The 113,530-nt window shown below is 38.3% G+C and overlaps 2 protein-coding genes and 1 long non-coding RNA gene across 10 annotated transcripts; 2 read left to right on the top strand and 1 right to left on the bottom strand.

Moving 5' to 3' along the window:
• The first annotated feature begins 23,120 nt into the window (after positions 1–23,120).
• PHC3 (polyhomeotic homolog 3) lies at positions 23,121–92,163 on the top strand. 7 transcript variants are annotated; one of them, XR_012487682.1, is made up of 17 exons: positions 23,121–23,216; positions 26,046–26,211; positions 29,554–29,709; positions 30,525–30,602; positions 40,585–40,743; positions 42,648–42,746; positions 46,911–47,157; positions 51,222–52,090; positions 52,373–52,420; positions 56,989–57,142; positions 64,742–64,992; positions 69,104–69,263; positions 74,265–74,379; positions 77,215–77,347; positions 77,439–77,670; positions 77,848–77,986; positions 82,868–83,001. XR_012487682.1 is itself a non-coding variant. In XM_074298172.1 (17 exons), the coding sequence occupies exons 1-17, from the start codon at positions 23,203–23,205 to the stop codon at positions 83,020–83,022; spliced, it is 2,769 nt and encodes a 922-aa protein (XP_074154273.1). In that variant the 5' UTR covers positions 23,121–23,202; the 3' UTR covers positions 83,023–92,163. The 7 variants fall into 7 exon arrangements, 6 of the variants coding, with proteins under 6 accessions (XP_074154273.1, XP_074154269.1, XP_074154271.1 ...); XM_074298172.1 differs by lacking the exon at positions 77,848–77,986 and having other exon boundaries at positions 51,222–51,670; positions 51,938–52,090; positions 82,868–92,163; XM_074298168.1 differs by lacking the exon at positions 77,848–77,986 and having other exon boundaries at positions 82,868–92,163.
• Positions 74,439–95,821, bottom strand: GPR160 (G protein-coupled receptor 160). 2 transcript variants are annotated; one of them, XR_012487684.1, is made up of 3 exons: positions 94,498–95,821; positions 76,168–76,225; positions 74,439–74,706 (listed from the first exon to the last, which is right to left on the bottom strand). XR_012487684.1 is itself a non-coding variant. In XM_074298174.1 (1 exon), exon 1 carries the CDS (start codon positions 95,819–95,821, stop codon positions 94,808–94,810), a length of 1,014 nt encoding a protein of 337 aa, XP_074154275.1. In that variant the 3' UTR covers positions 94,375–94,807. The 2 variants fall into 2 exon arrangements, 1 of the variants encoding a protein (XP_074154275.1); XM_074298174.1 differs by lacking the exons at positions 74,439–74,706; positions 76,168–76,225 and having other exon boundaries at positions 94,375–95,821.
• A 4,679-nt stretch (positions 95,822–100,500) lies between these two features.
• Positions 100,501–104,616, top strand: LOC141560275 (uncharacterized). The gene is made up of 3 exons (XR_012487685.1): positions 100,501–100,774; positions 102,895–102,982; positions 104,332–104,616. It is a non-coding gene; the product is annotated as an uncharacterized LOC141560275 (long non-coding RNA).
• Positions 104,617–113,530: the final 8,914 nt, after the last annotated feature.

Below are 113,530 nucleotides of genomic sequence, written 5' to 3'. Positions count from 1 at the left end.
CCCGAGGAGGGGGAGGGGGCCTGGGCAGCCGCAGCATCCGGTCACCTGCGTGACTTGGCCATCCCCTCTCCGTGCCTCAGTTTCCCCGTTTGTAAAGTGAGGGGCTCGTCCCGGGTGACCTCTTCCAGCTCCGCACAAATATACATTTAGATAAATACTTAAATATCGGCATCTCAGCCTATAGGCAGAAGTGACCCGGATGGGGGTAAGCTCCTTGAGGGCAGGGACTGTTTTTGCCGGTCCTTGTAAACACAGGATACTCGGAGAAGGCACTTAATACAGGCCGGCTGCCTGGTGCGAGCCATCGGCGGGAATTCCAGGCCTGTGACCACGCAGACTGGCAGTGACGAAGGGCGGCGGCATCTCCTCCCGCGGATCGCCCCCTTGGTGTGGCTCATCCTCGCCCACGGGCTCCCAGATCTCTGCGGGTGACTCCCGGACGCCGCCCCCGGCCCCTCCCGGAGTTCCGTCCCACCTCGCCAGCGGCCCTTGGACTTCTGGAATTAGATTGGACGTCCCATAGGCACCGCTCCCGAAGCAACTCCAGTTCTTCCCCCAAGGGACCCTCTCACTCCCTATTCTTGCCAAGGGAACCACCTTTGTCTTCGGTGGCACTTACCACAGTGCCCGGCACTTGGAGGCCCTCAATCAACTTCACTCCAGGGCCCCTCCCCCAAACCACTTTGCAAGTGCCTTATATTTATGTAAATCAGCACATATTATGCATAATAATATAATAATAGCCAACCTATATAAAGTGCTTTAGGGTTTGCAAAGAACTTTACATATATTATCTCATTTGTTTCCTTTATCAAAATGTAAGTTCCTCGAGAGTGGGGACTGTGCCCGGTACATAGTAGATGCTTAATAAACATTATCTAATGAAGGCATGAAACAAATGGAGGGAAAATTTTGTGGAGCTGCACTCGGCCTCAGAAACTGACCTGGAACAATCTGGTTTGAGCGACTAACCCAGGATCACACAGCTAATCGGGTTCAGAGGCAGAATTTGAACTCAGATTCTCCTGCCTGCAGGGCCAGTGCTCAATCTACTGGGCTATCCACCTGCTCCAGCCTTGTGAACTTTCAGTCAGCCATAGCTTTTTTTTTTTTTTATCATCACTAGAGAAAGGAGGGGGACTTCTTTCCCTTTCCAATTTCTTTTTCTTGGAAGGCTGCCTTTGGTACTCATTTTCATTCATGCATGAAGGACAGAGAGGAAGACCAGGCCCAATTGTGAAATATCTACCAAAAAAAAAAAAAAAAAAAATTGGCAAAAGCATTTGGAAGAGAGATTATGGTTTTTTGGCTTGATCCCAGAACCAAGGAACAATGGGTAAAGGTACAAAGAAGTGCCTTTAGTCTTGACGTCAGGAAGAACTTCATAATATGAGAGCTGTCTCCAATTGGCACAAGTGTTTGAAAAGAAAGAAATAAGCACTTATTAAGTGCCCACTATGTGCCAGGCACTGGGCTGAGGGCTTTACAAATAGGATCTCATTTGATCCTCACAACTACCTTAGGAAGTAGGCACTGTTATTATCTCCGTTTTAGAGATTTCTTTTAAATGGAGGTAGACAAAGATTAGTGAATTGTTAAGGAGTCACAACTAACTCTAGTCTTGCTGCTTCCAGACCCATTTTACTGTGCCATCTTTTATAACCATGATGGGGCATATAGGTTGGTCAGGTACACGTATAGTTCAGTAGAAAAGTGCTGCAAATTATTTTATCTGTAGGTCAAAGAACCATTAGGCCTTTGAAGAATGAAATGAGATACTCTTTAGCAGCTCTCTAGAAAGGCGATGTTATCCGAAGACCTTGGGGCTGAAAGAATTAGCTCTTCTCCCACATTTTACAGATAACAAAACCGAGGGAGGCTTAGAGGTGTGTCGGATTCCGGTTGGACTAGACGGCCTTGGAGGCTCCTCCCAAATCTCAGATTCTTCGATCTTGATTCTGAGGTCCCTCAAGTTAAGATTTGAACCCAGCTCTTCTGCCTTTGATCAATACCCTTTCCACCCCTATACATTCAACAAATATAAATTGGGTCTACTCTAGGGCAAAGTGCTGGAATATAAAGAAGGGGAGGGGGAGGAATAGGTCCTTTGGGAGTTTATATTCTCCATATATCTACACCATAATGATCCAAATGACTCAAACTGGCTTCTTTTTAGCAAACAGAGCTGCTTTGACTAATGAAGCAGGCTGGTTTTGAAATTCCTTCTCAGTTAGCTGGCGATTGTCAGTGAAGCTGGTAAAGCTCCCCTTTGTCCGTCTGATCATCCCTCCATCCCCTTCTCTCTGTGGTCAGCAGCTTGCTTGAGGAGACGGAATGAGGTAAAGAACCAGTGGGAAGCAGTCATGGCAGCTTCCCACCAGTCTGCCTCTCCAGCAGAGCTTGAAACTTGTCTAATCCTTTCCTCTTTGCCCAAACCTGTTCTTACCTTTCCTTCAGTTCCCTGAAGGGCTTATGTTACCCATGTGATCACTTTACTGTATTAAATTCAGGAAAAGGAGGAATTTCAGGTACCACTCTCCATCACCACTCACCCGGAAACTATGCCCTCTTTTTCATCAGTGTGGAATTTCCAAGAGTCCGGCTCCACCCTAGTCATGGGATGGAGCAAAGGCAGGTGAGCTGCCTCTGGCTCAAGTCATCACCCATTGATGTCAAGGGTATAATTTAAGGGCAAATATTTATTCCGTGCCTACAGCCAGAGATTTAATGGTACTTGGAGGGGATGGAATTCTGGGGCACAGTTTCCTTTTCCTAGAGTCTTCAGAAAGGTTTGTCCCCGATGAGGAACATAGCAGAATGAGCTGTTTGGAGCAGGAAGAGTTCATCTGTAATCCATGTGCTATAAATGAAATAAGCTCTGGAGTAACTGCCATCCTTAACATTTCCTAATGATGACTGCTACCTGTTCTTCCTGTCATCTTGATCACATTTTTATCCAGCAGTCAGTCAATCCACAGTTACTTAGCAAGTACCTACTGTGTGCCAGACTCTGTACCATATACACATAGAATGAAATAATCCCTCCTTGCATGGAAATTACATTTGGGGTGGGAGGGAAGTAAGAAGGGACAATAAGCTCATTTATAGGTGTATATTTAGCTAATTATATTTATTCACTATATTGACATTTGTCTATAGTATAATATAGTCAAGTTATATTTATTCACTTTTCATTTACACTAGATAAATGTAAAGTAAATAAATTCAGTTAAATAACAAGGCAATTTGGAAGGAGATTACTAATAGTGAGGAGAGAGAAAAAAGCTTCATGGGGAAATCTGAACTGAACTTTGAAGAAAGTCGGGGCTTTGAAGAGATAGGACAGATGAAGTCAGAGAGTATTCCACTCATGGGAGAAAGAATAACCTGAGTGAGGAAAAGAATGAAGGCTACTTTGTCTAGATTATAGGGAGCAGAGAGGAAGAAAGCCCCATGATTCTGCAAAAAGAAGTTGTAAATAGCTTTAAAGGGTGAACAAAGGAGTTTCTAGTTAACTCTAGAAGTGATTAAGGATCTGAGATTAAATCACTTTGGAATTAGTGTGAAAGATGCACTGGAGTCGGGACAGGCCTAAAGAAACAGCACATAGCACTTTACTCTGCAAAGAAGCTTAAAGTTTTATAAACAAATGGTTGTTATAATTAAAATAACATGTTGTAAATTGTAAAATGTTGTAAATTCACTTGGACTGTTGTGAAAACCTCCTAATTAATCTTCCTGCTTCAACAACAACAATAATAAAAGGAATACGAATAACTGGTATTTATTTATAAAACTTTTAGGGGAAGCTATGTTGTGTTGTAGATAAAATGCTAATCCTGGAATCAGGAAAAGTCATCTTCTTGAGTTCAAATCTGACCTCAAATGCTCATGAGCTGTGTGATCCTAGACAAGTCACTTAACCCTATCTTCCTCAGTTTCCTCATCTATAAAATGAGCTAGAGAAGGAAATGGAAAATCACTCCACTATCTCTGCCAATAAAACTCTAAATGGAGTCATGGAAAATCAAACACAATTGAAAAATGACAACAAAATTTACAATATGTAATTTTATTTATAAAAAATAGTCCACAGAATAGGGTCCAGGATAGAGCACTGGGGAAGAGATAGGGATGAAGATCCAGCAGAAGATCCAGGTGGTACAGCAATGGAGCATCAGCCCTGGAATCAGGAGGAGCTGAGTTCAAATCCAGCCTCAGATACTTACTAACCATGTGAGCCCAGGCAATTCACTTAACCCTGATGGTCTCCAAAAAGGAAAAAAAAAAAAAAAAAAAAGACATTAAGAAGGGTGAGACAGGTAGGAGAACCAAGAGAGTGAAACTCCAGAAACTAAGGGAAGTAAGTGGTAGTGAAGGAAGAAAACTGGATAGTTAACAGTGTCAAATAGGTGGAGCAAGGTGAAGGCAGAGAAAAGACCATCCAACTGAGAAATTAAGAGGTAATTGGTCTTTTTGGAAGGAATGGTTTCAATTGAGGTCAGAGGCCAGATTGCTAAGGGTTGAGAAGTGAAAGCAAAAGTTACATATATAGTTTTCAAAGATTTTGGCTAAGAACAGGAAGAAAATGTAGACTGGTAGTTCTTGGGGATGATAAGCTATAATGTCAGTTTTCTAAGGATGTGAAAAATTGAAAAAGAAATTTTTGTAGGTAGCAGGAAAAGAGCTAGGAGCCAGGGAATAGATGGGGATGATTTTAAGGGCAATCTGCTGGGGGTGGGGGGGAAGGGGAAAGAATTCTATCCTTTAAGGCCAAATATGATAAATCAAATCTTCTTCAAATACTCAAAGACATAGACATCTCCACAAAGTTTACTCCCGTTTAGACTAATCATCACCTGCTTCTTTAACCCATCTTGATAAGACATGAGTTTAAGACATTTTTTGCCATCTGCTTGTCCTGACTGGGATGTTTTCCAGTGTATTAATGTTCTTCCTAAACCACTTACTAGTTATGTCATAGCAAAGATTCTTTCTCAGCTGGATTGGGCTCTTTTCAACAATGAGGAGATTTAAGGCCATTCCAACAAACTTGGAATGGAAAGTGCCATCGGCATTCAGAGAAAACTATGGAGACTGAATGTAGATCAAAGTATAGTATTTTCACCTTTTTGTTGTTGCTGTTTGCTTTTTTTTCTTTCTTATGTTTATTTCCCATTTTAATCTGATTTTTCTTGGAAATATATTTAGAATTGCACAAGTTTAACCTTTATCAGATTGCTTGCCATCTTGCTGGAGGGTAGAGGGAGAGAAAAATTTGGAACAAAAGGTTTTGCAAAGGTGAATATTGAAAACTATCTTTGTATATATTTGGAAAAATAAAATACTATTAAAAAATTTTTAAAAATAAAGGACCAAAAAAAATTCTTTCTCAGCAATGATTTGTACTAGGTCGTCACTGAGATCCTTTCGAACTTGAAAATTCTGTGATTCCATAATGCTTGTATTTAACAAGAACTCCAGATAGAGTCTGACCAGAGCAGAGAATAAAGGGACAAGGATCTCCTTTCTGTACACTGGGTTGAACTTCTGCCTTGGGCATTAACATTTAGTCACTTGGCTTCAGGTATCTTATCCGTAAAATAAGGATCATAAAACCTTATTACCTGGTCTGAGATTCTGAGGTTTAGTTAATTAGTACTTAGAGAGGGCTTTGGAAGTATATCATGATATCAGAAAAACAGATAAAGTCCAAGACACAGAGCTCTTTGTTGTGTGTGTGTGTGTGTGTGTGTGTGGTTTTTTTTTTTTTTTTTTCTTTTAAGTTGGGAAATTGCAGTTAGAGAAAGGATTATTGTCAAGAATCCTCTTAGAAGCCCTAACAGCCTTCAAAGCTCAAACACCCATGGGCCCATGGTACAGGGCCCTCCCATTCCTGCCAGGAAGTCTCAACTCTAGGTTTAAATCAAGGAGGTTCTTTTTCTAGAGAAGCTTGACCCCAGAGCGATATGGCTCTTTTCATGATCTCTGGTTTAAATAGAACCAACTCACCCTGGAGAACTGGGGGGAAGTCCCTTATAGGTTAGACTCAGTTCCTGCCTAGGATCTTTTTCCAAAGAAACTAACAGGATTTATTTTAGAGAGATACTGAAAATATACAATGGATTGGGTTTGGACTATTTATTTATTCCCAGAAAAAAAACCAACAACAACAACAAAAAACTAAACCAACCATAAACATGTATTGACATTAAAACTTGCAATAGTAACTCCTTTTGGTTATTGTTTAGACATTTTCAACATGATCATGACCTCTTTGGGGGATTTTCTTGGTCAAAAATAATTTGCCATTCTTCCTCTAGCTCATTTTACAGATGACATGGAGGCAAACAGTTAAGTGACTTGCCCCAGAGTCCTACAGCTAGTAAGTCTCTGAGGTGATATTTGAGCTCCAGTCCTCCTGACTCCAGGCCCAGCATTCTCTTTACTGTGTCACCCAGTTGCCTTGGGTTGATACTTAAAACACTAAAACCTGAAACTGTTGCACTGCTGAATAGAAGTTTCACCTTCACCTCAGCTTTGCACTGTCTCAACAATCCACTCAAGTCTCAAATCTTCTAGAGAGCCAGGATATGGCTTAGACTTATTCTCATGGTGATGGTCATATTCTTCTCCTCCTGCTTCTGAACCTAGGAACTCCTGACCTCTTCAGTTCACATGGCTAGAAGTAACCCTAACAAGATCACTATTTGATCACTCAAAGTTAAAAGTTAAAAAAAAAAAAAATACAAGCAGAAGAGGCAATCTGTTCCTGAGGTCCAATTCTAGACTTGCTTAGACGTTTTCAGTTACAAGATTAGAGATAAATATCTTCTCCCACCTCATTTCCACCTGAGGGAAAAGCTCAAAGAGCCCTGAGGAGCTCAACAGAGGACAAAAGAGAGAAAAAATAGAAACCATCTTTCCTTTTAGACTCTATTGAGTGGGTCATTCTCCTTGCTCAATAACTAATCTTTGATGAAGCCCTATACCATAACAAGGATCAAGGCATCAATAAGCACTTTCTGGGTTATCCCAAAGAAAAAGTCCTTCTGCACTGAACTAAAGCATGTGTCTCCATCAGTGGCCCATGGCTCAGCAGATCAAGGGGTTTTTCCAATTACCCCCATTACACTCAATTCAAGTGCAATGTCCTAAATGAGGCCTTTGCTGATCCCCTGCAGCTTCTTTAATCCATCTTGTCAAATATATGCACATAAAAAGACAGACAAGATAGATCATCCTGGGATGAGTTCCAATGAGGAGTAAGATCAGTAAGTGTCACAGATAGAATAAAATCCTATACTCCCAAAGAGATCAAAGAAAGAAGAAAAGGACCCATACATTCAAAAATATTTATAGCAGCTCTTTTTATAGTATCAAAGAACTGGGAACTAAAGAATCCCTCATCTGTTGGGGAACAGTTAAACATTCTGGAATATGAATGTAATGGAATATTATTATGCCATAAGGAATGATGAAGTGGATGATTTCAGAGAAAATATGAGAAGATCCATATGAACTTATGTAGAGAAAAATGAGTAGAAATGAGAGACCATTTTATACAACAATAACATTATAAAGAAATACAATTTTAAAAGATTTGAAAAATCAGGACAGTACATTGACCCTAAACTGCTTACCTGTTGACTGGAACTAATAGACTCAAGATGCAGGTGCAGAATGAAGAATGGGAGTTGGACATAGGCAGTGTAGAAATTTGTTTTGCTCAATTATATATATTTGCTGAAGGGATTTGATTTTGTTCTTCCTGGAGGGCTGAGAAACCCTGAAAGTAGGAAAAGAACAGAAAGAAAAGGTTTTTGAGGCAAAACAAAACAAAACAAAACAAAACAAAAAACAAAGAAACAAAAACAAAAAAAGAAAGAAAGAAAAGAACAGAAGAAAAGTGTTTTAAGATGTGCAAAAAATATACAAACATATTGAGGCAGACAGGTAATATAGTAGGTAGAGCACTGAGCCTGGAATTAGTTCAAATCTGGTTTCAAACACTAGGTAGCTTTGTGACCTTGAGCACATCATTTAATCTCCGTTTTTCCTCAGCTGTAAAATGGGAATTATAAAAATAAAGGATTCAACAAGGGAATGGGAATTATAAAAATAAAGGATTCAGCAAGGGAGAGATTTAATAAGATAGCACATAGTAAGTGCTATGTAAATGCTTATTCCCTTCCCATATTATCTCAGTTGGTCTTCAGAACAACCTGTTGGGTAAGTGCTGTTATTATAGATTGAAGAACTATGATCAACACTTTGGAAATGAACACATTCCAGAAGACATGATAAAACATGCCAACTGCTTCTAGACAGAGAGAGAATAATGGATTCAGAGAGCATATATACATATATGTACACAAATATGTGTGTATACATGCATAGATACACATACATATCTAAGACATGGTTAATATGGCAATCTGTTTTGCTTGACTTTATATTTGTAATGAGTATTGTTTTTGTTGCCTTCTCAATGCATGGGGGAAATGTGAGATAAATAATTTGCACTTGAAAATAAAATTGCATTTACATTTTAAAAAATATGATAGGGATAAATGCTTATACTTAGATTGGAAAAAAATCGATTTCACAAGTACAAGACTGGAAAAAAAAAGTTTGAAAAATAACTGGAAATTTAGTGGACAGTGATATAGTGGCCGAGGAAGCTAATTCAATCTTATACTATATTAAAACAAACATCATGTCCAGTGCTGGGAAAGTGATATTCCCACTGTCTTCTAATCTGGTCAGACTTCATCTAAAGTATCCTGGCAGTTCTGATCAGTGCTGTTTAGGAAGGAAACTGATAAGCTGGAGAGGATCCAAATTAAGACAACCAGATCAAAGAAAGTCCTTGACTTCAGTTTTATGAGGATTTGGTTGAAAAAATTTAGCCTAGAGGAGAGAAATTGTCACTTTTGACCACTTGGGGCAGAAGTAGGAACATGGGATGCAGGTTGTAAAGAAGCAGATTTAGACAAAGTGTCAGGGAAAAAAAGAAAACCAGCTTTCTTTTCTTTTTTTTTTTAAAGCTTTTTATTTTCAGAACATATGCATAGATAGTTTTCAATATTCACCTTTGCAAAGCCTTGTGTTCCAATTTTTTTCTCTCTCTCTTCCCCCCCCAACCCCTTCCTTTAGGATGACAAGTAATCCAATATATATCAAACATGTTCAGTTCTTCTATAGATAATTCCACAATTACCATGATGCACAAGAAAAATCAGATCAAAAAGGGGGGGGGAATGAGAAAGAAAGCAAAAAGCAAGGAAAACAACAACAAAAAGTGAAAGTACTGTATTGTGATCCACACTCTCTGGATGCAGATGGCTCTCTCCATCGCAAGAATTGACCTGAATCATGTCATTGTTGAAAAGAGCCATGTTCATCAGAATTAATCATCATATAATCTTGTTGTTGTGTATATCTCTTGGGAAACCAGCTTTCTAAAATGAGACCTATTCAGAAGTGAAGTGAGTTTCACGTCATCAAAAGTCTTCAACCCAGGGCCAGATGATCACTGTCAGATGTGCTGCAGAGGAGATATTTTTCAGCTACATTTTGAACTAGAAGGATGTGATTCTATGATTCTTGAATTCCACCGAATATTACTGTACTCCTACTTCCTTTTACAATCTGGCACATATACACATTCATGGCCAGACTAGAGTAAACAAATCATATTGGATAACGAGGACATTTTGAACAGTCTTCATAAAGCACAGAAGTTTAGCTGAAACTCCAACATCTTTGTTTTAATTGATCGATAAGCTTTCCATCCCCCTCAAAGTCAATCACAATTAGAATCTAACCTGTCATTTTGGAGGAAAAAGAAATCAGTTTTAAAGAAGACTTTGACAATTGAGAATGTATGCCCCATTCCATAATGCCTCATTAGCCATCAGCCTTTTGTGCTACACTCTGGTTGTCTCTCTGATCTTTCCAGGATCCGGGGTCATTTCCTCTCTTAGAAGCAGCACTCCCCCACCTAGCAGCTGGCTCCACTCTTACCCTCTCCAGAAGGCTGTCTCATTTCCCCTGCCACCCCCAACAACTTCCTGCTGGACTCAAATATTTTCATAATGAATTTCTGCTGACCTTGAATTAAAGCCATAATCTATTTTTGGCAGCTTAAAACCTAGGAAGGAAAGCAAGCCCTGCTTGGGATATGTGATGGAGGATGATTTCTGCCCATTGAAATCCACACTGAATTTCAAGGGGAAAGGCTTGTCCAAGATAGAAATGTTTGTCTACTTCATAATACCTGACACTGTGCCTCTTGGGCTCAAGATAAGTGACTGATTTTGTACCACTTCCTGTTCCTGAAATAACAATGAACCATTTATAGGAGGCTAACAGTGACTGAATCCATAGAGTGCTGGGTCAGCATTATCATTCTCAAGGTCAGGGGCCTTTTTGTCCAAGTTCACTCACAGAGACACTTAGGACATTGTGGGGAGTCTATAAATATTATATATATATATGTGTTCGACTATTTTAAAACCACAAATCTTCTTGGAATGGTGGGCAGAAAAATGAAAGACAGAGACTACCAGAAGAAATCTTTAAATTGTTTTCTACCTACCTTTCACAATGAGGATTAGAAAAGTTAGTCTATTGAGTTGAGTAGAAATCTCTTTAATCTAAATTTAATCACCAACCAAAGAGTGATCTTCATTCACTTAACTTTGAACCCTGGTTTTAACATTGCCCAATGGCCCTTTTCCCTTCTTCAATATTAATTTTTAAATCATGAGAAAATGAAATATCTGAATGAAATTTTTTTTTGCTGTTGTTAGATAAAGAAAATGTGATCTCAGAACATTGTGGGGGTTTCCTCCCTCACTTTGGTCATGTTCCAAAATGTCAGAAAAAAGGCGGGAGAAAGAAAAGAAGATTTTAAAGGGATTGTAACAACAGAAATAAAAGATTTCATTGTGTTTTACATACTTTATCTCATTTGATCTATTAACTGTTATTGAACTTCACTAAGTACAGTTAAAAAGTTTAGTATAGGGAAGCTAGGTGGCGCAGTGGATAGAGCACCAGTCCTGAATTCTGGAGGACCCGAGTTCAAATCTGGTCTCAGGCACTTAACACTTCCTAGCTGTGTGACCCTGGGCAAGTCACTTAACTCCAGCCTGGCGGGGGGGAAGTTTAGTATTAAGAATCCATCTTACATGTATACATATATTGTATTTAATTTATACTCTAACATATTTAACATGTATTGGACAACCTGCCATCTGGGGGGGAAGGAAGGAGGGGAAAAATTAGAACAAAAGGTTTGGTAATTGTCAATGCTGTAAAATTACCCATGCATATATCTGGTAAATAAAAAACTATTTAAAAAAATAATAATCCATCCAAGAAAAATTAGCTGGATGAAAAAGAGCTGTGATTTGGTTTGCAATATAAAGTTTGATATCCAAGCAAGGATTTTTAATGTCATAGCCCCTTTAGATAGTCTGGTAAAGCCTATGGAGCCATTCTCAGAATGTTTTAATATTAAAAGAAAAGATATGATTTTTTCCCTCACCCAAGTTCACAGATCTCCTGAAATCTATCTCCTTAGGTACAGACTGCAGGGTAAGTTACTGCCCTAGGATTATTTTCTTTAGCAGGTTTTATACATCTTTTAACATTTGGCCAATTCTACTTTTTAAGGCAGCCTTTTCTTTTTTGAATATTTTATTTTTTCCCAATTACACACAAAAACAATTTTTAATATTTAAAAAATGTCTTTGAATTCCAAATTCTTTCTCTTCCTCTACTCCCCGCTCCCTGAGATGCTAAGCAATTTGATTTGATAATACATGTACAATCATGCCAAACATATTTCAGATTAGTCATGTTACAAAGAAAACACAGAAAAGGAAAAAAAAAACATAAAAATAAAGAAAGTGAAAAATAGTATTCTTAGATCTGCATTAAGATTCCATCAGTTCCTTGTCTAAAGGTGGATAGTATCTTTCATCATGAGTTAAGGAGTTATTTTCTTTAATATTTTTATGCCTCTTTTATCAAACTTAATTTTCTTTTCATAATTTTCTTGCATTGCTCTTATTTCTTAATCCAATTTTTCCTCTATTATTTTTTGATTTAAAATCATTTTTTGCTCTTTATTTAGCTCTTTCAGAAATTATTTTTCCTTCTTCAATATTAATTTTTAAATTGTTGAGAAAATGAACTTCTTTCTTTCTTCCTCCATTTCTTTTTCTTTCTTTTTCTCTTTCTTTCTTTCTCTCTCTTTGTTTCTCTTTCTTTCTCCCTTTCTCTTTCTTTTTCTTTCTTTCTCCCTTTCTCCCTTCCTTTCTTTTTCTTTCTTTCTTTCTTTCTTCCTTCCTTCCCTTCCTTCTTTCCCTTTTCTTCCTTACTTTCCTTCCCTCCCTTCCTTCTTCCCTTCCCTCCCTCCCTTCCTTCTTCCCTTCCCTCCCTCCCTTCCTTCCTTCCTTTCCTTCCCTCCCTCCCTTCCTTTCCTTCCCTCCCTCCCTCCCTTCCTTCCTTCTTTTCCTCCCTCCCTTCCTTCCTTCTTTTCCTCCCTCCCTCCCTTCCTTCCTTCTTTTCCTCCCTCCCTTCCTTCCTTCTTTTCCTCCCTCCCTTCCTTCCTTCCTTCCTTCCTTCCTTCCTTCCTTCCTTCCTCCCTCCCTCCCTCCCTCCCTCCCTCCCTCCTTTCTTTCTTTCTTTCTTTCTTTCTTTCTTTCTTTCTTTCTTTCTTTCTTTCTTTCTTTCTTTCTTTCTTTCTTTCTTTCTTTCTTTCTTTCTTTCTTTCTTTCTTTCTTTCTTTCTTTCTTTCTTTCTTTCTTTCCTTCCTTCCTTCTTTCTTTCTTTCTTTCTTTCCTTCTTTCTTTCCTTCTTTCTTTCTTTCTTTCTTTCTTTCTTTCTTTCTTTCTTTCTTTCTTTCTTTCTTTCTTTCTTTCTTTCTTTCTTTCTTTCTTTCCTTTCTTTCTTTCTTTCTTTCTTTCCTTTCTTTCTTTCTTTCTTTCTTTCTTTCTTTCTTTCTTTCTTTCTTTCTTTCTTTCTTTCTTTCTTTCTTTCTTTCTTTCTTTCTTTCTTTCTTTCTTTCTTTCTTTCTTTCTTTCTTTCTTTCTTTCTTTCTTTCTTTCTTTCTTTCTTTCTTTCTTTCTTTCTTTCTTTCTTTCTTTCTTTCTTTCTTTCTTTCTTTCTTTCTTTCTTTCTTTCTTTCCTGTTGTTAAATAAGGGGAAAAAAACACCCATGATTTAATCTGCATTTTTTTTTGAGGTTTTATGACTGTTTTCATATTGTTGTCTTTTTCTGAGTTCATGAATTCATCTTTTCTGTCATCATGGCAGATTTTTATAGTCAATTGTTGTTGTTTACTTGTTTTTGTAACTATTTTTGTATTTCTCAATTTTGGACTTTATATTAAAATTGGGCTTTGTTCCCCTTGAGGTTAGGAATGGATTTTTCAAGCTTCTGTTATCAGAGGTATTTGGGGGAGGAGGGGTTGTAAGTTTTTGGTGCTTCCAAGGAGATGAGTCCAGGTCTGGACTCTGATCTTAATCCAGGAAGAGCCCTTTCCTCCCTTGAAATCACAATTTCTATCTTCCCTGGAACTTCAGTTTGTAACTGTAAATTCCTTAGAATGGTACCCCATTCTTAATAGCATTCAATTTTGAGCTCAGTGCTAGTACAAGGGTCCCCATAACATTTTTCTGATCAATTGTCTGATCCTTTTACTACCTCTTGCCTGAGAGCTCCCAAAACTGCATGTGCCCATTGTTGCCACTGCAACCACAATCCATAGCTGGTGTTATTGCCAGACATGCCTTGGACCAGCCCCCACTCCAATGTCAAAAAACTCTTCTGACTTCCTACATAGTCTTGGGATGAAAAACCGTCTCTTTCTGAGCTTTTGTTAGTTTTACTCTTTCAGAATTCAATTTGAGAAATTATTTTCCAGTTTTTTGGAGGGGAATGTTGAGAGAGCTTGGCTGTAATGCTTCCTCTATTCTGCCATCTTGCTTCCACCATTCCCCTATCCCACCCCATGTATCTATCTAGGACAGACACTGAAGATGGACAATGAAACAGAGATAAAATTGAATTAGTTGGAAAGGAGCAGATTAAAGGACAAAGTGCTTTTAAAGTCCCCACACTTTTCCCTGAAACAAAGATTCCTTTTTCTTAACATCCATATTTTTCTGCTATCTAACTAGGAGTCTCTAAACACCACAGTCTCAGTAAAATTAACTTTTCATGTCATCCAGAGGGTTATAGAGAGGTGCAAAGTGGACATTTGTGAGCTGTATCATTGTAACCACAAAGAATTATGCAAAGAGAGTGCCAGAGATGTCATTGAAAATATCCAAGACCAGAATAGGAAGCATGCTGGTCATTTACCAAGCTCAAACAATAATAATAAACCTGTGAACCGACCTGTAATGAGATATCTAGAACAGAAGTATCAAGTTCAGGATCCCCAGGCTGAACACAGTGCTCCCAATCCTCCAGATTCTTGGACCAAATTTAAATGTAATTGAAAAATATTGGAAAATAAATAAAAATACAATACAACTGGGTAATGTTAACTGGTGGTTTTTTAAGTCAATGTGTGACTGACAGTTCCATAGCATAAAAAGTATGAATGATTTGCAAATTTTGAAGGAAAATCTATATCAATGAACTAAAAACAATAGTAACAATAGTTAACATATTGCATTCAAACATTTCCAAAGTTCTTTACATATATAATAATTATAATAATACATATGCTATTCCTTTTGAACCTCATACCAGTCCTGGTGGGTAGACGCTATTATTATCCCCATTTTTCAGATGAGAAAACTGAAGCAGGCAGAGATTAAGCCATTGGCCCAGGCTCACACAACTAGTAAGTCCTGACAACAATTCCAGATTGCTAATGCACTGTAGCTTTTCTTACCTAAGAGCAAAGCTTCATGGAAGTATCTCTTTTTTACACAAATTCTTCTTTATCATTATCATTTAATAGACTTTCAGGGCAATTAACCAAGTGGATATGCTCATTAATTTGACACTCTCTTTGAATCAACCTGTATTTAGTGAGTGCCTACTGTATATAGATCCAGGATTCTAAATTGTGGGAAAATGGATGGACACAGCCCTTCCTGTCCCATGGGTTACCATCCAGTTGTAGAGGCAAGACAAGATAAGACCTAATCTGATGATAAGTTAAGTAGCACAGATTTAAATAACAGTTCCACGTAACAGAGAAAAAAGCAGAGGAACAGAAGTGCCACTTGAGGCAGAGAAGACAGAATCCAGAGGAAGGAGAGATTGCTTAAAGCTGGGAGTCGTCAGGGGAATTTTCAGAATAGGCTTTTCCTTCTTTCAAGGCAAATCTCTATAAAGTTGCAGGTTGTGCATGTGTTTTTTCCTGATTTCAAACCTAAATTTGCCTCCTTGAAACTTCCACCCACTGGTTCTGGTTTGGTCCTTTTAGCCTAAATAGAACAAGTCCAAGTTCTGTTCACATAGCGATCTTTCCAATACCCAAATGTAGCCACTACGTCCCCTCTGAGGCTTCTTTCTTCCAAGCTAAAAGTGCTTAGTTCCTCCAGTCATGGACCAAGCACCTTTCCTGTCGTGTTTGCCCTTCTGCACATCAGCCAGCTTGCCAATGTCCTCCTTAAAGTGAGATGTTCAGAACTGAACCCAAGACCTCACATGATGTTTGATAGGGGCAACATTACAGGAAGGGCTCTCACCTCTCTGTTTTTGAAAGTTTAGCCCTTCCTAATAAAACTTTAGATTTCACTGGCTTCCTGGGTTGTCACATCACACAATTGCCTCATAGTGAGCTGTCCACTAATATACTCAGATCTTTTTCAGAACCACTACTCTTTAATCATCTCTCCCCCACATTACACCTGTGAAAGTGATTTTGTAGCCAAGTAGAAGTCATTGCAATAATTGGATTTCATCTTGTTAAGAGTTTGCTCAAAGTATATATACACATATACACATCCATGTATTTGTCTGTATCCAAATATATATATATATATGTATCTGTATGGAAATATATTTTATATATACTCATATAGATATTTGTGTTATATAAATAATATCTTTATATATCTATATACATACATACTATATTTATATTTATTTCTATGTCTTTATCCAAACCACTGATTATAAATGTTCAAAAGCATAGATAGAGCCTTGTAGTCTTCCACTTGAGACTTCCTATCAAGTTGATATTGAACCATTAACAACTATTCTTTGAGTTTATTCATCCAACTAGTCTTGAGTGCATTAGATTATTTTATCATCAAATCCACAAGAATAGTATGAAATATATTAATAACTGCTCGAATCTAGGTAATGATAGCTAGAATTTACTTTAAGATTTGCAAAGCTTTACAAATATCTCATCTTACGAAGCAGCTAGATGGTGCAGTGGATAGAGCATTTGGCTTAGAGTCAGGAAGAGCTGAGTTCAAATCTGATTTACTAGTAAAGTGACCTTGGATAAGCTCCTTAATTTCTTTCTACCTCAGCCTCCTCTACAAGCCTCCTAGCTTGTTGTGAAAATCAAATGAGATAATATTTGTAAAATGCTTGGTACATAGGAGGCATTTAATAAATGCTATTCCCTTCTCGTATTCTCTTATTTTATCCTTAAGATGATTCTGGGAGACTTGTTCATTCATCCTTCATTCTCAAAGAGGATCAATGACCATCAGGAGGGAGATGTCTTGATTTGCAAGGGAATTGGATTTAAGTGAGACAGAGCTGTACAAAGTCACCAATCCCTCTCTTTCCTCTAGAGGCATCAGAGTCCAGTGATGATGATGGGGGGAACTCTGAAGCTGTCCTCTGACTTTGGGGGGAATGCTTCAGGGTTCCCCCCATCAATAAGACGTGCATCGACTGGCAATGGGACATCCTGGCCTTTTTAAGGTAAGTTCTTTCCCCTATTCAAGAATTAATTAGATAAGAATTGAGGCAAAAGAGTTTGCTTTAGTGAAAGAATTAATCTGGAAGGGGAAGAGTTTCTGGGAGAGATTGTTTGTTATTATCTCATTTTATAGTTGGGAAAACAGACAGAGATTAGGTGATGTGACACATTCTTGGTGAAGCCATGCAGACTCTTAATAATCACTACTATGCCAACTATCCCTTTAACTATTTTTTGTAGATTTTCTCCAGGAATCAAAGGTAAGTTCTTTGGCTTATTATTTGCAGGCTGTTCTGTTGCCCTTTAAAAAAAATCAGGTCTCCATTTGGCCTTCTTTTCCGACATGGTCCCTCTCCCACTTTCTATGATCTTTCACATATCCCTGACAATCTGGTCTGAAGATGTGATTTATCCAGGCCTGGTGACTTGGAACCCCCAGGGCAGCCAGGTGTTCAGCTTCCTTACTCATCTTGGCCACCACTCCCTATTAGTCATTTTTTATTCAGCACTTCCTTCAAAGGTCATTTATGGAGGGGAAAAAAGGTGAACAGTTCTGTCTTTTTTTCTTTATTTTCACTTGTCACGATCCCTTACTCCCCAGCAAAAGTCTTCGGCTTTCTTTAATCTTTCTTCTTCTCCCAATGTCCCTTAGAAAACAAACCAACAAAGCCATGATGTTGTTCTCAACTTCCTTCTCCAGGCTCAGCTCATTCTGACTTTTGGCATTCCTGATTTTTTTTTTTTTTTGCTTTTTATTATTTTTTAATAATAATGATAACTTTTTATTTCTCAAAATCCATGCAAAGAATATTTTCAATATTGACCTTTGCAAAACATTGTGTTCCAAATTTTTTCTCTCCCTCTCCACTTTTTCCCTCCCACAAAGAGAGCAAGTAATCCAATTTAGGTTAAATGTGCAATTTTTACTCTTTGACACAAAGTGCCATTACTGGGTCTGTATCCCAAGAAAATCATAAAGGACCCATACGTACAAAAATATTTGTAGCAGCTTTTTTTGTGTAGTAGCAAAGAATTAGAAATTCAGGGGATGCTCATCAGTTAGGGAATGGCTGGATAAGCTGTGGTATATGAAGGTAATGGAATATTATTATTCCATAAAAAATGATGAACAAGATGATTTTAGAAAGACCAGAAAAGATTTATACAAACTGAGGCTGAGGGAAACAAACAGTAGCAGGAACACATTGCACGCAATAATATGCAAGAATATGCAATGATTGGGGCAGCTAGGTGGCGCAGTGGATAGAGCACCAGCCCTGAAGTCAGGAAGACTTGAGTTCAAATTTGACCTCAGACACTTAGCACTTCCTGGCTGTGTGACCCTGGGCAAATCATTTAACTCTAATTGTCTCAGGAAAAAAAAAAAAAAAAAAAAAAAAAAAAAGAATGTGCATTGATCAATTATGAAGAACTTAGTTCTCAATGGTTCAGTGATTCAAAGCAATCCCAACAGATCTTGGGTAGAAAATGATATCTGCTTTCAGAGAGAGAACTATGGAGACTGAATGTAAATCAACCCATCTACGTTTATTTCTTTTTTCTGTTTTTTTTTTTCCCTTTCCCATGGTTTTTCCCTTTTTTTCTGATTTTTTTCTTTTCTAATGTGATTCATAAAGCAATGTGTATTAAAATTTAAAAATTGTGCAATTGTTATAAACATATTTCCACATGTATCATGCTATGTAAGAAAAATCATCTCAAAAGGGTAAAAATGAGAAAAAACAAACAAAACTAAAAAGATGAAAATACTATACTGTGATCCACATTGTCTTTGTAGTCCTCTCTCTGGATGCGGATTGCTCTTTCCATCACATGTCTATAGGAATTGCTTTGAACCACCTTGTTGTTGAAAGAGCCAAGTCCATCATGGTTGATCACTGATGGTATTTTTATAGGATTGACCATGCTCTTATAGTCTTCTGCTGTTACCTGGACTTGATTCAATTTTCTATACATTCTGGAATAATAATAGCTTTATATGATAATAATAATGCTTTACTGTTTGCTAAGCACTTTAAAAATATTATTATTTGATCCTTATAACAACCTTGTGAAGTGGTTATTATTATTATCCTCATTTTATCAATGAGGATACTAAGGCAGAAAGTGAATAAATGATTTTCCTAGGGTCAAACAGGTAGTAACATCTAAAGCTATAATTGAACTTAAGTTTTCTGACCTGGAAATCCAGTGGTTCATCCATTGTGTCCCTGTGTGTATCACATGGCTCTCTTCAGAAAAATCCCCCTCTTTTTTTTCCCTGAGGCTGGGGTTAAGTGACTTGCCCAGGGTCACACAGCTAGGAAGTGTTAAGTGTCTGAGGCCAGATTTGAAGTCGGGTCCTCCTGAATTCAGGGCTGGTGCTCTATCCACTGCACTACCTAGCTGCCCCTCCTCCTTTTTTTCTCATTGGATTTGTTTCCTTTCTGGGTCTATCTAGATTTCATTGTTGAGAACCTCCCGTTGTTCCTGGTGTAAATCCCCCTGCTTCTTTTCCTCAGCCTTTGAAATCTACTTTCCCCAAATCTAGAGGGCATGTCGGATTACACCAAGATTTCCTCTCCTGCCACAAATTCTTCAGAGGTAAACAAGGTCACTGTCCCTCAAGATTCCCATCATTTCTACCCAAGCAATCAAGCCTTCCAAAGTACTTTTAAGAGCACCAGTGAGATTAACCAAAATGGACTTGGGAAAGTTTCATGTAGGAAGTGGGACTTGGCTATGCTTATACAATGAAGATGGGGATTCCTCAAGGTGGAAGTGAGAAGGGGCCTTTGACAAGGGAGATTTCCATGTCTAAGGCAATAGTGGGAAATATAGTGTAAAAAACCTTTTAAAGAAAAAAAAAAAACACTGTTTTTGACTTAAGAGTTTATAGATCTGGAACATGGGTTCTTCCCTTGGGGTGTCTGAACTTTAAAAAAAAAATTGATAACTGTATTTCACTGCAATTGGTTTTCTTTGTGCTCATATATTTTATTTTATGCATTTAAAAGCATTATTCTGCAGAGGGGTTAATAGGCTTCATCAAACTACCAAAGGGGCCTAAAAAAAGCTAAGGATCCTTGATCTAACATTGGACACCTCCAATGTCATCCAGACCCAACCCCCTCAATTGAGGCCCATCGAGGTAAAGGGACTTCCCAAATCACACAAATGAATAAACATCAGGATTTCCAGACCCAGGTCTTCTACCTCTAGACTTGGTGCTTATTGACTCTGTCATTTTCCAGAGAACTGGGATTTTCTGCTTTTTCTATGGGAAACAAATTACTAAAAATATTTATAATTGATGATATAGTTGATGATTTTTGTGTTCCTGGATTGCAAGCTCCTTGAGGCCAGTGGTTGTATCTTCTACTTGACCTACATTCAGATGGCTATGTCGAATACTCCCCTCTAACCCAAGAATTGGTGCAACCAGCTTTGAAATAATTAGGAATTGAGAGCCAGTATCACCTGCACCAAACAGGAGCATCTTGAGGATCTTGCCAACCAGGTGACCTTCTCTGGTGGAGCTCCTCTATCACTGTGGAGAACACCCAACTTTATATGGCCCTTGCTGTTCACATACAGAGAGTTGTGAAACTAGGTATCTCTCTTAAGTCTTTGAAGGCTTCTTAAGTGATGCTGATTTATGAGGGAGCTCCTTGGAAGAGAGCTTTCAAGGTGGAGTTTTTCTTCCCTGAAGCTTTTTTCATAATCCACAACAGTAAGCACAGGGATATCCTGTATCCTCTAGAACTGAAATAGTGCAAGGCATTCTGAAGTGTGGCCTGCCTACCGGCACATGAAAGACCTAATGTGCTGGCAATAATGATATGGACAAATGGTACAGCCTATTCATTGTACCTGACACAAATGGAACAAATGCATGCTCAAGATCCAGGTTTCAACAAGAGAAAAAAAGTGAGTTTAGATTGCTTTCAGGCGAGTACAAATGGGCCCCAAACTTCTCTGAGGAACAAAAGCCCATCTTTTATTACCCATATTTTATGGATGTTATCATTTGCTTTTGTTGGTCACTCAAGCATTTGAGTGCTTTCTGTGGGTCAGGCAATGGACTAAGTTCTAGTCACAGACACCAAGGCAAAGAATGTTTCCTGTTTTCAAGAAGTATACGGATTAATCATGGAGAATGTGAGTAACTCAGATGTTTATGGAGTAGATGTAATCTGAAAGGGAGACATTATCAGTGGGTAGTACTGAGAAAGGCTTCTGCAGAAAATTAAATCAAGCATTTCAAAATGCTAAGCTCAGGAATAGAAGTAAAGGAAGGAAACACGGGAAAATCTGCCCTCGAGGAGCTTACATTTTAATTGGGGAAGACCGTACAAAAGTACTCCTTGCAAGATCATTTTAAAAAATAGTCTGAGAGACAGGAATTCAGTCTGGAGAAGATCGAAAGTAATGTCCCCCTTAAAAATGAAACTTCTGGGAAGAATCTGCCAATCAGAAAGAAAAGGGGCAGAGGCGTCTTCAATGTGTAAAGTCCAAGGGCAGAGTGAATTTCTAGAGCAGTGGTCCTCAAACTTTTAAAATAAGGGGCCAGTTCACTGTCCCTCAAACTGTTGGAGGCCGGACTATAGTTAAAAAAAAAAAAAAACACCTCACTCTGTCTCCGCCCCTCAGCCCATTTGCCATCACCCGGGGGGCCCCATCAACGTCCTCAGCTGGTACATCTGACCCCGGGCGGTAGTTTGAGAACCCCTGCAGAGTGAAGAAGTTTCTGGGATGTTGTTGTTGTCTGTCCCTTGTTCTTGAGAAGGACGCGGACATCAGGAAGGTGAGACGGTGACATGTAAGTGAACTGGATTGACGTGATGGAGGGCTGTGCAAAGTCACCAGCCTCATTCTCTCCTCCAGAGCCATGTCAGTCCACTCTGGGATGTTGTAGAAAAAGAAGGGAGAAATGAAGGATTTCATTCTGGGATTTAAGCTATTTTCATTTGTTTGTTTGTTTGTTTGTTTACTTGTTTAGTGTGCATGAGGCAGTTGGAATTGATTGTCTCGCCCAGGGTCCTACAGATAGTGTAACTGTTTGGGGTCCATTCAAACTCAGGGGCTCCTGAATCCGGGGCCGGGCGAGCCACTGCACCACCTCGCTGCCCCTCAGCCAGATCCTGAAGCTGGACAAGGAGATTGTGTCCGAGTGAGGGGCAGGGCCCTCTGGCTCTGGGTGTAAATCCGAGGTAGGGCCGTGGAACCTGGCAAAGGGAAAACGGTCTCGGGTTTGAGACAGAATACAACCGTCTCTGGACAAATGAAATGAATATAATACGGAGAGCAGGCGGAAGCGTTCAAGATGCAACTTGGGAAGAAAGACGAGCTTAGGAGAAGATGTTTGGAACACGTCACCAGGGAAATAGATCGGTGAAACCGACCACGGTCTGCCCAGCGGCAGCCTCGCGGGAGGGTAGGGGACCTTTTTCACGCTATCCCTCGTGTTCCCCCCAGATCAGTGGCCCGTGGCTAGTGGGCCAGTGTTCCGGAGCCCGTTGACCACAGGGCAATTTAATGAGGCAGCTGGGGCAGGAAGGTCCCCTCTCCGTGGCTCATCAGCGACTGCCTCCTGACTTTGGTTTCTATCCCCCTGGAGGAACCTTGATCTAAACACCTGACAAGTCACCGAACCGCTTTGCCAATTTCCACATCTGACAAATGAGAAGAAGGAAACGGCACAATTGTTGTTCAGTTGTGTGGACTCTTCATGGCCCCGGTTGGGATTCTCTTGGTAAAGTTACCGGGGCGGTTTGGCTTTTACTTCTGCAGCTCATTTGGCAGATGAGGGCACTGAGACAAACGGGGGGGAGGGTAACTCGGCCAGGTCACACACCCGAGATAGGATTTGAACTCGGGAACGCGAGTTCTGCCAGGAGCCAGCAAGCAGTGCACTATGGCTCCACCTAGTGCCTAGGGGGAGTGTTCTCAGCGGCTAAGGCGCCAGCCCGCGCGGCACTTGAATCCTGTTCCTTTGGGCTCCGAGGCCCTCGGCGCGCCAGCCTCTATCTCCCTCCTCGCTCCCCGCCCGCGGAGCTGAGGGGACGTCGGGGGCGGGACTCGAGAGGAAGAGGAGAGGACGGAGCCCGGGGGCACGAGAAACTCGGGGAGGGAGCTGGGCTGCGGCCGAGGGTAAGGCGGGGGAGCGCTAGTCGAATCGCCCCACGTGACCTCGGCCCCGCCCCACGTGACCCCCGCTCCCGCCCCGCGCCCTCGGCGCGCATGTGCAGGCCGCGTCAGTGATGGAGGAGAGAAGATGGCGGAAGCGGAGTGAGTGACTGGCTGGGAACGGTGGCCGCGGCCCGAGGGGCGTGGGTGGGAGTAGGGCCGGGACAGGGACGCGCGCGGTCCGGCAGACTGGCGGGGGCGCGCTCTACTAGGGGCTCCCAGTCCGAGGCCTCCTTGGCACGGCCTGGTGGGGACTTCGGGCCGGGCCTCGGGAGGCGCTGGGGCCGGGCAGGGGCGGGACGGCGGGGGAGGACACGCCCTGCCCACGGCGGGCCGCGATCACGCGTGGTCGGGCGTGCATCCTGCTCGGGTGCAGGGGGCTGCGTGCTCCCTGCTCTGTTTCGGTTTCCCCAACCCCTTAGAGGGTCGGGGCGGGCAGAATACCAGACCCCCGTCAGGGCTGAGCCTGTGGCCCCCGTGGGTGGCGTGCGTGGGGGCCCTTACTGCTGGCCGGGGCAGACCTCTTAGTGTCCCGTGGGCACCGTTACCAAGGAAACCCGCGAGCCAGAAATAATTTGCATGGTTTTTTAAAATCAAGTGGGGACCGCCCACGGGAGACGCACCCCACGCGGGTCTGACCCCCTTCTGTGTACGGGCTACCGAACGGAAGTGCTGCTGGGCCCTGCCTTCCAAGAGCTCAGCTTCCCCAGGGGTCGTGCAATAAACTCTTGTGGGTTCTTGTGGGCTGGGGGAGGCGACTAGAGGACTTCTCGGTCAGCCTTTATCTATCTATCTATCTATCTATCTATCTATCTATCTATCTATCTATCTATCTATCTATCTATCTATTCATGGCTGGGCTGGGGTTAAGTGACTTGCCCAGAGTCACACAGCTAGGAAGTGTTAATTTCTGAGATCACATTTGAACTCGGGTCCTCCTGAATTCAGGGCTGGTGCTCTATCCACTGCGCCACCTAGCTGCCCCTCCGTCAGCACTTATTAAGCGCCGACGGTGGTCTGGGCACTGCGTTGTTTGTGCATGGCTGGAGCCTGGACGGGGTTCGTGCTGACTGTCACGGATGGGGCCCTCCTCCCCGGGGCTTTGACTCTTTGGGGGAGAGGAGGGGCCTGGCTCAACCAAGAGGCTACACCGGGGCCAGGGTACATACGGTGCCTTGGAGGTTCTGGGGGGTGTCTATGGCTGAGACATTTCACCCGTGACCATTCCTTACGGAAGGACTTTAAGATACTTTATCTTTAATGAAAGGTGCAGGAAGAATGTAGAATACATTTAATAAATTCATATGTAAGATTACTAAAAAAAAAAATCATCAGCCTATATGGAATTTTCTATTATCAAATAAACTTTTTTTTTCCTCATTTAGTACTTTTTAAATTTGAGCATGTCATGCATAAGTTTTCATATTGTAATTATTTTATAGAACTCTGATAATAAAATGTGAGATTTGTACCTTAAAGGGAAGCAAACATATGAATAGTTTTTAAAGGTTGTTAAGATCATCATGCTCCATTCTTTTCTGTGAAATTGTAGCAGAATCCTTCTTAACCAGTGCTATTGATGTGTAGTGATTCAGATTTCATTTCCAAATCACAAAGAAAGCTGCCGAGGGAATCGGAATCTTCCATGGATGATTCATCTCCGGTTGGATTTCTAAAGTGGGGCTTCTCTAGAAATTAATAGCTGGGATTGTACAAAATTCTAGCAACTTGGAAACCCTTGAAAGTTGATCTGGAATAAAATGGAGTGATTTATATTATTGGGATCTGATTCTGTAGTTATCAATATCTTGACTTCAAACAAATGGAAAAAATGAAAAAGAATCTATAAGAAGGTCTATAAGAGGAAGGTCTATAAGGTCTATAAAAGGAAGATTCAATAAATGATACTATTTACAAGATTAGACCATGCTAATTCTTCAAGCAAAGCCTTTGGAAAAAAAAACAAAAAAAAACTAAGGGATTTAAGCCAGTTATTGTTTCTCTACAGCTTCCCCAAATCTGCTCTATGTTATTGTTTTAGTTACAATATAATTAAATTCTATTATATACAGTAAGGCTAACTTGAAATAGTTGAGAAGTAGGTAAATGTAAATTAATACAAGGTATGGGCACATTGTTGCTTAGAATTACTGCTCTATTTTGAGGGAGGTGTAGTCTAGGACATGCAACTGGAACCAGCAAAGAACTGTGTAAGAAGTCCTGTGAGAACGTAATGAATTGATCACAATAGTTTTTATTTGGGATGAACAGATCTGTTCTATTTAAATGAAGGCTACTAAATAGCGACATTAAGGGTCCTCTTTGCTGCCATCGGTGACTACTGGAAGAAGTGACCTTGTTGATCTCCTTTTTCTTCATTTGTTTAATGTGAGAATTGATTAGAGTGGTATTGTCAACGTCAGAAGTGGGAAGCTCACATAAAGATTCCTTTGGACCACATGCACCTATTGACATGGTTTTTTTGGTTTGTTTTTTAATTTATATACTTCCTAGTTCTATTTTAATCCACTTTGGGCTGTACTCCAGAATGTTGCAGCTGGGTTTAATACCTCTGGATTAGATGATCTCAGTCTTTTTTATCTCCAAAAATTATGTGATTTTTAGGAAGGGTCTTAAGGCTCTCTTCCTGTAATCTCTTTTCTAGATATCAGTTTGTTTTAAAAGCAAAAACAAAAAAAGCCCAATCTTTATTGCCAGTGCCAAGATGAATGTGACATTCTTTTGAGTTACTACAAATTCTGAATTGTTGAAGTATGACTGCAGGTAGGTCATATTGGTGGATTCTTCTGTCCCCCTTGGGCCTTGCTAAATTCATAAAGCATGTGTCATTTGTCTGGAGTAATTCGATTTTAAAGCACTTGGATGGTATAAGGCACTGGCCTAACATCTATTCTTTGTGTTCTTTGCTAGATTTAAGGAGCATCATACAAGTATGGATAATGAAGCAAACCCGGGAACGTCGTCCGTGTCTACAGCTCCTAGCAGTACAGCCACCACTACGATCAGCACTTCCTCCTCGAGGACACCACAACCACAGATCTCTGTTTATAGCGGCTCTGACCGACACGCTGTTCAGGTATGCCAGAAACAGTGAGGACGAGGAGACAGAGCTGTCGTTTGCTTCTGAGGAGGGTCAGGAGCAGGGAAGGCAAGGGATACTTCCCTCTTTCCAGAATTCTCCCCTCCTCACAGTAGGTCTAAGTAAGGCCATCACTGTCTTGCAGCAGTTAAGTATAGATAAAGCTTTCACTTATCCTGAGACTCGTGATACCTACTAACGTGTAGCTTGTAGTGTCTGGAAAAGTTAGGGTGCTCTCAGTCATTGCTACCTCATCTTAGGGGCACAAATTTAGTCCTGGAAGGTGAGAAGCTCACATTTTCGCAGCAGCTTTGGGGAATTCTCTTTGGACTTAACTAACTTCTTTCTAAATTTACGAAAAAACTTTGAAAAAAACTCTAGCTTTTGAGAATAATCTTTTTTAGTCCTGAATAAGATATTCTAGGATTTTTTTTAGTGAGATTTCATAATCTCTAGGGAAATTCCTCGAGTTTTGACTGAATAAAGATTTTTTTCTTCTCTGACTCAACACTCTCCTTTCCTTCATTTAATTTCCTTAATTGCATTATGTTTTGGAATCAACTCATTTCCCTGAAGAAAGAGATAGTCTCTGCTTAAGAGTGGATTCTTGGTATGGTGGTATACTTAAACTGTTCTCTGATTTAGTATCACAGATTCTAAAGCTACATTATGGTGCCCTGAAAGCCAAGCTATATGTAAATAGCTTTGGGGAGTAGGTACTTAAAGCCTTGATCTTAAAATTAGCCAAGTTCTTCAGAAAAACTATCCATATGTTTAAGCAGAGTCTGGTATGTGACATGTTGATTTACTAGTTTGTTCTAGGGAACACAATTTCCTTAAAGTTTTCATTTGACTATAAGAAAGTACCATGTTAGATGAATTACTGTTAAAAGGGCTCTTAGTATAGGAGGAACAATATTATAAATGAATAAATAACTACATAAAGCAAAGCGGATTTTTTTTGTTTTTGTTTTTTTGTTTTTTGGACTCCATGGTGGTTTCAGTCACCCTAAGAAAACTTTTTTTTTTTTTTTTTTTTTTTTTTTTTTTGCTTTGTGGAGAAATGGGAGTAGGCATCCATCTCTTTCTTAACTTTGAGGTTTTTGGCTTCACAGGTTGGGACATTTTTGTCTGGACCTTGACCTTCCTTAATTTCTTTTGCCACCACAGGGATGTTTTTTCATTTTTTTTTTTTTGTTTGTTTGCTAATTTTTGTGCTGTTGCCTTGCTATGGCTTAAGGATTCATTAGGATACTTGATGAATTTGGCTTATGGCAACTGTGAATATCAGAAGCCATTAAGACTTAGGCTATTTCCTATTTTGAGCTGAAAAGTGGGGATTTTCTTTATTACTCTTTTCGTGTGTGGCCTGTGACATTGATCCATTTGTTATATGAAGTTCTCAGATTTTTTTTTTCATTACCAAAAGATCGATATGTAAAGGAATGAATTAAATGTTCATAGTCTTGAATAAAGTAATTTCTAAATATTTCCTTTCAGTCAGTCTACCATCTTTAATACACACATACCTTCGCATGGCATGCATGTGCGCGCGCACACACACACACACACACACACACACACACAATCAATCAGTTTTGGTGAAAATTAATATTTTTTTTGCAAATAGTATTTTATTTTTTCCAATTACATGTAAAAATAGTTTTCAAAATGATTTTTTTTTATATTATAAATTCTTAATGATTTTCTTTTTTTATTTTTAAATTTATTTATTTATTCATATTCTTCTGTAGTCACATTTGAAACATTTTTTTTTTTATATTTGGTTTTAAGATTTTTGAGTTCTACATTCTCTCTTAGCTCCATACATAATTAAGAAACCATATGTAAAGTTATGCAAAACCTTCCTATAAAAGTCAAGTTGTGAAAAAAAACCATAGATCTCCCACCCTAATGAAAATTAAAACCCTCAAGAAAAAATAAGTTGAAAAGAAAGAGAAAGATAGAGGAAGAAAAAGAGGATGCTTCACTCTATTTGGCCACAATCAGTTCCTTTTCTGGATATTGATAGGATTTTTTTTATCATAAGTCCTTAAAAATAATTGTGGATGATTGTACTACTGAGAATAGCAAAGTCAGTTACAGTTGGTCATCCCAGAACATTGCTATTACTTTTTATACAGTATGTTTCACTTTCATGGAGGACTGTTCAGGGTTTTTCCCCAAAATTCATTTTTTAAAGATTTGAGATCTCCAATTTTTCTTCCTTCCTCCCTATTCTTCCTCTTTTAAGATGGTAAGCAATCTAATATAGGCTATACATACACAATCATGTAAACTTATTTCCTCGTCATGTTGTGAAAGTAACAACAAAAAGACATAAAAAAGTGAAAATAATATGTTTCTATCTGCATTTGGGGTCCATAATTCTTTGGATGTGGATGGCATTTTCCATCATGAATATTTTAAAATTATTTGATTATTTTATTGCTGAGTAGAACTAAGTCTTAATTTTTTTGGAAATCCTTCCTAGTTTAATTTCTTTTGCCACCACAGGGATGTTTTTTCATTTGTTTTTTGAGTTTGCTAACTTTTGTGCTGTTGCCTTGCTATGGCTTAAGGATTCATTAGGATACGTGAGGAGTTTGGCATATGGCACTTGTGAATATCAGAAGCCATTAAGACTCAGGCTATTTCCTATTTTGAGCTGAAAAGTGGGCATTTTCTTTATTCCTCTGCTCGTCATTTCCCAATTGATGGGTATCCTCTCAATTTCCAATTCTTTGCCACCAGAAAAGAGTTGCTATAAATATTTTTGTATAGAGGTCCTTTTTTATAATCTCTTTGAGATACAGACCTAGTGATATTTCTGGATCAAAGGGTAAGCAAAGTTTGGTTGCCCTTTGGACATAGTTCCAGTTGATCTCCAGAATGATTGGATCAGTTCACAATTCTACCAACAGTGCATTAGTGTCCCGATTTTCCCATATCTTCTCCAAACTTATTTTCCTTTTCTGTCATTTTAACTAATCTGATAGGTTTCAGGTAGTACCTCAGAGTTGTTTATGGTATCTTGGTGTAATATTTTGCTTTAAATTGCAGTAGCTGCAACAAAGGGGAGGTTTGAGAAACATCCTGTTTTTAACAATGATAAATGCATATTCTGAGTAAACGTTAAATTGTAGAAATTAGTGAACCCTGTTAAGCATAAGGAGAACTTAGGAAGTAATCTATCACAGTGAGCTTCATCTGAGTACTGAAAATTTACTGGAGGACTGCAAGCCAAACAGCCAAGATGAATTTCTTGACCTTTTATGTATTAGTTTGAAGCCTTTCTTTTGTAATTTGACTTTTCTCCCATTGCTCCCCAATTGCCAGGTCATTCAGCAGGCTTTGCACCGCCCCCCTAGCTCAGCAGCTCAGTACCTCCAGCAGATGTATGCGGCCCAGCAGCAGCACCTAATGCTGCACACAGCAGCTTTGCAGCAGCAGCACCTGAGCAGCTCCCAGCTCCAGAGCTTGGCGGCCGTGCAGGTGAGGTGGACGTTAACGGAGAGCATGCAGGACTCCACAGGAATACTTGGATATTAGGATTTCAAGGTTTTCAAGTATCATGTGACTCTCCTAACAGAATTTATTGATAGCAAATCATGTGAAAATTTACAAATAGGATGGACCTATTGTGTGTGTGTGTGTGTGTGTGTGTGTGTGTGTGTGTGTGTGTACCAAAGGGTTATATAGCAGAGCTTGGACTTTTTCAGGGAATAGTTTAGGGTTATATAAGCTGTGTTTGCAGTTTCAAGAACATAATTTGTCATTTAAATATTTTTGACAAATGTTTCCATTATTATTAGACTAGAACCTATTGATTTGTTGCAATAAAAATCATTTAACATGTAACTCTAAACCATCTTAGTAGGTGCGTGTAAAAGATCTCAGTTCCTGTAATATTTGAAAATGTATCTGTTTCACATATCAACAGATTCCCAGTTGCTGCTGCTTCTTGCTAAAGTTTTTTTAAAATCACAAAATATCCTGGCATAAATGAGGAAACTGAAACCTTGGGTAGTCAGTACAGCTCTAATTTCTCTATCAGTGACATAGTAATTGAATCATGTTTGTTTGGGCTTTGAACTGACAGCAGGGAAGTGGTGATCAGTCCTGTAGGGCCTGGGAAGTGTAGTTGAGAGAAAACACTGCTCCTTCTGTCTTCTAATTTGTTGTGCTAGAAGCTTGTTCCATGTGGTCCTTAGAGAGAATTCATGGCATCTTAGACATTTTTACTCACTGTGCTTCATAAACTCACTGCCAATAAGGGTTTATAAGAAACATATTACTTGTTCTTTTAGGCAAGTCTGTCCAGTGGGAGACCATCTACATCCCCTACAGGGAGTGTCACACAACAGTCAAGCATGTCCCAGACATCTGTAAGTGTCCTTAATTGTTTCCTGGCATTAAATATTTTAATTATTAAGTTTTCTAAAAATAAAATATTTTTTTAACCCTTAAAGAGTTTAGTGAAAGCTCTTTGAGGAATAGATACATAATAGTAATTTTTAGAAGGAATAACACCTGTCAGAAATTGATAACTAATATTTTCTGAGACCTCAGTCTCAGAACTGGTGTTAGCTTTTTTTGGATTTTTTTCTATAGGTGATTATTTCTCATGTGACACAAAAATCTGCATTTTTGAACTAGTACCCTTTTTTGCTGATTACTTCTTGATTCTAAGTGTTTAAACTAATTAGTATTTATGGAAAGCTCACTATATACAAAGCAATGTATTAAACAGTTACACCCTGCTACTGTTTATTAACTATATCTCATTATGTATAAGTAAATATATATCTAATTTTGCACAATTAATATTTTTAAAGTATACTTTTCATTTTTTAGCCTAGTTAAATAATATGACCAACCTTGTAAATATCTTCTTTTATACTATATTACTATACTTATACTATATATATACTAATATGTTATACTTCTTATATATATGCTATACTTATATACTATGCTTGAAAAACCTATATTTCATTCTGCAAATATATGATTATGTAATTGTAAGTTAAGAAAATATCAATAAACAATAAGCATTCATAGTAAAGAAAACTATTTTATTTTACTATTTAAATATATAATTTTAAAAGATAGTAGATAAAATTGATTAGATAAAAAATTCTAGAGCTAGATTTTTTTTTTGAGATTGATTTAAATAGATTACAATAATAATAATTATGTAAGGATATGCCCTAAATTGATTAAACATTCTGTTTCACCAAATGCTGAACCAATACGGCCATTAGTCTTATATTTTCTGAGCTGAAAATTCCATGTATTAAAATGCTACTTTAAATTTTTTTTTTTTAGAATAGCAGGATATTTGCAATTGTCCCAAAATTTTTACATTATGGTATGAAAAAATTTGTTCTGTATTAAGGATTTATAGTCTTGCTAAGAAAATAAAAATTTTAAATAAAGTGGAAAATTCAGCCCTAAGATATGCTTCAGTTTTGACATCTATAGCATTTGCCATTGGGAACTATGGAAAGAGCTGATACATGTTTCTCAGAACTAGTAAAAGGAAAATGATAAGTTTATTGTCCCATAAAACTGCATATTAGAAATCTGGAGGGATTTCTTTGAGAACTCGATCACTGTTTATATCATTTTTCCCCCCTTTGGGGGAAAACCTTCTAGATTTGAATCTGTTCCTTATATATCTTGAAAATGAGACCTTTGTCAATGAAACTTACTTCAAAGGTTCCTCCTTCCTTCTTCCCCAGATACCTGTTTCACTTCTCATTTTAACTGCATTATATTTCTTTGTGCAAAACCTTTTCAATTTTATAGTCAAAATTGTCCTTTTTATCTTGTGTGATCCTCTTTTTCACTTGTGTAGCCATGAACTCTTCCCCATCCAAAGCTCCAAAAGTTACCTTCTTTGCTTCCTTGCTTCTCTGATTTGTTTATGATGTGACCTTTCATATCCAGATCATGTATCATTTGGAGCTTCTCTTGATAAATGTGATGTATATAGTACAATAATATTTTTGCCAGACTGCTGGGCAGTTTCTTAGCAATTTTTGCTAAATAATCCTTTCCCTGGTCATTAGCTTTATTTAACACTGTTCTGCTTAACTATGTATGTTTGCATAGTATACTATGTTGTATACTGAATCTACTTCACTGAATGACCTCTTCTTTTTAGCCAGCACCAAATTGTTTTATGAGCACTGCTTTGTAGTACAATTTGAGATCTGGTATCGATACTCATATAACTTTTTTTTTTATGATTACTCCTTGAGATTATTGATCTTTTGTTCCTCTATGTGAATTTTGTTATTTTTCCTTTTCTATTTTTTTTTTTTTATCATTTTTTCTAGAAAATATTCCTTTTGATTTGATTGTTATGGCACTGAATAAATTAATTTAGGTAAGATTGCCTTTCTTGTTATATTGATTTGATTTACTCATGTGTAATTATTTAAATTGATCTTTGTTTTTGCAAAGAGTATTTATTTTATAGTTGGAATCACATAAGTCCTAGATTCATCTTGGTGGATATACTTCCAAATATTTTGTATTCTGATGTAGTTATTTCAGATCAAATTTCACTTTTTAGCTCTTATTGATGGGTTTTGTTGGCATCATACACGGATGCTGATGATCTATATGGATTTATTTTCTATGCCACAACTTTGCTGAAGTTATTGTTTCACTTTTTAGTCGACTCTTAAATTTTTCTAAATAAATTATATCATTTGCAAAAAGTGATAATTTTATTTCTCTTTGCTTGTGTGTATGTATTCTCCTCAATTTCTTTCTTTTTTTTTTAAATCTTAGTGCTTTAGTTTATTAAACAGTTATTATAATGTGCGTCTTTACTTTAAAACTTCATTTTATTAGGACTTCTGACTTTCTCCATTACTTATATTGTTTGCTCTTATAATAGAACTTATTTACTATATGTAAAAAAAAGATATTTATTTTTATGCTTTCTAGAGTTTTTAATAGAAGTAGGTCTTGTATTTTGTCTGAAAATTTCCCACAACTCTTTAATGTAATCACATAGTTTTTATTGTTTACAGTATTAACATGATTTGTTATATTTACAGTCCCTTTTAAGCTAGAATAGCCCTGCCATTTTTTATTTAAATCCTTCTTGATCATAGTGTATAATCTTTCTAATAGGTTGTAGCTATTTGCTAATGTTTTATTTAAAATGTTTGCATCAGTGTTCATTAGCGATGTGGTCTATAGTTTTCTTTGTTTCTGGTTTAAGTATCAAGACTATATATAATAGGATGAAACTGAAAGAAACGCCTTATTTTCTGTGTGTATATAGTGATTTTAAGCATCTTCTTGGCTCTCACTGAAATGAAAGAGCATCCTGTTAGCCCATGTATTCTTCTGGTGATAGGCTGTAAGGCTTTTAGTCATAGAAATCCACTGTCTTGGAAGAATTATTGAAGGTTACAACAAAAAAATAGTTGTATAGTAGGCTTGGTTAATCATGAATAAACATTACTGTTAACCAGTAAACTGGTGTAAAGGATGTCACTATAACAATGACTAAAAAAAAGGGTGAGCCAGGTGTGTGGCAAGAGCAGACAGTGTATAAGCATGAATTTTATCCCTAGCCTGTAATAGTTATAGAAGCACGTTGACTGAGAACTGTACAGAATGAAAAGTTATGGATGCTTGTGATTGGCCCTTGGAAGGGTGTGTCCACCTGGCCCAGAATGAGGCTCCATCACAGTCTGCTATGGAAGCTTTGGCTTGATGTCTTATCTTGGTATGGAGATGTAATCCTGGCTTCACAAGAGGTTAAGGCTGTGGAGTTCAATCCCTTGCTGCTCCTAAGATTAAAAGGCTGAATTAGAGCCCGAGAATAATCCCCATTATAAATTAATCAAACTTTGTTAGAAAAGATCACTAGAAAAGCAGTCTCTGACCACGGTATACTTTTATTATTTCAAAATATCTATTGTTTCATCAACTTGCCCTGTCACTATCAATACATATTGTAAAATTATCTCATCATTTTCATAAATGAAATAATTTCATTAATTAAATACATTTCACAAATTAATAGGGCCTTCCAGTAGTCATTCTTGTGGATAAGCCTGAGTTTAACGGGGTCAAAGGGAAGGGAATGTTTCTAGCTCATTTAATTCGACTAGAAATGGTTAAAAGCCCTTCTTTGTGATTAATCAGAAAAGGAAAATAGAATTTCTTCAGGTCATTATGTTATAGATTTGTGAGGCCTGGTACACTTAATTTCATGAAACTTGGTTTTATGACCACACAGTGACTTAATTAGAACCTAGCTAATAGTTGGGTTATGATCTTGGGCAACTCATTGAGCACCTTGGCCTTTTGGTTACCTCTTTTTGCAAAATGAGAAGGTTGAACTAAATCATCTCTGACATCCATTCCAACTAAAAAATGTGATTATTTGGGTGTTCAGATAGCTTATCACATAGCCTATCAATTAGAAAATTCACTTACATAATTCCTTTTTTTATTCTTTGTCCATAATCTTTGGTTCATCAGGTCAGAGAATGATAGATTTAGAGCTGCTTATCCATGCATGATTCAAGAGATGTTTTCTTATTGCCTAGAATGGAGTCACAGGGCCAACTTTGGAGTCTGCTTTTGGTCTGGTCCTTCTGCTTAGTAATCGGGGCAGCACTGTTTGTTGGCTGTTATTGCCCAGCACTCTGTGTAATGTTTTGAGGGACTTGAATGTGGTTAAATATAGAGACAGGATTAAAATCCAGGAAACTATTAGGAGACAGTATTAGACATGACAGCACGTAGCACAGCTCTGTTCACTCTAGAACTCATTCATTGGAAGTCAATAAACATTAAGTGCCTGCTATGTGCCAGGTACTATGTTAAGCTCTAGGGATACAAAGGAAGGCTGGAGAGTCCATGCTCCTGGGGAGCCCATGGTGTAATTGGGAGAGATGGCGTGCTACCAATGATGCTTAAACAAGATAAAGACAAGATTAATTGGAAATAAGAGAGGGAAGCACCAAAATTAAGGATGTTTGGGAAAAGCTTCCTAGAGAAGGCAAGATTTTAGCCAAGACTCCAAGGAAGCTAGGAGAGCCAGAAATTGGAGATGCTGAGGGAGAATATTATAGGCATGAGGAATGGCTAGTTAAAATAGAGACAGGTAGAATAGCCAAGAGCCCTGTGCTACTGTCTCACAGAATATGTGGGGTCATGTGAAATAGAAAAAGGCTGGAAAGGTGGGATGGGCCAACTTAGAAAGAGTTTTGAACACCAGGTGGAATTTTAAATTTGACTCTGGAGATGGAAAAGGAGTCACTAAGTCTTAATTGAGTAGGGCTTAAGGAAACCATTGAAGCTGAGGGGAGGATGGAAGGGAGTGGGGCAATCTGTGGGGCAGGCTCACCATCAGCAGCTGTTTGGCTTGTCCCGGTATGAGGTATGAGAGCCTGCATCAGGGTGTTGACAGTCTCAGAAGAGGAGGGGGTATGTGCAAGAACTGTGAGGAAGGCCAGATTTTCAGGCGAGCAACAGATTGACTGTTGGGGCTGGGGGCGGGGGGGGGAGTGAGGATCTGAGGGTGACATGTGTGTAAGTGTGGGACTAGGAAGGTGGTGGTACTCTCAGAAAGAGGGGAGGATCTGGGGGAAAAGATAATGAGCTCAGTTTTGGACATGGTGAGTTTAAGGTGTTTATGGGCTGTTTAGTTCAAAATGTCCATTAGGCAGCCAGAGATGAGACTGGAGGTCAGCAATGAGGTTAGGGCTGGATCAGTATATTTAAGAATCATGTACATAGAGGGGATGATTCCTTGGGAACTGATGAAATCAAGTGAAGTGAGGAGGAAGAGAAGAGGGCTCAAGGCAGATCCTTGACGGATAACAGCAGTTGGAGGATATGATCTGGAGGAAGATACAGCAAAGGAAATAGGAGGAGGGAATCTTTGCAGAGGAGGGTAACTAGGAGAGGTGTCCCAAAAATCTAGACAGAGTCTAGGGTCAAAGGCTGCAGAGAGGTCAAGGAGAAGGAGGACAAAGAAGCCCTTGGATTTAGCTGCTTTGGAGAGAGCTGTTTGAGTTGGAAGACGTTGGAGGCCAGACAGAACAGAATTAAGAAGAGGGTTGGGGCAATGGTAACCATTGTCCTGAGAGACCCAACTGAGGACGCAGCATTTGGTGTGGTTCCCCCAGAGATTGATGCTGTCCTCAAGGTAGATGTGCAGAAGCCCCTCCCAAGGATGGCTGTGCTTGTTCTGATGATTTGGATCTCCACTACTTCTACCACTTGATTCTTTTTTGCTCACAGAACGGAGACTCTGTTAGCTCTACCTTTTTTAGTTACCTAATAAACAAGATTTTAAAATCATTATTTTGCTTGGTGGTAGAATTCCTTACATTGCCCAAAAATATCAGAGTTGGGAGGTAAGGGGGATTTGGAGTTCCATGCAGTTGACTTGAAATAAGCAGGCTCATCTTTTTTAATTACATCATCTTAAACAATGAGTCCTTTTAAAATGTATTTAGGTGAAAGACAATAAAGACAAGAATGATATATTCAGTCAGTAGTGGGGGGAATTGATGGTTCTAGAGTCAAAAAGACTTGAGTTTACATTCAGTCTTGTAGCTGGGTGACCCTGGACAGGTGCCTTAACTTCTGTCTCAATTTCCTTGTTTGTAAACTATGCAGATTGTTGGGAGGATCAAATGAGGTAACATGGACAGTGGACAAACCTGAAAGCGTTAAGGAAATGCTAGCTATCATTATTAACATTTGGTACCATACTTAGGTTATTTTTGTATTTCATGTTTTTTCTGTTTAACTTCATATGTTTCTTAATTTATGATGACTTTTTAAAATGTGTTTCAATCCATTTTCTTTTCCCCAGCACCTCCTCTCATCCTTTTTCCTCCCTTAACTTTGTCCATTGTTTTTTCTGAAATACTGCCAGTTGAAGAGTATTGATTTAGAAAGAGGATGACTATGTGGTACAGTAGAGTGAGTACTGGACCTGAAGTCAGGCAGACTCTTCCTGAATTCATATCTGGCCTCAGACACTTACTAGCTGTGAGACCATAGTCAAGGTCAGTTCACTGTGTTTTGTCTCAGTTTCCTCATCTGTAACCGGAGAAGGAAATGGCAGACCACTCTAGTATTTTTATCAAGAAAACTCCAAATGGGATGACCAAGAGTTTGAACATGTCTGAGATTATTCAACAGTATCCAAAAGGAACATTGTATTACAGTTTTATTTATCCAGATCCTGAAAATGTCATAATATCCATGGTTGTATCCCAGAAATCAGTTGTCTGTTGAAGGGATATAATTGAAAATCAATTTAGGAAACTAGAGCATCTTTTTCCAAGTTTCACTAACACTCGATACTTGGAAGTTTCATTTCTCCTGGTTATAACAACATCTTGACATCTGGATGGTGTTTTGTTATTTTTGCCAATAATAAAACTTCTGTATGGAGTTTAGTATGGTATAGTGAAAAACTTTTTTTCTTTTGCCATTGTCTTTGTTATGGCACAATTAAAGTCATTTATTACCTAGGTGATAAGCTACAGCATCATTTTATTTATTTTTTTACTCTTGACATTCTGTAAAGGATCACACAAGCATTTTCCCATATTGATGCACACATCTTTAGCAATTTCAAATTGCTTTTCTGAGTGATTGGATTAGCTCACAATTCCACCAGCCATGTATTAAGTGTCCCAGTTTTCCCACATCCCCAACATATATCATTTTCCTTTTCAGTCACATATCCTCTATAGGTGTGAGTTGTTTCCATTTACATTTATCTAATCAATAGTGATTCAGAGCATTTTTTCATATGGATAGATGACTAACTTCTTTATCTGAAAATTGCCTATTCATACTCTTTGACCAAAATAAAGGCAATTTTAAAAAATGATAGTTAAAAACTGTTGGGGACTAATTAAATTTCTTGATTATATTCAGTTTTATTTTTTCTCTTTGAAAACTACCAATTTTCTTTTCTGCTGAGTTTTGGATCTGAATTTTCTACTAATCACATCGATGTGATTATTTTCTACGTGAGTGGCTTTGAAAGTCAAAGGATCTTTGTATTGGAAAGGACCTTAGGAATCAGAATTAGATTTTGAGTTAGATGGGATCTTGATGATATCTAGGTTTAGTCTCTTAATTTTATCAATGAGGAAATTGAGCCTGGAGAGAAGAAGAGATTTGTGGTCAAATAGGGAATGTTACAGAGCCAGGAGTGGCACTCGGGCCCTCTGACTCCACACTTAGTGTTCTTTCTCCTCTACTGTGCTGACTTGCTGACCCTCTTCCTTTTTCCAAGACCCTTGGAAGTGGTCACTGGTCTCTGCTGGATAATTTCTCGTCATGGAGTTACTCACCACCTCTCAAGATAATCTATGCTATTTCGCCCAAAAGGGTCCATGCTATGAGGTTTATTCCCAGTATCCCAAAATCTTCAACCTCTTTCATTTGATCTTTCCATCCTCCCATTGACTTTTGTCATCCAGTTGAGTTTGCCTTTTGTGATCTAGAAGAACACTTGAGGTCTGGAGAGACAGGGGTCCTTAACTCCTGAAAAGTGATATGTACTGTGCTCATAATGAGTGGTCTCTGAGTTCTTGGCCAGGCAGATGATGCCGATCCCCTTTGTCTGCATTTTATCTTCTTTATTTCCTTCGTCTGGCCTGTCTGCAATTCTCCTGCAGCCACAGCCCTCTGGGTTTTTGTGTGTATCTTTGCCTGGGTGCTTGCTACTGTGCTTCCAGCTTTAGATTTATGTAATGTTCAAGTACGTGACCTTCTAAAAATGCATTCTTTTTGTTTCAGCATCACATTTATCTTTGAATATCTTTCCTTCCCATGCCCCCTCATAATTAGGTTGACAAGCCTCTTTCCGGCTCTTGTGAGGTGTGCTGCTTTTCTGGCCAAGGGACCGAAATTCTGGTGCCTTAAGCTTACAACCCAAACCAGAAACTTTAATCGAGATTAAAATGCCTTTCTTTGTGTCCTCCCCTTTTGGGTGCCGCACCTCTCTGCCTCTCTCAGGCTTTCACCTTCTTCTTAAGGGCTGCATGTTCTGTGGAGATGCTTTCCCCACTCACATAGGCAGGATTGATTGGTGGCTCCCAGGCTACATAGGTTTTGACAGGCTCACCATCATCCTGGACCAAGGTGCTTTCTGGTTTCACTATGTTACTGACTAGGTGTCCCCCTGACAATCCCTGGTCAGTGAGATTTGGCTCCTCCCTGTCAATAGCTGTGACTGCCTCCTGTTGCTCCTCCTCCTCATCTTCCCTATCCTCTTCCTCTCTCCTCCTCCATCCTTGTTGGCTTCTCATTGCCAGGGATTCCTCAGTTCATCCTTGTGGCATCCTTAATCATGTTTTTAATCACTTGATTATTTTTTGTTCTGAAACTGATTTTATTTTTTTGTGGAGATCCCCTAATGAGGAGGCATCAACTGGGTGGTACAATGGATAGAGACCTGGGCCTGGAGTTAAGGAGACCTCAGCTATGTGACCCTAGGCAAGTCACTTCACCCTGTTTGCTCAGTTTCCTCATCTGTGCAGTGAGCTGGAGAAAACTCAAATAGGATCATGAAGACATGACTAAACAACCTGATGTCTTCAAAATGGTGCCTTGACAATTGAGAGGTTAAGTGGTTTAGACTGTGACTTGAGCCCCAGGCCTTCTCACTCAGACCAGCTCTCTGTACTGGTTTCAACTCTCAGTTCTTCTCAAGGTTTTTTATTTCTCAGTTTTTGCTACGAACTAGTTCTCTGACCCTATGTCTTCTTCTTCCTCTGGAATGAGCTAGATCATACAGAAGCTTTCTTCAAGATGTCAAGGGATCACTTGCATAGATATGTCCAAAGGCTTTTGCTCTCTCTGTGGGACAAAAAGACTGGAGTTCGCAAGTGGTTCTATTGCATATTGTGATCTTTTTTCCTTCTCTAGTTTAGAATCCCCTCAATTTGATAGAATTTTGAAATTCTAAAAGTAATATTCACTAAATTGCTAGGATGTTTTTGTTATTAAGTGGATTGTTGAAATAATGATGTATCATTGTTTATAACAGCAGGAGAAATGATATTTTAATCTTGAAAGATAGACTTTTTATAATATCATTTTTCTTAAAAACGGGTCTAGTTACTACCTAGTGTACATTATTACTTGCTAAGGTACAACTGACCTAATCTGGGGGGTTACAGAAAAGCTGGCACTCCATTGTAGGGAAAGGGGAGCTCTTTCTGAAATTTTATTTTGGGAGCCCACAATTTAAACTGATCTCATTTATTGCCTAGCTGTAGCTTGGTTTAGTTTTGTCACTTTAAAGCTAAAGAATTGGCCTGTGACCAAATATTTTTTCTTCCTTAGATCAACCTCTCTACTTCTCCTACTCCTGCACAGTTAATAAGCCGATCCCAGGCTTCCAGTACTACCAGCAGCAGTATTACCCAACAGACTATGTTACTAGGGAGTACATCCCCTACCTTAACAGCAAGCCAAGCTCAAATGTATCTACGAGCTCAAATGGTAAGATATGAGCTGCCAAATTTTTCAGTATCCATTTTCTTAGATAAAAAAATTTCTAAAATGATTGGTGGGGCAGTTGTGCTCTTCTAGGTAATGACATGTCAAGTAGCTTTAATATTTTAAAAATATTTTAATTGATAAAAGTGTTTAGACTTGTCATTTTTTTGTTTAAGTATTAAACTCATAAAGTTATTGAAGGTAGAAAAGTTCCCCTTCAAATAGAATTGTGGATCTTTTTCAAGGCATAGAATTATTACAAATTTGGTTTAAAGTTTGGAGCTGAAGAGGAGTCCATTTTGGGATTTGCAGATATTTCTTGTCCTATCCTTTACTGTAAATCTCTAATCCAAAATGGGGTTTTCCTTGATAATTCTTATAGTTGATTATTCCCCATTTCATATTCTGCCAGTTTGTTTGAATAGCTAAAGATTTTATTCAATAAACATTTATTTAGCAGCTATTGTTGCTTAAAATATATGCGAGGTCCTGAGACCATGTTGACCCATTATCAGTAAACAGATTACTTTTGTAATACTTTCTTTCATTCTTTGCCAATTTTTTTTTTTAGTTTGAAAAGCTGAGAAGCTGGATTGTGTTACCCTGGTGGCGAACCCTAGGGCAAAGTAGTATTGAGGTTGTAAAAAATGGGGCAGGAGGTCTAGGCCTAAAACCCCACATCTTTAACCCTCATATCTCAGCTCTGAGGCCACAACAAATTTTCAGTCAAATTTCTAACAAGAAGCAGTGTTACTTTCTTTATTATTCATAAATTGTCACCAGGGATTATTGATGTCTAGTTTTAGGATTTTGATTACATTTTGTATATGTGTTCTTTCTAGCAACATGAAATTTATTGTTTTTAGGCTGTTCAGAATCAGATGTGCTTTTTCTGTGTGTCATGGAATTTTAGTTTTTTCTTGTTATTAATTTCATGTTAAAATTTCACTTAATTCAGCATCCTGAAAAGCTAACAACATACTTTATTGACAATTCAATATAAACAAAAAAATGCTTTTGAGATATCTTATATTTAAACAAAAATTCACGCATATGATACTGATAAACTTTGATTCAACCTGCTAATTCACTACATTGAATCTAATAATAGTTTATATAGTATGTTGTGAATATTAATGGGGACTGACATATTTTGAATAAAGTTCCCTAGTGAAGAGGGATGATGATAAGAAATTTACATTTGTCATTATCTTGTTCTTTTTTTTTTTTTTTTTTTTTTTAAATGAAGCCTTCTCAGGCTGTGCTGTTTTATCATTTTAATGTTTCATTGTGGTACGTAGTTCAGTAGTGACTTTTTCTGCATGTCTTAGTATTTAAAGTTAGTTCATCCTGGATTGGTTCCATTGTTCCAATCCTGGCCCAACCCAGCCTGGCCACTTTGTAAATTACCTGACAGTGGGCCTGATAGCCCTCTGTGGCATGGGCCATAGTTTTCTTATCTCCAGAATGGCAGATTTGGACCATCAAGTTCTAAATCTATGATGATAGGGGTAACCCTACTTCTTCCCACTCAGATTTGGTTTATAGTCAGGATCAATACATTGGCTCCTTCTAGACATTTATTTTAAATATATAATTGCTAGCTTTTGGTAACACTTGTTCTGAGGAATTTCTGTCAACAAGGAAGTTTTTTGAGCTAGTCTGTTTTATATATTAAAGATATTAAAATTCTTCCTATTTATAATTAGTGGAATCTTTTTGCACATAAAAACCATTTAAAAGTTAGATTCAACTTGGTAAATTTTTTGATTAGGGAATGCTTCTATTATCTTTCTATCACAAACTTCAGTCTCTCTTACTTGCTTTACATGTGTGGGGGGCATGTTCTTTTGTCTTCAGGGTTGTTTTTTTGTTTTTTTTTTTGTTTTTACTTTCTGTCTGTACAGCTGATTTTCACACCTGCTACTACTGTGGCTGCTGTACAGTCTGAAATTCCTGTTGTCTCGTCGTCATCGTCATCTTCCTGTCAGTCGGCAGCTACTCAGGTGAGCGTGGTGAGATTCATTGGCTCTCTAGTCAGAGTAAATATGCATAGGAAGTTAAAATAGTGATGCTTTTGTTTCTAGCCATTTGGGATATCTTTGGGTAATTAATATTTATAAAATTAGTGAATACTTTAAAGAAGAGACAAAATATGAAGTTGCATGTTCAGCAGTAATAAATAATTGAGATCTATGAGATTATTGAGCACAGATTACATAAACTTGTAGTTTAGTTTATTTAAGTGTTTGAAGAAGGCAACAAGTGTCTTTAGTGATTATTTTCTAGGCTTACATAACATTTTAATTTTTTATGCAGTAGATTCATTGATTAGTGTGACATTTTATTCTTTTGGAGAGATTCTTTTACAAATGGCCTGTAATTCTAAGTAAAGGATATTAAACTAAAACAAAAACAACAACAACAACAAAAACAAGCACATGTATGGGTCAAGGATTCCATTTTAAGATACTAGCTCTGTATTCTGCCCCAGCCAGTACTTGGAGATAACTATGGTACAGACACGTTTGGGTCATCACTACAGCTACTCACCTGCACTAGATGGTCAATGAGGGTCTCTCAGAATTGACTCCATCGTCTCCCACTATCTTAAGAAAGAAGGTCAGAGGGAATGTAGCTGGCATTTTAGAAGCATTTTTAAAAAACTTGTTATTTTAAAAAATATGTGAATTATCTACAATTAACAAAATGTTAATTAGTTTTCTAATTTAGTGACTGTTTGCCCAAAACAAGTTTTTTTTCATGATTCCATTTATTAGTTGTTAAAGGTATTGACAATGTGACTATTACTTTACATATAAAATAACTTCTTTGAAGGAAAGGGGGCTATAAAATGGGTCCTATTTTTCCCATACTTATATATATATATATATATGTATATATGTATATATATAAATCTGAGCTGTTTTTTTCAGGGGGAAAAAAATCTACCTGCAGACATAATTAGGAATTTTTGGCAAAACAAGGACTTTTTAAAGATGGTAGTCAGATTAAATTTAAGCTACACCCAGTTCATTGTGTGACCATGTGCAATTTACTTTCCTTTTCCTTATACATAAAAACAGATTGATCAGTGAGATGATGTCCTCTGGAAAAGTTCAATGATACACTCTATAGTGCAAAAGCCTCAAGTCAGGGAGAACTTTTCACATTTGACCTCAGACACTTACTGGCTGTGGGACCTTGAGCAGGTCGCCTCTGTTTGTCTCTGTTTCCTCATCTTTAAAACAGAGGTAATAATAGCATCTGCCTTCTAGGATAATTATGAGGAACAAATAAGTTAATCTGCAAAGCACTTAGACCAAATGACTGACACGTGGTAGACACTGTGTAAATGCTGACTAGTAATTTTAGGGCAACTATTACAAAATTCTGTTTTGCCCAGATAGCTTGTTTGACTCTTTTGTGGTCTGAGAATTGATGGCATTTCATAGTATTTGACAACCATATAGTAGCTGCATGGGTAGATGTTCCTGTCTCATACCTGCTGGACTCTAGCTCAGAAATTCTTCAAGTTCTTTATTTAACATGAATTAAGGCCTCACTTTATCAACACTTACAGAGTTGATGAGGATAACTAATTATGTTTTTACAGTCCTCATTGTATGAGGATTTATGGAAGTTATCACAGTAGCAAGAATAAACTTTCTATACTTAGGAAATTAATAAAATTGTAGCATAATTCCTTAATATATTCCATATATAAATTGTGTAACTACTTCAAAACATTGTAGCCAAAAGTTATGGGACATCTGGAATCATTCAAAGAATATTCAGTGTTAAGTTACTTAAATGAAGATTGTGTAGCATAAGTTTTCAATTGTAATAAGAGTTTTTTTTTTCTTATTCTTGTTTTAAAACTATCAGTGGTGTAAAAAGATGAAGTTTAGATCTGTCTAGCTTCAGTTGTTATTTTGACAAAGAAATAAGATTATAAGATAACTTTAGTAAGGAGGAAAAATGTTGTGGGAGACAGGATCCTAGGTATTACAAAGATGCTTTAGGAGTAACACTGTGGAATTAAAATTAGAGGTATTTCTTTAGGAAACAAGAGAATTAACATTCCAGTCCTGGCTACCTTTACACAAATTTTGAGACCTTAACGAGACAATGCCAAGACATTGAAGACAATCTTCCATTAGGAGGAAAAAAGTATTTCATTAAGAATCAAGAGACCTGAGATCTACTCTAGGCTACCCTAATAATGTCACAACAGTTGATTGTCACAGTGTCTTTTTTTTCCCCCTAATCTGGAGACAGGTAGGGGAAGGATACTATTATCTATATCCTGTCTCTTTTCACTAATTTGTTAGAATCAAGCAAAGTAATGGATGCACAAGTGATTTTAAAAGTATTAACTTTAAAAAAAAAAAAGTGTTGTGTTATCATGTAACATGGTATTATTAACTAACACAACTCCCAAAAGAGAAGCTTGCAGCAGTAAAGAGCATCTTTTAATTCAGTAACAATAATAGTCTGTTTGTAGACAAAAAGAAGGGAAGATTTTTTTCTTTATTAGAGAAGAACAGAAGTTTTTTCTCCAGAAATGACGTTATGCCACAAAAATCTGATTGTCATATTAACATGATGAAAAAAATCCATTTGTCACATGGTTTAGAAGCCAAGCTTCTAAAATACATTTTATTTTTATATACATATATCTCCAAGCCAGATATAACATAGTTGTTATAGAAGCCCATGTAAATGTAAATTTTGAAGACATTTAAATAAATTTAACCATAAATATAATTAGAAAACTAAATTGAGAAAAAAGAAAAATGAGAAAGTCTGTCTGCCCTGTGGAAATGGGCATATGTGAATTATCTACAATTAACATAATGTTAGTTAGTTTTCTAATTTAGTGACTTAGTTTGCCTGTAGTTTGGTGGGAATCATTTTCTTTCATTAAATTTTTCAGATATAGCCAGTTTATAGAAAGCTTAATTTCAGATTTGTCTCACATATACATTTTTCTTTTTGGAGTGGGGCTAAGAGGATGATTTGAACTAATTTTGATGTTAAATCAGAGAAAGTATAATTAGACATTAAGTCTGCTAGGGAAAATTAAGAGACTATTTTCCAAAGAATGTTTCAAGTCAAGACCATTAATACAGATACATTTAACTATAGGTTCATTGTTGGTATGTATTGGATGCTAAGATAATTTTGAAAAATTTATGAACTAGAAAAGAATCTTGGTGAAGGCTGACTTAAAAAGAAAAATGTTTGAAAACACCATAGTGTTGATTAAATGCATGATTAATTAGCCAGTACTCCATGTCTTTGGTGTGGTGAGCATCATGCCAGCTACTTACACAGAAGAGTTACTTTGAGATGGATGCATAGGAATTAAAAGGTGAAGTAATTCCTTGCCCTTGAGTGTTTGAAATAATTAAGGAGAAAAATAGACATAAGAAACAAGAGGAAAACGTATATGTAAAGCAGGTCAGTATCATTCACTGTCAGTTTCCTTGAGGGCCAGTGCTCCCTACAGTGGTGTGAGAGACAGCTGTGCTAGGGGCAGCATGGTGCAGAGTTCTGGGCCTGGAGGTAGAGGTCAGATCTGGCCTCAGACATTTAGTAGCTATGTGAGCCTGGGCAAGTCATTTAACTCTTGTTTGTCTCAGTTTTCTATTCTTAAAATGGGGATGATAATAAAAATTACATCCCAGGGTTGTTGTGAGAATCAAGTGAGATAAGTGTTCTGAAGTGCTTAGCACAGTGCTTGTCACATAGTAAGCACTAAATAAACATTAACTATCATTATTATTGGAAAATATATAATAAAGGGCAGTCTTATCCTATAAACTTTGCAGGTGTTTGTGCTTGATTATATTAAAATACAACTTATTGAATTGTTGTTAGACTCATTTCTAAATTAGCAAGGGATAAGTTTATTTTCACCAAATTCATCTTCATAATTTTTTTTTCCATCTGTTTTCTTAAAAACCATCCTTTTTATTTAAGAAGTGGCTGTTTTGTTATGTTTCTTCCTTTGTGGCTTTTCAAGCTTTTAAAACACAAAATTATTTGGATGAAAAAGCAGAATATTAATATTTAATCATTACTATAATTATTTTACCAGTAATTATTACTATATCTGTGTTTTGATATTTTTTAATCTGAACTTGCTGTTATGTGACTCTTAGGTTCAGAATTTAACGTTATGCAGCCAGAAGTTGGGTGTATTATCTAGTTCGCAGAATGGCCCACCAAAAAGCAGTAGTCAAGCTCAGTCATTGACCATTTGTCATAACAAAACGACAGTCACCAGTTCCAAAACCAGTCAACGAGATGCTTCTCCAGAAAGTCATAAGAAAGGAGAGAGTCCCAGTTTGGAATCTCGAAGTACAGCTGTTACAAGGACCTCAAGTATCCATCAGCTAATAGCCCCAGGTAGGCTGTAAACTGAAGTTGTTAATGATTGTTACAAGTGATTTGAATATTTTAATTCTGGGAAGGAATTATTCCATTTAATCTCTAAATTTTAAGCTTTCATTTGTAACAGAGTTTCACTGAATGTCAGTGTTTCTAACTCAATTTTTTTAAATGAACATTGATTATAACTAAAACTTCTATTCTGCAAGTTATTAGTGTTAAAGAAAAATCCCTCCATTTTTTGATTTTAGCTTAAGTATTCAATTGTTGATATACTTCTTAGAAATTAGCAAAACAAAACACATTCTTTCTTTGAATAATAATGGCATTTAAAAATCATTATTTCTTTTTTATTATTAGTTTCATAAACAAACTATTTTAATACTGCATTTTGAAAAAAGGGAACTTAGAAGTCCAACAATTAAAATCAAAATTCTAGAACAATAAAGTTGATATTTTGCATTATTGATATCTAACGAACGAGTATAATATTTGGTTGCCCCATATTAGTAGGGCATCACTTCTGTAATATTCCTAACTTGTGGGAGGACATGGACAAGAGTTGCCCAGCTTTGGAGGGAATCCCCACATCGATGAGATCTCAGGTCCATTTGACTGTTTAAGTAAGTTGACCTGCAGTATAACTAGACCTGACTTTTTCTGTTCAGAAATAGGTTTCGATCTCTCCTTTCTGTATAAGCTTCCTGTCCCTTCTTGCCTATTTGCCCCTCAAAAAACAGTCTCAAAGACAAATGAGTTTCCCCTGGTGAAGACATTCAAAAAACTGATAGGGGAAATGGCTATCACCCAGACAAATGTTAAATACTGGCAACAGGGAGACAGTGTACTTTTGATGAGTGCTATGTAAACATTTCAGATAAGATCTTGGATTGGGGAAATAGCATTTAGATTAATTTTGTGTCATTCTCCTCCCCCATATCATCATTGATGAAAGCAGTGTGAAGGGGATGGGGCAGAATGAAGAAGAGTTATTTTCAAGAAAAGAAAGCCATCTAATTTAGAATGTGGAAAAAGTGGCCTCCCCCTTGTTCCTTTCTTCTTTCATAAATGAGTGATATCCTTAGTTATAGCCACATTCCATTGGGGGTGTAATATGTACCTGGAAGAGAGGTAAGAACATCCGACAGGACATGACAATTTGAAGAAAGGGATGCCAGCTATACCCACTGGCTTCTGAGGTTCAGATCTCCCCTCGTTTCCTACCACAGTGTATTGATAAAACAGAAGCCAAAACTACAACTGTGGAGCCATTCAGAATAGTAAAATGATCTCTGAAGGGTTTATACAACTGTCATTCACAGCAAACTGAGTCACTGAAGGGGGTTTCACTTCTACTTGAGCAGCAGCTGTGTGTCCTTCTGATTTGGCTACCACCCATCACTGGTGGGAAATGGATGTGAGGGTGAGAATTTCTTTAGGAACCCAAAATAAATGTTCCTCCTTTACTCTGCATATGGCTTATTCTTAAAAACTATTTTTAGATTAAAAGTTTAAGTTATACTCTAATCTGGGGTAGTCATAACAGTGGTTCTCTGGGAAAACTTTAGTGAAGAGAAAAAATTATTATTGATCTAGCAATAGTTTCTATGTAAATATTTGTGTGGAAAAAAAAAATTGTTTTCCTGAGAATTTATGTGCTTTCTATCTTGTTTGTGTTAGCTTTTTAAAAGTAACTCCTGACATGGAATTCTTAATTTAATTTTAATTTTTTAGTTTAATTAATTAAAATTCTTAATTTTTGGAATTTTTTTTTCTGAGACAGTTGGGTTTAAGTGACTCACCCAGAGTCACACAGCTAGGAAGTGTTAACTTTGAACTCAGGTCCTCCTGACTTCAGGGCTGGTGCTCTAACCACCCGACCACTTAGCTGTTCCAATTCTTGGAATTCTTAAAGTTGTGGAAATTTGGATTTTCTTTTGTGTGTTTATGAAAGCACACATTGAATTGGTTGTTCTTGAAGGGATTCGTCAAGGCATAAATTCAGAACCATTGATTTTTAAAAAAAAAATTTTTTATTAATTTTATAATTATAACATTTTTTGACAGTACATATGCATAGGTAATTTTTTACAACATTATCCCTTGTACTTCTTTCTTTTCCAAATTTTTCCCCTCCTTCCCTCCACCCCCTCGCCTAGATGGCAGGCTTTCCCATATATATTAAATATGTTATAGTATATCCTAGATACAATATATATGTGCAGAACTGAATTTTGTTGTTGTTGTTGCAAAGGAAGAATTGGATTTGGAAGGTATAAATAACCTGGGGAGAAAAACAAAAGATGCTAACAGTTTACACTCATTTCTCAGTGTTTCTTCTCTGGGTGTGGTTGTTTCTGTCCATCATTGATCAATTGGAATTGGATTAGCTCTTCTCTATGTTGAAGATATCCACGTCCATCAGAATACATCCTCATATTGTATTGTTGTTGAAGGGTATAATGATCTCCTAAGAACCATTGATTTGATGGTTTCTGAAATCTGTTCCAACTCTGACCTACTGTTGTAACATTGTTTTGTTATCCAAAAATGTACTTGTTGATGTTTTAGTGTAAATGGAGACAATATAGCTTAATGAGCAGACAGGAAGTGCTGCAGTCCAAGTCCTGGTCACTGGTATAGACCAGCTGATCAACTTTCTATAACTCTTTAAGTTGTAGAGAAGACACTGACTTTCCTCATTTGGGGGTGCTTCATACTAATTACATCATAGGTGTAGACCTTTTTTTTCACTTAGCTTTAAAACTTGGTTTGGGACCTTGTGGAAGTTTTCATTCGGTAGTAGGTGTCAGATTATTTTTTAAGGTAATGAGATTTTTGTTGGACCTTCTAAATGCCTCTTTCTCAAGATGTTAGTTATTTCTTCAGAAACTATCAAAAGATTTGTTATACCAAATGCAAAATAAATTATAAACATGAAGATGTCTGGAATTTTCATCTATTATTCTTAAACATAATTGAATATGACAATATTCATCGAGTTGTTTCAGTTATATATTAAAATTTTAGATAAGATCTTACGTTGGAATATTTTTAATTAAGCCAGCATTTAAATTTTTTTTCTACTAAGAGCTACGTTATCACTTTTTCAATTTAATATCCATTTTGTGTGACAGGTCACACAAAGAGGCAAATGGGAGGGAGTTCACAGCTGAGATCAGTCCTCAGTCTTCAGTTAGATTGAGTGGTTTGTTTTGATTCTCATTTTTTCCCAGTAACAGGAATCCACTAAATTCACATCAAGCCAACATACACTTATTAAATACCTACTATGTTCCAGGCCCTGTGCTAAGTATTGGTTTAAAAAAAACAAAACAAAAAAACCAGCATTACCTCTTCCAGGATCCGAATCTGGTTCTGAAATAGAGATTATGAACTCTTTGGCTTACATTTATTTCTATTATGTTGCTAATCTTTCCCCTAGTTTTTAGACTAGATTCATATTTATTTTTGAAAAATTAATTTCTTCTTTGATTAGGTTCTCTTTCACAGCCCAAAGAATAGGATCCTTTACATTGGTCCCAAATGGAAAAGTTTGCAAATTGGGAAGCCATGTACTTAGATACTTACCTTGAATAATATAGTTATCTTCGGACATGGATAAGGAAGTGTCCTGATCACATTTCAGATGGTATTCGGGAGTATAGTATCTTTGCTGACTTTGAAGCTATGTTACACATCTTGCATTAGTTCATTGTAGCAAAAAATGTTCAAAAACTTGCCAAATTTAGTGGCAAGTTATTAGGAAATAACTATTCCAGTTATCTTGTATAAGATTTAACAAGTGTAAACCCAGTCCATCTGTTGATTGCATTTTGAACCATTTGTTTTTTTAAATTTTACTTTGAAATTTACCAAAATGAAGTTCTCCACATTGGAGTCTTCATTGTTCTTAATTTTGTAACGTGATATTTCCATATCACTCTTTTCTGGGAATCTTATTACAGACTTTTTTTTTAATCTGACTGTGGTGTGAAAGCTAGGAGTATTCCTTTAGACTTTTTGTGGTATTCTGAGGTATTTTGGAAATAAAGAGTAATTTTCATTTCTTTCTCTCACAGCTTCCTATTCTCCAATTCAACCTCATTCTCTAATAAAACATCAGCAGATTCCTCTTCATACGCCACCTTCCAAGGTGTCCCACCATCAGCTGATATTGCAGCAGCAGCAGCAGCAGCAAGTTCAGCCACTCAGCCTTCAGAGTCCAAGTCAGGAACCCCCCACCTCCCAACACTGTGTCCCCATCCAAAGCCATGGCCTTCCTGCAGCTCCGAACAGTACCCAGGCCCAGCATTGTTCACCCCTTCAGAGTCACCCACCTCCTCTTACGGTGTCTCCCCCACAGTCGCAGGCCGCACAGCAGTCAGTCGTGGTGTCCCCTCCACCTCCCCATTCTCCCAGTCCATCTCCTGCGATCATTATTCATCCTCAAGCACTTATTCAACCCCATCCTCTTGTGTCCTCAGCTCTCCAGCCAGGGCCAAGCTTGCAGCAGCCCCCCACTAATCAGGTACAGCCAGTCACCCAGCCACTGAATCTTCCATCGCATCTCCCACTTCCAGCTTCCCCTGTTGTGCACTTGGGGGCCGTCCAGCAGTCCTCTTTGGTGTCCCCAGGGCCACAGATTGTCTCTCCCACAGCACATCAGCCATACTCTGCACTGCAGTCTCCTCCGATTCCCCTCACCACCACCCCTCAGCTGTCTACATCTCCTCCAGCCCAGGTCCCAGCACTGCCCCTGCAGTCTTTGCAAATGCAGCCTGAAATTCTGTCCCAGGGCCAGGTCTTGGTGCAGAACGCTTTGGTGTCTGAAGAGGAGCTTCCCGCGGCAGAAGCTTTGGTCCAGCTGCCCTTTCAGACTCTTCCCCCGCCACAGACTGTTGCGGTCAACCTGCAAGTGCAGCCTCCTGCCCCTGTTGAGCCGCCAGTGGTAAGCCCTTGGAAGCTCTTTCACTTTCTCACAGAACTTAAAAGTAGCAGTTACTTCTCCTGCCTTCTCTTCTGTCCCAAGAGCTAAGACGCCCAAGTTCAAAGCGTAAAAACAGTTTTGCAATCTCTAGATTTCACTGACTGAGGAGACAGTGTTGTTGTTTGCTATAGAACAGTTGCATGCTTAAGAATTTGTGGTGGTTATGAAAGTCCATCATTAATTTTATTACTATTTAAACAAATCCATCTGCTATCTTTACAGAGTTGATTTTTTTTCCCCAAGGGAATGCATTTGAACCAGTGTCATCTACACAAAGTTTTTTCTCTTAAGGTGATTATCCTTCATAGCTCCCTTCTGTTGACGTATGTGTTTTTAAACGTATGATTCATATAGCTAACTATGAGTTGTACCCATTCTGTAAGTCTCACTTTTTAGGAGCACTTGTTTTGGGGTAGAGTCAGTACATTGTGTCTGTGGCAACATTTTGTAAAGTGGATCTTGTAAGGTAGGGGTTTTGAAGATTTGGAAAAGATCCCAACTTTGTAATGACCCACATCATTTTTTTCTCTCATTAAAAATGAAAGTGCAGTATTAAAAATCTCATGTATTTTAGCGTTTGAAATGGTTAAAGATTGGGAAGAAGGCCAGTCATTGTGAAGCTTGAACTTTTGAGGGATTGTCACTAGGTGGAATAATTAAAACAACATTTTAAGATTTCCAAATCTTTTAAAATTTAATGTTTAACAAGAAGGAAGTTGACTGCAGACATTGCTTTTTTTTAGATAATTCTCTAGAACAGATTTGCTTTTTGTTTTTTATTTCATAACAATTTATACTTTATGAAGCCTCTGGATTCATCTATAAAATCGTCAAAATACGGAATTAAATTCTAACACTAGGGGAAAAAAAGCATTTTAATAGATTAGACTAAATTTTTTAAATCTTTTTTTTTTTTTTTTTTTTGCTTTTTTTTTTTTTTTTTGCTGGAAACTTAGAAGCAAATTTATCAGAAAATACTTTTTTTTTTTTTTTTTTTTTTTTTTTTTTGCTGAGGCAGTTGGGGTTAAGTGACTTGCCCAGGGTCACACAACTAGGAAGTATTAAGTGTTTGAGACCAGATTTGAACTCAGGTCCTCCTGACTTCAGGGCTGGTGCTCTATTCACTGCGCCACCTAGAATTGCCCCATATACAATTCTTCAATAAGAGAAAAAAATCTAAAAACGAACCAAATTTTAAAATAACCTTATTGCCCCTTACTTGTCATATCTTATTAGTTTTTTCAATATAAAAATAAAATTTCATTGTATTCTTTTTATCATTTGTTTTTGTCATGGTAAATCCCAGAGTAGGAGTGTCAAATCTTAGTAATTCAGAAATAATAATGAAATAAAGAATTTGCCCTTTTGGGTAAAAAAAAAAAAAAAAAAAAAAAAATGGATCCATAACAAAAAAAAGAAGAATAATTCAAATCCTTTAAAGTAAAACAAAAAACTCTCTTTTTGGTACTATTACTCTTAATAGTTTTGTTTGTGTTTTTTTGGTTGTTTTTTTTTATTTTAAAAAATTCCTGGCCTTACCATTGTTTCTTATATTTTTCAATAGCTCATTTTCAGATGATCTAGTTATTTGCTTCCATGAAAATAATAGACCTTTCTATTACCTTTATATACTATTATATTGCAGTAGATTTTCATGGATTTTCTTTTTAAATGTCAGTTTCCCTTGAGTCCCGTAATTTGTTTATTCCCATACTGATTTCTCTCTTATCTTCTACCATCTTTGCCAACTCTTTCCCCTAAAATGCACATGTCTACCTGGAGTACATTTTTCTGATTGTTTCGTAATATTTAACTGGAGAGGTACATTTACATCATACAGAGTATGAAAAATTTAAAAGGTAAGGAGTGTTTAATAAGAGGGCCTTATGCGTATTGAAAGGGCTTACTTAGAAAACAAGTTAAGGTTATCTTTTTTATTAGCTGGAATAAAATATGGGGAGGCAGACAGTTTAGACTCAATAAACAAATATTTCTAGTTTCTCTAGAGAGACGATGAGGAAAGTCCATTTTTTTGGAGAACATTAGCAGTCCTCAATATCTTCATAAGAGAAATATTTTAAATTACTGGCCTACCAGGAAATTAGCTTTTCCTCAGTTAACTTTGGAGAAAAGTCACCATTCATTTTCTTTCATAAAATTCTTTAAGTTGTGCACAAATAGTGCATCTCACAATTTTCTTTGCCTTGATTTAAAATTGTGCCCATTATTTGTGGCATTCCCAGTATTCCTTCACTCTGATTGGCCAGTAACTTCTTTTGCCTTTACATGAGAGGTTCAAAAGAAGGTAGGGATAGTTTAGTTGTGACAAGTGCAAAATAGTATAATTGCTCATTTTGTTGGATTAATTCAGAATTTGTCATTTGGGCTGTGGGATTTTCTCAATTTGGCTCCTTCCATTCTTTCCCTTTCAACATGTGTTAAAAGATGTGCATGACCCCACTCTTACATTTGTAACTCTTAAATAAAAAGCCCACTCAGCAGCTGCTTGAGTAGCATGCCAAGGGATTGAAGAGAACGTTTCAGCAGTTTAAAAAAAGATCATGGTCATGGGAAGAAAAAAACAACTAAAAGTAAATACTAAAGTGTAAAATTTGTGAGTTGAAAATAGATCAAATTTAGTAAATGCTTTACTACTAACATTGATATTCTTACTATTATTGGCCCAGCAATTTTTTTTTCTGATTTTGGTTTTTTTTTTGGTGGTGGTGGGTGGTGTTTAAGGTGATACAGATTGATTTGATTTTGAGTTTATAACTCACTGGTGCATTAGCTGCTATACAATGACCTGTGTTGCCTTATTCCTTTATGTGGAGGATTTTTTGTGCTAAAGCTCCCTGTTGTTCCTTACTTGGCCACCTAGGCGGCCATCCCTTCTGAGTCATAGTTTGGAATTTGAAATAGGAAGTTTATACAATCCTTGATTCAGTTCACAAAATAGCGTTCTAAATATAGGTTTGTATGTGACCAGATTTTTCACATAGAAAGGATATTTAAATTTATGGAGCTAATGCCTAATTTAGAGACAATGTATTAGATGATTTTTGGTTTCATTTTGATTTCACATGTATTTGATAATAACTGAGTTTTAATCTTAATTCTAGATTATTAGCAGTATACAAATTGATTTTATCAAGTTGATTATTTTAATTTGACTAGATTTTTAGCAAAATATGAGACATCTTATATCTTAGTTCAGCTTTGACTGTTGCAAGATTTTTTAATCTATCAAAATTACAATTAAATATATCATTGTTAATTAAATTTTATAATCTCTATCACATTCAATACATCTTAATTTACTTAAGCTTTGTAACATCATGGGACATTTTTACACTTAATTTGATATTTTTACATGATAAAACATTTTAAGAAGGTTTCAAGTTGTATTTAATTTGTATGTCATTTGTGGTTTTCATGTGAGTGGATTTGAAAATTAGTATAGTTTAACAAAAAAAACTTTTTTGGAGAATGTTTTGAAGGTTTTATGGGAGCGAATGCTATTTAAAAAACCTCACTACATTCTTTTATAAGCCAATTAAGAAAAGTTCTGGGTAAAAAAAGGGAAACAATTGCTAAAATGACTTGTCCAAAGCCACTTGAAATGTCTGTCTAATGAGCAGCAGAGCTGAAATTGGGACCCATGCCCTTGACTTCTGTGCTCTTTTTGTTTCATTGATGCAATCAGTCAGTACTCCCAGTATTAAACAAGTAAAATAATTCAAATATTTCAAATGAAGAAACTTAAGTTTTCTCAGCCTAAGGAAATTCTCTCTGAAAACAAAGATTATTATCTAAAATTGCATTTTTATTTGTTCTCAGTGATTCTGATTCATTCCCATTCCTTATCAGTAAGCTTTTTGTAATCTGATAACATAATGGCTTAATTCTTTAAAGCTTTTTTTTCTGTCTGTAATAAAGTATTAAAAAATGTAAATGTGATAAATGTTATAGACTAGATATTTCTTTATGATTTCAAGAACAACTATTCTTAACAGATGCAACGTTTTGTTAACTGAACCCCCGAGAACATGAAAGAATCAAGGAGAATGGAAGCATCTTTTTACATACGAATGACTTTTGTTCACAGTGGCATATTTTAAGAACTTTTGAAATGTCTTAGATTAGTTTACGCTTAGCTCACATAATCATTAGGAAGAGGAGATACTGGAATAGTTCCTAGGTTAAGCCTCAAACTCCTGGTCTTCCTATATGTGGGAAGAAAGGAAAACTTATTTTCCCACATAACCTGTGTCCCATTGCCCAACTTATATTGACATTTAAAAAAAAAATCTGGAAGTTTTATTTCGCTTAAGTATCTATTAAACACTTTATATGTGCCAAACACAAACTTAAAAGTTAAACAAGTTAAAAGTAGAGTAATTGCTGAAACAGTCTGGATTTCAGATATCGATTTCCAGTGTATCTTTGTCAGGTAACCATGTTTAGATGTCTTGAGAATTGGGCTTGGGAGTGTGTAGGGTGTTTTTTCCCCTTCCCTTAAAAAAAAAAAAAAAAAAAAAAAGGATTCTAAAGTATTTTACTTCTTATTAGGAAAAAAAATTATTTTCAAATTGAAAAATAATCTGCAGCCTTGACCATCATCTTTTCTGAAACCACAATGCATTTTAGCATGGCTATCAGTTCACCCGCTTTTAGTGAATTTTTGTGCAGTATCTAAAGTGATTTGTTTTCTCAATTTTTTTGACCAACCTTTGAAAATATCAAATTAAATTTCATATTTAGATAACTTTACTTTAATAAAATTAATTAATCTTTAAAATTATATGATGGAAATATAAACTAGAAGTCAGGTTAAACCAGTGTTCTGCCTTCCACAGGTTTATCAAGTAGAAGATGTGTGTGAGGAAGAAATGCCTGAAGAATCAGATGAATGTGTCCGCATGGACAGAACCCCACCACCACCTACTCTGTCTCCAGCAGCTATAACTGTGGGTAGAGGAGAGGATTTATCTTCTGAACATCCTTTGTTAGGTAAGAGGAATAACAAAGTTTTCTGAAGTTTATCAGCTTGATATCAATGTGCACTAGTTCTGATGGAAGAAACAATTTTATTTGTCCCTTAAGTCTTTAACTGGTTATTATTAAATTATTAAAAACTATTAGTTTTCATATTTCAGCAAAATCAAAAGCTTACAGTAGAGTCATAAGCAAAAATCACAAAATCTTGGAAAACAAGAAATGTTCATTGATTTTTACCCAAAAAATTCTTGCAGGTAACCAATCTCCTCATCATAATTGTTAAAAACAATTTTAAGCTGGTCAGGATAAAAATTTTTGTTATTAGAAAATTCATTTATGTAGACTTGTGAACAATTAGAGTTAAAAAGATTGTAGAAATGTAGTTCAGCCTTCTCTCATTTTATAGTTGAAGATCCTGAACCTTAAGACAGATGGAGTTGCACAGTTAGAGGGTGACTTGGGACTCAGACCCAAGTTTTTTGGCTTCCTGGCCAATGTATTTTCAACTTTACCTTGCTCTTTAAAATCTTTATAGTCGTTAAAATTTATAGTTAGTTTCTTTGTAAAACCGTCATATGTTCATTGGGGCAAGATTAATTTCAACTTTTTTGAGTTTTCTTCATCTGTATTTCCTATGAACTACCTAAGATGGGGTCCACAACACTTCCTGGTAGGTCTGAACCAGATTAAAATGTATTTGGGAAATATTAAATAAACTAAATAAAAATACAACAAAACATAGAAAACATCACATTTCAAAACTAAGTCAATATGTAGTTTACAGGGATGCTGAAATATGGCTTTGTAATTTCCATCTCTATTTAAATTTGTCATGACTCTTCATCACCATTTTCAGTGGATGATAGCCATCATAGCATCATAGCTGGGGGAGGATTCTTCTCCCTAGAGAATCTGAGCCTGTACCTCAGGACAGTTGACCCTCAGAGTTATGTCTGCAGGAGGGAGTAGTGGTAGAGTGCTTCAGTGGGGGAAGGCCCCGTGTTTGAATCTGGCCTTAAGATGCCTATATGAAGGAATGCAATGATAATAGGACCATTGAGGTTGGATAATGTTAGTCTGTAACCAGGTTAGCAGATGGAGACAGTGTAAGGTAGGAACTTTTGCCAAGGAGCTTCCTTGTGAGGCATGTGACTCATGCTACACAAACTGAGAAAAAAGGGCCATTCACTAGGAACGCCATCTTCTCCTACTTTCTCATCTCACAATATTCAGACATATTCATCTGTTATCTCTTTAGTCTTAATAGAATAATTTTTTCTTGCCAAGGCTGACCCCATTATATGCAGCTTTGATCCCATTCCTTCTCTCCATCTTCTTTCCCTTTTCTCCCTTTCCTACTCAGTATTTCCTGGTCGATTTCCTTCACTATAACTCTTACTCCCTAATTTTCAATTTCTCTCTATTGGGTCCTTGCTACTTATAAACTGGATCATGTCTCCCTCACCTTAAAAAAAAAATCTTCATTTAGTCCGCTGAACTCCACTAGCCATCACCTATAGCCCTCTTTTTAGCCAGACTTCTTTTTTTTTTTTTTTTTAAATAATAATAGTTTTTATTTACCAGATATTTGCATGGGTAATTTTACAATGTTAACAATTGCCAAAACTTTTTTTTTTTTTTCCAATTTTTCCCCTCCTTCTCTCCCCCCCCCCCCCCCCCCCCCGAGATGGCAGGTCGGCCAATACATGTTAAATATGTTAGAGTATAAATTAAATACAATATATGTATACACAACCAAACAGTTGTTTTGCTGGACAAAAAGAATCGGACTTTGAAATAGTGTACATTTAGCTTGGGAAGGAAATCCAAAATGCAGGCAGACAAAAATAAAGGGATTAGGAATTCTATGTAGTGGTTCATAGTCATCTCCCAGAGTTCTTTCGCTGGGTGTAGCTGGTTCAGTTTATTACTGCTCTATTGGAACTGATTTGGTTCATCTCATTGTTGAAGAGGACTATGTCCATCAGAATTGATCATCATACAGTATTGTTGTTGAAGTATATAATGGTCTCCTGGTCCTGCTCATTTCACTCAGCATCAGTTCTTGTAAGTCTCTCCAGGCCTTTCTGAAATCATCCTGCTGCTCATTTCTTACAGAACAATAATATTCCATACTATTCATATGCCACAATTTATTCAGCCAATCTCCCAATTGACGGGCATCCACATAGTTTCCAGTTTCTGGCCATCACAAAGAGGGCTGCCACAAACATTCTTACACATATAGGTCCCTTTTCCTTCTTTAAGATCTCTTTGGGAAACAAACCCAGTAGCAACACTGTTGGGTCAAAGGCTATGCACAGTTTGATAACTTTTTGAGCATTGTTCCAAATTTTAGCCAGACTTCTTAAGAAGTCTATCTTTGGGATAGAAAGGTAGATCTATATTCCCTCTTCTAAACTTCTGACCTCCTGCATGTCAGCCTCAGCTTGTCAAGCCTTGCAAACTGGCTGTTGCCACCTCCTCTGCTGCTCACCTGCCCACTCTCTTTTTTTAACATTCCCACAGTCACCACTACAGTTGAGATCCTTGTTACCTCTCACATAGAGTATTACAATAGCTGCTTCATTGTTCTCTTTCAGCACCAAACCATTCTCTACTCAGCTTCCAAAGAGATTTTCCTGAAATATGGATCTTGGGGTGATATCCTCTGCTCCTTTTTCAACTCTAGGTAAATTCCAAGTCCTTTGGAATTTAAAGCTTTGGTTCCTTTCTATGTTTTCATTCTGGTAACATTTTATTTCCCTTCACATACTCTGTGCCCTGACTACATTAGCCTACTTGTTATTCCTTGAAGGATGTTCTTCAGACTATCTTAAGTAATGGTTCATATATTTCTGGGTTTTAGGATGCTTGCCCAGGCCTCTAAATTTCAATTTCTTTTTAAAAAAAAAATAATAAGCCTTTTCTTTTTCAAAATACATGCAAAGATAGTTTTTAACATTCACTCTTGCAAAATCTTGTGTTCCAAATTTTTCTCCCTCTTCCCCTCCCCTAAACAGCAAGTAATCCAATATAGGTTAAACATGTGCAGTTCTTCTATACATATTATCATGCTGCACAAGAAAAATCAGATCAAAGTGGGGGGAAAAGAGAGGAAAAAACAAGAAAACAATAATAACAATAAAGGTGAGAATAGTACATAGTGATCTACATTCAGTCCCCATAGTCTCTTTCTGGAGGCAGATGGTTCTCTCCAACACAAGTCTATTGGAATCAGCCTGAACCACCTCATTGTTGAAAAGGACCAAGCCCACATAGTTGATCGTTATATAATCTTGTTGCTGTGCACAAGGATCTTTTGGTTCTACTCACTTCACTTACTCAGTTCCTGTAAGTCTCTCCCTCTCTGAAATCATCCCACTGATCATTTCTTATAGAGCAATAATATACCATGACTTATTCAGCCATTCTCCGACTAATGGGCATCTACTCAGTTTCTTACCACCATAAAAAGGACTGCTACAGACATCCATATATATGTGCATCCTTTTCCCTTTTTTTATGATCTCCTGGGATAATTCCCAATTTTTTAAACTGTAGTTCACTACCTCATATGGGGGTTTTGTAACTGAATGTGGGGATTATGAAATTATGATTTATCATCAGTAAATATTTGATTTGTATACTTATTTTAAATACGCAGGATCATATAAAAATGTCTTGGGTTGTAAGTGGAAAAAGCTGAAGTAGTCTTACTCTAATGAGAAAACTTTTTTTTGTTTGTTTGTTTGTTTTTTTCTGAGGCTGGGGTTAAGTGACTTGCCCAGGGTCACACAGCTAGGAAGTGTTAAGTGTCTGAGACCAGATTTGAACTTGGGACCTCCTGACTTCAGGGCTGGTGCTCTATCACTGTGCCACCTCGCTGCCCCAGTGATTAAAAAAAAATAAGGACTAATATTGAGTAACAAGATTTTTATGTAAAACTATATCAAAGTCAGATTTAATATGGAAAATAGATACTTAAGCAAATCTGTTTGATTCCAGCCTTCAAAAACAAGAATTTAATTAGATTATTTAGCTAATTAGCAGCATAGTGCTATCTCTCTAGTGCAGTAGATGGAATGCCAAACTCGGAGCCAGACCTGAGTTCAAACCTGGCCTCAGACACTAATTGAATGACCCTGGGCAGGTCCATTTACCCTCTCTGCCTCAATTTCCTTATCTGTAAAATGAGCTGGAGAAGGAAATTGGAACCACTTCAATATCTCTGCCAAGAAAACCCCCAATGGAGTCACAAAGAGTTGGATGTGATTGAAATGACTAAATGACAACAAAGCACTGTGTGGGACAAAACCAGCAGCGGGCTAGGGTTTACCATGAGATAGCTCAGAGGGTCCTTGGATTTAGAATTTGGAAGGGACCTTGGAGACCATCCATCTGGCTTTTTCATTTCATAGCTAAGGAAGGTGATCACCTTGTCCAGTTGGGGGCCTAGAAGGCCTTTTAAAATATGGTGGAATAAGAGCAAATAAAATGAAATCATTTCATGTGTTGCTCCACATCTATCAGAGAGATTGGGCTTCTTCCTGGGCCCCCAAATGCAGAATTAGAACCGGGGAAGGGCTGAGACTTTCAGGGAGAAGTTCTGAGGTCACAGCTGCCTCTCAAGCAGTGCTACAGTGGCCCCAAGGGCATAAAGGAAAATCCCTCTGAACGACACCAGAGCAGGACTCAATGCTGTGCCAAGGGCAGCGGACCCTTCCTCTCTGGGCAGAGGTGTTAGGTCATAGTGAGGGAGCCTGTGTCAGGTGCTGCCAGTGTGGGGATTGCTACCAGGTGCCAGGTGTACAGAGATAGCCCCAAAAGAACCAGTCCCGTGCTCAAGTGCTTATATTGCCGGGGGAGGAGAGGAGGCCCCAAAGAGCATGTATGGGTGAGTAAATACAGCCCAAAGGTTGGCAGAATAAATGTAAATAAATAGAAGAGACCTAGTCAGAAAAGGCAGTGTGTGTTCAGAATTGGGAGTCTAGTTGTGTCTTAAAGACGGGTTGGGGCCACAGAGGCGAGGGGAGTGTGCATTCACAGCCTGGGGAGCGATGTCCAAATGGCCAGATGTAAGGACACAAGATCTTGCCAGCCTTGCTGATTGTAAGACTGATGTGAGGGGGCTGATCTGCCCTGATGGGCCAAACACAGGGACGTAGGCCCTCCAGCACAATCTGGAGGTAGTGAAGAAAAAGGAGCCCCTGCTCGCCAGCTGGCATGATGGGGGCTTGGTAGGATTTCTCAAGCTGATAAGGTGAAGAATGGGAGTTGGCTTGGCCACAGGAGGCCAGAATGGTGCAATAGACTCTAGCCGCAGTCCAGGGGCCCTAGAGAAAGAGAGCAAAGCTGGCTTCGGGCCTGGGCCTGGATTCCTGGCAGCAAACAGTTTTTGCTGTTTATATTTATATTCTGGAGACTGAGGTGGCAGGTACAGGAACAGAGGGATGGGTCACATCATGTGCTGATGGAGGGAGCCCACCCTCGGTAGGAGCTGCTTTGGCTCTCTCCTCACTCTCTGTCTTAACCCCTCACATCCTTCCACCAAAATGGCCCTATCTAGAGTTCCCAGTCCTGGTTGTCTCTGCAGCTCTCTCACTCTGCCGGCCACTCTCTTCCTCTCAGCCTCACCCCACTTTCTCCTGTTCCCCTCCTTGGAGCTCACCGCTTCTTCTCTGGCTCCTTTGCTGGAGCCTCTTCCAGCATCCCTCAGGGCTCTGATCCGGGCCCTCTGCTCGCTTTTTATTTTATATCTATTACTGCTTCACTTGGTGATCTCATCAGCCCCCATGGACTTAATTGCCATGTGTATGCTGAGACTCTCAAGTTCACCTTTCTTGCCCCACGTGCTACCCAGCCCCAGCCATGCGTCTCTCACTGCCTCTCAGACATCTCGCTGGATGTCCAGGAGACACCTTGAACAGGATCTTTCACTCCCTTGGGCTCTCAGCCCAGGGGTCATCCTCGATTCCTCAGCATCTTCCACCCTCCATATCTGAGGGGTTGCCAAGACCTGTTGATTTCAGCTCTATCACATCTGTCCTATGACACTGCCCCTTCCTCACCCCACATCTGGACTATTGCCATAACTGCTTCAAGCCTGACGACTCCAGGCCATCTTCTATTCAGCCATAAAAATGGTTTTCTAAAGTCTAGGTTTGATCATGTTACTCCCTTCTTTTTCAGTAACCTCCACTGTTACCTCTAGGAACAAAATCCTCTGCTTGGCATTCAAAGCCCTTCATCAGCCAGCCCACTCCTGACTCCCCGACACACACCCTGATCCATCAGCCTCCTCACTGGCTTGTGAACAGGATACTCTATTTCTTGACTTTGGGCAATTTTCCTGGTTGTCCCCAAACCCAGAAGGTTCTCCTTCCTCTGTTCTGATCTCTGATCTCCCTGGTTTCCTTTAAGCCCCAATTAAAATCCCACCTCCTACAGGAAACTTCCCTGACCCCTTTAATTTCAGTGCTTTCACTCTTTTAATAATTTCTCATTTGTCCTAACTATAGCTTGTTTTGTTTATATCTTTTTTCATGTCTCCTCCATTAGATCATAAACTCTTTGAGGGCAAGAACTAACTAGTGACATTTTTTTTTTTTTATCCCTCGTGTTTAACATAGTGCCTGGCACATAGCAGGCACTTAAATGTTTGTTGAATTGAATTGAAAAGTAGGCCGAGTCATCCAGAATGAAACTCCTTGAGCTCAGGGATGGAAGCCTCACTCTTTGGTCTTGGCAGCCTGGGTGGAAAGCAGAACAGGGAGAAGGGCCCAGGTTTAGAGGAGAAGATCATGTTTGGTTTTGAGCATGTGAATTGGAGCTGCCAGGATCATCTAGGTGGAAGGGTCTGTAAAGAAGTTGGAAAAGGAAATCTTCTGTTATGGTTACAGATTCCATAGTCATCTGCATAGAAATGAGATGTGGGAAGATGGTCTCAGATAGAATCCTGATGAGCAAGGAGAGAACGGAGCCGGGAAGAGGGGAAAAAGGGAGTTGGCAAAGGAGTGAGAGAGAGCAGACATCCAAAGGAAGGAAGAAGCTGAAGGGGGGATGAGAGACAATGAGGAGTATTAAAAAATGCAGTGAGGAAAAAATGCACTGAGTGAGGACTGAAGAAATCCAGATGTGGGACCGGTTCTCATGGGGGGGATGCTGCACAGCCACCCCATTGGGGCTGCCTCTTCACGCTGTGCCTGTCTCCCATCCTTGCCACCTCTCTCATTGTCTTGTGCTTGGCTGCTGTACATCCACAAGGCAAGAAGGAAAGGCTGGCATCCCAAGGAGCCGACGGGTGTGCACCTGTCTGAGAGCGTCCAGTTGGATCGGGAGTGCCGGTCTCGGACAGAGCCGTGAGCCCGGATGACGCCCGAGCTCTCTTCCCCTTTGCACTTCACAACGTTCCCAAGTGGCTTTCATCCCTTCAGCTGCTTCCTATGCAACAAGGGGAGGAGAAGTATGCTTAATGTCTTGTGCATACTAAAAAGTAGAATCCCTCTGTTCTTGGGGCAGAGCCGCAGGGTGAAATATTGTACTTGAGGCTTGGTTTCTGCAATCATCTGTAAAAGAAGGCCCAGAATCAGCTGACCTCACTTTTTTCAGACCAAGTGGAGCTCCCTGCAGTGGCATCAGTCAGCGCGTCAGTCATCAAGTCTCCGACAGACCCTCCCCATGCCTCTGTGCCCCCTCCTCCACTTCTGCTCCCGGCTGCTGCCACGAGGAGCAACAGCACCTCTCTGCCCAGCACCATTCCCAGTGCAGAAAACAGACCTCCACAGGCGATTGTGAAGCCGCAGATCTTGACCCATGTTATTGAGGGCTTTGTTATTCAAGAAGGTTTGGAGCCTTTTCCTGTAAGTGCCAGATGACTTTCTATTTTTTTGTCACATGTATTTAAAAAGGTCAAATAGAGTGATAATTTCATAGATTTTTTTAAAAAAAGCAAATTTTTTTCAAGTGTTTACATAGGATTTAAAAAAAAATTTTTTTATAATTATAAATTTTTTTGACAGTATATATGCATGAGTATTTTTTTAATAACATTATCCCTTGTATTCATTTTTCCAAATTTTCCCCTCCTTCCCTCCTCCCCTAGAGGACAGGCAATCCCATACATTTTACTTGTGTTACAGTATAACCTAGATACAATATATGTGTATAAATCCAATTTTCTTGTTGCACGTTAAGTATTGGATTCTGAAGGTATAAGTAACCTGGGTAGATAGACAGTAGTGCTAACAGTTTACATTCACTTCCCAGTGTTCCTTTTCTGGGTGTAGCTGTTTTCTGTCCATCATTGGTCAATTGGAAGTGAGTTGGATCTTCTCTATGTTGAAGATATCCACTTCCATCAGAATACATTGTCATACAACATTGAAGTGTACAGTGATCTTCTGGTTCTGTTTTTTTTTTTTTTTTTTTAAACAAAGTCTTCAAACAGATCCCTCCTATCCCAAGCACTGATGATCTTAACTCAAGTGGTCTTTTGTGACCTTCATTTCATTCTATTTCATTCAAATGGGCCTACATGTTTCTCAAAAAATTATACTAGTTTACAATTCATTCAGTACGCTACTGTTCATGTTTTTCTACTGCACATTTTTAGACTCTGTTTTCCAGTTTGAAGGTGTGAGAGAAAAAGGATATATTTGAGTCTTGCCTCAGACACTTAGTGCTGGTTTTGTGAGCCTGGGCAAGTCACTTAATCTCTATCAGCCCTAGTTTCCTCATCTGTAAAGTGGAGATAACATTAGCACCTACATCCATAGGTGCTAATGAGAATAAAATGAATTGATATTTATAAAGTGCTTTGCAAGCATTACAGCTCCATGTAATACTAGCCACTATTGCTATAATGATAGTACCTCTACATTGTTTTTATTAGTATCTCATCCTTAGTGATATCAAACATTTTTTTAAGTGATTATTGATAGTTTATGTTTACTCCTTTGAAAATTTTCTTTTAGATCTTTTAACCATTTCTCTTGTGGACTGGAAGTTACCATTGTAAAATTTTAATCAATTTCCTGATGTATTTTAAATTTACCATTTTATCCTTCCTCTTGGTACTTTCAGAAGTCACTTGTAATTTTAGTGCCACTTCAGAAACTTTCCAAAAAAATTTATGTTTTGGAGACAGCTAGATGGTAGAGTGGATAGGGCAATAGCCCTAAAGTCAGAAGGTTCTGAGTTGAAATGTTGCCTCAGTCACATAACACCAGTTGTGTGACCCTTGACAAGTCACTTAACCCCAACTGCCTTACCAAAAACAAAAATAAAAAAACAAAGAGAAAGAAAGAAAAGCAGTATTATGTTCTTAGGTAAACTGTCAAACATAATATGAGAAATCATCACAACTACTGTATTTTTTAAAAGTACAAGGTTGTTGTTTTTCTTTGAATCCATTCTTAGGGTTAAATGTCCAAATTTCACATCCTTCAAGTAGATGTTCTCTGTAGATTTGTTACATTTTCATTTTTTGTTCTACTTGTTGGATTTTTTAGAAATTTTAGAACAAACAACTAATTGACTTACATGAAAATGAGATGTTTAATTAACTTCATTTTCTAAGCAAGAGATAATTAAGTGGAAAATCCTTTTTATTTGAACTTTTAAAAATCTACAGGATGTTAATGTTATAGGCACCTTTGAAACTTTTGGCTATTGAAGATTTTATACTGTTTGTCATCATTTTATACTTTATTATTTTTCTTCTTTTTCTTTCCTTTCTCTCAAACCAAATTTGTTTTACTTTCTTTTATTTTGTTCATTTTTATAAGTCTTACCTTTAAAGTTAATACACAATTCTTTTAAGAACGTTTACCTATTTCTCTTAGCTAGTTTAGCTAAGTTTAATATTAATTAGCTTAGTTTAATGACATGTAAATAAATTTAACATGAGAGTAGTATAATTTTTCCTCTAATTTCAATCATTATAATTTTTCCATAGGTTTAATTAGTAAGATTTAAGAGTATATTACATCTTTAAGTGGAAAAGTTGCCATGAAACATTTATGAATGAATGAGAAATCTTTAATACAGAATGGATAAACAAGCCTCTCAAATATCAATATATCAAGGCATTGGACCTACTCTTCCAACCAACATGAACATCCAAGTTGGGATCCTGGAGTCACTACATCCCCTCACAGTCTAGGGCAGTGGTCCTCAAACTTTTTAAATAGGGGGCCAGTTCACTGTCCCTCAGACCGTGGGAGGGCCAGACTATAGTAAAAACAAAAACTCACACTCTGCCTCCACCCCTCAGTCCATTTGCCATAACCCTGTGAGCTGCATAAACATCCTCAGCGGGCCATAGTTTGAGAACCCCTGATCTAGGGGTACTCCTAAGGAATGCTGGGGGGTTCTCACCAGTCTTCAGCATGAACTCCCATTCTGAACTAAAACTTTAATATCAACCACTAGTTATGGCACCCCCAATATGACTTAGCCAGTTTACATCAATTAGCTTTTTTTTAGAGAAATATTTACTGTGAAGATATAGTAGGAGCAGAAGTGGGGACATTCCATATCCCAAACCTTGAGAACACTTGACCCCTGTTTCTCTTCAGTCCTTGGAGAGAGAGTGGGATCAAATCTATAGTTGTTTGTACCTTCCATTTTCTAAGATCACTTCCAAATTCAGCAGTTGATGAGTGGATGAGAAGCTTCATCTCTGCTACTGCCAGTCTGTCTTAAGCAGATTGACTCATCTGCTGACTTCTACGAGCTGGATCTCCTGCAAAAGTTGGACTTAGAGCAGTCACTCTTCTGATCTTTAAAGGTCACAGATCCCTAGGCAGCTTGAACACTGCCTCATCTAAAAGCAGGAAAAATAGACACAACCGAAATTGAAACCTTTGCAGAGCCATATGTTCTTTCCTTTATGTCAGCACTGGATGGGATGAGCTAGGACCTCTTCCCACTAGAAGCCCTCAGCAGTTAGCCTTCCTTCTTGAATACCTGCTAGGCAACACAAAGCATTCTCTGCTTCATTTTACTGGAGAATAGCTGTTGAAGCCACGGGATGTGGTGATGACTATTTCTTAATAAACCTTATTTAATTACTTTGTAAATGTTGAGTGAGATTTAAAAAACCCAATATTTATAAAGTAATCAACATTAAGAAGCTTTCTTTACATATATTGTTTGGTGAGGAGTGCTAAAGTGGAGTAATTAGAAGTGCAAAATTGTAATCCAAATCTTGACAATTTGACTATATTATCCAAGGAAATTCTCAAATTCTCTTTAGAGCAAATTAAACAGGAATGATGATACTTTATTTTCATACATTGGAGTAGTCATTTAATATTACTAGTGACTCTGATGAAGCTTACAAATGACCCATTTTCTCAAGAAATCAGTTTTTTAATGAATACCTCTAGCTAGTTATAACAAATTATGAGACTATAAGTCAATTTCTAAACATGAAAAGGAGAAATTAGGTTTTTGGTTTTTTTTTAACGGATGCATTTTTGTTTTGCTAGAATGTTTTTGTTTACTAGCACCTCCCCACATTCCCCCACCCCTTCCTCTCTGAACAAGGTACCTGCTCCAACTTGTCATCTGAAGTTTATTTGCAGTAGGACTCTGCTTTTGTATATTAGTTCATACAAACCTTTTTAATGTTTCTCATAATTTGTATTTCTTCTTCCTTGGGACAGTAATTTTTCATCTAATCCATATACCACATTTGTTCAGCCATACCTGCTTCATGAGCAGTGCATTTTTCTGTTTTCTGTTTCTGTTTTTGTTTTTGCTATTGCACATTATTGTCTTATAGATATTTTCATATTTATTGGACATTTTTGTTCTATTCTTAACCTTCTCAGGGTAAATGTAATTGTGTGAGTGATCTGTGGATCGAAGTTTAAGAGCAATTAAATAACCTTTTTCCACATAACTCAAAATTTAGGGAAATTAATTTATTTGACCAAAAGATAGCTTATTTCTTTCTTAATTTAGGTGAGCCGTTCATCTTTACTAGTCGAACAGCCTATGAAAAAAAGGCCCCTTTTGGATGGCCCAGTCATGAGTGGTGTGTGTGTGCAGACTGAGCTTCAGAACAACACAAAGCATGCTGATAATTCATCAGACACTGAGATGGAGGACGCGGCTGCTGAAGGTTTGTCGTTTGCATTTCAAATAAGCCTTACAGGGGTTTTTTCTTGATTTTTCATGCTTGTTCATTCCAGCGTAGCTTTTTACTTTGTTTTGTGTTTTGTATTGCTGCTTGAAGAATCTGTGCTTTCATTGGTGGGGGAACTCCATCTATCATTGCAAAAGGACATGCTCCTTCCTTCTTCACTTTGCTCATGAGCTCCCATAGATCCTCAAGGGAGGGCTTAACCTTGGTTATTTTAGAATCTCTGAGCTACTTGTGTTTTTTCTAAATAAATGCCACACATGGGGGAGCACAAGCAGATTATAGCTTGTTACTAAAATGATTTGCATGCCACAAATGATAAACAGCATTTTGTTTTAATGGTTGAAATTGTTCACTTTTTTTTTCTTCAGTTTTATCTGTAGCATTATTAGTTTATTATGCATCTACATGTGAATGATTATTTTGTGAAAAAGTTCATTTCATTCAAGGATTACTATCTTCCTTATTTTAGAAAAATGAAATTGCAATCTCCAAGAAAAGTTTTACTTTGTTTCTTGTTAATATTGAGCTAATTTGGCTTCTTATGTGAACTGGAAGATTAGCAAAGTATTATTAGAAACCTTGACTTACAAATTTTTCTTATGGACCTAATTGAAGATATTTTAATTTTAATCACTAGAATGACCTCTTTGGATTAAGTCCAACACTTTAGTAAGGAAGTTTTTAAAATAGGAAAAATAAATGTGAAACAATCTGAGATCTAATATACTTTATATGTACTTTATGTGCCTCCAGTAACTACCGTATGTATACAAACATTTTCCTGCTATATTGTGTTTCTGATGTTCCCTTTTGTGTACACAAGTAGGAAAAATATGAACACTTTTTATTATTTTTAATCAATGGATTTATAAAATTCACAACATTTAGGATTATGGTGGATGTGCAAGAGTGTCATTAAGAAAGAAGAATCTCTTAGTCAGATGTATAGGTAGAAATGTTCAAACATGAGCAGGCTAATAATAGGAGAAATATTTACTTAAAAGCATACATCAGGTGTGAATTAATTCCAAGTCAGTTTTATAAACAGTGATCAATTTCTATATTTTTGTGACATCATACCTTATGTATCACATATTTTTGTCACTTCAGGAAAATGAAAAATAGGCATTTACCATAAAATGATCAGGAGCCCCTTATCTACAGCAGGATAGATCTTAGCAAGTGGCTCATCAGCTTGGTCAGTGCCATTCAGATGCTAAAAAAGGGAAGTTAGAACTTACTTTCCCCTCATTACTTTTAGATGAGAAATTAAAATGTGGCTCTCAAATCCCTTTTAGAGTTGGGCACTCCTTGCCATGGACCTCCTAGCGTTAGATCCATCCATGGTCACCCTCTCTCCCTTCCTCTACCCCAGAAATAGCAGCATCACCTCCATTCTTTAGTTTCCTGTGGTGGGTTTTTCTCCCTAGGTCAGACCTCTCCTCCCTAGGACAGACCTCTTCTTCCTATGCTAGAACTCTTTTTCTTAGGCTAGACAGACCCCTTTCCCCCAGGACAGGGCCTGCTCCCTAGGGCAGCGCTCTTCCTGGACCACACCCTCCTGGGCACCACCAGACACCTGCCGTCTCTCTGGCTTCAGATGGCTGAACAGATTTCTCTCCTGACACATTCTGGGTAATTTTGATGTGCAGATGCCCCGTATGTGTGTGGTGACAACTTGTCGGAGGGAGACTCCAGATCCTTCTTTTGCTTTTCTTTCTCAGAAAGAAGAGAAATGCCATGTGAGCACTGAGAGTGCTGGCTGGTGTGATGGGAGGTGTCTGATGTCCAAACAGGAGAGGCAGTTATTGTGTCAGGTTGCCCAGTGAGTTGCCCAGTGCTTTTAAATCACAGCTGGCAAGAGAACTCCCCGTTACCATGGCTTTGAGACCCACAGAGTGCTTTCAGCACGGCAGCTTGTGTGAGATCTGTGGTCACGTGGCACGGACCTCGTCTGCTCAGCTACACCCTGCCGACTTACTGTGTTAATGATGCTCAGCCTCTGGTGCAGGACAAAGCCTGGTGAAACACTGTAATACCAAAGGACCTGCCTTAACTCTCCATCTTGGAAAGCAAGGGTGGCCCGGATGCTGGGCCCCTGAGAAGGGCAGCTTCTTGCGTTGGTCTTTCAGTAAGTATATTTTGGTAAGGCCCAGCTGATGGGCCAAGAGTTGTGTCTACAAGGGAGTGGAGGAGGAGGAGAGCAGAATGGAAAACCACTGTTTTCAAAGTTGCCATGATTCCTCTAGAAGCCCCTCTGTGCCTTTTCTTGAGGATGCTGTAGTGAAGGCTGCAATCTCAGAAGAAGCTGTAGCACATTACTGGTAGGTCAGTGCTCTATGGGCTGAAGTGGGGAAGGCAGAAGAGAGTGTTTGAAGCTCAGCTATGGCAGGGGCCCTCTAGGCCCTTTCTACAAAGATGAGGAGACAAAGACCCAGGAGGTTGAGGGACAAGGTCATGCAGATGAGAAGTAGCAGAGCCCAAGAGTCTCCTCAAACACAGTTAGACCCAGTCTGTTTTCTCCTTTGCTACATCGCCTTGGCATTCAGGGCTCATAGGTCTGGTGCTAGGACAGGACCACAGGGGGAAGGGACATGGGCAGCCTGAGAGGTTGCTGCACCTCCGGATGCAAAAGAGCAAGGGAGGACTTCAGCATGTCAGGCAAAACATTGATGGAGGATTTATGAGGAAACATGGAAAAAAATGAAACCTGCTCAAGTTTGGAGGGATTAGGATACATATCCTCACTGATAAAATCTCTGGGTCACTCAGCTGTCAGAACCCTGATGGGAGGTGCACAGGCACACCTGTTAATGTTCAGATCTCTGCTGATACTCTTAGGTTTCAGCCTAGACTTTAACCAGGCATGAAGGGGAGCACATCTCCAGTTCAGACTTTCATCCTTCCTTCCTTGACTTTGTTATAAAATGCCTATTATGCCCTCTCCCTCAACACTTTTTCCCCCCTGGGGTCAGTAAGCCCCATCAGTGATCAAGCTTGTTGATGTGTTGTGTCTTGTATTTTTGAAGATTAATTTATTTGTTTACTTAGTATTACTAGTTAACCATTATGAGCTGTAAATCGATGTTATCTTTTCTTGTTTCCTTTGATTCTTAAGGTAATTTGAAAGATGTCATTTTTTAATTGTCACAACTATCAGTTAATTTTTCTCTTCTCACTTTCTCTTTGCTCCCTTTTTTTAGAGTTTGGCAATCACGAATTTTATTCTAAACCATTGTCTGTGTACTGATAGTTATGGTGAACCAGTGTTCTGGGAACAAAGGGCCTTAAATAGTGTCTGATTGGTCATAGTTCCCAAAAGTAATTTGCCTTTGACATTACCCTAAGTCAGTGGTGGTGCTGGTTTAGAGGAATAGTGTGGAGGTACCTCATCATCCTAATTGGGGGGGAAGCCCTGAGGCTTATACATCCGATCACCTACAAAGACCTGGCCTGGACTGGGCTACTAGTCCTTTGTAGCCCTGGACAAAGTTTTTTTCTCCATTTACTCATTGAAGAAAGATCATTTTCTCATTACTATTAGAGCAGTAAATTTTACATACATCTTTTTAGTATAATTTTCTTTTGGTTTGTTCATCCATTATAAAGCATTTCTTGGAACTATTATGTTGTTGGAAAATGCTCTTTTAGCCATTTTTGCTATCTTTCATTACATTTAATATTTTACCATCTGTCTCCCCAGTGAGACCATGATTTAAGTGTCTGGCAAGCTTCTTAATTGAGTACATATTATCCTTATTTCTACATTTCAGGCTCCCTAATATCATCTTAAAATATTTAAATGAGTTTGTCTTTATACAAAACTTTGCTAAAAGGGACAACACAGAGTCTTATTTGGCATCCACAACCAAAAAACCTATTAACCAGAGAAACAATCTTATTGCATATATGTGTGGTTTGTGAATATGATCATGTAAGAAAAGAGGGAAACATTTTTAAACTGGGCTGTTTGTGATTGACCAATTTACTAAACAGTGCCCCTTGAATGCTTGAGTGCCTGCCATAATATTAAATACTTTAATTTAATTCAATTTGTACAACACACAAAAAAGTCTCATTGAATCAAAGCAAACAGGACATAAAAAGTTATGGATTTCAGTTCCAGTCATCAAACATTTATTAATTACCTACTATACATATAGTCTTTTAACTGGCCATACAAAGACAAAAATGGAAAATAGTTTCTTTTCTCATGAAGTATTGAACACATTGTAGGATCTGGAGACAGGAAGTCCTGCATTCAGATACTGCCATTAGTTCTTAACGCAGCTATTCTGAAGCTCAGATAAACCTTAAAATGCTTCTTAAAGGAGAGATAACATTATTCTTGGAGGAATACAACAAATATAAGCTTGTTTGAATGAATATCAGCAGTGTGAATAACTTATCAGTTGGCACAAAATGATCTTGATTGAGCTTCTTGGAGAAGTTGAGTCTTGTGTCAGCCTTTGAAAGAAGATGTCATTGGATTTTGGTTTGGGGAGAAGAGAGTCTGGGTTAAAGGAAAGTTACAATAATTTTATGATCCTTATTAATACCTTTTATTTTTTGACTTAAGCTATCTAAGTGTAAATATAGCCATGTGCACTTTTGAAGAATGCTTCTCCAAAAGTGGCCAATGGTGGTAATCCATGAGGGTCTAACAGATAGGGTGGAGGTGGTCTATAGGCTAGTCTAAGTTAAACTAAAATGTGTGTTTTAAAAAATCTTACATTGATTTCATATAAGGGAACATCACATTAAAATAATGGTTATTTTTCTAGAGAGAGTCTTGTGCCTTGGCAGGAGAGCGAGGATGGTGTGATTGGTTATCAGAGCCATTTGTCCTGCCAAAAGGCCATTGACTGAGAAGTTCAAGGGCTGCTAAACTACAGTTGAGGCAGCCACCCTAGAAGTTTCATAAAACACAGTTAAACATTTGGAATTTTTTTCTTTTTTTCTTCTTTTTTTTTTTAGAGGGATTAGAGGAAATGGACAGTGAATTGCTCAAGTGTGAATTTTGTGGGAAGATGGGATATGCTAATGAGTTCCTACGTTCAAAACGATTCTGCACTATGTCATGTGCCAAAAGGTATTTTTTTGGTCTTAATATTTACTGAAATATAAAATAAAAATCTACAAAAATATTGGTTTAACAGCTAAACTTATGTTTTATTATGTTGCAAGTGTAGACTAGAGGTATATAGAGGGATAATGTTAATATAGACATTTTTTGGACTTTCTTTAAACATTCAGACATCAGATTTACTACTTAGAAATGACATATTCATAACTTCTATTGGAGTTGCAACAGATGAAATGCTTTATTGTCTATCTTGGTGATTCCTAAAAGTGCCATCTTCTGCAGTGGTGCTGAAGGATGATTGACAGTTTCCTTCTTCCTTAGTCCCTCCACTTCCTGTAATGCAAACAATGTTTATGAAGCCAACTGAGATGCTGAAATGAGCTTAACTTCATTTTTTCAATATTTTCAGGAAGCCTCCTAATTTATTCCTCCATTTTAAAATGATATTCTGAAATTAATCTTTCTAAGATTAAAATATCTTTTATTTTGAGGTATCTCAAAGTTAATAAAGTTAATAAGATTGTAACTTAAAAAATCTTTAAGAATTAGAAATATTAAAAAATAGATTTAGATAATTTGAAAACTAATCATATCATGGAACATTTTTTTTAATTGAAAAATTATTTTATCATTTCTTTCTAAAGATGATTAGTATTAACTTGCTTTTATCATTTCAGATTTAAATTTGGTGACCCATGCTTTCATGGTCTAATATACAGTAAAATACTAAAACAGGAAATATCCTCAATTAAATTATATAGTAAATACTTTGCATTTCTTGGAAATTATTCTGGAACTCCTTCCCCTTCCCCCATGATGAAATAGACATCTATTTACATGTTTGTTATTAAATGCCAGTGCATTTATACATAGATGAAACCCAAGCTTTTCTACCAAGACTTCATAAAATTACTTAATAATAATGGAGAGATTGATAATTATTCTATTTCTAAGAATAATGATAAGCAACATAGATGTTCTGGCTTCTTCATGATAGGATGAAGTAAAATTAACTGCTTTAGTGGCCTCATTTAATAGAATTATATTAAAAATAAATGTTACTGGCTATAACAAATTCTGGCAGGCTATAACAAATATTGGAAAAAATAAAGTTAAGCCAGAATCATATAATAGTTTGTTTTATAGTTTCTTAAAATGATATTTGTTTGAGGTACTGGATATTTTCCCTTCCCATTCTCTATTACCTTCCTTCCTGAAACTGCCTAAAAGTATCCACAACATAATTTCATCCCTTATTTTTTATCTTGTAAAGGGGCTAGAGGCACCATGGGGAAATGATGCAAAATATAAATTAGTGATGAGGGAAGTTTCTGGTGCTTAGGGCTTTTAGTGTTTATTCTAATGATTTAAGAGGATTTTTCCCATGGACTAAACACAGGTGGCTTAGAAAGCCAGGGGAGTGGTTTTTACCCCTCTTTTTTCCCCCTCATTATTCCTTATGGGAAAAGGGTAAGCATTTTGGATAAAAATTAGAAATTTTTATAGAGGTCTTTCCAGAGATAAGTAGACTTATATAAATACCGAGGAGCAGTTTTCCAATCTAAGTATAAGGCCTGTTGTATATTTTTCTTTTGGGGGGAAAAATGCATGTTCTATTTATGTCCATAGTTTACTTTTTTTAAATTTCTGGTATTATTCTCTTTCAGAAAAAGTGAGGAAAATTATTTGTGTCTATTTACATGCTAATCCAGTGAAATCATTAGACTTCTAATGATTATGTGATTTTTTTTTTTTTTTACTTCTGTATATTATGATGCACTAATAATCACTGACCAGTTGGAGATCTGACATTTTTCTTTCATTCTTCATGTCACATTCCTTCTTTAAACTCCTTTGCCCGTTAAGAAAAAAAAAAAAGGAGATTATTTTATGTGAGCATACACTTGGAAGAACCTAATGGATTTGGGGGGGAAAGGCACTTGAAAAGCTCTAATTAAACTGATTTTACTTCCACTGGTCTGTCCCAAAGATGCTGCTTTTTTCTTCTTGTGGTGGAAATCAAATCAAATCAAAATAAAAGTATCTTTTCATAATTCTGATATTCTATAAATGTTTATATATCTTTGGATAAACTGTAATTGAAAATGTTTTAATTCTGTTGATAGATAAAATATATACTTTGTCATTTTAAAAAATGATTATCTTTGCTCCTTTCAAAGGAGTGATGAAGCGCTTGCAGTTTTGAAGGCTTTAGTTTACATTTTCACTTTCTAATTTCAGTCATATTTTGAAAAGTTTCATAAGATTGATTTTCCATCTTTCTACCTCAATTATTTAACATTTTAAAGGAAATTACAACATCTTGTAATAATTATCTTAAATTTTCTCCCTAAATCTCTTTGTAATTTTTTAGCAGAGGAAAACAAAATTTAATATGAGTTAAACCATTACATATACACAGTAGGCATTTCACCAGCATTAGGGAAAACAAGAATTACACTGTTGTTAAAAGCTTTATGAACTTGAGTGAGGTGCATCACAATTTAACCAAGAGCAAGTTTGTTTAATAGTGAGGTCATTTATGGTGAGGCTTCAGTATTTATTAAAAGTATATGGTATATTTAACATATATTGGTCAACCTGCCATCAGGGGGAGGGGGAAAGGAGGGGAAAAATTGGAACAAAAGGTTTGGCTATTGTCAATGTTGTAAAATTACCCATGCATATATATGGTAAATAAAAAGCTATAATAAAAAAAATACTTAAAAAAAAAGTATATGGAACTTGAGTTATAGCATTTACTTAATTTCCATGCAGTATGTACAGATTGACTCTTATTTTAGATCGTTTGAATATATTCTGCTTGCTTGGGTTTCTTAGGTACAATGTTAGCTGTTCCAAGAAGTTTGCACTTAGCCGTTGGAATCGGAAGCCTGATAATCAGAGTGTCGGGCACAGTGGCCGTCGTCCGAGTGGCCCTGATGGGGTGACGCGAGAACACTTTCCTAGGCAGGTCTGTAGAAAATTCACTCCCTCTACAATAACCATTTTCAGACACGCAAGGAAAGTGTCATGCTGTATTTTACTTGTACTGCATTTTCCAGCTTCCCATTACTTATCCATCTGCAGAAGAAGGCCTGGCTCCTCACGAAGAGCCTGTGCCCACTGCTATGACCACTCGCCTGCGGAGGCAGAGCGAGAGGGAGAGAGAGCGTGAGCTCCGGGAGGGCCGCCTTCGGAAGGGGCCCGACAGCAGCGACCTGCTCCCCGCAGCGCAGACGGAGCCGTCGGTGTGGACGGTGGATGAAGTGTGGGCCTTTATCCATTCTCTGCCAGGTACTGTTCAGGCTTTTGGTGGGCGGTTTTGTTTTTTTTTCTTAATGCAAATCACCCAGGAACCACATTAGATTTCTCACACTGGCTGTGCTAGATGTCTGTTGAAATGCTTTGTGTTTGTGTTCATTGGCGGTTGCTATTTAAATGTGATTTGTTTCCTCTTGCTTATTCCCTCAGCACAACTGGTTATTTTCTCAGACTCCCCCAAGTTGATAGAAACTGACTAGTCCTGTTCCTGCTGTGACACCCCCACCCCACCCCAGCCGATGAAGACATTAAGGGGCTCTCCTCTCTTCAGTCTGATTTCTCTCGAGAGGTCAGTAGAGAGATTGAATCAGACCCTCCTTTCCTTCTGCTCTTCTGTTTTTTCTATTCTACCCTCTCTTTATTTTTTCTTCCCTTCTTTCCATTCTTTTTGGGGAAAAAGTCATTTAAAAATTAGGTTCCTTTTATATTTTTTAAATTCAATCAAGATCTTTTGAACTATGCAATGATTTTTCTTTCTTTGAAAGAAAAACCAAGTTTGTTTTTTCAAGGGAACCAACTACTAATTTTTTTTTTTTCAAATAAAACATGCTTCTGAAATTTTTAAATAGGAGATGAAAAGGTATTCCATTTCACTTGTTAAAGTGAGTATGCTGTTCTTTCTTGTTTATGTTTTTCTTACTCATTTGCATTTGGGATAGTACACTCTTTTCATCAGCTTGTTTATTTTGCTCTTCCTCTTTTTCATTGCAACAATAATCTTCCCATATCTGCTTTCTCCTGGGGGGCTGGCTAGCTTACTTATGTTACTGCAGAAACTTATGCCTTTGCTGATGATGAGATCAACGGTTTTTCATCTACTGTTTCTGTCATTCATCCTGGCCCAGTGCATGTGGCTCACAAAAGATGCTCATTTTTTCCCAGTGTTGTATTCTCTTTTGGGTTTCATAATAACATCATGTAGTTTCTCTTGACGCAAGCATTTTAGAAGACAAGGCCACTTTGGAATTCTGTGCTTGTCAGAACCATTAAAATGTGTCCAACAATTATTTATGAAGGACAACGAGGGTTTCAAGATCACATTTAAAATCTATAAAAAGCGGCAAGAAAAAAAGTAGTAAATACTTTTGGAAAAGTACTTAATACTTGATAGTATTTACCTGGAAAGAATACTTTTCTTATCAAATTGAACTGATCAGCTTGTTCTAGAAACTTTTTTTTCCCCATATTCTACTCCTTGCAGTTGGCCACTCTAAATGGAGGCAGAATGATTAAAAAAATAAAATCCTTTACAAAAAAGTTAACATATTTTTGAACATAATTCCAAAAGAGTCTCCTTGCCAGTGGGCAATGCTGAGCACTCAGCTTTTAGTTAGATGTCTATAACCAGATTTACAGAGGAGTGTTGTCTCTTCATTGGCTGCTGCTTCTATATTCACTGGAATGTATTTCCAATTTTAGACTAGTGTAGATGTTTTGTTGTTTTTGTTGCCAATAATAGAATCTGCCCATGGACACATTTGAAATCCTTCATGATTAGGGTTTGACTTTTGTCCTCTTCAGGAGTGACTTTATTCTATTGAATTATGTCTAGAAACTGCTCCAAATGCTAAGGGAGGGACTTTTTTTTATTTTTAATGTCAAAAATAATAGATGATCCAAGAAATACCAAATAGACCTTGTAGATTCTTCTCTTCATCTTCATGATTGTGCTCAGAAATTGGTTTTTGCAATGCTTCAGTTTGATCTGTGAATTCCAGGATTGGAGTTAATAGCTCATGTTCATACATCACAGGTATGGTTGCCCTGATTTCTTAAGGGTCTGCCCATCATACACAAGGAGCCTTGTGCCCCAGGACTGGTAGGCATTTAGGACAGCTAAAAGTTGTCCAACTGGCTTCACATGGAGAGAAAAATAACTTCTTATCAGTAACCATCAAATTTTTTTTGTTGTCAAGTGTTAGGAATTAATATTAGACCTTTGATAACTCAGAATTATTTCTCTACATTGATCCAGTGGCTTACTTTGACTCTTTATTACCTTCTCAGAGAGGGGTTTGCTCATAAGGGGCTCTGACTTGTTCGGGTAAATAATTTTCCATTTACATGGTGATTTAAGGCATTAGATAGAACCTTTCTCTAAAGTTTGTCCTCACAGAGCAACTTACAGAGGGAGGAATCTCATCAGAACAATCCCTTTTCTTCTCTTTAGGTGCTTTGTGACTCCACCAGAACTTGCTTTGGCACTTCTTTCTGAAGAGTATAGCTTTCTTTCTGAGGAAAGGTTATTTCCCCATGAGTTTGTCCTAAAGAAAGAATTTTTTGTGACTTATAGTAATTCTTTCATTCTCAGAATTGAGAATATTCTGCTTTCTTTCTCCCTCCTAGTAATTGTTCCAACGGTTTTTTCCTTCTTTTATTCTCTATATAAACATGAGCAAATTAGAGCTCATGTGAGCCTCTGTACTCAGAGCAAAAGCAGGTCTTAAGTGACACATTCTGTGCCTTTCTGTTTACTGTAAATTGAGTTGGAACATCTTCTTGGAGCCTTGGTATAATGAATTTCTTGGAATTTATTAGATAATCTTAAATCCTCACTGACCTATCAATTTGAACAATACATTGCTCCTCATATCAGCTCTTTGTTTGATGGCTTACAAAACTGTTCTCTGGACAACTTTCTGTAGCTGTCGATGTAGGCATCGATTGGTGACCATAGTTGTGATCAAGAAATTCTTATTATAATAGTACAAATGGGCGAACGATCTCTTTTGGACAGAATTAGAGAGATGAGGATTGGAATTTTATTGTTGTTCTTTTCATTCCCCTCTTCCCCCCCTCATTTGGAAAGATAGTTTCTAGCACTACAGAAGTTCAGTTTCAGTAGTAGTAATTCATGTCAAAAAATGTCATTGTTTTATTAATAACTTGTAGGTCCTTTTACATACTTCTAGGGAGACAGAAGGCTGTGTATATGCTGATGCGATCTGTATTTTGTATACACCACACAAATCACATAGGCACCAGCAATATTTGTTTAAACAGTGAGCATAGTGAATGTAATGCCCAAGCTCTACTAAATATCATTTGTCTGGAGAAAAACTTGTGAAATTTATTTTTCTCTAATGAGTTTCTAGATGCAAATGATCTTAATTCTAAGAAAAATAATTTTCTATTCTCTTTGGCTTGTCCTACATTAATCCTTTTCTTTAATTAATTAATAAAAAAATTAATACTTTAATCCTATTCTGTGGTCAAAATAAGAAAGTTGTAGCCTAGATACTGAAGACTCCATGCCCTTTGAGATTGTGCTGTTTCCCAAAAATCTGTTCCTTGACTTCACCCTTTTATTATTTGGGGAATATATTTACCGTGCACTTGGAAGAGGAATCTTTTCATTGGTTTACTGTTTTATACTGAGGACAAGAACATGGGTGTTGGTCATCATGGAGAACACCTTGCTTCTCTTCCCAAATGTAGCTCTTACATTCTGGATTCTCTCTCACTGTCTGAAAAAAGGCTGAGCTCCACCTTTATCTTTTTTCTCTTTTCTTTCCTGGGCTCTTGTAAATAAGACTGAAGAGAGAAGAGTATTACATTCCTTCCTGCCCCCACCCCTCATAAAATGAAGGCTAAGTCACAAGTAGATGCAAGATTAGTCACTTTCTCTCTGTCCAGTTTTGTTGAGAGCTACATGTGGGAATGGAAAAGGGACTTCTCTAGGGTGAGTAATCCCATTTTAACTCTATATTTTCTCTATGTGAGGAGTTGAGGATATCAGTAAGACATGTGTGAGAGAGACTAGTAGATCGAATGAGAAGACTGAGAAATTATTGAAACAAAGATTTATAAGGAAAGGAGAAAAATCCAATTAGAAAATGAAATTAAGAACCAAAAACAGAAAGGAATGGTAACTTGGTGAGCACGAAGGAAACATGTTCTGTTAACTAGTTTTAGTAGGAGTTAAAGCATTGCTTTAGGAAAGCCGTTTTGTGGGAGGAAAATAAGGTTATGTTAGTAAAAAGAATTGATGCTTTTGACGATCTGGGGTGCAGAAATTCAGTGGATAGCTTCACTTATGCAATTTCCTTCCTAAAGGTAGCTGAAATTTATAAGTATTTAAGTACACTGGTGCTTTGTGTCTCTAATCAAAATGGCACGATTACTAATGCTCTTAGAATTTTATAATGGCCTTCCCATGCAGAGAGTTCTCCTTCTGCCTCACTCTGCTCAGTGCTAGCTTGTCACTCTTGAAATCTCCCTTCTTCACGGCGAGATGGAATGTTAAGAAGGGTTAAGGCATTTCCCCAAATAGTACCTAAACTAGGAGAATTTGATGTGAGAATATCAAGAACTGGTTATTTGGCTAAAGATCAGTTTGATATAAGAGATACTGTTTGAGGTAGCCATCTTAAATCTCAGTCAGGTTACGCTGTGGCTGCTGCTACCACCTATTACTGTGATCACACTTAGTTTTGATCATTAAATCAGTTAATTAAGCTGTGAGATAATTAATCCAAGCTGATCTCAAGTACTATGTTTCATATGATACCAGTACCTTGGTGGGTTCTTATTGATTCAGGGTAAAGATGAAATTTTCTTTAGATATATAATTAGCTAATGATTATCTACTATTTATGTGACAAGGTAATGGATAATGACCACAGAACTCTTCAACTTTGGAAAGTGACTCCTGGGATCAGGATTTGAAACTGAGAGATGTTTTGATATTTTCTTCATCTTTTCCTAAATGAAGTTATTATCCACAAATAGACTTATTATGACTAACATCTTATGGCACACTACACTAGAGAGGTGCTAGTCCTGAAAACACTGTGTCCCACTCACTTTCTGCCTTGTGCCTGAACTCTACTGATGGGGCTGCTAAACCAATAGAATTATGCTGTATGTTAGGGCAAGGCTGCTGTTCACAATATTTAAAGGTAATTGTAAGCCTAGCCACTTATGGGGGGAAAAAAAAAAGTTGCCTCACTTTACAAGTACCTGGAATTAATTATTCCCTTTACAATGACATCATCACATGATTTCTTTTTCCTGAGGGAGCCCGAGAGTGTCATACATGCATTTCCTTAGTTTTCCAGGAGATACCTATTGAAGGGCACCTCGAGATCTCTTAGTTCCTATTAGGAGAGTAATGTTGTGTTTGGTCTGCATGAAATTTCTGACATGCTGCTTCTTCTCTTACTCACAGGTTGCCAAGATATTGCAGATGAATTCAGAGCACAGGAAATTGACGGACAAGCTCTTCTTTTATTAAAAGAGGACCACCTTATGAGTGCAATGAATATCAAGCTAGGCCCTGCCTTGAAAATCTGTGCACGGATCAATTCACTGAAAGAATCCTAACAAGAATGTGAGGTTTTTGAGATGACATTTTTACTTTTCTAAATTTGTAAAGTCACAAACTAATGTCTACTCAACAGGTTACTATTTACCACAGTGTTGGGCAAAATACATTGAAATCTCTCGCAGCATTCATACCCTCTCCTCCAGATCCAGGAACCTACCAAGGCTTCCAAGAAGCCAAAATTTCTGAAAGAAATATTGTAGGTTGATGAAATGCAGGTACCCCTGAAGGCACGGTAAGCTAGAGGATGATACAAGAAATCTGCACAGACACACTCTGCTCTAATGTAGAATGTGTTGGGGAAGAGGCTTTTGACATGGATATTCATTTCTTCTAAGGTAATTGAATGATGTAAGTAGATCTTCAGATTCCCCTTATGTTTGATTTGGAATATATGCTTCAAGGGAAAGTTTCAGGTTATAGAAGAGCCTGTCAGCAGAGATAACAGAAATCTACAATGACATCATAGAACATCCATTCTAAGTTTTCCAGACTTGCTATACATCTCCTTGAGAGGGCTCTTTTATTTTGCAGAGGATTGTTGTCTTGATGGGGACTAGAAGTCAGGAGACTTGATCTCTGTTCTTAACTTCACCATTGACATACTGCGTGCCTGCAAAAAAATCACTTTTCTCTGCTGTTTTTCTAAACAAAATGGAGTTATTATGCTTGCCCCCCAACTAAAGGGATGTTTTAACAAACATAGGAAAGATAAGCTGTAGAATGTGTTTTAAATTGTTCAGAAAGAAAGCTGCCAATTGAATTCAAGATGGTAATGTAAATGCTCTGTAGTATTTCTGCAAATTTTATGTGTAATAGAAAAATAGAAATTTCCCATACTGTTCTGTAAAATATAGATGTACTGACAGGGCAGTGTTAACAACAGCCAGACCACGCCGGACCCCATGCATCTCTTTAAGACTCATGTGCTTTTGAGCACCAATGAAGGCTAAAGGCACAACATGTTTATGACGTGGTGCCCATGAACGGCCAGGCAGGGAGGAGGAGCAGGGGAGGCTTCTCTGACTGCTTTTGGGGTGTTTGTAGTGGAGCAACATGTTGGTCCTGGGAAGAATGGAACTTCTCCTTTTCCTTTAGTAGTGGACATAGCATTTGTCAAATGAGAGTACTGGATGTTCCTGGCTTTTCATCAGAGTGCTATGAACTGCTCTTAGGTGCCATGAAGGTAAAATGTATTTTAAAAATGTTAAGGACCCAGTTCAGAAATTTTGAGTTGTGCAATGTGACAGAAAGCAATTCAGATTCTGTGGAATAATAACAGCTAGCATTTATATAAGAAAATAAGAAGCACACATATACACACTCCCTTCAACATCCACAGTTTTGAAAATGGAGAATTTTTTTTAAATCACAATCACATGACATTTGGGAGAGGGGGAAGTACCATTTATTGATCTTCATATTCTTCCTCATTGTGAGGAAACAGCCCTCATTGCCTGTGACGAACTTACATGGCTCTTTTAAAGGAGTATGTGCAGGTAATCTGGCAAATGTTCTCTTGAGTAGAGAGAATGAATCCAAGGATTTCAGTTGGTTCCATTACTCTTTTCAGAAAGATTACTTTAAGCTAGTATAAGACTAAAGATATCACAGATATTTATCTTTTGGCTTTGTGTACTTTAGAGGTTATTTTTATACAAAAATATAGAGGGTAATTTTTTTAACCTTTTGGATGTTCTTGTTCAAATGAATGATTTGTTGGGATTCTTTTGTGTTGTAATGTTTCCAAAAAAAAGAAACGCTTATTGATAGTTACTTTTATCTAAGAATTTCAAGGCTCACAGTAGTTCATAATAGATGGAGAAATTTTTTTGTCTTAGCAAACCTTTAATTAGTAGATGAAACATTGAAGGAAAGCATCTGTGTATTCTCATTATGTTTAGTGGTAAGGAACAGCAGCCCAGAAAACTTGACTTCTGAAAAGTTGTGTATTGGGCTTTGAAATGCCTCCTCTCCTCATTGCTTCCTTCTCCTTTGCCAGCCTCTGCTCTCCAAGATTTACTTCTTCATCATTCCCTGAGTGTGCAGAGCACTGGGGGAGAAGAGGAGATGGATGAGGAGAGGGGGTCCTTGGTGTCAGAAAAAAAATTGACCCGAGATTTCAGGTTTACCACTGGTGACGCAGACACCAACAGAAGACCGACTACATTCTACCATATTTAACTGTTATCCTCTGTTCCTTCTTGAAATGATTTGAACATCAGTTGATTAGTCACTCAATATTAGTTAATTGAGATTTAATCTTGTAACAAAGGAAAAGACTTCTTGGGACATATTGCTAACCAGTGTTGAAATGGGAAAGTGTTTAAGCCGTGAAATGCTGCTGATCATTCTGTGGCAAGGTGTTTTCCTCAGTAATCATCGAGTATTATCCACTGGCCACACTTAGCACTTTGCTCCAAGTATACCTAAGCTACTCAGTGCCTCTCACAAATCTTCCCTTTTCTCACAAAACAAAACTCTTCAAACAAACTTTATTGAAAATTGGCTCATTTGCTTTCAACAAATGTTTCTTCCTGAATGAATTAGCCATTGTTAACTTCCATAATTTTGTACCTACATAATATATGGAAAAGCAAACAAACAAAAGATACTTTACCTGCTTCCATTTATGTTTGTAACCATCTAAATCTGAATTGGCTGTGTAGGTGGCTTAATTTTTTATTGTCTTACTGTTGTCTCTGGGTTTTTTTAATGGTTCAGGTGAGCACCAAATTCTTTCAATTTCTCTCTCTTCCAAAAGTAATGTGAGCTTTTCCCTGATTTTTAAGCTGTGAATTATTTTTGAGGAAGAAATGATATACAAGGAGAGAACATTCGTTTAAATATCTATTTCCTTTACAAAATGAATTCAATTTACATTTAAGATGTGTATATGCAGATCTCCTATGAGGCATGGGGTGTGTGTATGGTGCAGCATGAGGTAGAGCGTCATTCTGAAATGTTTTTAGGGCTGCCAGTCTGCCGTCATCAGATGGTGCTTTTACATCGGCCTGGCCCCAGTTCCTTTCAGAATGGTAGGCGATTCTTAGGATCAGGGGACTTAGAGATGAACTGGTAAAAAAAAAAATGGAGAATCAGGAAGGCAGAAAAGACAAAGGGGTGAATTTGGACTAGTTGTTTGGCCAACGTCACATGCACAAAAATACGCGGATCAAACTCCTTCACTGTAAAATTGAATAGTCATGTGGCACCTGTTTCTTAAATGCAAAGGGGGGGTTGTTCAAGTATACCCTGTTCAATTTCAGCTTCTCTTATAGATTGAAACAGTGGAACAGCTTGAAAAGTGTCATTGCAAGTACACACTTGAACAGTTCTTGACATATCAATTCTCTGAAACTATTATAGTCTCTTATTCCAAAACATGTCTTAAGATGAAATCTGACACTATGCTCTCTCTCTCATTTAATGAAATAAAGCAAAAATGCAGCAACATAAGGGTAATTATAGTGGAGAAACAGATAGATGCTTACAGTTACAAGTCAGTTGTAGATAGATGGCAGCATCTTCCTAGAATCTTATCTAGCTCATGAAATGACAAGATGAATGAACTTGCTTTTGCTGCTTAAAAGGGAGCTAGGGGACCAGAAACAGTCCATGGGCACTTAGAAGCTATTGGTAGGGCTCTTCTCACACAGACTTTAGTGAGCAATTTAGGATTGGTAATTTGTGAGAACAAATCCTATTTACTGGCCACTGTCATTGAGCTCATGCAATGGACTGAGAGGTTCTCACTCACTTGTCACATTTGGGAAATTTATTTCCTACCATCCTCTGTGTAAAACCCCTGAAGAGAGGATTTTATGAAAAAAAAATTTTTCAGAAGTTAGTGACCAGTTGCCTCCACTAAAGTATTTGGGCAAAATGTATACAAGCCCCTTTATGCAAACTTTTTGCTCATTGTATTTCTTAATACAATGTGTGTGTGTGTGTGTGTGTGTGTGTGTGTGTGTGTGTGTGTGTGTGTGTGTGTGTGTACGTACGTATTAGGCACTGAGGAAAATTAGGGATAGAAGGCAAAAATGCCCTTCTGATTCAATAGTACAGTGCACAGGATTCTAGATGTAAAGTGGGGGATCACCTTGATACAGCCATTCTTCCAGGAATCAGCTGCAGTCAGCAGATGCTTCTAATCGAAGTACTTCAGGGATCTCTTCCTTAAGCTGTGTGCTGCCATGCTCTCATCACTGTTGGCCACACCTCTCCAAACTTGGGCTGGTCTCGAGGCTTTATATACACTCACCTGTCCTCCAAGCTTTTGGACTTGATGGAAACTATCAAATGTGGGTCCCGGTCCATCTCCATGCCTCCAGGAGGCTTCAGAGTAGGAACTTTGAGACAACAATGTAAAGATTCCTAACGTAATTTTACCAGGAGTGACTGACTTGAGTGTTAATTGAGAAAAAATGACAACACTACAGCAGAAAACATGTCCGACACTCAAGAGACTAATTTTTGATGTTTTCAATCTGTGTCAGACTTTCAAAACTTAGGCCATCTCATATAAAGGGAAGGGCATTGTTTCAGCTTCTAGAATAGCATTTTTGATGCTAAGCTGTGGCTGTATCTGTGAAGTGAGGGGCTAAAAAAAGTCTGAATTTTTTCCCTATTTTGCTAAATAACTCTTGATTTTTCAGAGTAAAACTAAATTCAGTAGTGTATAGTCAGACTTGTGGCATTTAATGATACAAGTATTTGGCAAATGTTTGCCTTTGAGTTCCTCTTCATAAATATGATTTGGAAAGATCAGTTAAGATATGGTATTGTAGACCTATTAAAATTTAGCCCAACTACTGAAAAATGTCTGGTTCATAAGAAACATAAGTTCCAGGTGATCTTCCCCTTCCCCTGAATGAGTAGGTCTCTATCAATAAAATTAGCTCCCATCTTTCCTCAGGCCTGCTAATTTGCTGCTTTGAGGCACTTTGTGCAGTCAGTTTGGTCTTAGTTGATTGACTCATGTCAATCAAGTTTTTTATTAATGGTTTTTGTGTGACTTTTAAAATAGTCAACCTGTCCTAGTGGATAGGTTTGTGAATTCTTGTTTGGTCCTTCCAAGGCTTTGAGACCTACAAATCCTCTTTTCTCTGCAGCTCCATTCTTCCCCTCCTTAATGCACTTTTTTTGTCCTTTAACCATTTGAAGCCCCATTTCCTTTCTAAAAATGCCTTTCTTGGATTTGGATACTGAGCAAAATCTACTTTCACATGAAGGGAGATATTTGTAGAATAATTTTGTTTGTGGTGTTTAAACTGCCTCTTATCTCCTAAAAGATAATGACGTTGCAGTGGTTAGCATAGGCTAAAAGAAGGCACAGAATGGAATTCTGACTAGGGCTTTTACTAAAGAATAACAACTTCTTTTTTAATTTTTTTTCAAAAGTATGGGCTCATATTTTTACAGGGAATGGTACATGGTTTCTGTAAATAGAGCCATAAGTGTCTGTGCAGGGGTTGTTTAAAATGGTAAAAAAAAAAAAACTAACGGGCTAGAAAGTAACAGGCTAAAAACAACTTGAAATTTTAATAAATAGATTAAAGGTCAAATGGAGTTTAAATGTATAGTGTTATATGGGTTCCATATACTTTTAAACTATGTTTTTAAATAGATGTGTATGTATGTACACATACATATCTACTCGCAGTATATTTAGGCTCATAACCTCATATTGATGATTTAAGTAATCATTAGAGGTTAATGTATATGCAATATGGGTTTGAGTTTATTGGCTTAAAAACTATAATCATTAATAAATTGATAGATTTTAAAATTTAAGTTCAAGGCTTTTACTAAGATGTATAAAATTAACTCCAATTTTCATGTTTACATCAGGAGGAAGAATATTTCAGCTTAAGTCTTGTGTTAAGGAAATTAGTGTCCACTTATTTATCATTGATTATCATCTTTTAAAATTAACTTTTCTTTAATTCTTTCTTTTTCAATATTTTTAGCTGTTTTAAATTGTAGCCAAATAATTTTTAAAAATCTGTATATGCTGGTAACAGTGATGAGTGGGAAGTCTTAGACTGGGTATAGGTCATAAAATGGCATTTTTTATAAATTCTGTTTCCATTCTATTTCCTTCTTAAATTTTTTTTTGGGGGGGAACAAGAGGATCTATCCATGTTTTGTATTAAATAAGTTTGTGAGGGCATTTTTCTAAACACCATTGGTATTTTGAGCTGAATAATGCACATGCATTGCCATGACTGTATCATTTATCATGGCAGATGATAATTTGTGTGCATTTGCTCTGTAGGGGGAAAAGAGGGTGTAAGAAGATTTAAGAAATCTGTGAGCCTTAAGGTGAGATAGCTCTGAGAACTCTGTGAAGATAAATGGAAGCACCTTGGCATGTTCATCAACTAGTGACTTAAGTCAGTGGCCCTTCACCTGCCAGATGGACTTTGTGCATCAAGAAGAAAAAGTCAGAATTTAGGTAAATGGTTTTTATCATGGAGTGATAATGTTCTTGTGAGAGTTTCTCTTTGTTGTCTGTGCTTATTTTTCTTGCTTCCACTCCATTATTAGTGTTTCTATATTAGCTCATCTTTTTTAGTCCAGCAATTGGTATTTCCAGGCTTTATTACAGTCTGTTTTGGTTTTTTTTCTTTGCAATATCATGCAGTTCCGTTCTTCCATAGGGCAGTGGGTACCTCTTTTTAACATAGTGTCATTTGTAATTTTCTTGCCAATTTTAACTCCTCCATTTATTATTTGAATGTGGAGTGATCCATTTCAATCTCTAGGAATATTTCTAAATTGTTGCTTCTTTCTTCTTTTTCTTTCATTCATCATTATCATTTTGGTGAACTTTAATTTTGAGATTTATTCTTTCTCAAATTTATATTAATTTTGGGGGCAGCTAGGTGGCACAATGGATAAAGCACCAGGCCTGAATTCAGGAGGACCCGAGTTCAAATCTGTCTCAGACACTTGAACACTTCCTAGCTGTGTGACCTTAGGCAAGTCACTTAACCCCAGCCTCAGGGCGGGGGGGGGGGGAATTTATATTTTGAGGACTCTGGTGAGAAATGACTCTCCCACAGCCTATCACTCTGCCATCTTCTAACAGTATGTTTTTAAAAGTGTTAGGCAGCAATGCAAATGGGGCTTTTCTTTGATTGTCATATCTTAGATGCCTTTTCCCTATATGGATTTAACATTTCAAATATGGTCCTGTGGGCTTCCCCATAAGGAGGAGCCTGTGCAAGCTGCCCTCATGAGTGGGCCGTGGGGTGGGTGGGATCCTTGCCAAATATCCAGCAGGGCAGTGGTGTCTGCTACTGCAAGACAGTGATGGAAGTGAAACACAGGCACTCCAACCATGATGTGGGCACTCTTCAAAGGCTGAGAGAGGGCTGGCAGACATGATGGAACTTGCCCTGTGTTATTACTGTTCATGGTTCAACTTTCAACTTAAGTGAGATGACAAAATCAAGTTACAAAAATCTAGGGGGTTGAATTTGAGAAACAAAATTTAATGTGTGCTTCATTCCTGGTTTTAATCCTCTGGGAACTTTTGCAAGTCTTAAAAATCGTTTCAAAGACTTTCAACAGATTGTTTGGGGTTTTTTTCTAGCCGAGAAAAAGTATGAAATGGATGAAACTGTATTGGATCACTGAAAGTTATTTTGAAGCGCCCGGGTTTTTTTTGTTTTTTGTTTTTTGTTTTTTTTTTTTTTTTGGTATGTGTGTGTGTGTGTGTGTGTGTGTGTGTGTGTGTGTGTGTGTGTTTTTTTTAATTATCCCATAGAAGGTCCCTTCTGGGAATCAGGAAGCACAGAAGAATCACCTACCAAAATCAGCCAGCCAAACTCTGGGGCTTTGGAGTCTGAGCTTCTCATTTTCTCCCCTTCTCTTCTTCCTCTCTGGAAAAGGCTGAGTCTATCAAAATTTGTATTATACTAGAATTTAAGCTACAATTTATTGAAAGTATAAGAAACTAACCCAAGTTTTATGGCATACCTTTTCCTTTCCTTTTCTTTTCTTTTTTCCCCTTGGTATGAATATGAAATTATCTTTAAAAGCTTTCCTTTATACATTTGTGGATTCTTCATCTGTAAACTTCTACTATCTATCGCTGATGAGCATAGGATTTAAAATGTCTGATTTGCAGCAATACAAATTAAGGTTAGATGCAAGATTTTCAAACTTTTTGTAAAAGTATCTGATCCATTTTCTCACAAGGGAAAAAAATCCTTTCCTGTAAAGTGAGGTTCATTATTATTACAGTCAGTGTGAAGGATGGACACAGATGGTGGTGCCAAACATTTCAACCTTCAAACAGTGTATTGCCTCATTCTGTTCAATCAACACTTTTTACAACTCCATTTAAAGCTCTTTTCAAGGAAGGTTCCGAGCATATTGTGAGCTTGTTCCTCCCCTGGGTTCTTCCCCTTGTTCTAAATAGGATTCTTGTAAAAAGCCTCATAGTGGGGATGTGTGATTCACCAAGGATGAGCAAAGCATCAAGAGGTGTAAAATTATCTATCAAAAGAAAACATTTCAAGATATTTGCAAAAAGCAAATGTTGCAATTATATATAGGTGTATTCTTTACCATGTATTGTATTGGAATATTCTTTGCCAGGAAATGAAACAATAGTTTTAGCATTGACTAGAATAATTAGGTTAGTGTCTATAGCTCAACTTTTAAAATGTATAGCCTGAAAATGAAGTTAAAATAATTTTACAGTATAAGAGCACACCATGATCTATGTAAAACAGATTATGTCCATTTGATGTATTTTTTTAAAGAAAAGGGAAAAAAAAGCACTTTCATATTAACAAGTAGCATGTGAATGAACTTTAGAGTTTCATATTTGTTGTGGATTGTAGCAAAAGTGAAGTAAAAATTTAGCATTCATATGTCTGTTGGTGGCAACAACTATTGAATTGAAGCACCTTATACTCTGCTGCTTAAACTTGCTTGTAATTGCACCTTTTGGTACCTGCACATTTTCATATAGAACATTATTGTAACATTTCCTCACATGGGTTTGGGTAGAAATTTAGTGGGCCTACAAAGTCTCTTATTTATATTGTTTATATTGCAATAATATATTGTAGACCAGTTGTAAGTTCATTGCTTCAAAAATAAACGCTTCTTTCCATTTGGCTGGTGTGCTGGATTTCATCCTTGTATTTATGTCATATTCAGTCGTTTTGTCTGACTCTAAATGATCCCCTTTGGGGTTTTCTTGGCTGAGATACTGTAGTGGTTGATCATTTCCTTCTCCAGCCGATTTTATGGATGAGAAAACTGAGGTAGAGAGGGTGAAGTGACTTGCCCCAACCACACAGGTAATGAGCACTCGAGCCCAGATTTGGACTAGGATGAGAATTCCTTGTGACTCCAAGCTCACTCTGTGTGCACTGCAGTGCCAGCTGCCCATCATGGAGAAATCAATCCTTTTCTCATTAAAAGATCAGGCAGAAGTAAAAAGCAGCTTCTTTTAGAGAAAGGTAAAATAAAATCCAACCTCATTTCTTTTAAATTGGGGGAGGGAGTGCTTACACCTTCATTACACACAGCAGAACATGGCTCCATTCCAGAGTTGGACTGATGAAGATTTAAGAGAGACAAAAAGGAGTTGGAGGGGAAGGAGACGTTGTGGAAACTTGCACCCACCATCCCCTGGATTACTGGCGCTCTCAGGAGCACGGTGAGCTCATCCAGTTTTGGCTGCAGCTTTCAAAGGCTTCCTGGGAACTGATCCCCACAGCTGGCCCCTTCTCCAAGGACGTGGCCGGAGATGGGAACAGAATCGAAGATCCCGGGGCCCAGAGCCAGGAGCTTCAAGGGAGGCGGGAGGGCACCAAATGGCTGTGACCAGGCCGCTGTAAAATGAAGGAGGTTCTGGATTACAAGATCTCCAAGTTCTGTGGGCCCTCCATGAATGCTCTTCTCTAGGCCATCTAATAATGCATCACGATATTCCCAATGTGTACTGAACATTTGGTTGAATAGTATTAAATACTGTTCTATGACCTACATGATAACACAAACACTGATCAAGCTATTGATCATTTTAGGACATTGTCCCCATTACCAGATTGAAGGATGATTGCAATTTTTAATATTTAAAATGGGATCTTGGGTTGATTATAAGTACTTCATGAACTTGAGTTGTTCTCAGGTGTGGATTCAGTCTACATGCCCGGTCTTTATTTCAACTTGTCCCCCTCACAAGTTTCAGCCAAACTGGACCGCTGCTGACCTGCTCCCTCTAGTCCAGAGTCTTTGCTTTTCACCACTCCTTCCAGAGCTCCCTCCCAGCCACTCAAACCCAGAGCCATGTGGGCAGTTCTCGCGCTCTCCCAGCATTTGGCCCAGATCTTTCTTGGCCCCATGTACTTCTTGTTTCTGAGTTGATAGTCTTCCCCCTTAGATTTGATCACATGCTCCCTGAGAGCAGGGATCATATCTGCCTTTCTGTATTCCTGAGCTTGGCCCAGGACCTCCGATGAATGTAAACGTCTCCTGGGGAAGAGTTGAAGGTCAGAGCATTCTGTCTCCACATTGCTTATGACACACCATGTTCTACCTGTCACAAGGGCAGTTTCTGTTTTCATTGTTGAGGAGACAGGAGACCCCAGCGTCTCTAAGTGCTTCATTTCGTTTCAAGAGGAGGCAGTAGGGTCAGCTTCTGTGGGAAGCTGGACCACAGGAATGACTGGGTCCCTCCCACCTCTGTGCTGTGAAAGGTGTCTTTGAATAAGCAGACACCCAACTTGCAGCACTTTTAGCTGGAACATCACCATTTTATTTTATGTTTTTCCAGAGGTTTATTATTTTATTGCACTATAAAAATTTTCATATGGAGATATATCTATGCAAAAAGTGAAGAAATGAGAAAATTAAGCCACAATAAAATTTACTCTACAGACATTTCCTATCTATCTCAAGGAATTCCTCTATAATCTAGCAAGAGACACCCCTTCAAAACACTCACTGCAGAAATGATCTAGACACTTGTTAAAATTATTAAAGTAATTCAAAAAAAATATATTTTTAAAAATATAAAATATAGCTGTGTGCATTCAGATCTGTAATATAATTTACATTAAGATATCCATGAAAGGAAGCCTCTCAACCATTACAGGTGACCAACTGTGCTGTAATTTCTAGCTACCGTTTCCTGGGAGTGCAGCCCCATAACCAGTGTGTATCAAATGAAGGCTTTGAATTCAGCCTTTCTGAAGTCTTTGAGGCTGGCTATTCTCCCTCTCAAATATAGCTTGTTTATTTGTATCAAAATACTAAAAATACTCCTTGCATCTTCTCTACCTCCCCATAAACCAAATAAGACAATATGACTTTTACAAATCCTTTTAACCATGTTTAATAAAGATCACATACCTGCAAAATTGTCAGTCTCTAATTTACATAAGGACTTGGTACCTGAGAAATATAAACATTAATCCAAACAATCTCTCTGATCAAATTACCTCCACTTTGAAGCTCTGGAACAAAATTCCATCTGAAATCTTCCTGGAAAAAAAATAAAGATAGCTGGAAACTTCAAAAGAAAATATGTAAGGAATATTTCTTGTTTAGCAAATTTTAAAAGGTGACTGATTTATTGGAATACTGGGGCAGAATCTCTTCATACTTTTCAGGATCCAAATCCCATCCCTGAGTGGCCCTGAGTGGCTTCTGTGATATCCTTGGACGGTCATCCCTATATTTCCTTGTCTGTTTGCCTTTTACAAAGAAGATCACAATGAAATGAGTTTAATTACCCAACACAGCAACAAATTAACAGGCCATTACTGCTGCAGTTTTTTCTGTTTTCTCTGTATGATCAATTGTGAACGGAATAAAGCAGAACTTCCAGCTGACATATGGGTCCATGGGTAAAATTGTTTCTGTTACCTTAAGCTCATGACTCCTAAACCAGTAAACTGCAGCAATGAGAAAACTGTTAATAAAATACAACCAGGGGACATTCATGTCCACATAGGCTGGAATCCGTATGTCTAGAAACAGAATGATTATCTGAAAGAAAACAAATGGGAGCCACGTTCCAAGAAAGCAGATCAAAAGCTTGGTCAAGAGCTGCTTTTTACAGATGACCGTGGAATCCCAGTCCAGTGCAAGGGGAAAATACAAGGCAGTCTCCTTCATATAGGAAATGACACGAAGGGACTGAGTCAGAGTCAAGACTTCAGACCAACAAGTTCCGAAAACCACCAGGAGAACCCCTACCATGAAAAGGGACAGCCAGTAGCTTTGGATGCTAACATAGAAAGGGCACTGGTAGGAAGAAAGGGGCTGTTTACTCAGGCTTATGTAGATCATGGAGTCTCCCAAAACATAGGCGAGGACTGCGATCCAAATAAGAATGACTGAAAAGAAATAAAAGAGGTTTCGGCCGAAGTGTGAAACCTTCGATGTCTTCGTGATGTTCAGGTAGTGATCCACGCCGGCCAGAAGAAAGACTGGGCAGTGCAGGAAGCCATAGGCAAAGGACAAAATCTGAGGTAAGAGGCAGATGTGGTATTTTGTAAACCGAATGCCCCAGAGGGCAAAGTCCTGGAAATAAGCTATAAAAGATAAGCCCACCAGAAGCAAGAAGTCAACGAAGACCACGGACATGCAGAAACATTCCAGGAGGCTGCAGCAGGTGTCCTTTCTCCTAATGGCGAGCACCAGGATGTTGAGGAAAGTTTTCGCCAGTGTGATGGAGAGTACCATGCAACTGGGGTCCAGAGGTGGGGGCCCAGGAGATGATGGGAGCGGAAAGGTGTAATTGTCCGGAGAAACGTACATTTTTTATTTCTTCAGATCAGTTTCAGAAGGCCTGGTAGAATGTGTAACATGACAAAAGAGTGGCAGTTTTCTATACCTGGAGGGAAAATAATTTCAAGTTTTATTACTTTGTATATATATGTATGTATGTATATGTTTATATTATAAATTTTAAATCATGTATATTTTACAAAGAAACTCACTATTAGTACAACCTAATTTAATCCATTCATTAACATAACCAAACCCAGTTTTAGAAATAAGAATCTAATGATACTGACTTGATTCATTAAGAACCTACTCTATGCCAGGCATAATACTAAGTGCTGGGAAAGCAAAGACAAATATCAAATCAAATACAATGCCATTTTAGTCTGCAAGCAAAACAGCTGAAAGAATGAGGAAAATAGGATGAACTAAGCCTTTAAAGGAGCTACAACTAATGCTTACGTGCTGGAAAACACTAAACAGTGTTGGATAGAGAATGCTTGGAATCTTCTCAGTCAGAAGACTGAGTCCGGCTGACTTAAAACTTAGATTTTTCATTTTAACTTTTCTCAGTTTCCTCATTCTCTAAACAGTTGTATTTTTTCTGGGCCTATTTACATTCTCAATCGAATGAAAGCTCTATAAAGGCAGGTACTACTTCATTTTTGTATTTGTGCATATCACATGGTAGGTATAATTGAATGTAAGGAAACTATCAAGTCAATAAAACTAGGAGTTAGTTTTATGAAGAAAAAAACCCACAGTAAAATAAATCATTGCTTAAAAGTGATTTTTAAAAAGAAAACCAAATCATTAATTTCAAAAATGAAAAAAGGTGAAGAATATACCACTAATGAAGGTGAAAACAAAGCAATTATTAGGAGTTATTTTGCTCAGTTATGTACCAGTAATTTATTTTTAATAGTATTTTATTTTTCCAAATACATGCAAAAAATAGGCTTCAACATTCACCTTTGCAAAACTTTGTGTTCTAAATTTTTTCTCCCTCTTCTTCCTCCACTCCCTCCAAAGACAGCAAGCAACCTAATAAAAGTTAAATATATTATGCTAGTAAATTTGACAATTTAAGGGAAATGGAAGAATACTTACAAACAGATAAACTACCATGATTGATAGGAAATAGAATATCTAAATAAATCTATATTGGAACTTGAAAAGTTCATAAATGACCTTTCTAACACAAAAGCACCAGGACCAGATGAATCTAAAGTGAATTCTACCAAACATTTAAAGATCAACTAATAACAATATTAAAGAATAATAGGCAAATAACTCCTACCAAACACCTTTTATAAAACAAATATGGTGCTGACTTCTAAATCGAGAAGAGCAAAAACAGAAAAAGAGATTTATAGAACAATTTCATTAATGAATAAGAATGCAAAAATCCAAAGTAAATGCCAGCTAAGAGACAATAAATCACAAAGATTATGCATGGTAATCAAATGAAATTTATATGGGGCATGTAGGGATGTTAAACTAATTTTTTTTTCCTTTTTTTTTTTCCTGAGGCTGGGGTTAAGGGACTTGCCCAGGGTCACACAGCTAGGAAGTGTTAAGTGTCTGAGACCATATTTGAACTCCGGTCCTCCTGAATTCAGGGTTGGTGCTCTATCCACTGCACCTCTTTTTAGCTGCCCCGGAATGGTTAAGCTATTAACAAAATCATGCCAATAACAAAAGTAACAAAAGTCATGCTTTTAATAGGTGTCAAAAAGCTTTCAACAAAATACTCATTCCTATTAAAAACACTTGAATGCACAGGTATAAATGGATTTTTCCTTTAAATGATATCTACCCAAAACCACTGCTGAGCATTTGCTAATCCTTCCCAATAAGATCAAGAGTAAAACAAGGATGTTCATTATCACCAATATTATCTAGTACTGTATTAGAAATGCTAGGCATAAAATAAAAATTAAGGAATCAGAATGGGCAGTGAAATAACAAAACAATCTTTTTGCAGATGAATCTCTAAATATAGATTTCCAAATATATCTAAAAAGTTAGTTGAAACAATGAAGTTTAGTAAAGTATCAGGATATAAAATATATTAATATTTCTATATATCACCAATCAAATCCTGAAGAGATAGTAAGGACCCCATTAAAAAACAAACAAAACTATATAGAGAGTATAAAATACCTGGGAGCATAACTGCCAAGACAAACCCAAGAGTACATGAACATAATTATAAAACACTTTTTTAAAAAGTCATTTCAATAACTGGAGAAATATTAATTGTTCATGGGTAGGCAGAGCCAATATAATAAAAATTATAATTCTATTTAATCTACTTAACCAATTGAACTGTCAAAAAAATTTTTAGACTGAGCTAGAAAAAATCACAAAACTCAATTGAAAGAACAAAAGGTAAAGAATATGAAGGGAATTTGTCAGATCTTAAACTATATTATAAAGTAATAGTTATCAAAACTATCTGATATAGGCTAAGAAATAGAAAGATGGATCGGTGAAACAGAGTAGACATACAACACACACAGTAGTAGATAAATTATAGTAATTTTGTCTTTGCCAAAATGTAAAGATTTAAGCTTTTGTGGTAAGAATTCACCATTTGGTTAAAAAGAAAAAAAAGAAAAAAAAAAGTGGGAAAATCAAAAGGAATCTGGTAGAAATTGGGCACAGATCAATATTTTATACCATTTACCAAAATAAAAATAGTTATATAAAAGGAGATATGAGAAAATTAGAAGAATTAAAAAAATGTTATTTATTAGACTTATGGATAGAGATAAGAATTTATGAATAAACAGAAGATAGTATTGTTAGATGTAAAAATGAATAATTTGGTTACCTTAAATTAAAAGGTTTTATACACATAAAACCAGTGTAGTTAAGATTAGAAGGAAAGCAAAAAATTGGGGGGATGGGGAATTTATATACTTTTTCTCAGATCAAAGTCTCATGTCAAATACATAAAGAACTTTGTCAAATTTTTAAGAATATATGTCATTCTCCAACTGATAAATGGCCAAAGGCTATGAACAGGAAATTATTTTGATAAAGAAATAAAAATATATAATTATATAAAAAAGTACATCATTACTGATTATAGAAGTATAAATTAAAACAACTTTGTGATACCTCACTCCTATCAGATTGGCTAAAATAATATGGAGAATGACAATAGTTGATGGGGGAAATGTGGAAAAATTGGGATGCGGATACAATGTTGGTGGAACTGTGAACTGATCCAACCGTTTTGGAAAGCAATCAGAAATAATGCCGAAAGAGTTATAAAGCCGTGTTGCCTTTGACCCAACAACAGCACTGTTAGGTCAGTTGTAAAATGTTGTAATGTTTGTAGCAGCTCTCTTTGTGGTGGCAAAGAACTGGAAGCCAAGGGGATGCCCACGGGGGAAACGGCTAAACAAGCTGTGGTATGTGAAGCTAATGGAATATTACTGTGCTGTGAGAAAGGATGAGCAGGTTGATTTTAGAAAACAAGGAAAACCTGGCTTGAAATAATGAAGAGTGAAATAAGAACCAAGAGACTGTTGTACAAAAGCTGTGAATGACTATTTCTGAATATTATAAATATGCAAACTACAAAAGGCATATGAGAAGTTCATGAAGATGCTATCCACATCCAGAAAAAAGATGATAAATAAAAGTATGCACAGTGTGGTTTAATGTGTGGTGTGTGTAAAATGGCAGCCTCCAGTATGGGGTGAGAAGGGAGGGAAGAAGATAATTTGAAACTTAAAATGTAACAAAAAGTTATATATAAATATTTTTCCCTGAGGCAATTGGGGTGAGTGACTTGCCCAGGATCACACGGCCAGGAAGTGTTAAGTGTCTGAGACGAGATTTGAACTCGGTCCTCCTGAATTCAGGGCTGGTGCTCTCTCCACTGCCCCGAAAGTAACATTAAAAAAAAATTTAAGATAGCAGAAATTTATAAGCTCTCTTGTTGAGGGATGGAATTCTTTAATCCCCTAAACAATGAAAATGAATTACTAGTTACAGCAGAAAGTAAATCTTTCTTCTGCCTAATGACAGATACTGACTAGAGTAAGCAATAAATATGCTTTAAGAAGAGGAACAAAGAAATGAGGAAAGGGAGGCCCAGGTTGGGAAGTGATTGTCGGGAAGTCACAGAACCAGCCGGTACTAGAGCTGGATCTACACTAAACTCCTTAGACTGCATTTGAAGCCCTTTCTCTGTCCCTCTGGTCTGGCTTCTCCCTTTTCGGGAGCTTCTGTGGCCAGGGTTGGGGTCCCTAAATTATGGAGGCCATCCCCTGCCTCCTGAACAGACCTTCTCATGGGTGGGGGAGAGAAAGGGGGAGAGACAGAGATAAGAGAGAGGGGGCGGGGAGGGAGGGACCAACAGAGAAGAGAGGTGGAAAGAGAAAAAGAAGGGGAGATGGGAAGTGGGGTCACTCTAATGTCGGAGGAGAATCCTTAATGCCCAGCACAGGGCCGAGTCAAGCGCAAAAGCTTATCCAGGGAAGTGCGAGCCACAGCACAGAGATTTAGAGGTGAGAGGGGGTCTGCGCAGCGCTGGGAGGAGGCCAGGGAAGGAGCTGTGGGCTCAGCCGGGAGGGGGGGGGGGGGCGCTGACAGGAGGCCAAACCACAGGGCCCATAAAACCGCAGCGCCGCCGTTTGTGGGCAAATTAATTAATTAGCAGGCGCTTTTCCAAGGCCAAGGGCAAGGAGGAACCCGCTCATCGAGTCTGGAGAGGGATTTTTTCCGCCCTGGGCCTGGTCGGGGGTGTCCCTGCCAAGGGGGTCACCCGCCCGGGACAAAGGCCAACAGACAACACACAATGAGCACACACGCCCCCAGTGACCCCAAAGCTGTTCCAGAAGTGGTGGCGGCGGCTTCGGGTCCTGCCCGTGCGTCCTCCGAGCTGGCCCCCACCCCCGGCCTCCCCCAGGCCTGTCCAGTCTCCTGGGCTATCCATAAGGGAACAATTATATTCGTAGAGGCAACGTGAGTATATGCGCGCGCACGTGAGATGAAGGAGGAGCTGGCCAATGTTCCGGGGCCAAAGCACCGACAAAAGTCCCGACTCCTGGGCTTTCTTGCACTGTCCCCCTCGGAATGGCAATTCACCTACTCTGTATTTACGGGCAGGCGGCCTCAAGGGGGGCGCTCCCTCCTGGGCTGGGAGAGGGGAGGCAGCAGAGAAATGCAGACTCCACCCCCACCCCAGCCCCCAGCGATCAGACCCCGCAGCTCCGGTCAGTCCGGCTGCTAGGACTCTGACAGCTCATTTTAGGCGGAGGAGCAGGAAGTCAAAGTCAGGGCTCCAAGGGGGGCGGGGGCGGGAGGGTTTCACTTCCCCGGCTCAGCCACGAGGACTATTTATAATCCAGATTACTCTAAATAACCTAATACCTCCCCGCCCCCACATCCATGTGAATGGGGCTCCCCCAGGGCGCCGGGATGGGGAGAGGCCTCTCTAAGTGGATTAGGTCTCCCTGGTCCCCCTCCATCCTGAGCCCCCACGGCCGCCTGGGGACGGAAAAGAGGGCAGTCAGAGGGAGCCTTCGGGCTCTGCACCCCGGGGGTCACGATGTCGGGGGAGCCCGCTGTCCATTCCCCCAGAGTGGAGGAGGACCTGAGAGTCTGTGGGGGGGGAGCCCAGGCCGTGCCCCCTCTTCCCCTCTCCCCTAAAAGCATTCCTCAGCAGCACCACCACGGGGAGAGGGGGAGGGGAGAGCAGAGATAGAGGGACGCAGGTGCAGGAACTTTCCGAGCTCGCAGCTCTGTGGGGGAGGGGCGTTCCCACCTAGACCTGCCAGGACCCGGGGCAGGCGGAGGGGAAACGCTTCCTGCCCTCGGAAAACTCCTTTATTCTTTCTTCCTCCAATCAGTCCCCAAATGCACCGGGACCCCTGGCTCGGCGGCTCGGCCCTCCGCAGGCCCCAGTCGCGGGCACGTGGCAGACCCTCCCCCATCACGCCATGACCCCCTCCAGTTACTGCAGGGAACAAGCCCAGATGGGAGGGGGGGTCTCTGGTTTTAGGGCCCGGCTCCTTCATTGGACCATCATATGTTTTCCTTTTGTTCTACACTTAAATCAACAAGTGCCTGCCATATGCCAGACCCAGAGAGAAGGGCTGGGCATACCCCCCCCACTCCAGTTTAGTCCCTGCTCTAGAGGGGCTGGCGATCTGATGGGGAAGAGAATGTACAAATAGTTGTGGACAATTAAGTTGGAAATAATCAAGGGAGGAATCGGGTTGGGGGGTGGGGAAAGGCTTCCTGTAGAAGGCGGGGTTTTCTGGGATTTTTAAGAAGCCAGGAGGAGGAGATGGGGAGGGAGGAATCCCTGCATGGGGGACCCCCCAAACAATGCACAGTGTCTGGAGATAAATTGCCTTGTTGGAGGTCACCGGACTGAAGGGGAGAGAGAGGCTAAAATGTAAGAGCACTAGAAAGACTGTGGGCGGGGAAGGTTCTTAAGAAGCTGGGAGATGATAGGGAGCTACGGAAGTTGACAGAGTGAGAGGCTTGTGGGGAGATCCCTCCGGCTGCTGAGCAGAGAAGGGGCGGGGCTGGAGGCTGACAGACTCACTCTCAAAATCTAGGCGCAGATGATGGGGTCCCCCGCAGCGTGGGAGGAGAGAGAAGGGGGCTTTGGAGAAATGGAAAAGGACAATTCTTAGCAGCGTTGAATCTGGGAGGTGAGAGAAAGGGAGCAGACTCCCAGACTGGGAGCCTCCATGACTGGGATGGAGGTACAGGAACAGGGAAGTGAGGAAGAGGAAGCTGGGGGTGGGTTGGGGGAAAAGGTTCTTTTTTCTTAAAGATGCCCTCGGGACCGGTGGTTCGGAGATCAAAGGGAAAGCAGAGATTCGGGGTCAGTGGGGGATGGGTCTGGCTAAGTAGATCTGAGAGTCAATAGCATCAATGTGATGGTTGAATCCGCAGGTACAGATGGAAGGAGGAGAGAAGAGGGTCCAGGGCAGAATGAAGACTGAGTAAAAAGGCATTAAGTCTGACAATTAGGAGATCGTGGATAACTCTGAATGAGTTTTGGCTCAATGAGCTCAACACCTTATGCAACATTTAATTACTATTAATTTTTTTTTTATTGTCGGTAGCGAATAAGGTGGCCCATTTTACAGATGAGGAAACGGAGGCACAAGAAAGTTAAATGACAACAAGAGCTTCCAATCACACAGCTAGAAAGTAAGCTTTGAATTATCTACCAATTCAAAGGCATGGTGTGGGAAAAAGTGGGGGATTATATTTTCACAAACATAATGCTCCAATCGATCTGTAATGAGTCTCTTTTGATACAGATTTTATTTTAGCTCATGAAATTCTTCTTCCACTTCTCTCTAGATCCAAAATAAAGCATTTACCCAATACATTAGGAGAGCAATCTCCGCCTCTCTGAATGATATGGACATCAATGTGTTCCCCCCCCACCCCCAGCATTCCTCCCCTCCCTATCACCCTTCCCTTTTTGAATAGAACTCATTCCCATCATGCTTGCTGGTAATAGAGGTCAAGATTAAGTCCTTGTCAACAAGGTTAACTTTAATGAGTCCCATATCCTGGTACTGTTTTTTTCTTTCTGATATTTATCATCGTTTCAGAGCCTCAAGAAATTGAAAGGAAGACAGAATTCTTGCACTTAGCTTAGATATCAGACTTTGATCAGCGATGGCTGAGACAAAAACTTTTTTTCCTCAATCAGCAGCTTTCCTCTCTTTTGATCTTAGCTGCGTTGATTTTGTTTATTTAAAAAAAGGGATTTTCTAATTTTATATACTCAAATATATGGGAGGAAAATGAGGCTTAGAGAAATAAAGCGAGTTGCTTCAAGTCTCACTGGTGATTTGGGCCAGAAGCAGATTTTCAACCAGGGATCTCGGACTAGGGGTCCAGGAACTACAAGCAGGTCAAAGACATAAATCAATCATGTGTTGACTTGTGGTTTGGATATCAGGGGCAAGTCAAGAATAGAATTCATCTTAGAGAACAAAAAAATAAGAGCTTCATCGCTTGTGGCCTTGGAAGATCCATCCCAGTCCCAGACCTAGGGCTCTAAGGTCCTTCGGGATCCTCCCCAGAACTTGCAGTTCTCTTCAGCAAATAACCCATCAATGGATTTCCAGAAAAGTCATTCTAAAAACCGCTGGTGTTTCCCAACTGATCACTGTTTTCCTTAAAACATCCATTATTTTGTCCAGCTTCCTTGAAAGCTGAGAGAGAGAGAGAGGGGGGGGGGGGAAGGAGGGAGGGAAGGAGAGAGAGAGAGAGAGAGAGACAGAGAGAGAGAGGGGGGGGAAGGAGGGAGGGAAGGAGAGAGAGAGAGAGAGAGAGGGGGGAGGAGGGAGAGAGAGAGAGAGAGAGAGAGAGAGAGAGAGAGAGAGAGAGAGAGAGAGAGAGAGAGAGAGAGAGAGAGAAAGGAAGAAGGAGGAGGAGGAGAGAGAATGAGAATGTGTGTGTGTGTGAGTACACAAATGCCAAAAGATTATAAGCTGGGAGAGGCCTTACAGGTAATCTAGTCTAACCTTATCTTTTTACAGGTCAGGAAACAGACCCAGCAGGGGAGTTACTTGTACAAATTACACAGGAAGTTCCTGGAAGAGCCAGAGCTGTGGGACCTTTAAATACAAAACTATTTTCATTGCAAAAAATGCCCACATTGGAATTTTTCTTTTAGTGAAGACAAGGTAAAACCCAAAACAAAAGACTAAATAAAATTCTAATAAAATGCCTAAAAATGCAAAACAAGGACAAGTAGAAAGACGCAGATGCCGCCTGCTATTTACAAAGTAATACAATAAGTCTTGTTGTTGTTAAAAGAAGTTTAAAGAAGCAAAATCGTTCCAAGAGCGCTGACAGGTAAAACTGGAAGAAGGAAAAACAAAGGAGCTGACGACAAATTATTTCAACTTTTCCCCACTGCTGCTGCTGTGCTTTTTGAGATGATGAAACGAACCTGAAGAAAAATTCTCATTCTGCATCCTTGTGAAGAAAGGCACTTTCTATCCCCAGGCCTCAGTTTCCCCCTCTGTAAAAGGAGGACATTGGGCTGAGTGGCCTTCTGGGTCTAGTCTAGATCCAGCTTTAAGAGACTTGGCTCCAGTGACCCCCAAAAGGGCAGCTGGGAGCTAATCAATAACTCTTATAATGGCATATAAACAGGACTAATGTATGAGAAGGAACAGTAATGCTTTCTTTCCTCTGCAGCCTGTCAAGGAACTGACTGAAAATGAGTGAACCATTTTTCCTGGGCAGCAATATCACCCTTGAGGATCTTTTCTGACAAGATCTTCCCATATACGTGAATTAAATGCACTTAAATAGTACAAAAACTTCAATTCAAAACTTGCCTCGGATGGCTGACTCACTAAGGGTCTGAATTGTGGCAATCACTTCACTTGAGCCTCAATTTCCTCATCTGTAAAATGGGGATGACTGATTTTTCCTGTTCAACTTCACAAAGAAAGCACTTGGAGATCTTTAGAATTTATAAAATAAATATAAATTAGAAATCATTAATATCCTGGGTATCTTTGCTTCCTAATTTCTTATAACCTCCTGTGTCAGGCTGTAGGCCTGACTTCAGCCCCTTAAATCTTATTGATTTACCCTCACACAAGAGCCAGTGTTAATTCTAACAATGTAAGAAATATAAGCCTGAAAACTGGTCAGTGCCTTCAAAATCTTTGCTCTCTACTGGGGAAGAGATGTCCATACATTAAGACAAGAGGAGGAGGAGGACGAAGAGGGTTTTTGCTCTCCACCAAGTTATGGGGCCTAAAATGAAGCACACTTCTGCTAAGTAGAATGGCTTCCTCCCTCTGCACCTCACACTTCAGAACTCAGAAATTTTCCTACCTGTGTAACTCTGCCAGCCTTCAAATATCCACTGGATTCCATTTAAAATACTCCTTCCACTTGGGCCTGGAGTGCCAAACACCTTGGTCCCCCCCAACAGCACCTCCCTTTAAGGAGACCTTTAAGGTGTGATGTGAGTGAAGGGTGAGGGTCTCAGTTCTAAGGGGAGTTATCCCACAATCAGCCAGGGCCGTATCTGGAGTCTGGCACCGCTGCTAACTGCCAAACAGTTCAGAGAACTGACTGGCTGCGGGCTTAATCCTGAAGGATTTCCTCTTTAAGAACCTAAGTACAAATCTTGACCGTCTTAGCTACCTCGCTGTCCTTTTTAAAACTGGAACATCTGAAAGTGCTTTAAAAAGAAGAAAAAATAAAACCCACCAGTTTTTGAATAGGAAAATAAAGCCTGAAGTTTCCTCCTGAGGAAGAGAAACAGAGGGAGCTGATACCCTAAATCTCAGGCCCAATAGTCGCTAGTTTCTTATTAACCTCCATAAAGTCTACATTTCTGTCAAGCTCAACTTGACATCCCAGGTCCCACCATGGCCAGCCCATGGTCCCTCCTGATCTCTGACCCTTCAATCCTCATCTCCTTTCAAGCTTGAGGGTCTCCAGGAAGCCATCCTGATCATCCCATGATCCCTCCTGATCTCTGACCCTTCAATCCTCATCTCCTTTCAAACTTGAGGGTCTCCAGGAAGCCATCCTGATCATCCCATGATCCCTCCTGATCTCTGACCCTTCAATCCTCATCTCCTTTCAAACTTGAGGGTCTCCAGGAAGCCATCCTGATCATCCCATGATCCCTCCTGATCTCTGACCCTTCAATCCTCATCTCCTTTCAAGCTTGAGGGTCTCCAGGAAGCCATCCTGATCATCCCATGATCCCTCCTGATCTCTGACCCTTTCAATCCTCCTCTTCTTTCAAGCTTTGGGGTCTCCAGAAAGCCCCAAAGTCGGCGCTGTCTCCTCCAGCGGAGGCACCGAGTCAGACTTCCACAGCCCGGAACACAATTTAGAATCAGAAGGATGGGAGCCCCGAGCCACAGCCAGCACAAACCCCTCTTCCAGCCTCTGCCCCCTAACTTTTACCCTTGGCTGACGCCAGCGTCAGTCCAACCAATAAGCGGCTCTGAGAAGATTTGTTCATTTACTGCTTATGCACCAGATCCGGCGGAATTCAAAGAAAAATAAAAGAAAGCCCTGGACACCAAGTGGAATGTGATAAATATATGAGAAATACAAGATCTATCACTTTTGGATCTCATGGAGGTCGAAGGGAAGAAATCAATGAAGACTTCACGAAGGAGGTGGCATTGATCTGCACCTAGAATAATGTACAAGATACAGAGATGGATTTTCAAAGTCCTGTGCAGACCAGTGCTGAAAGATAGGAGAGCCTCGAATTGTCCCCATTACATCCACTTTCTAAGTGTTCAGATGAAACACAGAAAGAAAGCAGATCTTCGTCGATGAAAGGAAACATATATTCTCCCATATTCTAATTAAATTCTAATTTAATAATGATAATATTCTAATTCTCTGGCTTAGGGATCACCTCTAATCCTGAATTCAGAATATATCAGGGAAAGTAGGGAAACAATTTAAAATTTTGTTGAAAACACAAAGCTGGTGATTTCAGAAAAGCCTGAAAAAACTTATATGAACTAATGCTGAATGAAGTGAGCAGAACCGAGAGAACATTGTACACAGTTACAACACGATTATGGGATGATCAGCTAGGATGGACTTGGCTCTTCTCAGCAATACAGCAACCCAAAACAATTGCAACAGACTTGGGATGGAAAATGCCATCTGCACCAGAGAAAGAACTAGGAAGACTGAAGGTGGACCGAAGCAGAGTATTTTCACTTTTTTCTCCCCTTTTTGCTTTCTTGTGATTTTTTTTTCCCTTTTAGTCCAATTTTTCTTGCACAATATAACAAATATGAAAATATGTTTAAAACAAATGAACATGTTTAATGTATATCAGATTGCTTGCTGTCTTCTTGGGGAAGGAGAAAGTAAGGAAGAGAGAAAAACCATGAAACTCAAAAATCTTATACAAATGAATGTTGAAAACCAGATATATTTAGAAAAATAAAATACTATTGAGAAAAAAACATACAGCTAGGGAAAAATGAAGAGAATAGATTATAGAGACACAATTTTAACTGTGAACATGAATGGGATGCTATAAATATTCCTGTTAGTCATTTTCAACCATGTCTGACTCTTCCCATTTGGGGTTTTCTTGGCTAAAACACAGGAAAAGGTGGCCCATGTCCTGGCTCATTTTACCAATGAGGTAGCTCAGGTAGACAGGGTGAAGTGACTTGCTCAGATCCCATAGATGTGAGTGTCTGAAGCTGGATTTGAACTCAAGAAGATGAATCTTCCCCATTCCAGCTGCCGCTTAGCTGCCCTTATGGTATATATAACAGGGTCTCCTCATGTTCACAGACCACTCTCCTTTCCACCATTCCTTTATTTATTGTTTTCTTTTTTTGCCACACTTTTAAAGTTCCAAAGCCTTTCAACATCCATTACTTCACTAGGCTTTTCTTTGTCTCCTCCATTAGAATGTGAGCCCTATAAAAAAAGGGACTATAGCTCTGTGTAGTTTGTATCCCCAGAGCTTACCATATACCAAGCACTGATTAACCTCACCTAATATTTTGGAGTTTTTGGAGCATTTTGATCATTTTATTAACAAGAGTTATTTAAAATGGTAATGTGGCCATCTCAAACCACACATTTTATCATGGTTAACCCAATGTTTCTACATACAGTAGGTGCCTAATAATGAGTGGTATTTGAATTGAACACAGCATGGTGATATGATTGTGTCTTTATTAGTGTCCTGGAGCAGGGGTTCTCAAAGTATGGTCCCCCAAATCCTTTCAAGGTATCCATGAGGTCAAAACTATTTTAATAACAATACAAAATCATTATTCACCCCCTTTATTCCCATTGTCTGCCAAGGTGAAGACCAGATAAACATTTCTGCAGAATTGTAATTTTGCTATAAAAATGGATAAATCTTTAGACATGACTCAACTTGTTACTTTGCTTTTATTTTTCCCATATCGGCATCAAAGCAGACCTTTTATGTGAATGCTTGGCAATAAAAACAAGACGTGATGAAATATTCAGTGTTGAATGACTTTTTGAATTTTGTGGTTTATCCTGAAACATCTGTGCTGATATTTGCTCTCATAATGCAAAAACAATTTGCGATTTACATGTGCAAAAATGAAAACCAAATGCCACTCTTCTCACTACAGTTTTTCATAAAAATCTGTTAATTATGTTAGCATGTAATTGGGTTTATTCCTGTTCTTTTTAGAAGAGTAAAATATTTGTTTGTTTTTTTAATTATCAATTTACCTCCATAGGTAAGTAGTCAAATAATATAAACAAGCAATTCTCCAAAACAGAATTATCAAGTATTCACAACCATAGGAAAGAACGCTCCAAATTATGAGTAATAAGAGAAATGCAAATCAAAGCAATCCCAAGATGAGTTTGCCCTCATGCCCAATAAACTGGCAAAGATGACAGAAAATGGTGACAATCCATGTTGGAGAGTTGGAGGATGACAAACTAATACACTGTTAGTGGAGCTGTGAGACGGTACAGCCATTTTGGAAAGCGATTTGATATTATGTAAATAAAGGGACTAAAATGCCCATGTCCTTTGATTCAGTTACTCCATTATTAGGCTCCAATAGTTATAAGAAGAAAACATCCATGAACTCCAAAATATTTATAGCAACACTTTCTTTATGATAGCCAAGAATTGGAAACAAAGCTGATGTCCATTGATTGAAGAATGTGTAAAAAAGAAAGATTGTGGTATATGAATATAATGGAATATTATCACACTATAAGAAATGATGTGATTAACATAGAGAAGCATGTAAAACTCTGTATGAACTGATGCAGAGTGAAGTCAGCAGAGGCAAGAAAACAACGCATACAGTAATTATATCAATGAATGGGGAAAAAAATGAAAAAAACAAAACAAAACAGAATTACAAAGATCCAAGTGACTTGAATAGAGAGATGAGAAGATAATCCTCCTGAAGGTGGGAAGTCTACAGTGATGTGATGATAGATTGTACTTTTCAATCAATTGAATTGGTTGTACTAATATTTCCCTATTTTCTTGTTGTTAAAAACTACTATTTTTAATGGGATGGCTCTCTAGAAAGGAGAAAACTATGAAAATGTAAAAATAAAAAAATAAAAATAAAAAACATCAATAAAACTTACTTTAAAAACGATCAGTTTAATTTCTAATACAGTAAATAGTGATGGACAACCCATATAAACAAAAGCTCTTTGAAGTCTTTAATAATGTTAAAGAGCGTCAAGGGATCCTGGGACTAAAAAATTTGACGACCAAACAAGGAAAAATGGGTAGAAGTTTAATGCTAGAAAAATAATCCCAGCCCTCCAAAAGAGGAATAGGGAGGGAAGGGGTAAAAGGAAGAATGGAGAGAAAAAGGGAAGGAGAGAGTTCCCCTTCCCAGGGGCCTTAAAGCAAAGGCTGCCTGGTGGGCAGGCAGCAGGGGAAATGTTTATTCCTGGTAACTTCTAAGACAGAAGGTCCCCGAGGTTCCTCCCAACTCTGAAACTGGGACTACTCTTCCTCTACACTTAGGGTCAGTCTCCTCACTTCCTCAATCATCTTGGTTCCTCATTCCTGTGCAATAAGTAAAGGCAGCTGGGGGAATGGACATCCTCAGGACATACTTTTGCAATATGAACATGTTCTCCATCATTTTAAACTCAGTTTCCTTATCTGTAAAATGGAGATAAAAATAAGCCCTACTTCCCAGAATCATTATGAGCATAAAATGAAATATTTGTAAAGCTCTTTGCAAACCTTTAAGTGTTATAGAGTTTTCAGCTATTATCATTAACAAATAATTTATAATTTATATATTACATATAACTATATATTATATTATGTATAACATTATATATCATATACGTTATACGTGACATATTTTATTGCATATAACATTATATGTGACATATTATTTATTTTACGTATGATATACATTATATATTTTATTATATCTAATTTCTATATGATATACATTATGTTTTATTATGTGTTATATATGATATACATCATATATTTTACTATGTGTAAGGTTATGTGACATACATTTCACTATATATAATGTTATGTATACTTATATAGTTTATTATGTGATATAGTATATGTGACATGCATTATATATTTTATTATGATATACATGACATATTTTGTTATATATGTTAATATTTTATCATATATAATTTGTATTTATAATTATATACTTTATCATTATAATGATGAACAAATAATGATGATTCTGAGACCTGACCTCATAGCTCTGTAATACTACCAGCCCCAGCCATCTCTACCTCTACCGTGTCCCAGCACGGGCCCACTTTTGCTCTAGCCCTAACTGGACCAGTCGTTCCAAAGATGCTCCACTTGACTCTCCCTTTGACCGTTCCCAGCTCTCCCAGTCTCTTCCTTGCACTCCAGCTTCACCGAAATCCTAAGTAAATCGTTACCGTGGCAGACAATAGGGAGGGCTTAACCCAGTGTCTTCCCAGTAAAGATTTACTTGGCCAAAGAAGGGTGGCCAGAACCCTTGGCCCTTCCTCTGTTTGGACGGCCCAACTCCTCCGGAGCTGCTGAACAGAGCTGAAAGGTCCTAGGGCTGACCAGTGCCCGCCCCAGACAGGGATGGGTCCCTCAGAAACCTTTCCACCCACTCAAGCCTCAATGGCCGACTCCAAGTCTAACTTTCCATCCTGAGAGTCCCTCATGGGGGACTCCTTTTCCCTATCCCACAGCTTAAATGATTGTCAGTCTTTCTACTCCTCCTAGGTCAGGATGAAGGATACCCCCCCTCCTTTTGTTTGCTTTGCTCCCCTTCCCCTCCTGTCTGACTCTACTGATCACCCCTATTCTCATCTTCTCTTCAGTGTCCACTCTCTCCCTATCCACTGGCTCCAAGGAAAGCCTCTAACACCTAAATCAAAAACCCCTAAAGCTTTGGCCCCAAGACCTCAGCCAACTGAACCCCCCCCCTTGCACCATAAAACTCGGTCCAGTCTGGTTCTTCCCTGAGAGAAGGAAGCTCTCTGAAGGAGGGCTTATCTTATCTGGCCTTCAGGTCCCCTCAGCTTCCCATTGCTTGGTGAGAGGAGGCACTTGACCAACATTGGTTAATAAGCCTGATCCTCGAGGGTCACTCCATAAAGCACCCCATCAAGAGGCCACTTTTCAGCCTAAATCTTCCTTGACTCCTGGGAAACTTTCAATGCTCCCCCCTCCACTTCTCCCCTTTGGGGTTTGGAGGCCCTGGATCCTCTGGTTCCTCTCCTTCCTTATCCCCTTCTCAGCAAGAACAGCAAATTCAGTGTTTTCCAAGGTTCCGGCCCCTGCCCCTCCTTTCCCAACCCCCAGTCCCTGCTAATCTTGCCCACTTCCCCACCTTCCCCAGACACTGCAATCCCAGCTTTATCTCTCTATCTGACCTTCAGCCCTAGCTCTCAGCCAGCCAGCAGGGTTTAAGTTTCAAAGCCCAGAGAAGACCCAAAGCCCTATCTCTCTAATCAAAGCGGGCTCATCCCTTCTCCAATTACCCCATCTCCGGCACTGCCCGAGCTGGCCCTCTGCCTCCAAACTGTGGTGCTCTCTGATTTTTCTCCTTCATGATACTAATACACACATATATGCTTATATATCCTATTAATAATAAATTATTGAACCTGGGTTCAAATCTGGTCTCAGATACGTAACACTTCCTGGCTGTGTGACCCTGGGTGAGTCACTTAACCCCAATTGCCTTAGGAAAAAGAAATTTCATTAGTTGGTAAAAAATTGTTGAGAAAACTGGAAAGTAGTCTGGCAGATACTGGGTTTTAACTGATATCTTACACTATTTACCAAGATGTCAGAATAGACACATGACCTAGATAAAGAGATATTATCCCCCCAAAAATTGAAAAACATGGAACATATTACCTATCAGATTTATGGATAGATGAACAATTTAAAAATAAAAAAGAGATAGTACTGTGAGATGTAAAATGGACAATTTTGATTATATTAAATTTAATTTTTTTTGGACAAATGAAATAAATATAGCTAAGATCAGAAGGAAAGCAGAAAATTGTGTGGGGGGAGGAATTGTATAGAAGGTTTCCCAGACAAAGGTCTCATGTCTCAAATATAAAAGAACTTTGTCAAATCTATAAGAAAGCAAGTCATTTCCCCAACTGGTAAATGGTCAAAGGATATAAACAGGCAATTTTCTAAGAAATAAAAAAAATGTATGTCAAAAATATGAAAAACTACTTAAGTCATTATTGATTAGAGACATGCAAACTAAATTTTGCAGTACTATTTTACACTTACAGATTGACTAAAATGGTAGAAAGGAATAGTGACAAATGTTGGAGGGGATGTGGAAAAATTGGGACCTCAATTCATTAGTGGTGGATCTATTTTGAATAGAACTTCATATTCATATTCATAATTCCAAAGAGTTATGGCCTTTGACTCAATAATACCAGCACTAGGTCTGTTTCCCAAGATGGTTAGGGGAAATGGAAAAGAACCTACATGTCCTAAATATATTTATGGCAGCTCTCCTTGGAGGGGTAATGAACTAGAAATGGCAGATTTCAATTGGAGAATGGCAAACCCAATTGTGGCAATATTCACTATGGAATATTACTTTGCTATAAGAAATGAGCAGGCTGACTTCACAAAAGCCTGGAAAAACCCACATGAACTGATGCTGAGTGAAATGAGCAGAACCAAGAGAACATCGCACACAGCAGCAATAATATGTGATGATC

The sequence above is a fragment of the Sminthopsis crassicaudata genome, chromosome 3 (genome assembly GCF_048593235.1).
Source record: "Sminthopsis crassicaudata isolate SCR6 chromosome 3, ASM4859323v1, whole genome shotgun sequence".
Taxonomy (NCBI): domain Eukaryota; kingdom Metazoa; phylum Chordata; class Mammalia; order Dasyuromorphia; family Dasyuridae; genus Sminthopsis; species Sminthopsis crassicaudata.
This window is presented reverse-complemented; position numbering and strand designations above follow the sequence as displayed.

What these genes read in the sequence shown, in the direction of transcription:
- PHC3 (XM_074298168.1), top strand. An exon ending in AGAGCTTGGCGGCCGTGCAG is followed by an intron (nt 29,710 to 30,524) that starts GTGAGGTGGACG and finishes TTGTTCTTTTAG; the next exon opens with GCAAGTCTGTCCAGTGGGAG. An exon ending in GGAGGACGCGGCTGCTGAAG is followed by an intron (nt 69,264 to 74,264) that starts GTTTGTCGTTTG and finishes TTTTTTTTTTAG; the next exon opens with AGGGATTAGAGGAAATGGAC.
- GPR160 (XM_074298174.1), bottom strand. Translation starts at nt 95,821, where the DNA reads ATGTACGTTTCTCCGGACAATTACACCTTTCCGCTCCCATCATCTCCT.